This window comes from Apodemus sylvaticus, chromosome 2, assembly GCF_947179515.1.
Source record: "Apodemus sylvaticus chromosome 2, mApoSyl1.1, whole genome shotgun sequence".
Classification (NCBI taxonomy): Eukaryota; Metazoa; Chordata; class Mammalia; order Rodentia; family Muridae; genus Apodemus; species Apodemus sylvaticus.
Genome location: NC_067473.1, coordinates 179,399,952 through 179,518,793, shown reverse-complemented (window position 1 = coordinate 179,518,793; position 118,842 = coordinate 179,399,952). Strand labels below are relative to the sequence as shown.

The following is a 118,842-nucleotide window of genomic DNA, read 5'->3' as shown; positions in this document are numbered from 1 at the left end:
ACAAGAGGTAGTTTCTGTAGTCTTTATATACTCTGCTGGTAGAAATATCAGCAAGGGTCATCCCCAAAGACTCCCATTAGTCTCCCCTGCCCAAGTCTCCAGCTGGTCCCAGAGATCCCCCACCCTACCGATTTCCATTCTCACTTCTAGGCCTCTCCTGCCACACACTCTGGTTCACCATGCCCATACCCCTACTCAGTGCCTCTCCTCTACATTTCTCTCTTTCCATTCATCTCTAATGACTATTTTGTTTTCCCTTTCTGGTGAGGTTCACATGTCCTCTCATGGGTCCTCATTATTACCTACTTTCTTTGGCTTTGTGGATTGCAGCACGGTTATCTTGCACTTTACAGCCAATAATTATAAATGAATGCATACCATATTTTTTCTTTCCAGAACTTTCAGGTGTCCTTTTAAGTTGCCCTTATGAAGTAACAGATAGATGGTATAATACTCTCTACAGGATACTCATACTCATTGCACACCTTCCTAGCCATCATGGAGACTAAAGAAACCCCTTCTCTCTTACCTCAGTAATGAGGAGACTGACACAGGATCTTAAAGTGATCAAAACTTTCCCTCTTGGATTCAGGAGGATCAAACAAAAAATATTCTTTGTCCCATCCCTCACATGGCATGAATGAACACTAATAATTGAAACAGAATTTCATCGTGATTAATCTGAACACCCTACACAGTCTAATATAATCCATACAGATATCTTGATGATACTAAATTTTTTTTGAGACTTGTATATTACTGAATGTACAGCTTTGGTGAGTTTCTTCATCAGACACGTAGAACTGAACTGCTTGAACTCCTGATCTCATAGACTTTCAGCCAGATCCAGTCAGGTCACAGACCTCAGAGTTTGTAACAATTGTTACCATGGCAATCTTAAGGCCAGCCATCTCCCTCATTTTCCCTACATCCCCACTTCAAGATATCTCAACACCAATATTAAGCAGGAAGAAGTTACGAAAAGTCACCATCCTAGTTCCCTAAGCATGGGGATTGGAGGTGGTTATTCTAAGGTTATCTTTCTGGGGAATTTAGAAATGATCAAAAATTAACAGGGAGGATACAGCTAGAATTGATTGTGTAGCCATAATCTCATTTGGTAGAAATTCTTACATTGATATAAAGTTGAAGTTATAATTTCTTACATGTACAGAATTTATATTGGTGCAAAATCAAGTTTTTCATTGGTATGAATTCCTTATTGATGTGAAATTGAGATTAATATTGTTACTTTCATATAAGCATTGTGCTTATACAACACATTTAAAAATACAAGTTTTAGACACACTTCTATAACTGTTATTATAAACTGATTTTAATAATTAAACATATTACTTAGGGGCCAGATAGCAAATTTTTGGCTCTGAGTTCATTGCTAGGATGTTTGCAAGGTATTTTATATAGAAATAGCTGAAAGTGTTTAATGTATAAGAGTCTAGATAATTTACATAGATATTGGTTTTTCAAAAACGTCAGAAATCCACAGAATGTAATATTTAATATATTTATTCATTTGTTGTTGAGACATATCTACTCCTTTTTATAATTTTTTATTTTCAGTATTCTTTGTTTACATTTAAAATGATTTTCCCTTTCCTGGTTTCCCCCTCCCCATAAGTTCTCTAAGCCCTCTTCCCTCTGCCCATTCTCCTATCAAATCCCTCCTTCTTCTCTGTCCTGGTATTCCCCTACAATGCTGGAACAAGCATTTTCAGGACCAGGGACCTCTCTTTCCTCCTTCTTGGGAATCATTTGATATGTGAATTGTGTCTTGGGTGTTCAGAGTTTCTTAGCTAATATCCACTTATCAGTGATTTACTAGTACAGTGACAGGTAGGTAGATCAATGGAATAGGATTGAAACCCAGAAATGAACCCATACATCTATGGTCACTTGATCTTTGACAAAGGAGCTGAAACCATCCAGTTGAAAAAAGATAGCCTTTTAAACAAATGATGCTGGCTCAACTGTATCTCAACGCAGCTTGCAGAAGAATATGAATTGATCTGCATGTACTAAGCTCAACTCCAAGTGGATCAAGGACCTCCACATAAAACCAGACACACTGAAACTAATAGAAAAGAAACTGGGGAAGACCCTTGAGGACATGGACACAGGGGAAATTTTCCTGAATAGAACACCAATAGCTTATACTCTAAGATCAAAAATTGACAAATGGGATCTCATAAAATTACAAAGTTTTTGTAAGGCAAAGGACACTGTCAAGTGGACAAAATGGTAACCAACAAATTGGGAAAGGATCTTCACCAACCCTACATCCGACAGAGGGCTAATATCCAATATATACAAAGAACTCAAGAAGTTAGACTCCAGAGAGCCAAATAACCCTATTAAAAATGGGGTACAGAGTTAAACAAAGAATTTTCACCTGAGGAACTTTGAATGGCTTGAGGATCACCTGAAAAAATGTTCAACATCATTAGTCATTAGAGAAATGCAAATCAAAACAACCCTGAGACTTCACCCGTCAGAATGGCTAAGATTAAAACTCATGAGACAGTAGGTGTTCGTAAGGATGTGAGAAAGAGGAATACTCCTCCACTGATGGTGGGAATGCAAGTTTGTACAACCACTCTGGAAATCAGTCTGACTGTTCCTCAGAAAACTGGGCATAACACTTCCGGAGGACCCTGTTATACCACTTCTGGGCAAATACCCAGAAAATTCCCTGGCATGCAATAAGGACACAAGCTCCACTATGTTCATCACAGCCGTATTTACAATATCCAGAGGCTGGAAAGAACCCAGATGTCCCTCAGTGGAGGAATGGATACAGAAAATGTGGTATATTTACACAATGGAATAATACTCAGCAATTAAAAACAATGAATTCATGAAATTCTTAGGCAAATGGTTGGATCTGGAAAATGTCATCCTAAGTGAGGTAACCCAATCACAAAAGACATATCTACTCCTAACAGCTCCACATTCATGGATTCAAAGAAGAAACTGAGCATCCCTACCTCCAGTCAAGATTTTACATTGTGATAAAGTAGTCACTGGGTAGAAATTGCCTATTTCTTCTAGTCTAGAGACCTGTACTATTCATGAAAGGATGCAAGTTACAGGATAGAACATCTTAGTACTGCCAAGACAGAATAAGTTAGTCCTTAATATTTCCTAATTTCAGATGATTCTGAGCCAGAAGGTTAAAGACCGATATTCTAACTTGCTGACCTACAGGGGCTGTATAGGTAGGCAGGTGACTTTACAGTCTGTCTCAGTTCTAGAAACTGTGTTAGGCTTCCTATATTTTAAGGTAATGTTGGTCATTGGATTTCCGATGGGGTTGAAGACTAGTTGTGGTCTCAAAGACAACCCAGGCTATTTAGCATTGAGAGAATATATTTGATAGGATAGTTTTTAGATAGTATACAAGCTAAACCAAGACATAACAGATTTGAAATTATAAGTTTATTTTAAAGTTAGGATAGATAACAGAGTGTTCTTGTTACCTGACAAAAATGATAGATTAGATGTTAGGTATATCTTATACTTTTATAAATTACAGAATGGTAATAGTTACACTGAGTTTATATCTGCAAGGAAAATTTTTTGCTTGTTTTTTGTTTTTGTTTTTATTGGACAGAAAAGGTGAGATGTTGCAGGACTTTTCCCTAATGAGTAAAGATTACAAGGGGCAAATCCCTGGGTGAGTAGGCAGAACTTCCAAATTGAGAAGAGTAAGAGGGAAGGCAGGAGAAAGGAATGGTCTTTTTGGACAGCAGGAGGAAGGTAGGCAGACAAAATGTAGAAAGCCAGAGGGTGTTTGTTTGAGTAACAGTACCCCCAGATGTCTCAGGGACTCAACCATCAACCAAAGAGTACACATGGAGGAAACCATGGCTATAGCTGCATGGATAGCAGAGGAGGGCCTGATCAGACATCAATGAGGGGGGAGCCCTTAGACTTGTGCAGGCTCCTTGCCCCAGTGTAGGGGAATGCCAGGTCAGGGAAGCAGGAGTGGGTAGGTTAGTGAGCAGGGGAGGCAGAGGTGATAGTGTTCGAACTGCCACTCAAGGATTTAACATAGATTAATATACAAAGTTAGGATTCTAGGTTCTATGCTCAGTGACTGTGTTACTTGATGAATCTAAACTAAGATTTTGTGGTGTTTTCCTTCACGCAGCAAATCAACTGTGTTCCAGAGAAACATAGAACAACAGATCATGCTGTGCAAGAGTACAACCCAGCCAGCCACAGGAATTTGAAAACACTGTGCAGGCAAAGCTGTGGCCAGCCATGGAAACTTAACAAGCCAGTAGAAGAGAGAGCAGAGTGAAGCTCTGAGTAAGAAAATCTGCTGCAGCTTGGCAATGCACATGAAATCTCTAGAACAAAAAGAAGCAAATGCACCAAAGAGGTGTAGACAGCAGGAAATCAAAATCAGGGTCAAAATCAACCAAATAGAAACATAAAGAACTATACAAAGAATCAACAAAACTAGGAGCTGGTTCTTAGGGAAAATCAACAAGATAGATAAACCCTTAGCCAGACTAACCAGAGAGCACAGAGGCAATACCCAAATTAATAAAATCAGAAATTAAAAGAAAGACATAAGAACAGAAACTGTGGAAATTCAAAAAATCATCAGATCCTACTACAAGAGCTTGTACTCAACAAAATTGGAAAATCTGGATGAAACAGACAATTTTCTAGATACATACCAGGTGCCAATGTTAAAACAGGATCGGATAACCCATCAAAAATACTCCCATAAGTCCTGAGGAACTAGAAGCAGTTGTTAATAATCTCCCAACCAAAAAAACAGCCCAGGACCAGATGGGTTTAGTGGAGAATTCTTTCATATCTTTGAAGAAGACCTAATACCTATACTCTTCAAACTATTCCACAAAATTGAAACACAAGGAACACTATCCAGTTATTTCTATGAAGCCATGATAATGATTACACCTAAACCAAAGACCAAACAAGGAAAGAGAACTTCAGACCAACTTCCCTTATGAACATTGATGCATAAATACTCAATAAAATTATGGCCAGCAGAATCCAAGAATACACCAAAATGATAATTCACTACATTCAAGTAGACTTCATCCCAGCGATGCGGGATGGTTCAATATATAGAAATCCATCAATGTAATCAACTACATAAACAAACTCAAAGAAAAAAAAACATGGTCATTTCATTAGATGCTGAAAAAGCTTTTGACAAAATTCAGCATTCCTACATGATAAAAGTCTTAGAGAGATCAGGAATTCAAGGCCCATACCTAAACGTAGTGAAAGCAATATACAGCAAACCAGTAGCCAACATTAAACTAAATGGAGAGAAACTTGAAGCAATTTCACTAAAATCAGGGACCAGACAAGGCTGAAAACTCTCTTCCTATCAATACAATATACTTCTTGAAGTCCTAGCCATATAGTTCTTGAAGTCCTAGCCAGAGCAATTAGACAACAAAAGGAAGTCAAAAGTATATAAATTGGAAAGGAAGAAGTCAAAATATCACTATTTGCAGATGATATGATCATATGTTTAAGTGACCCCAAAAATTCCACCAGAGAACTACTAAAGCTAATAAACAACTTCTGCAAAGTGGCTGGATATAAAATTAACTCAAGCAAATCAGTGGCCTTCCTCTACTCAAAGGATAAACAAGTTGAGAAAGAAATTAGGGAAATGATACCCTTCACAATAGTCACAAATAATAATACATAACTTGATGTGACTCTAATCAAGGAAGTACAAGATCTGAATGACGAGAACTTCAAGCCTCTGAAGAAAGAAATCAAAGAAGACCTCAGAAGATGGAAAGATCTTTCATGCTCACGGATTGGTTAATATAATAAAAATGGACATTTTGCCAAAAGAATCTACAGATTCAATACAATCCCCACCAATATTAAAAATCAATTCTTCATAGAGCTAAAAACACCAATCTGCAAATTCATTTGGGATGACAAAAAAACAGAATAGTGAAAACTACTCTCCACAGCAAAAGATCTCTTGAGGGAATCACCATCCCTGACCTCAAACTCTACTGTAGAGTTATAGTGATAAAAACTGTATGGTGTTGGTACAGAGACAGGCAGAACGATCAAAGTAATAGAATTGAAGACTCAGAAATGAACCCACACACCTATGGACACTTGATATTTGACAAAATAGCTAAAATCATCTAGTGGAAGAAGACAGCATTTTTAACAAATCATTCTGGAACAACTGGAAGTCAACATGTAGAAAAATGAAAATTGACCCATGCTTATCTCCTTGTACAAAGCTCAAGTCCAAGTGGATCAAGAACTTTCACATAAAACCAGGCACACTAACGCTTATAGAGGAAAAAGTGGGAAAGAGCTGTGAAGACATGGGCACAGGGGAAAATATCCTGAATAGAAGAACACCAATGGCTTATGCTCTAAGAGCAAGAATCGACAAATGGGATCTCATAAAACTGCAAAGCTTCTGTAAGGCAAAGGACACTATAAATAGGACAAAACAGCAACGAACAGATTGGGAAAAGATCTTTGTCAATTCTACATCTAATAGAGGCATCTAATAGAGGACTAATATCCAATGTATACAAACAACTTAAGAAGTTAGACTCCAGAGAGTCAAATAACACTACTAAAAATTGGGTACAGAGCTAAACAGAGAATCCTCAACTGAGGAAACTCAAATTGCTATAAAGCACCTAAAGAAATGTTCAGCATCCTTAGTTATCAGGGAAATGCAAATCAAAACAACCCTGAGATTCCACTTCACACCAGTCAGAATGGCTATGATGAAAAACTCAGGGAACAGCAGATGCTGGCAAGGGTGTGGAGAAAGAGGAACACTTCTCCATTGCTGGTGGGATTGCAAGCTGGTAAAACTACTCTAGAAATCAGTTTGACAGTTCCTCAGAAAATTAGACATAGTACTATCTGAGGACCCAGCTATACCACTCCTGAGCATATACCCATAAGATATTCCAGCATGTAATAAGGACACATGCTCCACTATGTTCATAGCAGTCTTCTTTATAATAGCCAGAAGCTAGAGAGAACACAGATGTCCTTCAACAGAAGAATGGATACAGAAATTGTGGTATATCTACACATGGTGTATTATTCAGCTATTAAAAACAATGAATTCCTGAAATTCTTAGGAAAATAGATGGAACTAAAAAGTGTCATCCTGAGTGAGGTAACACAATCACAAAAGAACACACATGGCATGCACTCACTGATAAGCGGATATTATTCCAAAGCTCAAAATAAACAAATTACAATTCACAAACCACAGGAAGCTCAAGAAGGAAAACCAAAGTGTGGGTGCTTTGGTTTTCCTGAGAAAGGGAACAAAATATTTACAGAAGCAATTTTGGAAACAAAGTGTGGAGCAGAGACTGAGGAAAGGCCACCAAGAGACTGTCCTACCTGGGGATTCATCCTATAAACAGTCACAAAACCCTGACACTATTATTGATGACAAAAAGTGAGTACCGAAAGGATTCTGTTATGGTTGTCTCTGGAGGGGCCCTGCCAGAGCCTTACACATACAGAGGCAGGTGCTATCAGCCATCCATTGGACTGAGTATGGGGTCACCAATGGAGGAGTTGGAGGGGCAACTGGAGGAGCTGAAAGGATTTGCATACCCATGGGAAGAACGATGATGCGCAACCAGATGCCCCAGGACTCCCAGGGACTAAGTCATCAGATAAGGGGTACACATGGTTCCAGCCAAAAGTGTGGCAGAGGAATGCCTTGTTGGGCATCAATGGGAGAAGAGGTCCTTGTTCCTATGAAGGCTGGATAGATGCCCCAAACAAATGTGGGGAAATAGAGGGAGGGTAGGTAGGAGTGGGTTAGGTAAAGGTGCATCTTCTTGAAGCATGGGGTGGGCAGATGGGTTGGGGGTTTTCTGGGAGGGGGAGAAACCTGGAAAGGGTAAACATTTGAAATGTAAATGAAGAATATATTCATAAAATTTTAAAAAAGAAAAACATTATAACCCCCGCACCCTCCGCCCCCCCCCCAAAAAAAAAAGAAAAGAGAAAAGAAAGTCTGCTTGCCTGTCTGCCAGCACCTGGGCAGTGATAGTCTGGGTTGCTTGTTCAATGTTTCACACAACAGAGATCTCTCTAATTTCTTTATGAAGGCATTTAGTGCTATGAACATTCCTCTTAGCATTGCTTTCATTGTGTCCCATAAGTCTGGGTATATTGTACCTTCATTTTTATTCCTTTCTTTGTGTGTCTGAGTTACCTCATTCAGGAGGATAGTCTCAATATCCACCCATTTCCTGCAAATTTCATTATGTTTTTGTATTAATATCTATATAGTATTCCATGATGTAGATATACCGTATTTTCTTTATCCATTCTACCTTAGAGGGATATCTGGTAATTATGAATAAAGCGGATATAAACATAGCTGAGCAAGTGTCCCTGTTCTATAGTGGGGTCATCCTTTGGATATATATGCCTAGGGGTGCAATATCTGGGTCTTGGTGTACAGCTATTCTCAATTTTCTGAGAAACTACAAAACTAATTCCAGAAGTGGTTGTACAAAGTTTCACTCCCACTAGAAATGGAGGAGTGTTCTCCTTGTTCTACATTCTTGCCAATGTATGCTGTCACTTGGGCTTTTGATTTTAGCTGTTCTGATGGTTATAATACAGAATCTCAACATCATTTTGATTTGCATTTCCCTGATGATTAAGGACATTTGACATATCTTTAAGTGTTTCATGGCCATTAGATATTGTCTGTTGAGAATTCTCTGATTAGTTCTCTACCCCATTTTTGAATTGGATTATATGGTTTGATTGTGTTTAATGTCTTGAATTCTTCATATATATTTGAATATTAGCCCTCTGTAGGATGTAGAATATCTTTTCCCATCAGTAGGCTGCCATTTTTCTTATTGACAGTGTCCTTTGCCTTACAGAAGCAGGGTTGTCCTATATTATATGATAAGTGAATACATACCATGCATGTCCTTTGGGATCTGGGTTACCTTACTTAGGATGATATATTCCCATTCAATCTATTTAATTTCAAGATGTCTTGTTTTTAATAGCTGAGTAGCATTCCATTGTATAAATAAACCACATCTTCTTTATCCATTCATAAGTTAAGAGGCATCTAGATTGTTCCCAGTTTCTGTCTATTAGAAATAAAGCTCCTACAGCTGATAAACAACGTCAGCAAAGTGGCAGGTTATAAAATCAACACAAGCAAATCAGTGGCCTTCCTATACTGAAAGGATAAGCAGGCTGAGAAAGAAATTAGGGAAATGACCCCCTTCACAATAGCCACAAACAGTATAAAGTATCTTGGGGTGACTCTTACCAAACATGTGAAAGATCTGTATGACAAGAACTTCAAGACTCTGAAGAAGGAAATGGAAGAAGACCTCAAAAAATGGGAAAACCTTCCATGCTCATGTATCGGTAGAATCAATATAGTTAAAATGGCCATTTTGCCAAAAGCAATATACAGATTCAATGCAATACCCATCAAAATCCCAACTCAATTCTTCACAGAGTTAGAAAGAGCAATTATCAAATTCATCTGGAGCAACAAAAAACCCAGGATAGCTAAAACTATTCTCAGCAACAAAAGAAAATCTGGGAGAATCAGTATCCCTGACCTCAAGCAATACTACAGAACAATAGTGTTAAAAACTGCATGGTATTGGTACAGTGACAGGCAGGAGGATCAATGGAATAGGATTGAAGATCCAGAAATGAATCCACACACCTATGGCCACTTGATCCTCGACAAAGAGGCTGAAAACATCCAATGGAAAAAAGATAGCCTTTTCAACAAATGGTGCTGGTTCAACTGGAGGTCAGCATGCAGAAGAATGCGAATTGATCCATCCTTGTCTCCTTGTACTAAGCTCAAATCCAAATGAATCGAGGACCTCCACATAAAGCCAGACACTCTGAAGCTAATAGAAAAGAAACTGGGGAAGACCCTTGAGGACATCGGTACAGGGAGAAAGTTTCTGAACTGAACACCAATAGAGTATGCTCTAAGAGCAAGAATTGACAAATGGGACCTCATAAAATTACAAAGTTTCTGTAAGGCAAAGGACACCATCAAGAGGACAAATCAGCAACCAACAAATTGGGAAAAGATCTTCAATCCTACATCAGATAGAGGGCTAATATCCAATATATATAAAGAGCTCAAGAAGTTAGACTCCAGAAAACCAAACAACCCTATTAAAAAATGGGGTACAGAGTTAAACAAAGAATTCTCACCTGAAGAACTTCGGATGGCAGAGAAGCATCTTAAAAAATGCTCAACTTCATTAGTCATTAGGGAAATGCAAATCAAAACAACCCTGAGATTTCATCTTACACCAGTCAGAATGGCTAAGATTAAAAATTCAGGAGACAGCAGGTGTTGGAGAGGGTGTGGAGAAAAAGGAACACTCCTCCACTGCTGGTGGGGTTGCAAATTGGTACAACCACTCTGGAAATCAGTCTGGCGGTTCCTCCGAAAACTGGGCACCTCACTTCCAGAAGATCCTGCTATACCACTCCTGGGCATATACCCAGAGGATTCCCCACCATGTAATAAGGATACATGTTCTACTATGTTCATAGCAGCCCTATTTATAATTGCCAGATGCTGGAAAGAACCCAGGTATCCCTCAACAGAAGAGTGGATGCAAAAAATGTGGTATATCTATACAATGGAGTACTATTCAGCCATTAGAAACAATGAATTCATGAAATTCTTAGGCAAATGGATGGAGCTAGAGAACATCATACTAAGTGAGGTAACCCAGACTCAAAAGGTGAATCATGGTATGCACTCACTAATAAGTGGATATTAACCTAGAAAACTGGAATACCCAAAACATAATCCACACATCAAATGAGGTACAAGAAGAAAGGAGGAGTGGCCCCTGGTTCTGGAAAGACTCAGTGAAGCAGTATTCAGCAAAACCGGAATGGGGAAGTGGGAAGGGGTGGGTGGGAGGACAGGGGAAGAGAAGGGGCCTTACGGGACTTTCGGGGAGTGGGGGGCTAGAAAAGGGGAAATCATTTGAAATGTAAATAAATTATATCGAATAAAAAAATTAAAAAAAAAGAAATAAAGCTTCTATGAATATCATTATGTAAGTGTCCATGTGGGATGGTGGAACATTATTATATGCCCAAGAGTGGTTCACCTGGGTCTTGGGATAGAACTAGTCCTAGTATACTGAGAAACCACCAAATTGATTTCTGGAGTAATTGTACAAGTTTGCACTCCCACCAGCAATGGAGGAGTGTTCCCTTGCTCCACATACCCACGAGCATGTGCTGTCCCTTGAGTTTTTTATTTTAGCCATTCTTGCAGGTGACTAAGGACACTGAACATTTAAATGTCTGGGGCATTCAAGATTCTTCTGTGGAGAATTAGCTGTTTAGTGCTGTACACCATTTTTAAACAGAGTTACTTGGTTCATTGGTGTCTAATTTCTTGAGTTTTCTGTATGTTTTGGATAATAGCTTTCTGTCAGATGTAGAGTTGGTAAAGATCTTTTCCTGTTGTGCAGGCTGCTGTTTTGCCAAACTGAGGGTGTCTTTAGCCTTGCAAACACTCTTTAGTATTAGAAAATCCCATTTATTTATTGATGATATTAGTGTGTATCTGTAGAGGTGGGTATGTAGAAATTTTAGGGACACTTGTGTATACTATAATGTCATCCGTGAATACCAACACTTTGACTTCTTCCTTTCCAATTTTTATTCTATTGATCACCTTTAGTGATCTTACTACTTTAGCTAGAACATCAAGTACTATGTTGAATACATAGAGAGTGAGCAGCCTTATCTTGTCCCTGATTTTAGTGAGATTGCTTTAAGTTTCTATCAATTTCATTTAATGTTGGCTATTGACTTGCTGTATATTGCTTTTATTATGTTTAGGTATGCATTTTGTATCCTTGATCTCTCCAAAACTTTTTAAATGAAATGCTGTTGGATTCAGTCAAAGGCTTTTTCAGCATCTACTGAGATGAACATGTGATTTTTTTCCTTTTAGTTTGTTTTTATGGTGGATTACATTGACAAATTTTTGTATATTGAACCTCCCCTGCATCATGGGGATGAAACCTACTTGATCAAGGTGGATGGTGTTTTTGATGTACACTTGGATTCAGTATGCAAGTATTTTGTTGCATACATATGCATCAATGTTCATAAGGGAAATTGGTCTGAAGTTATTTTTTTCTTGTTGAATTTTTGATCAGAGTAACTATAGCCTAATTGAGTGAGTTTGGCAATGCTTCTCCTGTTTATATTTTGTAGAAGAGTTTGAGAAGTATTAGTATTAGCTCTTCTTTGAAAGACTGGTAGAATTTTGTGCTAAACCATCTGGGCCTGGGTTATATTTGGTTTGGAGTCTTTTAATTTGTGCTTATATTTTCATAGGAGTTATAGGGTAATTTAAAAAGTTTACCTGATCTTAATTTAACTTTGATAAGTGATATCTACATAGAAAAATCAGCCATATCATTTTGGTTCTATAATTTTGTGGAATACAGGCTTTTGAATTAAGATTTAATGATTTTTGAATTTCCTTTTGTCTGTTGTTATGGTACCCTTTACATTTCTTGTATTTTTATTTGATACTGCCTTTCTCCGTTTTAGTGAGTTTGGCTAAGGGTTTGTTTACCTTGTTAATTTTCTCAAAGAATCAACTGTTGATTTCATTGTTTCTTTTTACTGTTCACTGTTTATATGTTTTTATTTCAGCCCTGAATTTGACTATTTCCTGCTGTCTAATCCTCTTATGTGTGTTTGCTTCTTCTCCGGGTATGCTGTTAATTGGACACTATGACATCTCTCTAATTTCTTTATGAAGGCATTTATTGCTATGACCTTTCCTTTTAGCACTGCTTTTATTGTGTCCCATAAGATTGGGTATGCTGTATCTCAGTTTTCATTAAATTCTACCAAGTCTTAAATTTCCTTCTTTTTTCCTCTGACCCAGTGATCATTGAGTAGAAAGTTGTTCAGTTTCTGTGAGTTTGTAGACTTGCTGCTATTTCATTGTTGAATTCCAGCTTTAATACATGGTGGTCTTATAGGATACAGTGAGTTATTTCAGTTTTCTGATATGGGTTGAGACTTGCCTTATGATTGCATATCTGGTCAGTTTTAGATAAGGTTCTATGAAGTGGTAAGAAGGAGTCATATTCTTTTTTGTTTGGGTGAAATATTCTGTATATATATATGTTAGGTCCTTTTGAATCATAATGTGTTAGCTTTATTTTTTCTCTATTTAAATTTTGTCTGACATATTTAGTGAACACTGGAAAGCTTTATCAGCACACCTTCTATTTAAATTTTGTCTGTCCATTTTGTGTGAGTAGGGTGTTAAACGTTTCCCACTATTAATCTGAGGAATTCACTATGTGATTTAAGCTTTAGTATTGCTTCTTTTGTTATTTTTTAAAATTTTTATTAGATATATTCTTTATTTACATTTCAAATGTTTCCCCCTTTTCTGGTTTCCCCATGAAAATCCCCTAAGCCACCCCCTTTCCCTGCTCTCCAATCTATGCACTCCAGCTACCCTGTCCAGGCATCCTACATTCTGAGGACAAGGGGCCTCTCCTCCCTTTGATATCAAACAAGGCTATTGACTGCTTCATATGCATCTGGAGCCATTTGTACTCTTTGGTTAATGGTTTAGTCTTTGGAAGCTCTGGGGGTACTGGGTGGTTAAACTGTAGTTCCTCCTATGGTGCTGCAGACCATTCAGCTCCTAGTACCCTTTCTCTAGCTCCTCCATTGGGGACACTGAGCTCAATTCAATGGTTGGCTGAGAGTGTCCCCTCCTCTGTATTTGTTGTGTAGTAGCAGAGTCTTCCATGTGACAGGTATATCAGGCTCCTGTCAGCAAGCACTTTTTGGAATCCACAATAGTGTCTGGGTTTTGTAACTGTATATGGAATGGATGCCTAAGTGGGCCAGTCTCTGGATTGTCTTTCCCTCCATCTCTGCTCCACACTTTGTCTCTGTATCTCTTCCACTGGGTATTTTGTTCCCCTTTCTAAGAGCATCCCAGGGACTGGATGAGTTTTCACCTAGCTGCTCTTTGTACTTCATAAACACAGACAAGCTTCCATGTATGTAATCCCAGCAACAGGATAGCTAAGAGTTTGGGGCTAGCCTTAACTACACAGAGAGCCTGCCTCAAAAACAAAACGCAAACATTCCCAAGAGATATTTGGGGAAAGTCTATAGGATTGGTTTAATATTTTCCTCTGAGAGCTATTTAAACTGTCCCACTAGGGACTCAGGACAACCTTGCATGGAATCCAGTTAAGAGAAAATCACATGACACATGGCTTGCAGGCAAGGCCAGCACAGTCACAATTTCATTTTGATGAGTACACTGATAAAGGGAGGAATGTCAGGTAAAAAATTCAGTGACTTGGGAAGTTCAAGGTGTTTCTCTGTGGGCTGCAGTTTCAAGATTTCTGGTTGGAGTGGTCGATACCTTAGAGTTCTGGGTGGGCGCCATGTCACACAGGAAGCAAGTGTAGCCTTCCCTGGCCACTGACATATTTAGTGTGCACTGGAAAGCTTTCTCAGCACACCATCTGCAGGATGTCACTCTCCTCACTACAGTAAGGTCTTTGCCTGCCCACTTCTCACATGCCACGAGTCTTCTGCTAAATGGATTCCAAGCCAGGAATCCTTTTACTGTCCTGAGTCTCAAGGACAATCTACAATCATTTCTACAATCATCTGATTAGCCTTTGTATGGTGATATCACATGAGGTAGGAACCAAGGCTCATACACATTTTACTTCTTTTTTCCAAAACACTTGCCTATGTGTACATGGGTATATCAAAGTAAGAGGTCTGCCTCAAGTGTTGTTCCTCAGGTACCAGACACATTACTTTGTTTTGTTACTTCAGAAGGCATCTTTTACTGTCCTTTGCTAGCTGATTAGGCTAGGCTGCCTGGCAAGTAAACCACAGGGATGTTCCTGTCTCTGCCTCCCTACTCTGGGATTTTAGGCTCATGGTACCATTCCTCACTCCTTTATATGGGTTCTGAGAACTAAAGTTCTCCTGCTGGCCCAGCAAACACTTTACCAACTAAATGAACCAGATTGGTGTGGTTTATCATATACATGGTAGATAATCCCTAAAACCCTCCCATATCATTTATGGAAATGAGAGAAAACAGGTTTGCTTTCACTTCGGTGAGCACTGAACTAATGAAGGGAAGGAACGCCAAATGAAAATTTCAGTGGCATGGGGAATTGGAGGTGTTTATTCTGTTTCTTTTGTTATTATGGTGGCCTTACATTTAGGACATAGATATTCAGAATTGAGATGTCAGTTTGGTGGCTTTTTTTATGTAACTATGAACTGTCATTCCCTGTAGGCTTAGAAGTTTTAAGGCCTAATTTAATAAGGGTTCTTAAATGCTTCAACCTTTGCTCTAGCCCACCATCCAGCAGAGCTAGTGGAAAAGAAAGTTAATAGTAGAAAGTGGGCTGTGGACCTCTTTGGAAATAATTCTTTGAGGCTCTTCCAATCTTATGTGTCAGCTGTCTAGTCCTCTAGCAAAATACCAACATGAATCTGCAGCTGCAGTCCAGTCTACTGGGCAATCACCAATCATGAATCAACACTGACAGTTCAATCCAAAAGACTAGGAGGCTCCACCAATCCACCTGAATCCAATGAACAGCAAGAAGCTGCCATAATATTATAAGAATTTCTACAGACTCACAACAAGGAAAATTAAGCAATGTGACTTAAGATGAACCAAAAGATGAATGACATGAAGGAAGACTAGTGAAGCAGAGCTAGAGGAAGCAATGCCAGAGCCTGTGAAGTCATATTTGTATTCTTTTTAAGCATCATTCATCTCAATGTGTCTGCTTCAGCAAAACATTCTTTCACCCATGTCTGCTCTTGGCAAAACATCCTTTCACCTGTCTGCCCTAGTAAAACATCATACACAACATAACTTAGTTTCCAAACAAACCAGAAATTTCCATTTCAATTCCCAATAATCTCTTTTGATTAATTTTGGTTAAAAGTCTATTTTATTAAATATGTGAATGACGACTCCAGCTTGATTCTTGGAATACCATTTCCAAGTCCTTTACTGTGTGGTAATGTCTATTTTTATTACTTGTTTTTCTTCTATGTAGCAGAATGATGGATTCTGGTTTTGCATTCATTCTGATAATCTGTGTCTTTTTATGGGAGTATTCAGCTCATTGATGTTGAGAGATACTAATGACTGTTAATTCCTGGTATTTTGACATTCATGATGTTGGTTGTGTTCACGTGTGTGTGTGTGTGTGTGTGTGTGTGTGTGTGTGTGTGTGTGTGTGTTGTGTGTTTCCCTTATTTTGTTTTCAGTGGTGTGGGATTATTGATTTTCTTTGTTTTCTTCGGAGTAGTTAACCTCCTTGGTTTGGAGTTTTCCTTCAAGTATTTTCTGTGCTAGATTTGTGGGTAGATAGTGTTTAAACTTTTTTGTTGGAATATCTTGTTTTCTCCATCTATGGTGATTGAGAGTTTTGCTGGGTATAGTAGTCTAGGATGGCATCTGTGGTTTATCAGAGGCTATAATATATCTGTGCAGGCCGTTCTAACCTTTAGAGTCTATTGAAAAGTCAGGTATAATTCTGGTAGTCTGCCTTTGTGTGTCATTTGCATTTTGCCTTGTAGCGTTTAATATCTTTCTTGTTCTGGAGATTTTGTGTTTTAATCATTATATGGCAGGAGGATGGTCTTTTATGGTCCAATGTAATTGGTGGTCTGTATGCATCTTGTTTGTTTATAGGCATATCATTTTTGGGTTGGGGATATTTTCTCCTAAAATTTTGTTGAAAATGTTTTCTGGTCCTTGAAGTTGGACTTTTGACCTTCCTCTATTCACCAATTAGTCTTAGATTAGGTCTTTCTATAGTATCCCAGATTTCCTGAATGTTTTGTATCAGGAATTTTTTATATTTTATGTTTATGATTTCTTCAATCATAATTTCTGTACCTGAGATTCTTTCTTCACTATCTTGTATTCTGTTCGTGATAATTGCATCTGTTGCTCCTGTTCTTGTCCCTGGATTTTCTATTTCCTGGGTTCCCTCAGATTCTAGTTTGTTTGTTTGTTTTCTATTTCTATTTTCAGTTTCAGGTCTTGAACAGTTTTATTCGTCATCTTTACCTGTTTAATTGTTATTTCCTGTACTTCTATAAGGGATTTATTCATTTCTTCTTTAAGGCTTTCTATCATTTTCATAAGGTGGGATTTAACATCATTTTCTTGTGCTTCAGTTATGTTAGGATTCCCAGGGATTGCTTTAGTGAGATAGCTTTGCTGCAAATGTGCCATTTTCCCTGGCTCTGAATGTTTGTGTTCTTTTGTTTGTTTGTGTGTGTGTTTGTTTTGTTTTCAAGACAGGGTTTCTATGTGCAGCCCTAGCTGTCCTGGAACTCACTCTGTAGACCAGGCTGGCCTCGAATTCAGAAATCTGCCTGCCTCTACCTCCCAAGTGCTGAGATTAAAGGTGTGCGCCACCATCATCCAGCTGTTTGTATCCTTAGATGGGCCTTTAAACATCTGGTTGTATTTTGATTCTCCTGGTAGAGCAGGTATCAGGAGGTCAGGTCCTATCTGAATATTACATGTGCAGCAGATCTCCTGTGGGCAGCCTTAGACTAGATGTTCTTGCTATTGCATGGTTGGCTCTTCCTTGTTTGTCAGGCCTTCTTTTTCCTTGTTCTGAAGGCTTGATGGAATCCAGCAGAACAGTGGCCAGACATTTGAGCTAGGTGCAAGTCAGCAGATAACTCAGGGAAGCTGGATATGCCTTGATGCCTTAGGGACGTGCAGGGGAATGGGAATAAGGGATCTGACCTGGTTTTTCCTTGTTCCCTTGTTTAGTGGTCCTGATGTAGGCCAGCAGAAAAGTGGTCAGACAATGGAGCTCCAGGGGAAGCCAGCAACAGGCTCCCAGGGATAAATCTATAAAAAACAAGTTTAAAATTCAAACAAGACATAATTTTAAAACATCCCCATCAGAAGAAATTATCTGACATGGACTAGTGATTAATAGCATTTGCTGCTTTAGGAACAGACCCAAGTCTGGGTCTCAGTGCCCATGTTAGTGATGCACAGCCACATGTAACTCCAACTCCAGGGATCAAACATCCTCTCCTGTAGTCTGTGGACACACATAAATAAAAATAATAAGTAACATTTAAAAAACAACTGCTTTCCATAAAGAAAAGAAGGGCTTGCCCTACACTCAGGGGTTGTTCTGCTTATCCAGGGTTTTGATACTTGTCAGTCTGAAAGTTAAAAGGATTTGATGGTAATTTGTAAAGACTATCTCAGAAGGAATAAGCATATCTTCAGTGAAGCCCAGATAAGTCCAAACAACTTAAATCTAAGACAGACTTTGTACCTTAGCAACTGAACACTGTTTTCAGACACGGTTAGCAACTTCAGGTTAGGGAATTGTTTGGTGCCTTTTGGGTCTTTAGAGTCAGCCTAATGATTAAGGCTTGCGGCTCCTGTCTTGTGAGTGAAAGCAAAATATGTAACCAGGTCATCATTCACCTGAATATGCTTCAAATTCTGGCTATCTGTGATTTGTTTGACTGGCTGATCTATGGGCAGGAAGATATGCCAAAGGATGTCCCTTTTGACAGTGATAGAGAAGTTGCTCCTTTGGTATAGAGTAACTAGTTTCTTTTATAAATAACATTACAGGCCTTTGTTACCAATATGTGGTGATGTACTCTGTCCCAGAACTGCTTCTCAGTTGCAATTAGTTTGGTTGTCATGGTCCAGGAAGTCTGGAAACTCAGGCAAAGATCAGGAATGGGCAGGACACCATCTATTTTATGGCCCAGATTCTGTTGAGCCACCTTGGACTAATGAAGTACAGGTAGTTTTAGAGGAGTCTGAAATTCTATTCTAAATCTGGAGCTCAAGATGGCAGGATATTTTATCAGAAACTTGGAATACATCATGTCTCAGCAAGGCCAGGGCTTGCTAGTGTTAAAGGTCTACGTGAAGCTGGCGTTTCTGCATAGTTTGCAGTGTGTAGTAGATTGGAAAGCTATTGCAACAGATACAGACCAGGGTCAGACGAGAAAGTTAGCACACTTAGAGGAAAATCTCTATCTCTAGAATATATTTAAAACTTACAGATCTGTGGTCCTTGTAGTTAGGGCAGTGGAAAAATTCTCAAGACCTAGGAAAGAAACCAAAGTGCCCACCCTCAGGAATAGGCACTAGACAGGGAAGCTTAGGCTGTTGACTGCCTTATCTGAAATCCTTTTCATCTGTAACAGATGGATCCAAGTTGCAACTCCTTTAAGCTTACATGTATTATTTAAGTATACAAAAAGAGACAAAAGCATTTTTATATTGCTGTTACCGTTGTCTGTATCTGTACTAAAATCTTCATTGTAGAAAAATCAGTTAATAAGTGTTTATAAACAGCTGGACTGGACTCATGCCTTTAAATTATAGCAAAAGCTTGGGAACCCTCCAAAAATGATTTTGGATTTAGAAACATGAAAATTTTTTATTTTTTCTCTGTCCATAGCTTGGATATTGTGTGTGTGTGTGTGTGTGTGTGTGTGTATGCGTGTATGTGTGTGTGATCTACAACCTACTACTATACTATATCCATACTGTTCCAAAACTACCTGTACTTCTCTTTACTTCTCCATGTATGGACATACATATATGGAGAGAGAGATGATTGATGACAATGAGAAATACATTTAAGTTTATATTTCAAAAACATCAAAAGGTAATTCAAATTTTTGAGTCTCTGACTGTGGTAAGGGTAGTCAGTGCCTTGCTAGAACTAAATTAATAGTGTAGCAGAACCCCATTGATTAGTGTTAAAACTTTGAGCTTCTAAATTCTTAATATAACAATAGTATAACAAGAGGTTAAAACATCTAAAATATCTATTTTTAATTTTTTACTTATCTTAAATAATTTTCTCAGAACTTTACAATGTGTACTTACATTTCTCAAATTATTTTCTCAAACCCTTATACCATACAGAAATTTTCACATAGTCAGGTATTTATAACTTTTATTTATATAATTTAAAGTACTTTCTTAGACCCTAGTAACTTATTTAAACTGTATGTCCTTAGTCTTTTATACTTTTACACTAAACCATTTACCTAGACCTTCACAGCCTATGTAAACTCTAACTTTTTAATACAGTTATTTACAATGATGAATAGTTGGTTGATTACTAATTTAAAGACATGGTTTTAAAATAAAAGAATAATAAAATTATATCAAAACTGGTTTTGTGAGATTATTTCTTTTAGTGTAAGCCTGTCTAAATCCACTGGTTTTTATCTTATTTCCTTTTCTTTCTTTTTTTTTTTTTTTGTTGTTGTTTTCCTATTTAATCATTAGGTTTAGCAGCTGGTTTTTACTTACAAAATTGACTTACAAGGCAGCTGCAGCCATTGGAGAAGGAGCTTGATGCTTGCTGTTCTAAAACTAATAAGGGCACAGTTAGCTAGCACCATCAACAGAAATTTGAGGAGGATAAATCCGAGCAGGAAATATAATCCAGTTGGCCTTTGTATCAATTAAAATGGCAGACACTTACCTGATGCTCACCTTGAACACTCCATGGTGGTCTTAGGAGTAGGGGCTGTCAGTCTTTGACATTCACACAAGGCAACCTTAGCCACAGATTTTCCTGTGGATGAGGAATTGAGGGACTGACCTTCCTTGGTAAGACAAAGAGGGATAGTCAGTTCTCCAGTGTCCTGCTTGTCCACAGTTTGGCCAGTGTCTGGTGGAAGGTGAAGCATGGAACAGGTTTTTACCAGCGGCTAGCGTTACCACAATCTACAGGGAGTCATTTTTGCCCCATTAGATCCTTTGAAGGAGACCTATGGGCTGACTGAAGAATTGAGCAGTTTTAGCTACCATGAGAACGTTTTATTATTATTTTATATTATTTATATTTATTTTAGATGTCATATTGAGCAAATCTCTGAGAAGTTTGAGGACCAACACTTATTCAGTTAATAAGTTAATATTAGTTAATATTAGTTAATAAGTTAATATTTTAGTAAATAAAATTTGTTTTTTTTAGTTACTTGCTTTAAGATTAACCTTAAAAACATACACTGTGGTTCATTATCCACCTCTCCTGGTAGGGTGTCTGGCTGCCTCGGGTAAACACCAGTTCAGCGAGAGCAGGGCAAAGTCCAGAAAGGGTGGGGTCTGAAGAAGTCTGCTTCTTCCATCTGTGGCATTAGAAGTTGCTGTATGTTTGATTGAGGAGGATTAAGCTCAGTCCAGGAAAAATGGAGTCCACAGGGCTCCAGTCCATATAGGAATACTGGAAGGATTACAGCTCTTAGAAAAGGCATAAAGAACTTTGTGCCACCAGCACAGGACAGGTGGCTAGGGTCAGGAGTCCTGCAGCAGCTACAGCTGTGGTGATGTCTGGAGCCCATGCTTGGTGTGAGAATATGCAAGCCACAAGAGCATGGCTAAGGAGGTGGGTCCAATGTCCAACAATGATTACTAGCAGGGGGCAAGGGCTTCTCCCAATTGTTACAGCTCAGTTAAAACAACCAGTCTTAGACAATCCTTGGTAAAATAACTTGTGGGCTTTATTGTGCCATGTGTGCAGGGACTGTATGAACCTCTGGGAGTGGGATGGGATTTGGGAAATAAATACATGCTTTTGGCTGAGGCTAAGATGCTGGTGTTGGTCTCTTTGTGTGGGGAAGAATTCTAAGTGCTGTACTATAAGACTGGCTGCTTGTTATCACCTGACTGGGGATCCTGGTCACATGTCCCAAAGCAGGCATGGAATAAGGGCGAGAAAGAGCTCCATCCCTACACGTGTGGAATTCTGAGATTTCAGGGCTTTGAGCAAGCTCTATCTCGACAGCCCCATGCCCATGGTGGCATGGCCCACATGCCCTACAATATACAGGGACCTAAACAAAACTTGTCTGGAAAATTGCCTACCTACAAGATATACAGGGATAAATACGGAGTAGAATTGTAGGAATGAACAACTGACTGACTCAACTTGAGATCCATCCTTGAAAAAGAGATCCAACCTCTGGCATTATTAATGATATTCTGCTATACTTGCAGACAGGAACCTAGCATAACTGTCTACTTGAAGGCTTCAGTCAGCAGCTAATGAAAACAGATGCAGAGACCTACAGCCAAGCATTGGGTCGAGTCAGTGAATCTTGTGGAAGAAGAAGAAAAGGTATTGAAGGAACCAGAGAGGTCAAGGACATCATAAGAAAACCTAAAGAATCAACTATCCCATAGGGACTCACAGAGACTGATACACCAACCAAAGAGCATTCATGGGATAAATGCCTACACATATGTAAGGGATGTGCAACTTGGTCTTCATATGGGTCCTCAAAAACTGGAGCAGAGCCTGTTTCTGACAATGTTGCCTGCCTTTTGATCCTTTTCATCTAACTTGTCTGCCTTGTAGAGCCTCAATAGGAGATGAACCTAGTCCTACTGCAACTAGACATTCCATGGTGGGTTGATACCCATGGGTGGCCTCTCTCTAAAGAGAAAGGGAGGGAGGAATGGGGGAGGAGAGGAGTGAGGGAGGAACTAGAAAGAGAGGAAGGAGTGGAAGATGGGATTGGGGTATAAAGTAGATTTCAAGATTAATTAGTAAAAATGCCACTTGTTTTTAGCTAATTACTCTAGGCTTGGACCATGTATAGGAAACTAAATAAAGCTTGTCTTTGATAATGAAGTAAATATGTACTTAGAATGATTGCAAGCATAGTTTTGAGCACACTGAAGCTTGATCATGTATAAGGAGACTGAACATTAACTTGCATATCTGAATTATCCTCAATAGTTTACAACATGCTAGTAATTTTTAAAGAATTAGACTTTACAGTTTTATCTCTGTTAAGCTTTAGCCTTAGATGAAGATTTAATTGAAAATGCTCTAGCAGAAAAATAATACTGTAAGCCATAAATACAGTCCATAGACTGGTTGGGAATTTTGTAAAACCACAAATATAACCCACAGAGATACTGGGAAGTTTATTTTCCCAATTCTTATATACTGCATTATTACAGAATATTACAGTTTTCTTGGATGCCTCAGATTATCCAAGTAAGTACTATCTTCTGTAGGTTTATATTTTTAAAAATCTGATGTTTCCTAAATGCTTTTACCACCCTCCTAGTCCTACCACCCATCAAAAGTAGTGGAAAGGAAAAGTTAATAGGGCAAAGGGGGAAGTGAACCTGAATAGAAATAGTTTTTCAAAGCGATTTCAATCTTCAATGTCAGGATACCAGCAGAAACAGTTCACACAAACGGACAGCCATAGCTCATTCCGCTAACAATCACCATTAAGGATTCATCAATGACAGTTTGATCAAAAGAAGCCATGGATATTAACCTAGAAAACTGGAATACCCCAAACATAATCCATACATCAAATGAGGTACAAGAAGAAAGGAGGAGTGGGCCCTTGTTCTGGAAATACTCAGTGAAGCAGTATAGGGCAAAACCAGAACGGGGAAGTGGGAAGGGGTGGGTGGGAGGACAGGGGGAGAGAAGGGGGCTTATGGGACTTTCGGGGAGTGGGGGGGCTAGAAAAGGGGAAATCATTTGAAATGTAAATAAAAAATATATCGAATAAAAAAAAAAAAAAGAAGCCACTAGCGGCCAACTGTCTGTCGGCCTGAGTTCACAGAAGTGGCAAGAAACTGGCAGACTATCACAAGAAGTTCTTTGGCACATTTCTCTCTATGGTGTCAGCAAAGAAGACAAGGAGAACCAATGCTATAAAGATGTCAGTGAAAATGAGCATCAGCAAAGCCCAGGGAAGACCAGCAAAGAGTGGCAAGGTAAACCAGTTCCACACAATGCCGCTCACTGTCTGTTGGGTTATATTTATACCTTTTCCAAACATTGCACGTTCTATCAAGCGTCTGCTCTAGCAAAAACCATGTGCCCCTTTCCAGATAGCTTCTGGAAAAACACCATATGTCTGTTCTCAGTAAAATATCCTCCCATGTGTCTGATTCAGCAAAATTATCCTTTTATGTGTCTGCTTCAGCAAAGCAAGCTCTCATAAGACAGTTTCCAGAAAAAACATTATATGATACAACTATGTCTCCAAAGAAACCAAAAATTTCCATTTCAATCATCTGTCAAAATTTTCTGTCATTTGAGGGATTATTTACTAAATAACTTAATTCAGACTATGCCAAAGGTGTTTTGTATTGGAATCTCTAGAGTAGCACTATGCTTTCCATACATGCCTGAGTTTGAGTATTCATGTGTATATGTGTGTGAGAGTTTGATTAAAAATTATTCCCCATGCCTAATGTATTCAGACATTTGGTCTCCAGTTATGGGCATTATGCTGGAATTTTTATGAGGTAGAGTCTTGCTGGAGGAAGAATTGGTCTGGGTGGGAAATTTGAAGTTTTATAGTCTGGTCCAATTCCTTTTCATTCTGTTTCTGCTTCCTGTCATGGATGAAAAGTGATCATCCATTTTCCTGTTCTTATCGCCATGTCTTCTGTGCCTATTGACATGTCTTTCCAAGCAGGGTGGACCCTATATGTCTAGAACTGCAAGACAAAATAAACAATTTTGTCATCTGGGTTACTTTTTTGTCAGGGTATTTTATTATAGCAAGAAAAAAGTATTCCAATAGGTTATCTTAATGCAGACAAAATATTTTGACATGTGACAATAAATCAAATTCAACTTCTACCATCTACTATACTAGACCCAATCTCACTAGATAATACATTATCCAAAGACATTTCCTCTCATTCACTCTATCTTGATATCTCTATACATATATATATACATATATATATATGTATAGAGATATCTATATATCTACATCTATATCTATATATATCACATCCAAAACAAAAGACAAACCAAAGAGTGGTGTGTTGAATGCTGATGTCCTCTGTGTCCCACTGTCTGGTACACACTTATCTCAAAGAACTGAAAGGTGGAGTGAAGGCTTTATTTATTCAGTGCTCTTAGCTTGCTTTAGTCAAAGTGGGTTTTCCAATTCATTTGCATAGCTGTTAAAAATTCATTCTAAGGTAAGTTTTCTGATAATTATAGCTTGTAATTTTCCTAAATGTCTCTGCTTTATTCTCAATGTTTGGTACAAAATGTGCAAAGATGCATGTGCCATTCAACACAATTTCAAATTAATAATTATGCAAAATACAAGACTCAACATGTATACCAAAAGATGCCACATCATGAAGCCCTCCATCGCAGAGACTTCAGATGTGAGTAGCAGCATGCAAATTTTGATTTTTGAAGACACTAAAGACACCATTTTTCACATTCCTTTCCCCTTTTGTCCATCCTATCCTCCTCATTTATTTTATTGAATTATAAATGCTTAAGTGAACACTTGTTTTTCTATATTATAAACTAACCAACTTTCATTCATTAAACCTTTACAGATCATATATATTCCAATCCTAGCTTCAAATGCACAGCTATACCCTAACAAGGATGCTATTTCTTTTGATTTGTAGTTTGTTTCATTATAAATGCATAGGATTATAAATTCTCCATCATATGTGAAATGTGAAAATCTTCAGTGAAAGAATGAGGGTTGTTTTAAAACACAGCAACAGATGTATCTTTCTCTTTCCTTAAAGAGGTGTTTCACTGTTTTGTTCATCAGAAGGTACACAGTAGTATCCATTTTTATTTACAGATTCTGGGTTTCCTTCATCTGTAAATTTTCTTCCATTTTCTAATGTCTTTTCATTTCTTTTAAATTTTTTCTTCATGAAATAAATTAATACAACATATAAAAATAGTACTGGAGTTTTTAAAGATATGTTCAAAGCCACGTAGATGATTCTAGAAAAAAGAGGGGCAAATATTTTACATTTTGTGATATAGCTTATAGCATGCATCTCTGGTATGAAGCCCTAAAGGTTTAAAAAAATGAACTTATATTTAAAACATCAAACCATATGCATTAGACCAAAAAGTGTTTGAGACTATTTCTAAAGAACTGTCAACAAAGATTAAACTCTGGCTAACTCCAACTTTCTGAAGGAAGAGAGAAATTTTTAGATCTTTTCACCAAGCCATCCCATTACATGCAATAAATGGAGAAAACACAAAGAAATGCATCAGGTATTCACAGTCCATATATCTAGGTCCATTGATACTGAGACTCAAACATATCACTATAGAAAACTACCCTCCCCCTTGTGCCTTCTAACAAGGAGATTAGTTGTGGTAGTCTCTTTGCTGTAATGTTTGCATCTAACTTTCAGTGAAAAACAAAAAACAAAACAGAAGTCACACAAAAAGGAAATAAAGACTATAATCACAGTTTGAAAATAATGGGCAATCTTCAAACCTAGTCATGGATATATCAGGGTATTAAGATTATCAGGATCTGGCCAGGACACTAAAAGCATCCTACTATCCACCATAATATTAACTCTACCAAGGAACCACCACCACCACCACCACAACCACCACCACCACCATTACCATTACCACCATCACCACCATCACCACCACAACCACTACCACAACCACCACCACCACCACCATTACCATTACCACCATCACCACCACTACCATCACCACCATCACCACCACCACCATCACTACAACCACCACCACCACCACCACCACCACCACCATTACCATTACCATCACCACCATCACTACTAACACCACAACCACCATCACCACCATTACCATCACTGCCATTACCACCACTACCACCACTACCATCATTGCCATTACCACCACCACTACTACCACCACCAAAACCACCACCACCACCATTACCATCACCATCATCACCATCACCACCACCACCACCCCCACCACCAAAACCACCATCACCACCATTACCATCACCATCATCACCATCACCACCACCACCACCACCAAAGCAACAAGAGGACCATGACACCCACACCACTATTATACCACAACCAAGGCAACAATACCACCATGACAACAACACCAGTGGTAATGATTTGCAACAAAAATTCTCATTGGTGGTTGCTGGTGAAAATGGTTGGGAAGACAACCTAGAATAAGAACAAGTAGACTGTCCTCCTACCTGTACCATATCCTATCTATCAGCAATGGAAGCCTCTGTGGTTTTCTCTCCTTGTACTGTTCACTCAAATTTTACTCTTTGGGGAGCTTGATAGATCTAGAAAACTTTTTTGTGACTGTATTGTTAGCTCCAGTTTCTTCTAATTTGTATTTTGCCATTGGGTGTTGATTAAAATAGTCTTTGTTATATAGAGATTTAAAAATACTCTAATAATTTTGTTATAGTTTTGATGGCTTGAGTCATGATCCAAACATATTTTTAAAAATAGATTTTTAAAAATCTGCTTTGAAGCCAGGCTGGTGCATGCCTTTAATCCCAACACTTGGGAGATAGAGGATGGTGGATTTATATGAGGTCAGGGTGAGCCTATCCCAGGACATCCAAGTCTACACACAGAAAGTCTGTGTCAAAAACCACCAAAAAATAATCTATTTTGAATGATATATATATTTCATAATTAATCAATATTAAAATTTGCAATTAACTGTTTTCTACAGAATATCACTTCCATTTGTTATTTCAAATTACTATTCATTTGTCATCTGTCCCCATGACAAGAAAACAAACTTTCCTCCTTTTCCTACTTTATACCCAGACCCTTAGGTGGCCATTATGTCCTGCTTCATAAAACAGGGACAATAATATTTTGGCTATGGGTAGAGTTTTGGTAGATAAACCATAAATAAGCAAAACGTATATCTCTTTTTTCCTTAGTTTTATGACTTTGAACAAGTTATTATCCTTGAGCCTCCATGTCTTTGTATTTAATGTAAAAATATACACATACATTTACTATTGTTTCTACTACTGTTAAAATGAGATTGCCTTATACAGTTCTGAATACAAAGTAAGGATTCATTAAAGCATTTTAATCATTACTTTATTATTTTATTGAAAATAATCTATATGGGAGCAAAGACATTTCTGAGAGATCAAGAACACTGACTAGTCCTGCAGCAAACCTGAGTTCTGACCCCAGCACTCATATAATGGCTCATAACCATCTGTAAATCCAGTTCTAGAGAATCCAACTCCTTGTGACCTCTATGGGTACTGCACACATGTGGGGCACACACATACATGTAGATAAATGCACTCATATACATTTTAAATGTATAAAAAGAAAATGATACAATTTAGCAACAATTATAGTCAAAAGATAAAATCAATTAATGAAGTAAGTTTATGACAACTCACCCAAATAATCTGGAGTTATATAGCCTGCATGCTCCACGTGTTCCACAGCTGGTGACAGACCACTTAATACATGTTCTGTCAATGAATGCCCCATAATAGATTGGAGCTAGAATTCCTCCTACAACATAAGAGAAAAAGCTGTCAACCCAAGACAGGTATTTAAAATAAAAGGTGTTATATTGATACACAGTGAAGAATGTAAATCTGAAAACTTTCTGGAAAATGGTTTTATTTCTGCTGGAATATATGCAAGAATTAATGTCAATAGATTTTTCCAAAAATTATACCATCTTTGGATGTATAATATCATACACATCTTTTACCTACCTCTATCCCTAACACACATAATGAACAAGGAATTCTACATGCCTGTAACCTCTGTTCTTACTATACAAATTAGTTAAAGCCTATTTAATGATATGTCCATATATCGGTTGTTTTTCTGTTTGTTTTTTTTTTTAATTCATTGGAAGGTTCTGCACTAATTAGAGTAGACTTATAGCTTTGTGCCAAGTGAGTAAAAGTACTTATCCCAATTCCATCAAGGTGGAAGTTGTTCAAGTATTTGAAGCAAACTAAAAATGGGGACTGGAGAGATGAGTCAATGATTTAGAGTGCTTGCTGCTCTTGAAAGCACCAGAATGTGGGTCCCAGCATTTATATCAAGAAGTTCACTCTCTTTAATTCCAGCTTCAGAGAATTTGATTCTTCCAGGACATACTACAGGCACATTGTATATATATAGAAAATCATGTATGTACACATATACATAAATAAAAGTTACTATCAAAAATAAATACATTTAAAATGTACAAAGATAGAAAAAAATCTAAAATGGAACTTGTACACCAGGACTCTCTCCCTAGACAAGTTGTGGTCCAGCCTAAGCTTCACCATGGAATGGTGGCTTCTAGGTTCAAAATAGCTCATTTTTTGGTGTCATGTGACACCATGACCCACCATTTTCTTTCCACTGATTTTGTACTTGTTTAAATATCTTTTGGAGTGTCCTGAGCAGTTCAACTTTAGGGCCCTTGTTGGTAAATTTTGTTTTTGTGTTCTGATTGCATGGCTTTAGTTGTGTGCCTAAGCTTCAGTCATGGGCCTTTTCTACAGTGTGGAAAAGTACACTTTAGGTCTTCTCCAGAGCTCATGCATAGAGAAGAAAAGCAACTGTTTCTTCCTTCAGTTTCAATCAGTTCTGAGATAGTCTTGGTTATTAAACTGACCACAGAATGGAAGAGTGTATTAGTAGATGTCTCATTCAGGAGAAGTTTGGTTCAAATTCATATGTATTTTGATGAGCAAATCTTAGCTGTTGTTACATAATAAAATGATCTTACCATTTTACTGATTTCATTTTAAAAATCAGTGTCTTCTTTTCTACAGATCTCTTTTAACTAATTTTATGTGTGTATCAGTCCCTGGTTGGAAGTGCAAAGGCACAGAGCCAAAAGAGGTTATCAATCCACTGAAATCCAAGTCCAGTTAGTTCCAAGTCACTTGAGATGGTGATGAAAATTGAATCTTTCACTCTATTAGAGCAGTACATCCTGTCAACCACTAAGAAACCACTCCAGCCTCCTATTCCCGGTTGTCTGCGAGCAAGTAATTGATAATGGATTGATAGTGGAAGTCAATGTATCCAAAGAAAAATTGGTCTGAGGAAATGAGTTAGAATATTCATGTTTTAAAACATTATGGCCATTCCTTGAGAAATGAAAAGTCTACATCAACAGTTATACTTTCTCTGTGTGTGGTGTTACTGGTGTGAGAAAACAAATTAAGTGTTTTAGGTAAGAAACTCATTCTTGGTCATTACTAGTTTTTACTGTCTTAAGTAACTTATTTTCCAAGTGACTTTCTCAGTTGAATGCACTGAGAGATGTTCCACAGTTTTCAGTCATATTGTGTGGAAGACAGTTGTTTTGAATTAGAAGTTTGGTTCTTAGTATATGTTTTCCCTATTAAAATATTTAAGTTGGACAAGTCCATAGTTCCTAACTACGATGGCGAATTCCCTTTTCTTTATGTTTTATGATGCTAGAGGGAATTTCTATTACTCTTTGAGCTTCTCCTTTGCCTATGAGGAAGCTTGCTAGGTACACAGCACATCAGTTTTGAATGGGCTTCTGGTCTGTACAGAACCTTCCAGCCTAGAGGTAGACAGTGAACTCTGGAGAGGCCTTCCTTCTCATGCACCTCTTCCTCTTCTTCCATCTTACTCCTCTTCTCTTCATCCTACTCTTCTCTTCTTTCTCCTCCATCTCACCCCTTCTCTCATTCTTATAACTGTACTTTTCCCCGTTGTGTATCCATGGTTGTGTCTCCACACATCATAAACAATTTCTCCCCCACTGTTGTCAGTGAAGGCTATGTTTCTTAGCTTGCAAAGATCCCTGGGATAGACCTCCAACTCTTTTGCTGATCTTTAAAATCTTTTCATCAGTGCTTGCCTCTGATTAGCTCTCTGCACTATCCCTGGGTAACTAATTTTACTTTTTCCCCTATTTATTTTACATATAAGCATTTAATGTATATAAATCTTACTAAGGATATGGGAGCAGTTGTGAAAGCAACAACAGACATTTAGAAGTAAACGGTTATAAGGAAGAGAGGTGCTTCCCTAAATCTCTATCAATTATGTCCTCTGAATATTTAGAAAAGGAGACTTAGGAACCTTATCTTGACATAAAAGTCACAACTTCTTGAGATTTCTTTTCATTAAAATGTCTTCATCCAAGGTGATAGATTCTAGGTATGAGTTCTCCTTCCCTTTTACTTGTTTAGTTACTGATAAATGCCCTGGAGTCTCCAGTACCAGACAGTAGGAAAACAGCCTGTCAGCCTTAGGTTTTGTTCTGTGCAGTTCCAAACTGGCCAAATCCCCAACACTCTCAACACACAAGAGGCATTACCTATAAATACTATGTAGTGAGATGGACTTTCACTCGGCCTGACTTGAAGAAGCACCTGTCATTGCAATGGAAAGGAGCAGCTGATCTTTGTGACATAACTTATTGTATAGGCAGGACAATTCCTACATCTAGCCGCAACTTTGCACTTAACTATCAAATTCTCTTTCATATCACTATGGTTTCTTGTATCTCCTGCTGATTTCATTTGCTACAAATAGAAATGGCTCTTAAGCTTTTAAACTTTTGTTATAATCAAAACATATTTATATTCTACTTTTAAGCTTGGCATGAATATTTGTTTCATGAATTTGGTGTATTTACCATACCTAGTGTTCGTATAAACAGTGAATGGAAACCCATTGCAAGTGATTTCAATTCAGGTTGGACACTCCTGCAACAAGATAAAAGCAAAAAAGTAACATTTAAATGTGTTCAAAATGGTAAGTTAAGTTTAAACTGAAAATGTTTGCTGATATTTTTTTTAAGTTAGATGAAAATCCTCATGGGAATGTCCCACATGTTATAAAGGTATTATTCACAGCTTGAGAAGAGACAAGTCACTGAGTAATAAGGATTCACCATGCTATGATATCAAGAGTGTCCAGAAAGTAAAAATTATTTAGCCCAGGCTGAGCCTGGACTCCCAGCAACACTCATACTTTAGCCTCTGAAAGTACAGAGCTTACAGATGTGAGTTACCAAGCCTGACTACATCTTATGTTTGATTCAGTAAATATGCTGTAAGAATATCTGTAGCCAGCTTTATGATATCTACAGACATTGGTTTCATGTAGCCCATTCAGCCAGGGTCCTGGAAAAAGACCAGATGCTTCTATCTAGGTTTAGGTCTCAGCACACATCCTGCTTCCTTACTGCCATGACTGTTGTTAAGAGAGAAGTCTAATACTTTGTACATAAAGTTACACTGTAACCAGAAGAGTCAAGAAATTTATACATTCTAGACTTCCATATTGTGAGTGTTATGTTAAAGGTAGAGAACATATTATCGCCTTGCTTCGTAACACACTCATTCAGGTCTGGGGAAATGGTATGACACTAAGAGTCCTTACTGTATCTGTGAAATACCAGCTTTCAGTTCCCAGCACCAACACTGGACAGCACACAGCCCCTAGTAACTTTAGCTGCAGGGGATGAAATACACTACTCTGGCTTGTTCAGGTACCTGTGCTCACACAGGTATATTCATGCACACAAACATACATACACAAAAACAAACCATAAATTAAATCTTAAAAAATATATTTATAAAAAGAAACATTCTTCTTTCTAAAAGGTGTTATAAAACATATTATATTTATGGAATAATTATGAAATTATTTTGATCTTTCTGCATTTAGTGAGCTGATGACATGCCTACTTCTGTAAAAATCTCACCCATAATGATGAGAATGAAATTATGTGAAAGTGGTGGGTTGGATATGACCCCTGCTTAAATACTTCTACTGAAATACTAAACTAATAATATATTTTGCATTGCCTTAAACTACTTGATGCTTATTCATTCAGAGAGCTAAGTAGTATGACATTCAGCCAAGTGGAGGAAACCACTTCAGCTCTCCTGATGAAACGTAACAGTTCTTCACTTCATATTTTGTGAGGATTCAACATGTATTAGCACTTTGAACGTTAGTTTTCTTGAAATGTGACTGATCCTTAATCCTCGCAGGAACACTTACTGAGGACTTTAAACCATGTTCCAGAATGCTGTGTGCTCCCTCTCAACCTCAGAGATTATGGAGAATAAGACAGGAAGATCATGTGAGTGGTATAGCGTATGATTTGCCTGGGCAAAAAAGTGAAACCCTGTCTCAAAAATAAATGAATAATTAAATGAATAAAGCTATCAAGGGAGCTTATACAATTAAACAAGAAAGCATTAAACATAGTATAATAAAAATTTAAATCATCATGGTTATATATTAGGAGACAGTAAATCCAGTATGATTGGTGAAGGATGGTTTTGCTCAGCAAGGGGCAGACAGCACTCATGGGCTAGAAAGTCATTATTATAATTCTATGAGTTGGGTATTTTTGTTGTCCATTGTCTTTTGTTTAGTTTGTAAGTAAGATGAAGGAAGTCAGCAGGAAATAGAACTTGGCTTGGTCACTGAAATCTTTCTCAGATTTATCAAGGGGGTTGGAGAAGGAGGAGATGGTATTTTTATCACTGCTTGAGTCCTTGTCCTCACTGATGCTCTTGTTTATAGGGTAGGCTTGGGTTATGTACTAGAAACACTACCAGTAACTCGGTTTTGCACTCCATGTGCCTTTTCATCCCAGAAGAGTGCTTGGTTTCCATGGGAAAGTAAGGAGAGCTTGTTGATGGGACTAATGTTTGCTGCGAAGTAGGCTGGACAACCCCAACAACTTTTAGGAAGGAATGCTGTGACAGAATGCTGTGCAAAGACAGCCACATGCATACATAGACATAGATGGCCCCATTCATAGGCATGAACACTCACCCCCCAGCCACATCCTTGTACTCTAGCTGTCTTCTCACTCACTAGTGTTCTCACTTATGTGTGCATTGGTGCATACATTATAGCATAGTGCACTTATCAATAAGAGTAATTCCAACCATACCACTCCTGTGGAGCACCTCAATATAGTGTGCATGCCTCAGAATAATAATAATAAAAAGAACCCCAAGAAGCTAGTTGTGTTTTCTAACTTATTTAATTTCTTAGCAATATCTGCTAGATATAATAAATTAAATTTAAACTGATCCTCCATTTCCTCTTTCGTGATAATGGATCTTATATTGTTTCAAGGAACGATTTTTAAGTGACACCTGAGAACTCCAATCAGATAGGTAGCTCAGGTGCATGATGCTAGGCTTACTATCTGTGAAAGATAAAGCTCTCCTTATTTCCTGACTGATTCACGTCACTGGAATTTAAGTTTAAAAAGGTCTGAAACAGTGCTTTCTTGGGCATTTGCGATTATTATTTTTGTTTGTCAGTCATGTCTATGAATTTTGAGTAGATTTTTGCACATCTTAGTGAATCTTTCATAAATGAGAAATGTTCTCCTTATAAATAGACATTTTATATTTAATGGGACTAACTGATGGTAGGAAATACCTTAATGTAATATTTGGTCAGAATAGAATTTATGCAAGTATATATGCTATTTAAATGTCTGGCCTCATTTAGATGACAATTAAAACATTTTCTCATTTCTCTTGGCCTTTGGGGGCTTTTAATCAAAACAGAGTTCAAAAGTATAAAGAGACATCAACCCAGGTTATTATGCTCACAAAATATATTTTTGAAGATCAACATACAAGTGTTACACATTTTTAGTTTTAGATATGACTGTGAATGAATTAGCCCAATGGAGCCTCTAGAACCTGCCCCTTTCTTTGGCCACCCATTGCACTTGCCCCACAGACTTCACTGCACTCCCAGCCAATCAACTACATTTCCTCCCCAAACATGTGAACTTTTTCTGGTGTCACGGTTTAAAGCATGAATCTAATTCTCTCCTAAAATCCTTATCTAGTCACTTTTTAGTTCATGGCCTTGAACAACACTTTTTGTTTTATACATGCCTTTGAGGCAATCATAGTTCCTATCCTGCCTTATACAAGGTTCCCTTTCCTTATCTTCATAGGAACACTTTCCTTATAATGAATTATCATGTGCTAATTTTAATGATAATTTGATTCATGGGGGTCTTGGCTGTTGTACTCTGTGATCTATGTCCTCAAGAACTTATCTGTTAACTTACCTTGGAATATTCTTCAAGCATAGTATCTTACCTAAATATTTGTCTAAAAATGGAACAACTCAACTCTTTTCATATATGTATTTCTTCTGCCTATGCGCTGTTACAAAAGATTGGATCAAAAGTTATTCTGTGGGTAAATTAAAATTTTTGAAATATTGCTATTTTAAAATTTTAATATGATTTATTTTTAATTTATGTCTGTGAGTGTGTATGCCAGGTGTGTGTGTGTGTGTGTGTGTGTGTGCATATGCATGTGCTCTCAGAGCTTAGAAGATAATGTCCGACCCCTTGGAACTAGAGTTATTGTCAATTGTAAGATACTTTAGGTGGGTACTGAGAACTGAACTCGGGCCCTTGGGAAGAACAATAGGTACTGTTAATTGATAAGTCATCTCTCCATCCTAGAAATATTACTATTGACTGAAGCTTAACCTTGTCAGGCTTCCAAATGGTATTTTTTCATTAACATCAATAAATGATTCTTTGGGCAGAATAGAACTAAACATAACAGTTCTTCTAAGCATAAAGAGAAACACTTACAATTGAGACAATTCCAAATAATTCTATATTTTAAGTGTCTAGCAAGCTGAGACTTCACAGACTCTAGATTTCCTAATGAAAGAAGCATATTCAAAATTATTATTTACAGTATTGAACTAATGAAATAATCATGAAAACATGTGCTCTTATGTAATTAAAATAGGACAAGATATAAGCTTAGGTCTCAAATGTAAGACAATAGAAGTCAGTAAATATATTTATCATCTAATATACATGACTAATAAAGATGTCTTAATAATTTATACTCATGATGGGGAGAAGTCTCATTCATGATGTCCGACCCCTTGGAGCTAGAGTTATTGTCAATTGTAAGATACTTGAGGTGGGTACTGAGAACTGAACTCAGGCCCTTGGGAATAACAATAGGTACTGTTAAGTGATAAGTCATCTCTCCATCCTAGAAATATTACTATTGACTAAATATCTTGGCTTACAAATGTAAGGATCTATATGTTGGTCCCTAGAACTCATCTGTGTTCCCATTTGTGATCTGACAGGTGCCCAGCAAATCCTTGATAGTTCAGAGGTGGATGATTTGGGTTCCACAGTGGAGGTGGGAGGCACTTGAAGGCTGATTGCAAAGATAATTATCTGAGTTCTAAATGGTCACCCACACATGTACCCCACACAGAAATGTGCACACATGCAATTAGAAAAATGTATACTCACTTTATCAGAATCAACATAAAAGAAGTGCTTCCCAATGCCGTGAAAAAAGACATAATGACTTGGAAAGTTATATAAAAGTAATATTTGATTTTGCATTTGTCTCTTGGGCATTCACCCAAACGTGCTGAGTGGTTTCCCTTCTGGAAACCAGAGTCACTGATACAACTGCAGTCATAAAATTCCTAAAAGACAGGTTTTGAAATGTTTTAGAATATGTTTGGGAAACATGAAAGTGCTATAAATATATCTCAGTATATTTTTAAGGGGTTCTTCCTTTCTAGAAAAAGTACTTACTGTTTTTAAGACTTCTAAAAGCATTGTTGTTTAATAATTGAAAGAAAAATTTTTGTCTGTATTTATTTCTGGGTAAGAAAATGGAATGTGCTCCAAATTTCTAGTTGATTTCAATTTGAAGACTATAAAATTATTGAATAAATTAGTATCTGAAACTATGCATAATTTCTTCATTCAAAATAGTGCTTTACCATAATTGTCTTCTCACTTTTTCTTTCTATATCACTTTTACATCCTTACTTTATTTAAAAATTTCTGCTCTGTGCAAGCCACATGCCTTTAGAAAAAATTGTCAAGAGAATGAAGACATTTGACAGTTTGACAGCAGCCAAAATCTGAAATGAGAACCATCTATACAAATGGGTTGAGCCAAACAAGGTGTAGTGGAAATTATGATCATGCCAAGTGTGGTAGTGCACATCTCTAATTCCAGCATTTAAGACGAGGAGGCAGAAGGATCCTGAGTTCAGAGACACACCAATTTTAGAGATTCTGTCTCAAAACCATAAAACAATAACTGTTTGTATATCCAATATTTGTATTAGGAAAAGGTGAAAAGGGACATTTCTGAACTATGTGAGATATTGAATAGATCAGTGGTATGTTCAACACCGTAAGTAATTTCTATGATTTGGAGTTAGCAGGTGACTAAGGATAACTCATAATTCACAAGGAAAGATGTATTTTGAATGAAAAAGAAGTTGTCATAGCATAGCTTATTCTTGAAGAGTCAAAAGTTTAGGGAGTTCAGAGATAAATTTATAAAAGTATATACAAGGTATAAGTCTTATCTATATGATGATTTTAGAGTCATCTTTATACAGATACAATGGAATCATCATCAAAATTCCAACTCAATTCTTCACAGAGGTAGAAAGAACAATTCTCAAATTTATCTGGAATAACAAAAAGCCCAGGATATTGAAAACCATTTCCAACAATAAAAGAATTTCTGGAGGAATCACCATCCCAGTTCTCAAGCTCTTCTACAGAGCAATAGTGACAAAACCAAAACTGTATGGTATTAGTACAGATACAGGCAGGTAGATCAATGGAATAGAATTGAAGACTCAGAAGTGAACCCACACACCTTTGGTCACTTGATCGTTGACAAAGGAGCCAAAACCATCCAGTGGAAAAAGAGACAGCATTTTCAAAAAATGGTGCTGGTTGAACTGGTGGTCGGCATGTAGAAGAATGCAAATTGATCTATTCTTATCACCTTGTACTAAGCTCAAGTCCAAGTAGATCAAGGATCTCCACATAAAACCAGCTACACTGAATCTGATAAAAGAGAAAGTGGGAAAGAACCTCAAACACAGGGGAATTTTCCTGAAGAGAATACCAGTGGCTTATGGTCTAAGACCAAGACTTGACAAATGGCACCTCATAAAATTACAAAGTTTCTGTAAGGCAAAGGACACTCTAAATAGGACAAAATGGCAAACCACAGATTGGGAAAAGATCTTTACCAACCCTATATTAAAGAGAGGGCTAATATCCAAAATATACAAAGAAGTAAAGAAGTTAGACTCCAGAGAACCAAATAACCCTATTAAAAATAAAGTACCAAGCTAAACAGAGAATTCTCAACTGAGTAATCTCAAATGCCTGAGAAGCACTTAAAGAAATGTTCAACATCCTTAGTCATTAGGGAAATGCAAATCAAAACGACCCTAAGATTCCACCTTCCAGTCAGAATTGCTAAGAAGAAAAACTCAGGTAACAGCAGATGCTGGCAAAGATGTGGAGAAAGAGAAGCACTCCTCCATTGCTGGTGGCCCTGCAAGATGATAAAACCACTTTGAAAAATCAATCAGGGGGTGGAAATAGTTCTACTGGAGGACCCATCTATACCACTCCTGGGCATATATCTAAAAGATGCTCCAACATATAACAAGGACACATGCTCTACTATGTTCATTGCACCCTTATTTATAATAGCCAGAAGATAGAAACAACCCAGATGTCCCTCAACAAAGGAATGGATATAGAAAATGTGATACATTTACACAATGGAGTACTGCTCAGCTATTAAAAACAATGACTTCATGAAATAATTAGGCAAATAGATGGAACTAGAAAATATCCTGAATGAGGTGACCTCATCTCTCTCTCTCTCTCTCTCTCTCTCTCTCTCTCTCTCTCTCTCTCTCTCTCTCTCTCTCACACACACACACACACACACACACACACACACACACACACTCTCACACACACACACACACACACACACACACACACATAGACACACATACAACCCATACGTGGTATGTACTCACAGATAAGTGGATATTAGCCAAAAGGAAGCTCAGAATACCCAAAATAAAACACATGGACAATATAAAACCCAAGAAGGAAGATCTCACCAAAATGTGGATGCTACAGTCCTACTCAGAAGTGGGGAGAAAATGATCTCAGAAAGTAAAAGGAGAGAGAGAGATCTGGGAGTGAGAGAGGACAGGGAGGGAAAGGGGGCCAGTTCAGATATGGGAGAAGATGGGGGAGAAATACAGAAGGTCAAAAATTTGAAAGGAGGAGAGTATCAGTGGGGGAGAGGGAACTAGGAGTAGCCACTAGAAAATCCCAGATGCCAGGGACCCAAGATATTCCCAAGACCCAACATGGAGGACATTAGCCAAAATACCAAACAAAGGGGAGATAGAACCTGTAAAGACCATATCCAGTAGATATGCACGACCCCAGGTTGAGGGATGGGGCCACCTACCAATCTCAAAAATAATCCAAAATTCCTCCTATTAAAAGGAAATCCAGGGACAAAGAGTGGAGCAGAGACAGAAGGAAATGCCATCCAGAGACTTTCCCACCTAGGGATCTATCCCATCTGCAGTTACCAAACTCTCAGACACTATTGATGATGCCAAGAAGTGCTTGCTGACAGGAGAATAGTATAGCTATCCCTTGAGAGGCTCTGCCAGAGTCCAACCAAAGAGTACATGGATGGACAATGGCTTCAGAAGGATATGTAGGAGAGGATGGCATTATTGGGCATCACTGGGAGGCTCGATGACCCAGGGTAGGTGACTGCTAGGGCACTGAGGCAGGGGTGGTTGGACAGGTGTGGGAACACCATTATAGAGGCAGGGGAGGGGATATGGGGATTGTGGAGTGCAAACTAGGAAGGGGGTAACATTTGAAATGTCAATAAATAAAATAACCAATAAAAATAGAAAAAATAAATTAAAAATACTAAAAATGATTCATCTTTATTGTCTGAGGTATAAAGTAATTACCAGTTATGACAGTTGGATGCTTGGATCATAAAAGGAGTTTTTAAAACCCTAACTATGCCCATGCTCCAAAACACAATATTCTAACTCTCAAAATGAAAAATTTGAAGTGAAGTAATCTCAAAACAGAATTCAAGCAACAGAAAAAAATCTGATAGTTCCAAACAGGATTTCATGTGAAGCTTTGCTAACCTCCCAGCATTACCAACTGTAGATAGGAACCTATTTTTGTATCTTTAACAGAAGACCTTAGCTCTACAAAGATATGGTTAAGTATGAAATTGAATGTGAATTTATGGTCAAGGAGAGGTTAGAAAAAGAAGACTGATACTCACTGTATTATTCAGTTTATCACCACGAAATGATTTGCATCCCGCCAGACAAGGTGAAATGTAACTCACTCCATTTTCCCCACAGACAGGTTCCCATTGATTTTTATCACAAATGCAGTCTGAGTTGCAATTCGAAAGTGGTACATCTATGTGAGAATCCACTGGGTTCATTCTGGAGATATATGGTAGATAGGCACATATCAAAGAGAGACAGAGATAGAGGAAGAAGGAAGGATGGAGGGAAGGGAAGGTGAAGTGAAGGGAAAGGAGGGGAGGAGAGGGGAAGGGAAGGGATGGTGAAGAGAAGGGAAGAAGAGAGGAGGGGAGCAGAGGGAAAGGGAAGGGAAAGGGAGGAGAGGGAAAGGGAAGGGGAGGAGAGGGGAAGGGAAGGGGAGGAAAGGGGAGGGGAGGAGAGGGAAAGGGGAGGGAAGAGAAGGGGAGGAGACGGGAAGGCAAGGAGAGGAGAGGGGAAGGGAAGGAGAGGGGAAGGGAAGGGGAGGAGAGGGGAAGGGAAGGGGAGGGGAGGGGAAGGGAAGGGAAGAGAAGATGAAGTGAAGGGAAGGGAAGAGAAGATGAAGTGAAGGGAAGGGAAGAGAAGATGAAGTGAAGGGAAGGGAAGAGAAGATGAAATGAAGGGAAGGGAAGGGGAGAAGAGGGGAGGGGAGGGAAGGGGAGGGGAGGGGAGGGAAGTGGGGGGGAGGGAAGGGAAGGGAAGTTAAAGTGAAGAGAAAGGAAGGGAAGGGACGAGAAGTTGAAGTGAAGGGAAGGGAAGGGAGGAGAGGAGAAGGGAGTAGAGGGAAGGGGAGAGAAGGGAAGGGAATGGAAGAGAAGGGAAGGGAAGTTGAAGCAAAAGGAAGGGAAGGGGAGGGGAAGGGAGTTGAAGTGAAGAGAAGGGAAGGGAAGGGGAGGAGAGGGGAAGGGAGTGGAGTGGAAGGGAGGGGAGAAAAGGGAAGGGAAGTTGAAGTGAAGGGAAGGGAAGGGGAGGAGAGGGGAAGGAAGTGGAGTGGAGGAGAGAGAAGGGAAGGGAAGTTGAAGTGAAGGGAAGAGAAGGGGAGGGGAGGAGAGGGGAAGCGAGTGGAGGGGAGGGGAGGGGAAGGAAGGGAAGGGAAGGGAAGGGAAGGAGAGGGGAGGAGAAGGGAAGGAAGGGGAGGGGAGGAAAGGGAAAGGGAGGGGAGGGAAGGGAAGGGAAGTTGAAGTGAAGAGAAGGGAAGGGAAGGGACGGGGAGGGAAGGGAAGGGAAGTTGAGATGAAGGGAAGGGAAGGGAAGAAAAAGGGTCATGAGTTAGAAAACTTTGATACTAGAAACAACGGATTAGAAATCTGTGCCTTTTTCTGGTATGAGAGCCTTGTTAAATTTCTAGCTATAGTTAGGAGATGATAAGGGATCTGCAGAGCCTTAGGAAGCTGAAGTGCCAGGAATACTTTTTATTATGTGATAAATGTAGGAAAGAAAAGGTATATTACAACTGGAGTATCAGGATGCTAATAAAACAGAGAGTAGCAGGGTCGGTTCACAAAGAATAAAAATCAAGTTTGGAGTGAGGAACTGGTCTCTTGTACAGGTATTTGTTTACATGAGTTCTAGATAAAGCTTGTTTATCCATAGCTGTGAAAGTTGCCTACATATACACTCACAACCTAGTCAAGATTGCAGTGGGGAAGACTTAAGAGTTTTGGAAACAAAAACTTCAAATTTAAGTCATGAGAGTCAGTGAGGTAATGTCCGGGCCTTGCTAATTATAAAAAATAAAAAAAGAAAGAAAAGAAAAAAAAGTATGTCTGTTCAGGGGTAAAAAAGGTGTCCATGGCCAAGCTCCCATTGCACATTGTGAATACTCCAAGAATGGCATGATCATCACCACCCAGTTTTTCTTTAAATGAGAAATAAAAACTGTTCCTGGGAAATCTTAAACAGTGATTGTTTGAGGAATTTCTGAATCATGATCTTTACTACCTGAGCACTTTAGTAGAAACTGTTTTCATCCTACTATTCTCTCACATAGGATTCTGACTGCAGTTAACACAGCATTCTGTTGATAAAATAATATATACAAACCCATCATAGGTCAAGGTTAGGCCAGCAAATGACTTGTTCTCACAGATTAGAGGAAAATAAAACAGCTGACACACATAGGCCATTGAAGTGGTGAAAAATGCCAACTTGACAATTCCAACTAGGGTAAATTTGAATTTTTTAATGATATATCCTCCTAAAAACATTCCACTTGCCATAGTAGGTATGGTTATAATTCCTGGAAATAAGAGAAAAACATTGTAATTAAGTAAGAAAGACTTTTCTGGTGTCTTTACATATGAAATATGATGTGTCTATATAAACCCTTCAATTCTGATGCTTCTAAACTAAAAAAGAATGGCCAGAGCAGAAATGGAACACCACGTTCTATGTGGAAGTGATGAAAATAATGTCCCTTATGTCAGACATTGCCTGTGAATAGATAAATTTTATGAGGGAAAACTGACCCCAGAAAATAATGACAATATACCAAGGCTTCATAGTCTAAAACCTTTTTTTAAAGTTTGGGATTATTTCATTTTTATGCATGGGTCGGGTGTATATGCAGCTGTCCAGGGGACATTCTCTGAAGTATACCACCTGTCAGGTCCAAAGGGAACTCTAATCTGCCAAACTCCAAATATCCAGAAAAGGCCTCAACCTGAATTATCGGAAGAGTTCTGGTGATTAGATAAAAACCGGTATTCTTTAGAAACTTTTGATTCCTCTCTACCAAAGGAGTCACTTCCTTTATTACTGGCAGAAAGAACAAATGATAACCGGTGGTGCCTATTAGCATACCAGAGTTAATGCTGGCCTCAAGGCTACCTCTGCACCACAGGTACCTGTTACACATTGTCAAGTTCATGTCTGTCTTAGCCATTCTCACCTGCCCATAATTTTTCCCCCACTCCTCTGCTGTCCTCCCTTTTAGGTCCCCATTCCCTTATCATCCTGCTATTTTGATATATTGTCACCCAACCCCTCTGCTTCCTTCCTTTTCTTCTTTGTTTATGCCAGCTCTCATTTTTCTCACTGTGTTTTCTCTATTTTTCATCCACTGGAATTTTTACCTCTCTCAAAGATAGCCCTGGCCAGGTTCAGGCTGCTGGCCAGGTGGAATCTGCTTCTTTCTCTTTCTACTCTGGACTTTTCCATATATCACTGGTCATCCTGTCATCAATATCAACAATAAAAACCTTTCCCTTAAACAAACCATGCAGCAGTCTTGTCCTCAGTTTAGCCATCATTTGTGAAGCAAAATATGAATAAGGTTGTCTTACCTAACAGAAAGTTGGCCTGAGATGCTGACTGGCCGAACTGCTGCTCTACAAACTTGAACATGTAAGTAAAGGAACCGACGAAGCTGCTGAACTGTAGCAATGTTAGAATCAAGAATATAGCATATAGGTTGTTTGTAAGGATGCTTTTCAGAGACCATAGAAAACCTTGAAACAACAAGAGTGACGAAAGCATTGTATTACAACTTAAACATTTCTTACATCCTAATCTTCTAATTATATACATGATTTTAAATTATATGATACATTGAACAGATAGTGCACTCTGAAATCTTGCTATAAACAGATTCATGAATATTTTTATTCAATCATTTCCATAATTATGTTATGCATTTGGTCATTTTTGGTCATAACTTTTTTTTGTCTTTTCTGTTTAGTTACTGTCTTTGTTCAGTGGGTACTCGGCAGTTGTTCACAATCTTAGTTTTTCTTACTGGTTCTAATCAGTTCTTACTGGTCCACTTACCTGTTCAGCAAATACTTGGTTTTGAATCAGATACCAGGAAATATGATGAAACATGAAACACGAATTCTATATACACTGTTTCCTATTATTAGCATTTAATAATGTGATTCTTACATTAATTAAGCAGTTTGTTAAGCAAAACTTATGATGACCACAGGATAAAGAACACTAATGTTCAAAAATCATAAACATAAATTTAATATGAGGATTCCAATTCTTTGTTACTTAGAATGCAGTGTTTCTATAAAACACTGCCTCAGCACATATGTCAACATTAAGTCATCTGCCTAAAACATTGATCCAGCAAATACAACTGAATTGAGTTACCTGCCTAAAATACTTCCCCGGTAAATACTCTGGCACTAAATGAACCTGCCTAAAACACTGCTTCACCATACCTGACGCTACCAAATAACCCTATTAAAAAATGGAGTACAGAGTTAAACAAAGAATTTTCACCTGAAGAACTTCAGATGGCAGAGAAGCATCTTAAAAAATGATCAACTTCATTAGCCATTAGGGAAATGCAAATCAAAACAACCCTGAGATTTCGCCTTACACCAGTCAGAATGGCTAAGATTAAAAATTCAGCAGGTGTTGGAGAGGGTGTGGAGAAAGAGGAACACCCCTCCACTGCTGGTGGGGTTGCAAATTGGTACAACCACTCTGGAAATCGGTCTGGCGGTTCCTCCGAAAACTGGGCACCTCACTTCCAGAAGATCCTGCTATACCACTCCTGGGCATATACCCAGAAGATTCCCCAGCATGTAATAAGGATACATGTTCCACTATGTTCATAGCAGCCCTATTTATAATAGCCAGAAGCTGGAAAGAACCAAGGTATCCCTCAACAGAAGAGTGGATGTAAAAAATGTGGTATATATACACAACGGAGTACTATTCAGCCATTAGAAACAATGAATTCATGAAATTCTTAGGCAAATGGATGGAGCTAGAGAACATCATACCAAAGATGAATCATGGTATGCACTCACTAATAAGTGGATATTAACCTAGAAAACTGGAATACCCAAAACATAATCCACACATCAAATGAGGTACAAGAAGAAAGGAGGAGTGGCCCTGGTTCTGGAAAGACTCAGTGAAGCAGTATAGGGCAAAACCAGAACAGGGAAGTGGAAAGGGTTGGGTGGGAAAACAGGGGGAGGGAAGGGGGCTGATGGGACTTTTGGGGAGTGGGGGTCTAGAAAAGGGGAAATCATTTGAAATGTAAATAAAAAATATATCGAATAAAAAAATAAATTGCAAAAAAAATAACTGTTGCTGATGCTCTATACTAAATTTTTAAATAAGGAGGCTGTGAACATATAACTAATATGTGCAAAACCCTGGAATTTGATCCCTAACACCACAAGAAATTAAAGCATTTAAAAGAAATATATATATCTTTTTTTACAATAAATAAAATTTTATATGATTGTTTTGTTCCTTTTATTATTTGGTGTGTGGATGTGTTATGTATGAGTGCACATGAGATGTGTGTGTGTGTGTGTATAAATGTGTGTGTGTGTATGTGTGTGTGTTTGTGTGTGTATGTATGTATGTGTGTTTGTGTGTGTGTTTGTGTGTGTGTGTATATGTGTGTGTGTTTGTGTGTATATGTGTGTGTATGTGTGTGTGTTTGTGTGTGTATGTGTGTGTGTTGTGTGTGTGTGTGTGTTTGTGTGTGTGTATATGTGTGTTTGTGAGTGTGTTTGTGTGTGTGTATATGTGTGTGTATGTGTGTGTGTTTGTATGTGTACGTGTGTGTGTGTTTGTGTGTGTGTATATGTGTGTGTATGTGTGTGTATTTGTGTGTGTATATGTGTGTGTATGTGTGTGTGTTTGTGTGTGTACGTGTGTGTGTGTGTGTGTGTGTTTGTGTGTGTGTATATGTGTATTTGTGTGTGCATGTGTATATGTGTGTGTTTGTGTGTGTGTATATGTGTGTGTATGTGTGTGTGTTTGTGTATGTGTTTGTGTGTGTGTGTGTTTAGATGTTTGTGTACACTTGCACAGAGTTGGGCATGATCGTTGCCGCCTCATTGCTCACAGAGTCCAGAGGATGAAAAGGGGTGACTCTTCTTCTCTATCAGTCCCCACCTTATTTCTTTGAGGCAAAACCTTTCACTGATGTAGAATGATCCTGGATCTTGGATGATGACCTAGGAGTGCAAGAAATTCTCAGGCATATCTTTGTACTTTATATGGATGCTGGTGTTTCTGTCACAGGTCCTCGTGCTTATATAGTAATTGTTTCTGAGCACTGAGTCACCACTCCAGCCTTGTTTTTTCCATACTTAAATCCTCAAATCTAATCCTGTTTTTTGCACATAATCATTGAACTTGGTAGTTGGAAAGAGAATGGTTTCTGTATGGTTGTTTGAATACTTGGCTTATATTTGGTGGTCTTGTTGAAAGAGGTGTCACTGAGGGTGGACTTCAGGTTTCCAAAGCTCAGGATATTCCCAGTTAACAATCCTCCCACCTTCTCTCTGCCTCATGCTTGTGGATCAAGGTATGAGTTCTCAGCTACTACCCTCATAATGCCTCACTGCCTGATACCACCCTCTCTATCCTGATTGTTCAAGGCCTCTAACCCTTTCTAAATGTGAGTTTCCAAAAGTAATGCTTTCTTTTACAAGTTGTCTTTGGCATGGTATCATTCATGGCAATCGAAAACTAACTAAGACAAGGAATATCAATTTTAATAGGAAATGTAGAAATAATTAAGAAAAGTTTAGTAACAAAGAAAGCTAAATGGGTAAGTTGGACATACTATTTTGAACTATTCTTATATTTCAGTGGGATTAACATCTGATACTGACTGACTGTGGAGTTCTTACCAGTCATGCTGGCAGACGCTTGTTGCTCTTGCTTTGTTAAATTAGTCCTATGATCCTTTTCTTCATCTGTCTTGAGTACAGGAAGAGATGCTGAATTTTTCCTTTCCTTCTGTGATCTCTTTGTAATTTTGGGTAGAAAAAAGAAGGGTATAGAAGAAATGATGCATAATAGTCCATTCATGATGAAGCCAAGCCACCAGGCACCAACCCAACGAGCATCCTGAGGAGTTATTCGGATACTTCCTGGAATGAATAATTAGAACAGGACTTTCAGAAATCATCCTGAAAGTCAATATTGGTGAGACTGCTTGCCTCCATAAATAAAGAAACCAAAGTATATTTCATCAATCCTAAAATGCAATTTGCTTTTGATAGTTGTTTGTCAACTTAGAAGTAGGAATGGGTCAATCATTTGATGACATCTTGTAATTTCTGTTGTCAGGAACCAGCCATGTATATTATATGCAGACTCCATTGCAACTGGAGAATTGTTGATACTACATATTCAACAAATAATAGGATTATATTTGTGGATTTTAGTATGGAGAAAACAAAGCTAGGGAGATGGCACAGTGCCCAGAAAATGTTTCCATATAGTTACGAGGACCTGGGATAGAATCACCAGCATCCATGTAAAAAGCAAGGTGTGGCTAGAAGTGCCTGAGAACTTCTTGGGCTCCTATGTCATCAGATTTCACAATAACTTGGAAACCAAGGCAAGGAATGAGTATTCACTATCATCTGAAAATGGCTGTTGGTGCCCACTGCTGAGGTCAGGACAGCACCAGTGAGAAGGTTTACAGTGTTTCTAAGAAATGGGAGAGCTCCAGTCTGTCTCTTCTGAAGTTTCTGAATATACAGCCATATTGACTGCAGAGAAAGAAAGTGCTGAGGAAGGAACACAATGAAATTTTGAGTTGAAAAGGAACCCAGAAAAGATGGACTTTCCACCTGAGGCATTTGTTGCCCTTCTAATTTCAACTGTATTTTTCTCTACTGTGTGAAGAATGACATATCAATGCCAGCTATCAGTACACACTTTTGTAAATGATGAATAACAGTCAGTTCATTATCATTAAATGATGAGGGAATTCCTAAAGATATCAAAACCTGTGAAACCTGAGTGGTGAATTGTTGGGAACTCTAGATAGTCCTGTGACTAGAGAGGATGCTGTAGAAAGAAAAAAGAGAAAAGACTTGCACTAGATGGTTCACTGGAGTACTCTGCCTAGCACTCAGAGTAACTGGCCTAGCACTTAGAAAAAACATAACTCTAATTCCTCTCAAAATTTTCTTAAGTACTCATAAGGAGACACACCCAAACTCACTTAGCATGGTTAGCACTACCCTGGTACTGACACTAGACAGACAACAGTATTATTGATAACAGATGTGATCTAACCTTTGTTCTGAAATTGTTGAATATAACATTACAGCAAAAATCATCTTTCTATACTACCAAAGAACTATCTGGAAACAAAACTATGAAAATTGCCTCACTTTTAGTGCAGTGAGAGTTAACTAAGGATGCTGTACTGGCTAGTTTTGTGTGTCAACTTGACACAGGCTGGAGTTATCACAGAGAAAGGAGCTTTAGTTGGGAAAGTGCCTCCATGAGATCCAGCTGTGGGGCATTTTCTCAATTAGTGATCAAGTGGGGAGGTCCCCTTGTGGGTGGTACTACCTTTGGGCTGGTACTCTTGGGTTCTATAGGAGAGCAAGCTGAGCAAGCCGGGGAAGCAAGTCAGTAAGAAACATCCCTCCATGGCCTCTGCATCAGCTCCTGCTTCCTGACCTGCTTGAGTTCCAGTCCTGACTTCCTTTAGTGATGAACTGCAACATGGAAGCATAAGCACAATAAACCCTTTCCTCCCCAATTTGCTTCTTGGTCACGATGTTTGTACAGGAATAGAAACCCTGACTAAGACAGATGCAAAAACATCAAATTTATTATAGCCATTACTGAATAGGAGGAGATGCAAAACAGTCTGAACATCAGTCCCAAGAGTTCTAATAAAATACAGATAGTTATTTCTAAATATAGCATAATATTTTCCAACTACAACAACATATCTACCTCAACTCTTTATGAGTTTTGAAAATGAGAGTGAACTTGGAAGTAAATGAGAAGTAGTTTGATTAAGTATCTGTATTAAAAACAATTGAAGGCATGTGCTTTCAGATGGCCAACTGAGATGTCAACTCCATATTGGAAATAATAACTTAGAAGCCATTGAGTCCTAATGAGATAGGAAATCAGATTTGTTTATACATCAACCAACTATATATTGAAATAATTTATTCCTGTGGCATATAAAGATATCAGCGTGCATTTGGTGCCCTCTGCTCCAGCAGGGAGTCAGAAAAATGTGTCATCTCAGAGGAAAATTTCTTGGATGAGAGTCTCAGAACAATGCTAATATAAATGGGAGGATAGTTCTGCACTAGAAGATTCAGGACTGTGACATGAAAGGATCTGCTGAGTCTCACCACCAGTAGTCATGTTTACTGTGGAGAGAATAAATGACAGAAAAGTAGGAAAGGAAAATGTGAGTCAAATTATAAAGATGAAAGTGATCACAGAAAACCAAGTGTCCAGTTCTGAAGAGTCTGGCTGCCACACTGAACTCTGGTCTGAAATCACTCTAGGAGCCGGGCAGTGGTGGTGCATGCCTTTAGTCCCAGCACTTGGGAGGCAGAGGCAGGCGGATTTCTGAGTTCCATGCCAGCCTGGTCTACAGAGTGAGTTCCAGGACAGCCAGGGCTACACAGAGAAGCCCTGTCTCAAAAACCCAGAGAGAGAGAAAGAGAGAGAGAGAGAGAAAGAAGAAAGAAAAAAGAAAGAAAAATTAAAGAAAAAAGAAAGAGAGAGAAATCACTCTAGGTTTGTAAGCATTAGTAAGACTTCTATATTAGAATTATTCTGAAAGCATAGTGATAGAATGAAGGTGGGCTGTTGTAAGATTAAGTGGAAGTAAGATCATGTGATGATTCAGTCAATTATACAATTAAGGTTAAAATATTTATAAAGAGAAAGACTACAGAAAACAACACAAGTTTTTAAAGTGATAGTGTGAGCCCTGTATTTGCTGTGTTGAGTTTCAGGTGTTCACTTAGAAGTCTTAAAATAGAAAACATGAGAAAATAGTTTTTCAAAAGTTACCTGATTCTGATTTATCAGTCACGGAAAACATATTTCAACTGAGAAGTGAGATGTCTTCTAAATTCAAATTTTTCTTTCGAGATAATTGTTTAAGAAAAGAAATAGAAAAAGCAGCTACAAGGTGGTTTGAGGACATGAAGACTTCATATATGCAAAAAGAGTGCAGAGACTGGAGAGTGCTCTGTGATAAAGAGAGGTTAGAGAGGGAAGGATGACGATAATGAGGGGGGAGGGGATCTGGTGGAAGACTGATAGAATGGGGTCTTGAAGATGCAATATGAAGACCTAATGCCTAGGGTGGGTCTACAAGCATGATCTGAGGATGGATATTATTTGTACAGACTTAGGGTGGAAGGAGATGGCAGATGTGATATCTACTGAAAGGGGGGGGGGCTTGAAGATGAGACAGTTTCCACACCTTAGCCAGTTTCTCTGAAGTATGAAGGAATGTTTGCTCTGAGAGAAGATAATGGTTAGGTGGATCACCTAGTATGCATCCCATCATCTTCTAATTAAAGGGAACATATACCAAGCCCTCTCTTAGGTCCAGAGAAAGCAACAAAACTAATACTCCTGATAAAGATGCTTATTCCTCCAACCTTTCTTCAATCCCACAACCTCACAGCATCTTCCAGAAGCTTCAATCTGTAATTTTTGCATTTCTAGATCTAATCCACCACCAAATAAAAGTACAGCTGATTTAATTCTATAACCAGTTTTTTTCTACCTAGTCATCTAAATTAAAATTTTTCCCAATGCCACATTTTATACTTATTGGTAGAAGCTTGACATAAGCAAGAGATGAAATTTTGTTAAAACAATGAACCCATTCTCATCACTTAAAATTTCTAGAAGAAAAGAGTTATGCAACTGTTGAAAGAGTTAAACCAGTAACCTGGAGGCATGGTAAATGGAATTTGAAAGAGAGCCTTCTGAACTCTTCTCTGATTCTACTTACTCAGGTCTACATATCCAATGTCTACATATATCTTAGCAAACACAGATGACATGATAAATCCAAGGATTGGTCCAATCATTGCTATAGTATGCAGAATACCTGCAAATATTCAAAACCATTCAATCAGAATCAAAGTGAATATAGTTATTTTTCCCTCATACAACAAATTTTAATTATATTCACCTTGTCCCAGATGTATCCACACTTTCTTACCTAACAAAATTTCTAGCTTCTTGTTTTTGAAAATGTCATCTATAATTTGTATGCTCTTGTGTATAGCTGTCACCACAGCATGGTTAACCAATCAGAGACCACACTTTGGAACAGCCTTAATCTCCTCCCAATATCTATCAACTGCTAACTGTTCCTAGTTAAGGATGGGACTTTGTGCCTACCTCTTATTTACATGCTGGGATTTTGTCCACCTTGAACTTGTAGATGTATGATTTGTGTATAGTAGGTTTTAAAATGTATTGTTACACACTGAATTTATTGAAATAATATTTTTGTAGGAATTTTAATTTACTTAGGGAATTAGAGAGATATCTCAGTGATTAAGAAAAGTACTAGTTGCTCTTCTCATCAACTTGGGTAGTGCAAATATGCAGGACACAGTCATAAATGCAGGCAACACACCCATATACATAAAATATAAGCAAAATAAAAATGTAAAATGATTAGTTTATCAGTCCTGCCATTTAAACTATAGAGCCAGAACACTGAAGCACTGAACATAATATTCTCTGTACTTTACCTAAGTACACAGAAGAATGCCCTTCTTTTGCAAAGTCATCAATGTAGGAAATCCCTAAGGGAATTATTGGCGATTCCCCTATCCCGCGAAGCATGTTACCCATCAGGACATAAATCCACATGTATGACTTGGACCCCTTTTCACAACCTGTGTAGACAAAAATGCGTTTTCTTTTAAATGTCTATTACAGACTGATAACACAAAGTCCACAAACTTAGACAGCTAATTGTTCCTGGGTTGCCATAGTACTCACTTGCCTCTGCTTTCTTTTTAAATTTTAAGTGATTTCTATTCAATCTGGAAAGTGTGAACAAAAAGACACAAAGGGGTGAAAAATAAAAAAAACAGAAACAAACATGATCTGAAATCTCTTTATATGAAGAAAGTGATTTAATATCATTTATTCATATTCCATATTTTGGGCATATACAAAATATACAGATTTCTTATATATAATATAGAATTAAATATCCAGTTTGTATGTGGCAGCTTGACTGACAGCACTGTACTAAGACAAGATCCTGGTTATTTTCTCTTTGTTTTATTTTGTGTCAAGAGTTTAACCATGTTTGAGAAATGACAGTATCAAAATATATTTAGTTCATTCATTTTTATTATATATGTATATACATATATATATGAATGTTTTGCCTACATGTGTGTATGTACACCTCATGCATGCAGTACCAGCAGAGACAGCAAGAAGGTATTGGGTTCCCCAGAACTGGAATTATATTTGGTTGTGACACATCATGAGACAGCTGGGAATTGAAACAGTGCTTTTAACTGCTGAGCCATTTTTCTGGACCCTAATTTCATATTTATAATTGTAAAATACTTTAAATTTTTTTCCTCGGTCACAAAGGGATGTCTCGGTTATAATTACAAATATGTGTTTGCTAATTATTTCCTTGGGGTTTATCAATAACAATATAATTACAAAAAATTAGGTAAGTATTTTGTTTGATGAGTGTTAAAAGAATAAGTTCCAGAAACAGTAATAAATTTATACAGTCCCAATAATACAAAAAATGAAAAAGGTTAACTTCTTATCTTTTTATTTTAATCTTCTTATATCTGATATAATAGGTAAAATGATCTAGAGTGTTAAATCTATATTATATTATTAGAATATTGCTTAAAATTTTCAATTGCAGTAACAATTTCTATTTTCAAAAATACCTTTCCTTGTTTTGTACAATGCATTGTTACTTGCTTAAGTTGTTTGTTGAGACAGGTTCATATTATATGGCTCAGACTGGATTCAAAGCTACAATCCTTCTTTTCAACCCCTTTGTGCTAGGATTTCAGACATGCATACAGTAAGTTGTTATACCTTTATTTTTACCTGTAAATGTTCTTCCCAAATTCTAACTGAAATAGTTTAGTTCCTCCTCAGCTATTTCTAAAGTCTCATTCTATATCATGTTTACACTATGATTGTGTTTATATACCAAGATCAAATGAATTATGAATTTAAATTAGTTTTTGCTGATACATTTTAAAAGAATTTGAATAGATTATATACAAACTTTCAAATATTAATCACTGTTACTATTAATTCTTACCTTTCTCCACTATCTCAGGTGAGGTTTCAGTGAGTGATGTAGTTTGGTTGATTAAACAGGTCAATGTGGAGTTGGATTGTGAACTGAAGTCATTTTCTGTTGCATACCTGTAACTATAATGACATCACTACACTTAACATTTTGCTTATATACCAAGTATTTTCACTTTCCTCAGAAACTATTTATTGTACCTCTCCTCATGTCAATGAGAATTCTCTGATAATTTTCAAGCCTCAATTTTAGGAAAATAATGTGTAACAGTAAATTGGGGAAAAGGCCCAGTAAGTAAGGTTATTCAGTGTTACTCAGGCAAGGTGACTGCTCACCTTGATGTGACAGATGATACTCTGTTTATGATGGGAGCCTAGCTTCTCCTTTCTATTTTGTAAACTGCTATCTGATTGTAATCATTCTTTTTAATTTATTTTTAAGATGCCAGTAATATAAACTTCCTGATGAGTTATATTTAATAAGCTAGAGAATTGTGTTTTCAGATACGTCTTCAAGACATGCTATTTCTTCCGCCTTTTCTACCAAAATATCTAAATTTTTATGGATGGACATGTACACGTGTACTAATGTCTGACTCTCTGAAACTTTAATACATTCTAATCCACTTCAGTTTGAGCAAGGAGAAATTAATAGCAACAAAGGCAATTGAATCAGAGTAGGGCCATAAGCAGTAACTTGAGAAATACTGCTACGCATGTCCTCTATGCTAGGGCCATATGCAGTAACCTGAGAAATACTGCTATGCATGTCCTCTATGCTAGACCACCAAGTGCATGCCAGGCACTCTACTTCGAAACTGAAACGAAATGCATACTTTGTCCAGAGGGACATTCATTCCCTCTAAGAAAAAATATATCATTAGCTGTGCTCATAGATTGGGAATGGATGGTTATTATAGACATTGCCTTGTACAGAAACTGTGCCATGAACCTTAGTGATAAGGTAGAGTTTGAGACAGACACCAGAGGACAGAACACAAGGCTGTAGGGCCAGTGCACGTAAAAGTAAAACATTTGCACATTTAAAGGACTTCAGCTTCATCAGTTGATTGTCAGTTGTGAGGAAGAATAGAAAGTGAGTCTAGGACCGTCAAGGAGCCAGTGACTGAGCAGCAACCGTGAACAAGTGACTGACATATGATTAACCCACAGGGGAGACTTTTCAATATTTTGATTGTGACTTATATTAACTCAGTTTTGTATCTCTGCTACAGTATCTATGTCCACTCATAAATATATTTATAGCTTGAAAAATTTAATTGCAAGCTGCAGGATAATATTGTGTGTGTATATATATATGAACTTTATCTTATAATATAGGGTCGTCCTAATAACCTCAAAGGGTTTTCTGGTCCACTGAAAAACTGGAATCTGAAATTTGAAAATCTGTCCTAGAGAACTGGGAGTTTTAAAGCAAAATTAGGAAAAATAAGATTTGCATTTAAAAGGTATGTTCTTCTATTGAATACTAATTTGAATACAGATGAGAAGCTGAAGTAATGGCTCAATAGTAAAGAACTTGGACTGTTCTTCCTGAGGACCCCAGTTCAATTTCCAGCACTTCTGTCAAGAGACACACTAACTATAAATCATATAGGAGTTATAATGCTTTGTTCTGGCTTCCACAGGCTCTGCATGCATGTGTGCACATAAATACACACAAACAAAACACTCATGCTAACAGAATAAAAAATAAATTCTTGAAAAACTAATCAAATTAAAACTGAAGGCAAAATCTCCATTATTGGCTATTTGGGCACAATGAGCTGGGATAAGGGCACAGACGTCCACATTGACATAAGAATCTAGAATGAGTGAGATCCTTGGGAGTGCTGGTTTTCTGTGCTGAAGTAAATCTACAGCTTAGGTTGAAGCCCTTGACTTTGGTCTGAATTCCTTTGCTGTTGTAATAACCACTGCTAAATGAATGGAATAAGCAGGTGTTGGCAAATATAGTGATTTCTGGTTGTGATACACACATGGATGGGAAATTCTTGTGCATGCCCATTGGAAATATAGACAAGATACATGGATACATAGACCCTGAGTGTTTGGAACGGTCACCTGATGTGAACGATGGTTGGATTTAAAGTATATACTTCATATGAATCATTACAGGCAATTTGATTGAAGATAAAGATAGAGAAATCGAGGCATTTTTGTACGGGCCATGACAATAACATATGGTCATGATGAAGAGGACACACAGAGAAATAAGTTTAAAGAACATAAAATGATAAAACTGGGAATGGAGAAAATTCCTGAACAGTGTCACTCTTAAGAAGAATACAATATTAATATGATGATAAATGTGAATGCCAAGTGTGACAAAGGTTAAATATTTGTGTGTGCATGTGAGGGGGGGGTCCTGATATCCAGCATCCACTGTTCTCTCTTTAGTCCCATTCAAAGCTGAGAATTCTGTCTTAACACACAATCAAGCCAGTTATAATTCCTACATGAATAGCATGGACAATCTCCAGGCTCCACCTCTCACTGGGGTCCTAGCTACAGTTGATAGCTTCCGTGAAACAGAATTATTCTACTTTGAGGTTTGACTATGCAATACTTACTATCCCATGAAGAAATGTGGCAACGCAATCAGGATACTGCCAATGCCCATGATGAAACAACCAGTTCCAATCAGCTTTGGTCTGTTTAGTTTGGATCCAAAGTAACTCACAAATACAATAACTAACAAATTCCCTATAACAAAACCAAGTTATGTAAGTTTGATTCATCACAACAAATAATGATTATCATTGGGTATAAATAGAAAAAAAGACATAGCACTTTCCTTGGGTTGTCTGACAAGAGGAAACCCATCTTAATTAAACTGATCATATAAAAGTATGGTATTAAGAATAAGCAGAAGCACCTCAGGAATGGTGACGTACACCTCTAATCTCAGCTCTCAGGAGGCAAAGGCAGAAGAATCTCCATCAGTTCAAGGTGAGCCTGGTCTACAAAGCAAGTCCAGAACATCCAGGTCTATCACACAAGGAAACCCTGTCTTAAAAAGCCAAAAAAAAAATGTAGAAACATTCTTATTTTTTATTGCAGGTTTATTTTTTTATTTTTTAATTCATGCACATACATGACCATATGAATGCAGTAGCCACAGAGGTCAGAAGGGAGAGGAGGATCCTTTAGAACTGGAGTTAAAACTTGTGAGCCACCAGACTTGAGTGCTGGAAATCAAATTTAGGTCCTCATGAATAGCAGCAAGCATGCTTAATCATTGGGAGATTTTTTTCCAGTCCCCTGTCTCATTGTTAATATTAGCTTTTACTTGTGAAACCAACCTCAGTGGTCATCAATATTAATGTCACTTTAAACATGGCATACCATATTTCCTCTTATCTTTGCCAAAACGCAGAGGGAACACTGAGTTCTGGGTTGCAAAAAAAATGTATTAATTTTTGCACTAGTCTATGGAATATATTTTGGAAATAATTGTTTGACAATTTGGTTGAAGCAGATTTTTTGAGAAATTTCAAGTTAGATAGATTGTACTAAGATGAGAAAACTAGAGAAAACACTTCCTAATAGGAATGAAAGTCATTAATTAATGCAGTTTTCATATATTACTGGCTTTCTTTAAATCTGTAATATGTACCTGTTATGGTATTCCCAGCCAAAAATATCATAAAAGAACAGACCACAAACTAGGTTACAAACAAGTATCAAAACACATTAGTAGTAAGAACAGGTATATGGGCAAAGCTACTATCATACCTCAAGGAAAAATCAATTAAGTAAGAGCTTTGGTAAATCTTCCACAAAGAACAACTACTTAAAACATCATGTTGATTGTAAATTATCCAGGGAAAGGGAAAATTCCAAATAGGGAAGTCAATTCTTATCTCTTATATAACAAATAGATAGTTACAAAGAGCTACTGAATGTTAAAATATGATCTGACACAAAATAACAAAGAAGGACTAGCCAAAAAATACATAAAGTAAAATTAAAAAAGAATTAACTGGAAAGAGAAGCGATCTGGGGAAAGAGAGCCCTCTGATGTGTGAGATCAAAAATGGCAGAATAAAATGAAAAATAGAGTATTATATAGTTAAAAATAAAAAATGTATAAAGCTATTATGTAAGATGGCAACAACCATAGATAAAACAAGAAAGAGGACATACAGAGCCACCAAGTGTGTATCAATAGCCTGAACCCTATCTATATATCTATACTTCTGGGTATATATATATAATGTCAAATATCTTTTGCATCAAAAAAGTTTTAGGATTCATAAGGAAAGACAGATGGGCAATCATTTGTATGATTATTTATAAAAAATACAGGCTTAAATATACCCTAAGTCAAGTTTTGTGGAAAATGACCCTCAAATGTATAGGAACTGTTGCAAATCCATATAATAGACATAGGTGTGAGGGTCTCCAAATAAGATATAACAGCCTTCTGCTTCATGAGGTTAAAGGAGAATCCCTTTGTGTAACCACATGGAGTTCAGGTAGCACTTCACATGGAAGAAGATGTGAAAATCAAAGTGAAGGCAACTGAGTAAGATCTACAGTGTTGTAGAGCAATCCCACAGGGAGTTGAAGAGTAGATCATTCCAAAGCTCTTCTTTATTCCTTAAATTAAAGGCTCTATAGCGCCTCAACTACTTCACCTCCAGTCTTGAGAGAGAGAAGGATGCATCTCTCAAGAGTTAGTTTGAAGGCAATGGGTTGGTGTAAAATCAATCTTTTAAAACCATCTTTGTGGACTAGTTGGTCATCATTTTGTACCATATTTAGTAATTTCATTGACTTTAATTCATAGGCATCAGCAGCACTGGTTCCCAAGACATGATAATAAAAATAATATTGCTGTATTTTTCAGAAAGGACAAAGTTATCTCTGGTTGAGAAACAAGCATATAATGTATGCCTGGTATATTTTTCCTCTGTAAGCTGGTGGTTAAAATAGAAATAAATATTACCAATTTCAAAGCCTCCATCAATCAAACCGGAAATGGAAGATGGTATGTCAAATCTTCTTTCTATTTGAGTGATGGAACTTTTCATAAGGACTGCACCTAGAGCCTTGCATATGTAGCTGAAAGCGAGGGCTGCCAAAAATGTCTAAGAAAAAGCAGAAAGGAGGGAGAAAGGAATGTTAACCAATCGAGCATATACTATTTATAGACTTCAATTGCTTTTCTACAAGGTACTATTTATTGAGGTTTCGATGTTAGTGTTGTTGTTTTTAATTCAACACACCATCAGTATTTCCATCAGAAGTAGTTGATTGCCTTGCCTCTTAATGTTATAGTTGCATAGATAAGGTATAACTTTCTAATTTGGTAATCATTACAGCAGTAAAGTTAACAAAAGATTATAAACTTATTTCTAAGTGGATAAACTCAATTGGCCATCACTTGAGTCTAATTTTTTTTCAGCAGCAGCCTACTCTAGGGATTGGCTGGATATTTGCAAAGGATTTTTGAAAAATGTAAACAAAGAATACTGAAAATAGAAAATAAATAAAAGGTAAATGATCAATTTAAAAAAGGGAAAAAAGAAAGAAAACCCAGTTAAAAAGTGAAAGCTGAGAAGTTAACAGAGGTCCCATGCACAATACAAATAACTGACATTCTTTATTTCAAGACAGGGTTTCTCTGTGTAGCCCTGGCTGTCCTAGAACTCACTCTGTAGTCCAGGCTGGCCTTGAACTCAGAAATCCACCTGCCTCTGCCTCCCAAATGCTGGGATTAAAGGCGTGCACCACCACCGCCCAGCAATAACTAACATTTAATCTAAGTTTTTGTCTTAGGTACTTTCTTATTACCATGAGGAGACATCATGACCAAGGTACCTTATAAGGAAAAAGATTTTATTGGGCCCTTGCTTATAGTTTTAGATGGTTAGTCCATCACCATTATGGTAGGATGCTTGGCTTCTGGTAGGCAGGTATGGTACTAGAGCTGTACCTGAGAGTACATGTATTGATATACAACTAGGAGGTCTAAAAAAAAAAAACAAGAGAGAGGGGGGGAGAGAAAGAAAGAGAGAGAGGGGGAGAGAGAGAGAGAAAGAGAGAGAAGAAGAAGAAGAAGAGAAGAAAGAAAGAAAAAGAAAGAAAGAAAGAAAAAAGAAAGAAAGAAAGAAAGAAAGAAAGAAAGAAAGAAAGAAAGAAAGAAAGAAAGAAAGAAAGAAAGAAAGAAAGAAAGAAAAAGAGAGAGAGAGAGAGAGAAAGGGAGAAAGGGAGGAAGGAAGGAAGGAAGGAAGGAAGGAAGGAAGGAAGGAAGGAAGGAAGGAAGGAAGGAAGGAAGAGCCTGGGACTGTCAAGCGCTTTCTAAAATCTCAAAACTCATTCCCAATGACACACCTCCTCCAATAAGACCACACTCCTTATTCTTCCCAAACAGTTCCAACAGTTGGTAAATATGTGAGGTTATGGAGGTCATTCTCATTCAAACTACTACAAATGAAAAGGTTATCAACATATTGAGTGATTTATTCTAACAAAACCTGTTGATTCATCTTTTTTTTCTTTGATTCCTCTTTTCTTTTCTAGCTCACATCCACCTCAATAAGCAAATTCTTTTCATTCTAATGTTAAAATGTGACTACAGTATGGAATATGAGTTTGTGTCTCCCCATATCTCTGTGTTGAAACTATACCCACACATATTATTGGGGATATTGGAGGTCATTGGCTCTTGAGAGTTGAACCTTCATGATGAAGTTGTTGGCCTTATAATAAGAGAAAACACAGTGCATGATTCCCTTGCTCTGTCATGTGGTGATGCTATAAGACGAAGTCCACCTGCACATTCAGAAAGAGAGCCATCATCAGACACTGGCTCTGCTTGGAATTTGACTTGAGCCTTAGGGCTCCACAGATGGGTAAAACCTATTGCTAGTGTTTAACTTGTATGGGCTGCACATTTCTCAACAGTATTCGTATTAAAAGCAAGTACAGTGGCATGTTTAAAGTAGTGAAAGAAAAAAGAAATAAAACCTACTGATTATTGTAGTCACAAAACTGTCCTTCAAACCTCAAGGAGAAATTGGTATTTTTCTCATATGAATAAAATTCATGGGAGCTTGTTACAGAACTTGCACAGTGAAAGAGAACAGTGGGAACATGGAGTCCGATGGATGGAAATAAGAGGGCAGCAGACATGAAACTTTTTGTGGATGTACAAAGCCATAACAAAGCCAAATGCAGCCACATAGAAACTTGTATTATTAAATCCAAGTACATAAATCACCAGTCAACCTGGCATAGAGGTTTCTTTTTTAATCTTTAGTTATAAATTTCTCAGTGCAGAAATAGATGCTTTGTATCAGCAAGAGCAGAAATTTTACACACAGTTGAACTTATTACCACATTAAAATACATTTTTAAATGCAATTGAGATGCAAATCCCTAAAACATATGTGATATACACAAAGGGAAACAAGAAAGAAATAAAAACATGTGCCTATAAAAAGCACTGGACATAGAAAAGAGAGAAAGAAAATAAGTGGAAAAAAACACAATACAGAAGGATTAGCAAAGTTGCAACAGGAAATACTTCCTGTGGGTATTTACTTTAACATAAATTCAGCACAGCAAAACATGCTGATTGATTTTTTTCTTTTTTTATTGAAAATGGAAGTAAAAACACTTTGTGATAAAATTGAAGATTTACATGGAAAATATTTCAGATAAACACGTTAAAACTGACAATTTTCGAGAGACGCGGGGGGCGGCGGCGGCGGCAGCAGTGGCAGCAGTGGCTGCTCCAGCTGAAGGGCCATCAGCAGTGGAACCAAGGCGTCACAGGGTCCAGTTAGGCCCTGCGCCCACGACCACTGACCTTCGCTGACCAGCCGGACAGCAAGCAGCTGCAGTTGTGCGGCGCCTTTCCTGCACGGAGGCCACTTCAGAACTCGGCCTCCCACCAGTCAGGAGAGGAGGATCCATCTTGGTTCCGTACTCCAGGAATCGGACAGACTGAGGTACACAAACATAATCCGAGGCCAACACCGCGGTGGTCTGAGCCCGACGGGCGTTGGCCTGCACCCAGGCCCTGGGCGGGTCGGGGGGCCATCGGGGTGCCAACCCAACCAGGAGGTTTTTTGCCCAGGCCTGCGAGCGCGCCGCCGCCATTTTGCCTGCAGGACGACAGGGAGCTCAGGCGGGCAGACCTGTAACAGGCATAGCCTAAGGCTAACAAAGCGGGGGTCCAGGCCCCAAAAGGCACAGGACTGACCCCAAGAACTGGGCGGCTTGGTGGGCCATCTGTGAGTCAACCCGCCCAGGTGATTGTTAGCAAAGCAGACTCTCCCGGCGCTTTCAGGGAGCGCGGGCGCACACGCCCGCCATCCTAGTCACCTGGCAAACCCAATTAACAGTCAAAGCCTTAGGGGAACTTTGCTCGGACCTTGGCCTCCCAGGCTTTTGCCTGGACTCAGGGACTGGGCGGCCAGGCTAACCTTGTGTGCGATAGCCCGGTTGGCAGATCGGCTGCCCAGCGGAGTGAGCGGAACTCAGGGGAGGTCACAGTAGCATACACCGTCGGCACTCCCTGGGAGTGCACACGGGCTCCATCTGCTCCACAGACACAATCTGGGGCAAGGCCTCAGACAGAAGGCCTTAGCTCTACTCTCTCCTCTTCCGGATCCAGATCAGTCTGGGCGGCAGCATTACATCTCCAAGTCCTGCAAGTGGCTAGCTGGGCTTCCGGGCGGCCAGCTGGGAGAAGTCAGTGTGCTCCAGTGAATCCAGCGGGCCCCAGCGGGAGCCTTCGGGTGCCTGCTTTGGGATCTGAACAGCCTGGGCAGCAGCACACTGTCTACAAGCAGTGCAGGAGGTAAGCTGTGCACCAGAGGCCAACTGGGAAGGGGCAGCTTGCACTGGTGAGTCCAGCACTGACAAGATAAGCTAACACCAGTGAGATCTAGATGGCAAAAGGCAAACGCAGGAACGTCACTAACAGAAATCAAGGCAATATGGCAACATCTGAACCCAATTCTCCTCTACCAACATGTCCTGGATACCCCATCACACCAGTAAAACAAGATCTGGATTTAAAATCACTGGTCATGATGCTGGTACAGGAACACATGAAGGTCATACGTAAAGAAATTCAGGAGACAATGGATCAAAAGGTAGAAGCCCTTGCAAGGGAAACACAAAAATCATTGAAAGAAATCCAGGAGAATACAAAAGCCAACAAGGAGGAAATGCAAAAAACACTTAAAGAAATACAGGAGAACTTTGCTCAACAGGCTGAGGTCATGAAAGACGAAACACAAAAATCTCTTAAAGAAATACAGGAGAACTTTGGTCAACAGGCTGAGCTCATGAATGAGAAAACACAAAAATCTCTTAAAGAATTACAGGAAAACACAAACATGCAAGTGAAGGAGCTAAGCAAAACCATCCAGGATCTAAAATCAGAAGTAGAAACAACTAAGAAAACTCAAAGGGAGACAACTTTGGAGATAGAAAGCCTTGGGAAGAAATCAGGGGACAGAGATACAAATATCAACAACAGAATACAAGAGATAGAAGAAAGAATCTCAGATGCTGAAGATTCCATAGAAACCATGGACTCAACAGTTAAAGAAAATGCAAAATGCAAAAAGCTTGTAACCCAAAATATCCAGGAAATCCAGGACACAATGAGAAGACCAAACCTAAGGATTATAGGCATAGAGGAGAGTGAAGATTTACAACTTAAAGGGCCAGCAAATATCTTCAATAAAATTATGGAAGAAAACTTCCCTAACCTAAAGAGAGAGATGCCCATGAATATACAAGAAGCCTACAGAACTCCAAACAGACTGGACCAGAACAGAAATACTTCCCGTCACATAATAATCAAAACACCAAATGTTCTAAACAAAGAAAGAATACTAAAGGCAGTAAGAGAAAAAGGCCAAGTAACATATAAAGGAAGACCTATCAGAATCACAGCAGACTTTTCACCTGAGACTATGAAGGCTAGAAGGTCCTGGGCAGATCTCATGCAGACTCTAAGAGAACACAAATGCCAACCAAAACTACTATATCCAGCAAAACTCTCAATCACCATAGATGGAGAAACTAAGATATTTCATGACAAAACCAAGTTTACCCAATATCTATCCACAAACCCGGCCCTAAAAAGGATAATAGGAGGACAACACCAATACAAGGAGGGAAACTTCACCCTGGAAAAAGCAAGATAGTAACCTTTCATCAAACCCAAAAGAAGTTAAGCATTCAAATTTAAAAAATAACGTCAAAAATGATAGGAAGTAGCAATCACTATTCCTTAATATCTCTTAACATCAATGGACTTAATGCCCCAATAAAAAGACACAGACTAACTGAATGGATACGTAAACAGGACCCTACATTTTGCTGCTTACAGGAAACACACCTCAGGGTCAAAGACAAACACTACCTTAGAGTAAAAGGCTGGAAGACAATTTTACAAGCAAATGGTCTCAGGAAACAAGCTGGAGTAGCCATTTTAATATCAGATAAAATTGACTTTCAACCCAAAGTCATCAAAATAGACCCTGAGGGACACTTCTTGCTGGTCAAAGGAAAAATACAAAAAGAAGAACTGACAATCCTGAACATCTATGCCCCAAATGTAAGGGCACCCTCTTTTGTAAAAGAAACTTTATTAAAACTAAAAGCACACATTGCACCTAACACAATAATTGTGGGTGACTTCAACACTGCACTTTCCTCAATGGACCGATCAGGAAAACAGAAACTAAACAGGGACACAATGAAACTAATTGAAGCTTTGGACCAATTAGATTTAACAGATATATATAGAACATTCTATCCTAAAACAAAAGAATATACCTTTTTCTCAGCACCTCATGGTACCTTCTCCAAAATCGACCATATAATTGGCCACAAGACAGACCTCAACAAATATAAGAAGATCGAACTAATCCCATGCCTCCTATCCGATCACTATGGAGTAAAAGTGGTCTTCAATAGCAACAGAAACAACAGAAAGCCCACATACACGTGGAAACTGAACAATACTCTACTCAATGATACCTTGGTCAAGGAAGAAATAAAGAAAGAAATTAAAGACTTTTTAGAACACAATGAAAATGAAAACACAACATACCCAAATCTATGGGACACAATGAAAGCAGTGCTAAGAGGAAAACTCATAGCCCTGAGTGCCTCCAAAAAGAAAATGGAGAGAGCATACATTACCAGCTTAATGACACACCTGAAAGCCCTGGAACAAAAAGAAGCTATTTCGCCCAGGAGGAGTAGAAGGCAGGAAATCATCAAACTCAGGGCCGAAATCAATCAAGTAGAAACAAAGAGAACCATACAAAAAATCAACAATACCAGGAGCTGGTTCTTTGAGAAAATCAACAAGATAGATAAACCCTTAGCCAGAATGACCAAAGGGCACAGAGAAAGTATCCAAATTAACAAACTTAGAAATGAAAAGGGAGATATAACAACGGAAACTGAGGAAATCCAAAAAATCATCAGATCCTACTACAAGAGCCTATACTCAACACAACTGGAGAATCTGGAGGAAATGGACAATTTCCTTGACAGATACCAAATACCAAAATTAAATCAGGACCAACTAGACCATCTAAACAGTCCCATAATGCCTAAAGAAATAGAAGGAGTCATAGAAAGTCTTCCAACCAAAAAAAGCACAGGACCAGATGGCTTCAGTGCAGAATTCTATCAGACCTTCAAAGAAGAGTTAACACCAATACTCTTCAAACTATTCCACAAAATAGAAACAGAAGGAACACTACCCAATTCCTTCTACGAAGCCACAATTACGCTGATACCAAAGCCACACAAAGATCCAACAAAGAAAGAGAACTTCAGACCAATTTCCCTTATGAACATCGATGCAAAAATACTCAATAAAATTCTTGCCAACCGAATCCAAGAACACATCAAAACGATCATCCACCATGATCAAGTAGGCTTTATCCCAGGAATGCAGGGTTGGTTCAATATACGGAAATCCATCAATACAATCCACTACATAAACAAACTCAAAGAACAAAACCACATGGTCATTTCATTGGATGCTGAAAAAGCATTTGACAAAATTCAGCATCCCTTCATGCTTAAAGTCTTGGAGAGAACAGGAATTCAAGGCCCATACCTAAACATAGTAAAAGCAATATACAGCAAACCGGTAGCCAGCATCAAACTAAATGGAGAGAAACTTGAAGCAATCCCACTGAAATCAGGGACCAGACAAGGCTGCCCCCTTTCTCCTTATCTTTTCAATATTGTACTTGAGGTACTAGCTCGGGCAATTCGACAACATAAGGAGGTCAAAGGGATACAAATTGGAAAGGAAGAAGTCAAACTATCATTATTTGCAGACGACATGATCGTCTACCTAAGTGACCCAAAGAACTCCACTAGAGAGCTCCTACAGCTGATAAACAACTTCAGCAAAGTGGCAGGTTATAAAGTCAACTCAAGCAAATCAGTGGCCTTCCTATACTCAAAGGATAAGCAGGCTGAGAAAGAAATTAGGGAAATGACCCCCTTCACAATAGCCACAAACAGTATAAAGTATCTTGGGGTGACTCTTACCAAACATGTGAAAGATCTGTATGACAAGAACTTCAAGACTCTGAAGAAGGAAATGGAAGAAGACCTCAAAAAATGGGAAAACCTCCCATGCTCATGGATCGGCAGAATCAATATAGTTAAAATGGCCATTTTGCCTAAAGCACTATACAGATTCAATGCAATACCCATCAAAATCCCAACTCAATTCTTCACAGAGCTAGAAAGAGCAATTATCAAATTCATCTGGAACAACAAAAAACCCAGGATAGCTAAAACTATTCTCAGCAACAAAAGGAAATCTGGGGGAATCAGTATCCCTGACCTCAAGCAATACTACAGAGCAATAGTGTTAAAAACTGCATGGTATTGGTACAGTGACAGACAGGAGGATCAATGGAACAGGATTGAAGATCCAGAAATGAACCCACACACCTATGGCCACTTGATCCTCGACAAAGAGGCTGAAAACATCCAATGGAAAAAAGATAGCCTTTTCAACAAATGGTGCTGGTTCAACTGGAGGTCAGCATGCAGAAGAATGCGAATTGATCCATCCTTGTCTCCTTGTACTAAGCTCAAATCCAAATGGATCAAGGACCTCCACATAAAGCCAGACACTCTGAAGCTAATAGAAAAAAAACTGGGGAAGACCCTTGAGGACATCGGTACAGGGAGAAAGTTTCTGAACAGAACACCAATAGCGTATGCTCTAAGAGCAAGAATTGACAAATGGGACCTCATAAAATTACAAAGTTTCTGTAAGGCAAAGGACACCATCAAGAGGACAAATCGGCAACCAACAAATTGGGAAAAGATCTTCACCAATCCTACATCAGATAGAGGGCTAATATCCAATATATATAAAGAACTCAAGAAGCTAGACTCCAGAAAACCAAACAACCCTATTAAAAAATGGGGTACAGAGTTAAACAAAGAATTCTCACCTGAAGAACTTCGGATGGCGGAGAAGCATCTTAAAAAATGCTCAACTTCATTAGTCATTAGGGAAATGCAAATCAAAACAACCCTAAGATTTCATCTTACACCAGTCAGAATGGCTAAGATTAAAAATTCAGGAGACAGCAGGTGTTGGAGAGGGTGTGGAGAAAGAGGAACACTCCTCCACTGCTGGTGGGGTTGCAAATTGGTACAACCACTCTGGAAATCAGTCTGGCGGTTCCTCCGAAAACTGGGCACCTTACTTCCAGAAGATCCTGCTATACCACTCCTGGGCATATACCCAGAAGACTCCCCACCATGTAATAAGGATACATGTTCTACTATGTTCATAGCAGCCCTATTTGTAATTGCCAGATGCTGGAAAGAACCCAGGTATCCCTCAACAGAAGAGTGGATGCAAAAAATGTGGTATATCTACACAATGGAGTACTATTCAGCCATTAGAAACAATGAATTCATGAAATTCTTAGGCAAATGGATGGAGCTAGAGAATATCATACTAAGTGAGGTAACCCAGACTCAAAAGGTGAATCATGGTATGCACTCACTAATAAGTGGATATTAACCTAGAAAACTGGAATACCCAAAACATAATCCACACATCAAATGAGGTAGAAGAAGAAAGGAGGAGTGGCCCCTGGTTCTGGAAAGACTCAGTGAAACAGTATTCAGCAAAACCAGAACGGGGAAGTGGGAAGGGGTGGGTGGGAGGACAGGGGAAGAGAAGGGGGCTTGCGGGACTTTCGGGGAGTGGGGGGGCTAGAAAAGGGGAAATCATTTGAAATGTAAATAAATTATATCGAATAATAAAAAAAAAAAAAAAAAAAAAAACTGACAATTTTCATGAAAAATTGAAAAGTAAAGTGGTAGCCATGTAAAACATTGCTAAATTAATTAAAATATGGAATAGAATAATTTTATGACAGAATTGAAGATTTACATGGAAAATATTTCTGATAAAACTGTAGAAACATGTAGAAAAACATATAATACTCACAGGAGGAATAAGGGAGGCAATGTGTGGAGCAGACTCTGAAGTAAAGACCATCCTGCAACTGCCCTACATGGGGATTCATCCTATAAACAGTCACCAAACCCTGACACTACAACAAGAAGTGTGTACCAAAAGGAGCATGGCATGGCTGTCTCCAGAGGGGCCTGCCAGAGCCGTTCAAATACAGAAGCATGAGATACAATTTTAAATCCAACTCTTGCTTTTCTGGTGTGTTGGGGTATCCAGGACTTGCTGTGGTGGGAGAACTGGATTCTGATGTTACCATGTGGGGTTGGTTTCTGTTGGTAGGGTTCTGCTTGCCTTTTGCCATCTGGTTATTTCTGGTGCTAGTTGGTCTTGTTGTCTCTGACTGGAGTTTGTTATTCCTGTGGGCCTGTAAGCCTGTGTCCTTACTCCTCTGAGCTCAAAAGTGAAAGCCCTGCTTGGAGATCTCTCTCTCTCCTGGCAGGCTATCCATCTTCAGTCAACTTAGAATTATCTTTATGCCTATCATTTTATCTGTATAATTTCCATGATAATCTTGAGATGTAGATACAGATGATACAGATACAGATAGAGATATAATGCTATAGAGACCAAGAGGAGCCAGCAATTGACTAGAGGGCACTCCACTGAGTGACAGCTGAATACAAATCACCAAATAAACTATGTCATGCCCTATAACATAACTTTACATTCACACACACACACACACACACACACACACACACACACACATCTCTATCTCCAAAGTACCAGATACCTTCTCTTTTGAAATGTGTGAGACCCTGTACTCAACACTGACACACATGTATGCATAATTTTAAATTAGTAAAAAAGAAAGTTCTTTGGTAGAAAAACACATTCTTTACAAAACTTGGATTTTCCTGTCTTTTATTTTTCATTTCTAGTTTAATTCTATCACAGTAGAGGAAAATAATTGGTGTATTTTTAATCTTTTAAAAATTGTTGGCTAGGAAGATTCTTAAATCAAAAAATGAAAGGATTATTCAACCTATGGAAACCTGTCCATTTACATAATGTGGAGCTTTAGAGTTCCACATTAACAAATAAATAACAAAACTTCATTTTTATCTCAATAAGTGCAGAAAAAAATCACTTTATGATGTTGAGGTTTAGTCTGTTGCTATGTGTTTTAATGCTAAGTTCCGGCCACCAAGACCTAGTTGCCCCAGAGATGAGAGAATCCACAAAGAGACCCAAGTGACCCTATGTTACCTGCCCTCAAGTTATTTCTGATTGGTAAATAAAGATGCTAACAACCAATAGCTGAGTAGAAGAGACATGGGATTTAGGGTGCTTGGGATTTGGGTTGGAGGAGAAACATGAGAGGAAGAAGGAAGAGTGGAGAAAGCTATGAGTTAGGTGAGTCCACGGGAGTCCAGGGCCATCTATGGCAAACATGGCAAACTATGTAATGGGATTATTGGCTGAGAAATAGACTTAATAGCATAGAGTATAGATATCTGTCCAGCTCTTGCACTGATTAAGGCATATTGTAAATATAAATGTTGTGTGTGTATTTTACCCTCTTAAAGGTAGGGTAGAAGCCTCAGATTGGGATTAAATTTTATTACAATATTATGAAGTACCACATTCTTTCACAATAAAAAACAATGTATTAGTCTTAATGAGAACGGCCTTTAGAGTCTCAAATATTTGAATACTCAGTCCCCATTTGGTGGTGGAACTGTTGTGGAATGATTAGGGTGTGTGGTCTTGTTGGGGAAGGTTTGTCACTGGGGTTTAGGTTCGAAGTTTCAGAAGTGCAGGCCATTCCTAATTAACCCTCTCTGCCTTATGATGGGCCACGAGATGTAAGCCTTTACCTACTACTCCATCCATGCCTACCTGCCTTCTGCCATGCTCATTCCCACAAAAGTTATAGACTCTAGCCCTCTGAAACTGGAAGTTACAAATGTGCTCTTTTTCCTATAAATTTCTTTAATCTTTTGGCTAGTGATGCTTTATCTTAGCAGTATAAAAGTAACTAATCCACAAATACTATCTAGAAACAATAAATGAGCTACTTCAATATAAAAGCCATATATATAAGCCTATAACTAACAGTCTTCTTGACCTGGAACTGTTGCCATTCCATAGAAGATGAGGAAGTGGAGACGTGTGCTTTCACCATGGACATCCACAATAATGCTAGAGAATGAAGGTAAGGAAAGGAAAGAGAATTGGGAAATAAGAAGAGACAAAATCCTCTCAAGTTCATGACTCCAAGTGCCAAAATAATCTTGGGCAGAAAACCATACCTCACATATTCAGATTTCAATATATTCCATAAGAACAACAACTAGTTAAGATACACTATTGTATATGTGTGTGTGCATATGCATTTGTGTGTGTGTGTGTGTGTGTGTGTGTGTGTGTGTGTTACTGCATGTGTTGGTGTATACCTGTAATCCCAGCTGTTTTGGAGCTCAGGCAACATAACAAGAACCTGAGAACTATAAGGGGTTATGCTGAATGAAGGTAGTAAGGACATACAGGATCAACTGTATAGGGAAGAGATTCCAGAAATCTTTGCCCTTGGGCAGATGGCTTTCGGTAAGTGTCGAGGATGCATGGTGGTATTGGGAAAACTGAATCATCTTATATAAAGAGGTAAAGTTGGAACCTTGATTTACAGCATATAAAAATTAGGACAATGAACTAAAGATCCAAGTATAGAACATAACACTTCTAGAGGAACAGAAGAGGGGAAATCTTTGAATATTTTTAAAAGTTTTTCTAGTTATTAGTGTGGGGGGGTGTGGAGGGGTGTATGTCATGTATTGGCATTTGTACCATAGCACATGCAGAAGTCAGAGGACAATTTTATTGCATTGGTTCTGCATTTACTACAAAAAATTCTGAGGCCTGAATTCAGACTTTCAGGTTTTTCAGGTGGCTGTTACTTTTAATGTTATCAGTGTGGTGCTTTATAATGATTTTCACAGGTCAAACCATACCCATTGCTCTTGGTTAAAATCCCACTGAGTTGCAATGTCATGTTCTCTTAGTGTGCTGATGAGTTCTGCCTGCTAGCATTTCAGTGAACAATTTGGTTGCAACAATCAGAAGGATATTTGGATCTAATCTGATGAGTAATTATCTCATGTTGGTATCAGAGGGGTGCTAATGACAGTGAGAGTGGAGATATTCCTCTCCAATTCTTTGACAGAGTTTGGAAATGATTGTTTAATTTCCTACTACATGTTTGCTAGAATTCTTCAGTGCATCAATCTGGCCCTGGCTTTTCTGGGAAGATGTTCTTGTTACTGCCCCACTCCTCACTAGTTACATCTGTGTACTGTGATTCCATTTTAATAGGTTGTATCCCTCTATGAATGTATTCCTGGTATGTGATACACACCATCTGTCAGAAAAACAGGAAGTGACAAGTGTTGATAACAGTGTTCATACATTGATGTTAGCTGGTAGGAATGTAAAATGGTGATATCATTACAGCAGGTCTTACAGCAGGTCCTCTAGAGAGACACAGAATGACATATCCCCATAATCTTTCCTAATATCTATTTAAATTCTTCTAAATCAGGGTCTTAAAGGGATACTTCATGTTTGTTGCACCATCATTTATAGTAGCCAAAAGAAAAAAATATCCAGATGAATAAAAGGGGGAAATCTCAAGATGAATAAAGAAAATGGGCATATATATGCATACATACATACATACGTACATACACACAAATTAGACTATTGTACATGTGTTAAGAAAGAAACAAATCTTACCACAGGTTATCTTGTGGCTGAACCTTGAGGTCATTGTGTTAAGCTAAATAAGGCAATCAAAAAAGACAGATACTGAGTCCACTCTTGGGAAGTGTTTCAAGTAGGTGTATATAGAATAAGGGGAACTGGAGAGGGAAGGGATGAGAGAGGGAAGTGGATAGTTAAAATATCCCAGACTCAGTAAATATATTTATGAATGTGTCAAAGAATAAAATAAAATACAATGTGCCTGGAGAGATTGTTCCGTGGTTATGTATGATTTCTCTTGCAAGGGATCATTTATTACTCCCAGGTCATTATTCAGGGTTGTGATATTGATAAACAGTAAATGAACACCTGCATGGATTTTATATCATTTCATTACAGATGTAAATGCATTTATTTCTTAATTCTTTGAGGGTCATTAGTATAATCTTTTTTTTTCTTTTAAAATATTTTTAATTTATTTACTTATTTTCACTTATTCACTTTACATCCTGCTCATCCCCTCCTACAATCCTTCCCTCCAATCCCTTTTCCCCTTCTCCTTTGAACAGATGAGGGTCCTCCTGGGTATCCCCCGACCCTGGCACATCAAGTCTCTAAGAGGCTATGCACATTCTCTTCCTCTTAGGCTATCCAGGCAGCCCAGCTAAAGAGCATATTCCACATTCACATAACAGCTTTGGGGATAGCCCCTGTTCCAGTTATTGAGACTCATATGAAAACCAAGCTACACATCTGCTACATATGTGCAGGGAGGCCTAGGTCCGGTCGTGTATGTTCTTTGGTTGGTAGTTCAGTCTCGGAGAGCCCCAAGGGTCCAGGTTAGGTGACTCTGTTGGTCTCGCTATGGACCTTATGTGGACCCTTTGGGGCCCACAAATCTCTCTCTCTCTCTCTCTCTCTCTCTCTCTCTCTCTCTCTCTCTCTCTCTCTCTCTCTCTCTGGAAATAGGATTTCACTATGTTACCCATTGGCCCCAAATTCCTGGGCACCAGTAATTCTTCATCAGCCCTGTGAAAGGGACCATACACGTGTGCTATCATGTCTAGTTCTACCTATCCTACTTTAGGATGGTTGTGTCTGTGTCTTAGTTTTCACTGTCTTTCATTTGTTAAATGAATTATGATGTACTAGATTCATCAGTAGAACCAAGCTGTTCTCTTAATAAAATCCACACTTTGAGTCGGGGTTTTAATTCATATGGCTTCACAGTTATTGGACCTCCCACTGATATGTACATTGATCTGTGACTCTCTTTAAAATATAACTTCAAATTTCCTTTTCTTCGTTCTCTTCTTTCCCTCCCAGATTATTTTCTGCTGAGTTCAATTGGTAATGGGTCCCCCAAATTATTCTCAATATTTCGTTATCTTAATCAGGCATATATTCATGTAGGTTTGTGTTCATACCATTTACTATTCCTCTCTAGTATATTTTAACTGAACATCACAGCTTAAATCCCCATGGTAAGTAACTGTAAATAACAGACTACTCAAAATGATTCATATGGACTGGTGGGTTGCTCAGAAGAGCAATGGCTGCTCTTTCTAATGACTGAGATTTGGTTCCAAGCACCCACCTGGCTGCTTACAAACAACCGAGACCCTAGTTCCAGAGGACTAAAGTCTGGTTTCTGTAGGCACATGGTACACAGGCACACATACATGTAAAACAAAAATTATTTCTTTAAATGTGTATTAAACTCATCTATCGATAAATATAGGACTTGAGTTCTGGTAAAGGATGATGTATAATATCATTTTCAGAACTTAACAAAAAATATATGTTTTTAAATGATTCTTATTGACTTGTATGTTTCCCCGACATCTCTCCAAAAAATAATAATTACATCAATTTTCAAGGTCTGATCTTTCCTCAACACTTACCTATTTTTCTAGAGGCAAAATCTCTTCTTTAAGTTCATTGACATAAAGACACAACTGTTCTGTTTACTCCAACATATTTCTATGAAAGATACTACAAAAGGGATCCATACTAGTCAGAGATTAGTGTGTTGACAGAATGCTGTGTTGATTATTAAATAAAGGCAGAACATTCTCATTTAAAACCTAACTGTGAGAGGTCTGATTGGTGAGTACAGTGGAAATATTTTCAGGAATCCAGGGCATCTTAGTAATGTAGAAAGTGCTAAAGCCAAGGACAAGTTTTGATTCACATATAGGAATCTTATAAAATTAAAAAAGAGGTTTTTTTATATTTTATGATGCCAATCTTAAAAGAAGCATTCAACACCCAAAATTTTATAGTCAAACACTAAGTTTATTTTATAAGAAGAAATAGCTAACTGACAAAAACCTACTGGGCACAGAGATCCCCAATACCCTAGGATCCTATGAGGACAGAGATGCATTTATATAGATGTAAATTTCTTTAAATGAATAAAATAGTTCTATTCTACCCAATTTATGATGTTGAAATTGTTGCTATAGCCCTGTTCATAATGTGGAACTTAAGTTTTAAAAAAAGAATGATAGAAGTTTACAAAGCGGTGAAGAAGAGAATTGAAATCTCCAATAAAAAGCACATTGGAGGACTGGCAGTAGATGTTCTTTTTTATGTATGAGGTTTCAAACCAAAGTAAAAGCACTTATTTTCACTTTCAGATTTAAAACAATTTTTGAACCATTATTTTACTCTATGTGTTTTACCTGCATATGTGTCTGTACACCAAGTGCATGCAATGCCACTGGTAGCCAAAAGAGGTAATCGGATCACTTGGAACTATAGTTACAGATGGTTTTAAACAGACTTGCAGTTGCTTGGAACTGGACCTAGGTCCTGTGGACGAGCAGGGAGTGTTCTTAACCAACTTTCCACCTTTTCAACCCAGAAGAACATAAACTAGGGCTGGCAGGACAGAGAAAGGAGTTAAAGTCTATATTTATCTGCAAACCTGGAAAGGATTTATTTACTTTGGCCAGAGATCTGAACTTGAAGTCCAATGACAACAGCATGGTCCACTGAGTTCCTTGTACAGTTTTAATTAACTCAATTGCTTTATCTGGATTGCAACTGATTTACTCAACAAGCATTAGCTGGACTTACAATAAGATGGCTGCTCTGCTGATCCTCACTGTTGATTTAAAAGGTCAGGGACAGTAAACCAAACCATGGAAACTAATAAGAGAACTAAAACCACCTAAGGACAAAGAGCCAGAGGCAAACAGTGCAATGAGGAATGATCCCTGTCACCAACATAAGTCTATGTTACAAAATAACCAGGAAAAAGGTGACTGAGACCCCACACAGGTGAAAGAAACCATTGATATCTAAGGTAAATCTTTAGGGGCTCAAAGAATTTACCCGAAGAAGAAACTGCATATAGACTGAAACATGCAGCAGGCAAAGGTTTATGAGCTGCTGGAGAGCATAGGGACATTTGAAAAGGACAGGGAGAGGGGAGGGTAACTGGGAAGATGCAAACAAGCCCAGTATCAGGAGGCCAATATACATTTTAAATACAGGATCAAGATGAGAAATAGGGATTGGTAGGCACTCACGCACACACATGCGCACGCGCACACTTTTATTTGTTGATTGTGATTATAACTGGAGTGAAGTACAACCTAATAGAATTCTAATTTCCCTTTTGGTTGAGAAAACTGAGTATTTTTTCATATATCTAATGGCTGTTTGTGTATCTTCTATTGAAAGACATTCAATTCATTTGCCAATTTTCTGAGTGATTTTGGTTTACAGTGTTTAATTTTTTGTTTGTTTATAATGAGTGCGTGTGTGTGTGTGTGTGTGTGTGTGTGTGTGTGAGAGAGAGAGAGAGAGAGAGAGAGAGAGAGAGAGAGAGAGGGAGAGAGAGAGAGAGAGAGACAGAGAGAGAGAGAGAGAGAGAAATTTCCCCCACTATATGCCACTATATGCTTCCCTTCACTCTGAAGACCATTCCCTTTGCTATTTGGAACTTTTTCCATTCCATGCAATCTCATATTCCAATACTGTTTTTTTTTTTTTATTACCTCAGCTACTGAAGTGCTGTTCAGAAATTCCTTTACTATGCCAACAATTTCCTCATATCTCACTGAAAATTTTAGACCCTCAAGTCTCATATTAAGATCTTCAATTCATCCTGATTTATTGTACATAAAATGGGATTATTATGCTTAGGAAAACAGTTTCATTATTATACATATGGAGATCCTGTTTTCCAGGCACACTTTTGAGGCACATATGCATTGGTAGCATCTTTTATTTTGTTTTTTTTTTTCCATTGGATATTTCTTTATTTACATTTCAGATGTTATTTTATTCCATTTCCCAGTCCCCCTAAAACACCCTATCCCATCCCCATACCCCTTGCTTCTGTGAGGGTGTGCCCCCATCCTCTCACCTACTTGCATTCCCCTGGTGCCTAGAACATTCACAGGACCAAGAGACTCTCCTCCCATTGATGCTCAACAAGGCCATCCTCTGCTACATATGAGGCTGGAACCATAGCTCCCTCCATATGTAGCCCTTGGTTGAGGTTTAGTCCCTAGGAGTTCTAGGGCGTCTGGTTGATTGATATTCTTCTTCTTCCTATGGGGTTGCAAACCCCTTCAGCTCCTTCAGTCATTTCTCTAACTCCTACATTGGGGACCCCATGCTCAGTCCAATGGTTGGCTGCAAGTATCTGCCTCTGTATTTGTCAGGCAATGACAGAGCCTCTCAGGAGACAGCTATATCAGGTTCTTGTCAGCATGCATGTCTCCATATTTGCTCCAATGAGCATTTTATTCTCCCTTTTAAGGACAACCAAAGCACCCACACTTTGGTCTTTCTTCTTCTTGACCTTCACGTGGTCTGTGAATTGGGCATTCTGAGCTTTTTGGCTAATACCCACTTATCAGTGAGTGCATAACTTGTGTGCTCTTTTGTGATTGGGTTACATCACTAGAATGATATTTTCTAGTTCCATCTATTTGCCTAAGAATTTCATGAAGTTGTTGTTTTTAATAGCTAAGTAGTACTCCATTGTGTAAATGTATGACCTTTTCTGTATCCATTCCTCTGTTGAAGGACATCTGCGTTATTTCTAGCTTCTGGCTATTATAAATAAGGCTGCTATGAACATAGTAGAAAATGTGTCCTTGTTTTATGTTGGAGCATCTTTTGGTTATATGCCTAGAAGTGGTATAGCTGGTTCCTCAGGTATAGCTATGTCCAATTTTCTGAGGAACTGCCAGACTGATTACCATAGAGGTTGTACCAGATAACCCGAGGCTCTACTTGGCTGTGGCTATACCCACACTTCTTTTCTAATAGTGCCCCTGGTAGTCTAGGACTTTCACCTGTGTGATGGCTTCTCTCTGAACAGTGTATCAAGTAACTGTTAGCAATATAGGATCCCCACCTACAAAGAGCTACACACTCTCTCAAAATAATACATTGATCCTCCCCAACAAATATCACATGTAGACAAATTGTTTTCAGCTTTAATCTGGCTGTTCTATATAGGAAGAAAGAGCCAAACTAGCCTAAGTGTGTTTGGGTATCTGCTTAATAAAACAAACTCTGTCTCCTAAGTGGACTTTGAGGGAGAATCTCCTATTTACCATCTTCATCTATACATTAGTAGGGGTTTGCCTTAGTGATGGTTTCTGTTGCTTCAGTGAATCACCATGACCAAAAGACAGCTTGCATAGGAAAGGGTTTATTTGACTTGTACTTGCATATTACTGATCATGATTAAAGGAATTCAGGATAGGAACTCAAACAGAGCAGGATTCTGAAGGCAGGATCTAATCCAGAAACCATAGAGGAGTGGTAATTACTGGCTTGCTTCTCATGGATTACTCAACCTACCTTATTATAAAACTCAGGACCATCAGCCCAAGGATGGCACCACCAATAATAGATTGGGCCTTCACCCATTGATCACTCAGGTAGAAAATGCCTTAGAGCTGGATCTCATGGAGGCATTTCCTCAACTATGTTGAGGACTATGTTGTATGTTCCTTTCTGTCTGATGACTCTAGCTTGTGTCAAGTTGACACACAAAACCAGCCAGTACTGCAGAGGAGAATCATAGTTGAAAAAGAAATCAATGAAATTGAAGGCATGATGTCAACGATGTCAATAGAATAAACCAAAAAATCAGGAGCCAATTCTGTGAAAACTCCAATTTCTATTAGTCTAACTGGGTCAACAATGAAGAGTAAGAATACAATTTAATTGGAAAAAGAGCCATTACTACACCTTCATGAGTATTTAAGAACTAAAAGGAATACTATGAACAACTATGAACACTGCGTACTGTTTTAAAGATGTAGGTAACATGGGCCTATTCTTTGAAGATCATAATCTGCACGGAAAATGAGACAAAGCAGGAATCTTACCAGGCCTATATCTGTGGAAAAATGGATTTACTAGTTAATAAGCTCACCAAATAGAAAGAACCAGGTACAGAAGATATCAATAATGAAAGTGTCTGAATAGTTAAGGAATATTGTACTAATTCCCTCTAGTCTTCATGAGTATAGAAACTCTAGGACTAACTCACCTTTTATGTTATGAGGCCATCATTATCCACATTTCCAAAATCAACCATGACATTATAAGATGAAAGAATGGTAGAGCATAGTCTCATGGACACATGCAAAAAATTTAAACAATAATTAGGAAATTTAATAGGTTATGGAAAAATAATTATACTCCATGACCAAAGACTATTTATCTCAGCTGTGCAAGATGATTATATGAACCTTTCATATCAGAAGGCTATAAAAGAATACACATATATGTACATCTAACAATAAAGTGTTATAAAAAACTAAATTATTTAACTTGATAAGATTATGCACAAAAAACTTATGCCCATTAATAATGAGATAGTAGGTGGTTCACAGATTGAAAAAAGTAGGAGAGCACTCTTACCAGTGCCTGTCAACAGTTAACTGGACATCCTGGCTAATGCAATAAAACAAGAAAAGGAATAGTATTTACAAGATTAGGAAAACAGGAAGAATATGAACTTCTGCTATAGAAAGGACACTGTCAGGACTAGCAGTCTCAGACAGGAAGAATGTACTTATCAAAGACATATCTGCATATATAAAAACAATCAAAGCTAAACAAAGACATCCTCTTGAAATCTGCTTAGTAGGGTGGCTAGAAGGAGAAATGTTCCCTGTGGTCTTGGTTTTTTGAACACCTGGTCCTTATTTGATGGTGATGTCTGGGAAGGATTACAAGGTGTGGTTTTGATGAAGGAAGTATGTCACTGATGGTGGATTTTGAGAGCATATAATGTAGTCCTACTTCCAGCTATCGACTCTTCTTGCTTGCATTTGAAGATGTGAGCTCTCAGCTTTTTATTTCTGCCTCCATGCCTATGGCTTACTGTCATACCTTCCTAGCATGATGCACTTTCTGGAGTTATAAACAGAAATAAACTTTTTAGTCTATAAATTGCCTTGGCTTTCGGCTTTTGTATTTTAACAAACAACAAAAGAGAAAGTAAGGCACTTAGGAAATAGACTGCAACAGACACTTCTTTCAAGAAGCTATGTAGATGAAAACCATATGAAAAAAATGTTTCAGTCTGGGCTACCATCAAAAGGCATATTTAAGTGACAGGTGACAGGGATTAAATTATTTCAACTGTCAAAATCTAGACTGCCAAGAAAGCAAATAAGACTAAAGATGAAGAACAAGAGTTGTTCTTAAAATTGCTGATGGTGATGATTATCATTGAATAGTTTCCTCTGAGATTAAAACCTTCCATCCCAGAACATGATCCTATGCTCATTAAAACATAAGATATTAAAGAGTGTTAAAACTCTGGATAGTTCCATCTTACAGGAAAAAAAAATCATTAAGCTTGAATAGTAAACAACTCAGTGGCTTCAGGATGTCACCCCAAACTGACAGGATTCATTAGGCATCTTCTTCATGAATCACCTTTGAATAATAAGAACTGAGAGACACACGCAGATAAAATGAGTAGCCTGGAAGAAGCAAAGAGCAGCTGAGCAGCCTGGAAGAGGCTGAGACCCACTAAACTACCTGGAAAGTTTTCTCTTTAACCAGCTGAGCTGCCTTCAGGATGTGAGGATGGTCCATGCTCCAAGCTCCCATGCTGGAGTGGGCTCTGGTGGTCCAGCTGCCTTCTGCTCCTGTAAATCCTCACCTATTTTCCTGGAAGCAACCTCACTAAAACTCATTAATCATCAGGTTGAACTTTGATGATATCTGTACTTTGGCATGTTGGTTCCCTACCTGGGGTAGGTAGACCTTTGTTCATGCCTTGCTGAGAATAGGATCACATAACAGTGGTCAGTATATCTGCTTTAGAAGATGGCTAAACAATTCCTCATAAAATATTCTCACCATAGAATTACATTTTGACATTTGGTCAAGGACATTAAAATTTGTGTCTACACAAAACTTTGTGTACAGTTGTGTATAACAATTTTATTCACTATTTCTAATATGTGAAAGAAACTGCCCTAATACACATGAAGCTAAATGGAATATCAGTAGACTGCTATTAATTACTACAAATAAATGTGCTATAAAAGTCATTTTTAAAGTGCTCCTAAGAACCTTATCTCAAGTAAGGTTCTTTGACAATAGACAGTCTGATAAGGTTGAATTCAATCATATGACATTCTCTAAAGTTTGTAAGTGTGGGTTGTAGGAGGATTACTGATTGTTATGCTTTGGGAAAATGGATTTTGTAGCAGAGCAAATAGAAATTTTAGATACAGATAATTATTTATGTCATTTTATGTGTGTTTAATTTTATAGAGGGCTTACTTCCCAAATGCAAACTAGCATCTTTCAGCAATCATGTCAACATGTATGCATCAGTTTTTAAAAGAAGTAAACTCTTCTGTCTAAAGGGGTATTTAAAGGGGAAAGACTTCATATGTGCTGTGGGGAGAATACAGATAATAATTTCATTCTTTACTCGCAATGCTCTGGAAATGAAATTTGGAATAAAGTCAGAAAGTGAGAGTTTCAACTTTGTCTTATTTTGTTTTGAGGTGATTATATAATACTTTTGTACTATTAAAGAATGCCTATTATAGTACAGAAATACACAAGTCTCAAGAGCAAGCATAGCAAGTGGTAAGCTCTCTGCAACCTAGCAAGTTCAAGACAGATTTTCAAAAGTGTGTAATCACCTTGTATGAAAGCACATTGTTGTGTGACTTCACACTTGGGTTGAATGCAAACCTTACGAGTGATTCATGCTGAGTTATTTGTTATGAAGCTATTTTTTTCAGATACATAGAGAAAACAATGGTAAATTGTCCAGTGATAAATTCTTACTTCCCATAGAATCTCTTAGGTACTAATATCATATAAATCAGTTACTTTCATATTATGGGATGGAATTGAGAAGAGGGGCTGTAGAAAAACACTGCCTCAGGCCAGAATTTGCTCCCCACCTATGGTGGTTTAGATGAGAATTTTCCCCATAGCCTCGTATATTTGAATGGTTGGACCCCACTCAGTGAATCTGTTTGGAAAAGATTAAGAAGTATAGCCTAGCTGGAGTAGGTGCGGCCTTGTTGGAGTAGATATGTCTCTAGGAGTATGTTGTGATGTTGTAAAGGCCCATGCCAGCTTTCTCTCTCTCTCTCTCTCTCTCTCTCTCTCTCTCTCTCTCTCTCTCTCTCTCTCTCTCCTCTCTTCTCCTCTCCTCTCCTCTGCTCTCCTCTCCTCGCCCTCCCTCTGTCCCTTTCTCTCTCCCTCTCTCTCGCTCCCTCTCTCTCCCTCCCCCCTCTCTCTTCTATCTCTCTTGTGTTCTTGTGTTTCTCTCTGCCTGTTGCCTATAAAGCTTTCAGGCACTACTACAGTGCTGTGCCTATCTGCCTCCTGCTATGGTGACCTTAGACTAACTTTATAAAACTGGAAGGAAACTTCCAATTAAATACTTCCTTTTATAAGAGTTGCCTTGGTCATGATGTCTCTTCACAGCAGGAGAACAGTAACTAACCTGCGTACTACAAACTTAGAGACCTGGGATGGCTTTTTTTTTTTTTTTTATCAACTTGGCACAAGTCATGACAAAGAGAAACTTCATTTGAGAAAGTGCTCCAATGAAATTGCTTATGAAAAAGTTTATAGGGCATTTCATTGATTAACAACTATAACATGTCATAATACAAAGTCATTACATTGTGTTGACCAGTACTTTTCCTGAACTTCCCTTCTGCTTAAACATTATTCAGATATTTCGTCAGAACAGACTTTGCCAGAAGTCACTGAAAACAAACATTTTTCATGTTCTTTGGACAAAGTTAAAGGGGACTGTTTTTATTACAACATTCTTGTCAGTGAGTGTTAGCTGTTCTGTCTGCAGCCTATGTGAGGAATTTAAAGTGCTAGAGAAAGGCAATCGTGGTTGATGTCTTGTTCTTTAGAAGATGTTGAGGCTTTGCCTTGGGGGCATGTGTTTCCTTTTGGTTTGTTTGTTTTTGTTTTTGTTTTGTTTTGTTTATAAGGAATGTGATTGGATCAGGTTGTCTCCACTTTGCTAACTTGGCCTCTTCATGTCATGCTACTTCTTTTTACAGTGTGTGGAGTCACCTGTGTTATCAATTCCATAAGTTTTGAGGCAGAACAAAAGTAATATTGTGTTTTCAGATGAGAAAAGAAAACTGACTTAAATTTTTGACTACATCTTTCTGCCAAGTCATTAATGAAAATATCACTCTCAGCAGACTAAGCTCTTTTGTTATCAGAATTTTTAAAATTATTAAAAAGATATTAAGGAAAGAATAACTCAACAATTTGAGGTTAAAAATGGGTTTAAGACACTAATCCAGATTTTTAGTTTGATTCCATGAATATTTTACATAGCTTATACATATTCTTTTTTAACATCTATAGTTATCTATTGTATCATGAACAATCAGAACAGTTATTGAAATATTTCTAATTTTCCAATGTCAATAAATACTCAAACACCAGAAATACCACAAAAGAAAAACTTTACCCAAATTTTAAAACACTTCAATCGAGATATAAATGATGTTGTTAAAGTTTTATACTTCAGTGAAAATTCTGATCATAAACATAATGCTCTTTTAATTAATTAAATTCCATCTTTACTTATTTTAGTTTGGTAATATGACACTCATCCTACCCTGAATCCATCGCAGTGCCTTGTTTTCCCTGGTCTTGAAGGTTGGGTCTCTGCAGTTTTGCTTGAATGCTGGGTTTGGTCCATGACTGAACAGTGGTCCTGATGGGAATGTCTGCAATCACTGTTGATAAATACTTCCGCTGAAATGACCACCTACCCTGGGAAAAAGGGTGCCATTTATTTTACTTTAACAATATAGCTTAGAAACAATATAGCTTAGAAAAAAGCCATAATGTCAACCCCAACCATTCTATCACTGACATTTATTAAAGGCTTAGGTCCCAATCACTGAACTAGGCAAATAAATGCTGTATACAAAATTCAGAAAGAAAGCACAATGTTCTATCTTCAGGGAAACTTTTAGATTGAAATAGCTAAACTTATTAAAGGAAATGTAAAATCAGTAAGCTAAATAAGATAGATTTATTTATATTTGAAATGAACAAAAGAATTAAATTTTAGAAACTAGAATTTTGATATCACTCTTCATGTCTAGGTTACATGGCCTAAAAAAGGAAATTGTCCATTAAATATTCTTCAAAATTTTATAAAGTTCCAAAATAGGCTTTATATATAGCATATACTCAAAATAAACAGAAAAAATATTCTATGACTTACAACAAGAACTGTATAAGATGGTTTCACACAAGGGTAGATCTGTGGCATCTAAATTATCTATGGACACAGAGAAACATAAGAATGGCTTGTATACGCACCTATTATACAGTATGTTTCCTATACAGTAAATGTGCCATTGATCACTACTATTTATGCTAGTTACAATCTGTAAATTCCCCAGTGTAGGGGAATGCCAATGCAGGAGGACAGAAGTGGGTGGGCAGGTGGGAGAGCACCCTCATAAAGGCAGGGAGAGGGGTATGGATAGGGGTTTTCCAAAGGGGAGACCTGGAAAGAGGAAAGTATTTGAATGTAAATAAAGAAAATATTCAATAAAAAAAGAAATTTGCTTAAGTATAATCTACAATAATGAGGGATGGCTATGTACATTAGCCATTATTTTCTTTCCTTTTCTTGTGTGTGTGTGTGTGTGTGTGTGTGTGTGTGTGTGTGTGTGTGTGTGTATGGCCATCTATATGTAAGTGCATGCTTATGCATGTGGGTGTATGTATGTGTTTTTGTAGATGTTCAAGTACATGCAGATGTGTGTGTGTGTGTGTGTGTGTGTGTGTACAGGTGCATGGGTTTGTGTGTGTGTGTGTCTGTGTGTGTGTGTGTTGTGCATGCATGAGTGCATGTGAAGTCAGAGGCCAATCTCAGCTATTGTTTTTTGTTTGTTTGTTTTTAATGGGGACTTTTAGCAGACTAAAAACTCACTAAGTATACAAGGCTAGCTGGCCAAAGAACCCCAGAGGTCTACCTGTCTCATCCAGGAAGTACTGGGATTACAAACACATACCACCACACCCAGATTTTTTTTAAATATGGGTTCTGTGAAATGAGTTCATGCCCTTTGCATGCACATTTAGTACTTTCCCGCTTGAACCAGCTCCCTACCTGCTATGCATTTTGAAATGTATTCCTATCACATTGTTATATAACACATGGTTATTGCTGCACTTGGTGGTATATGCCTGTAATCCCAGAAGTTGTGAGGAAGAGGAGTAGGTTTGGCAACTCAAGGCAATCTTTAGCAATGTATAAAAACTTCTAGGCAAGTCTAACTATAAGAATCTGTGTGAAGAAACAATGTATTCGTGTGTGGTGTGTGTGTGTATGGTTTATACACAAATATATAATTTTATACATACATGTATATGAATCAACAAAATATTGAGGTATCAGTATTCATATAAATGAAAATAAATATAAAATTATGTAGACCACAGAAATGTATGCATGTGTATAAATAAATAAACTCAAGTCATTCCATTTTCTTCACAGATTTAAGCCAATCTAATACCTGCTTTGTTTCAGCTCCTGGGTGAGGGGCAGGAGCCACAAATCAATCATGTTGTGTTGAGGTCATAATAAGACTACCAACAATTTTCATGCCTGTCTTTGTTCAGTATTAAACATTAGCAAATAGCATTTACCAAGTAATTTCAAGTAGGCATGGCTTATGTAGTAGACAGACATTTGAATGCACCATGTTTATCATCCTTGAGGAGAATTCAGTCTTCCAAGGTAAATTGCTGGGAAGCAGTGCCAACGTCTACAAGCCTCGGCTTCTGTGTCGGCATTTATTATTTATGGGCTACAGGAGTGCAACAGACAGGATCTATCTGTCTAAGGAACCAAGGAAGAAAAAGGAAACGGGACATGCCTACACCTGTCCTGAGAAATTGGGGACTCTGGAGCCCCATCTTACTTTGACAATAACAATTTTCTTATCACCTTGAATGGAAGAAGAAAAGTAGCATTCCTAGAGATCCCCTTTTGCTGGTAGCTATGATAGTCATAATTTTAAAATATTTTGATTAAAGATAAAGCCACCAGGAAAACTTTTCATGGTTCCTCTATCCAAATCACACAGAAGATAGCATCTGAGGGGTAGCAGAGTCTGCTCTGAGGCAGTGAGGCCCTGCCTATTCCTATACATCATCTACCTCTGCAACACATTTTGTCCAGGTCAGAGGAAGTAAAAGAGAAAGAGGGAATTCATTGTACTGTGTGGTTGGTGAAATAATTGTCCATAGTGAATGTTAAGGAAGTAACCCATGGTTTACTGTCCCAGACCAGAAGTTTCATTTGTCTGCACAGAACTGGGAATCAATTTTCAAATTCTGTTTAAAATGATCTATTACTTGCTATAATTTGGGTCTGCAGAAACCTGAGCCACATCTATCTCCCAAAGGGATTGGTAACAGGTTCTGAGAGCTGCACACAAGAGCCAAGTCACACAAACTTCTATCGTCTTCTATCAGGTACCACAAGCTCTCATGTATTTCCTCTGTATTGAGAAGAAATACTGAAGAAATGATGAAAGCAGTCACAAAGCATCTTACCTGAACTCAGGCTTCTACAGCAAGTGTGCCATGTCCAAGCAGTTATCTGCTCTGAGAGTCCCACTTTAAAGCCTCTCAGCTTCTTCCAGTTCAATGATGATTAACTATCTCCTCAGGTCACTGTCCTACAGCAAACAGGGGGTGGGGGGAGGAGGAAGAAAGAAGCAAACAAAGATCTAGGTAGGAATTCAATTTGCTCCAGACGCCTATGTTTTAAAGACTGTATTTAAAACTTCTGAGGCTGTATACATTACATTTTTATACATATTATACAAGTGCCAAAAGAACAAGCTTTGTTTTTAGATGTGGCTTGCAGGTTTGATCCAATCATGTTGGTCACACATTCGGTTCTCTGAGAATGTGAATACAACATTTTACCCACAGCACTTCCTAATGGAAAAGCACTCAAGGCAATTCTCAAAACAAATCCAGGTTGTTTCATATTCAAAAGAAAATTGACACCATTGCTTGGTACCTGGGTAGAGTTCTTAAAGTATTTTATTAAGTTAAAACTTATTTTATTATAATGAGCTCAAAAATTAAGCATTACACAGCTGTATTGAGGAATCCTCTAAAATAACTACCATCAGTGTATTGTTATTTCGTTTCTTTGGTTAGATGTATACCTAGGTACTTATTTTTTATAGCTATTATGAATACATTTTTCCCATTGTTATATATAATATATCAATATATCCCAATATAACAATATATCCCAAGGATATATTGCTAGCATGTATGTTTTTACATTGATTTTATATCCCAAGTTTCTACTTTAGTGGCTGATCAGACCTAAGAGTTGGTTAGTAAACTCCAGAGGGTCTTAAATCATGCCATCTGCAAACAGAAATTTTGACATTTTCCTTTCCCAGTTTCTTTATTTTAATGACTCCCACTGGTCCAATTGCTACAGCTAAGGTTTTGGCAACTCTACTGAGTAAGAGCGGGCTGAGTGGGCCTCTTTCTCTTGTGATTGATTATAAAGGAAACACTCCCAGTTTGTCTCCATTCAATTAAATGTTGGCTCTAGGTTTGCTGTCTTTAGCATTTATTGTTCTGAGGCATGTGTGATCTATTCCTGGAGTCCACAGAATGTTCATTCACACAGAGGTCATACTGAATGCTGCCAAACATCATTTCAGCAATTGAAATTATTGTAAATAAATGGAATGATTAATAAAAAATTTTAAAATGAAAAAAGAGGAATTTAAAAATAAAAAAGAAATTATTGTGTATTTTCTATCACTAAGTTAGTCATAGTATGTATTACATTTATTGATTTGCATATGTTGTATATGTTAAGTTAGTCATAGTATGTATCACATTTATTGATTTGCATATGTTGCATATGTTAAGGTAGTCATAGTATGTTTTACATTTATTGATTTACATATGTTGAACCAACCTTGCTTTTCATCAAGTGAAGCCACTCAGTTATCAAATGTTGGATCTTAATACGTGACTAAATTCGGTTGGCAAGTATTTTGTAGAGAATTTTTGTATGTCTGTTCATCAAAGGACTTGATCTTTATTGTTCTTTTCCGTTGTGCCATTACTTGATTTTGGTATCAGAATAATTATGGCTTCATAGAATGATTCTGTCAATAAAATATATTCTTCATATTAATCAGATATATAGGTGGCAACTTTGCCCTCTTTCTGTGGGGCTTCCCTTTCACCCAGTTGATTGTTTCTTTTTTTAATTGCATATTTTACATGTCAAGTGTTATCCCTTTTCCCAATTTCCCCCACAGAAATCACCTATCCCATCTCCCCTCCCCCTGCTTCTCTGAGTGTATACCCCTACCCACCCATCCACTCCTGCCTCTCCACCATTGCATTTCTCTACACTGGGGCATTGAGCCTTCATGGAACCAAGGGCCACTTCTCCCATTGATGCCCAACAAGGCCATGCTCTGCTACATATACAGCTGAAGTCATTGGTCCCTCCAGGTGTACTCCTGTGTTGGTCATTTAAACTCTAGGAGCTCTGGTTTGTTGACATTGTTATTCTTCCTATGGTGTTGCAAATCCCTTCAGCTCTTTCAGTCATTTCTCTGACTCCTCCATTGGGGACCCCATGATTAGTTCAATGGTTGGCTGCGAGAATCCACCTCTGTATATTTCAGACTCTGGCAGAGCTTCTCTGGAGACAGCTCTATCAGGTTCCTGTCAGTATGCACTTTTTGGCCTCCACTCTAGTGTCTACGTTTGGTCACTGTATATGGGATGGATCCCCAGGTGGGGCAGTCTCTGGATGACCTGCTCAAGGCACCAGCTCTAATCAGAAGGAACCTGTGCCACTGGCCAGGCAGGGGTTCCTTAGTCCCTAGATCCCCCGGAGTCCCAATTACTCCTGGTTTGAGGTGGGTGTTGTGGCTTCCTCACCTATGATTCTGGGCATGTTAGAGCGCCTGGGATCAAGCTTCCTAAGGTTGTTGTAGGATTGGATGCAAAGCTCATGCCCAAGGTCTACTCAAGGCACTGGCCCCAACCAGAAAACTGATGGTTTCTTTACCCATGCTGAAGCTTTTTAGTTTTGTGAAGTTCCAATTGTCTATTGTTGGCCTTAATTCTTGGGAAAATGGAGCCCTATTCAGTAAGTTCCCCCATCCCTTTTGGACAGTAACCAAATTATTAATTATTATTTTGTCATTTGACCAAAGAAGTACTTTTCTTCTTACACTGGGTTTTAGATATTGTGCGTGAAGACATGTCTGGTTGTTACAGACACTTATTGCCCTACTCCTGGCCACCCCCTCCCACAATTCTTCCCCTATATGCCTTCCCTTCTCCTCTGAGCAGGTGGGGGCCCTCCTGGGTATCCTCCCACACTGGTACTTCAGGTCTCTGGGAAGCTAGGTGCATCCCTTCCCACCAAGACCAAAGAGCCAATCTAGAACAATATCTCACAGCTTTTAAGGTAGCCACCCCACACACACATTCCAGTGGTTCTGGACCGACATGAAGGTCAAGCTGCACATCTGCTACATATGTGGGGGAAGGCCTAGGACCAATCATGTATGTTCTGTGGTTGATGGTTCAGTCTCTGAAACCTCCAAAGGTCCAAGTTAGTTCAATCTGTTGGTCTTCCTGTGTAATTCCTATCCACTCTGTGCCTGCAATACTTCCTCTTATTCATCCTCAAGCTCCTTCCACTGCTTGGCTGTTGGTGTCTGTCAGCTGCTGGGTGGAGCCTCTCATAGCACACCAATGTTAGAATCCTGTCTGCAAGCATAACAGAGTATCATTAATTAGTGTCAGGGATTGGTACTTGTCCGTGGGATGGGTCTCAGATTGAGCCAGTTTTTGATTGGTCGTTCCATCAGTCTCTACTCCATTCCCAGTCCCTGCATTTCTTTAAGACAGGATACATATTGGATCAAAAGTTTCTTGGGTGGTTTGATATCCTTATTGCTCCATTGAGGTTCTTCTTCAGATGCCATATCCCCAGTGTTGTGAGTCACAGCTAAGGATATTCCTGTTGTAGATAGCCCTGTACTTGTATTTTGATGCTATTTCCACTCCTCAGAGGGGCTGCAGATGAGGAGTTGCCTTGTGAAACTTCTCCCCACCTTAACTTTTGAAATAAAGGCTTGAGCCAATGATTGGGCAGGAGGAAGTGGGAGGAGCAGAGGATCTGGGGAAGGAGCTATAGAGGATCAACAGAGAGGCTGCAAAGAGAGAAGCTCCTGGCCTAGGGAAACATATGGGATAATGTATATGGAAGTAGAGTAGTGTAGTGGGAGATCTGCCCAATCTAGGCTTATAGCTTGTTTTGTTAACTGATTGAGTTGAGCTTTCTTTTACTGGGGAATTCAGTTGGAAATAAAGGAGCAACAAAATGGCACCCAATGTGTTGTTTAGAACCTAACAAACCTGAGATAAAAAGTTCACTGCCCCTGAAGCCTGAATGGCTTGCGCAGTGATATAAGCTGCAGCAGTGTGTATTGGAAACTCACTAGGTCTGAGAGACTCCTCCCTGCGAATAAATTGGGGGGAAAAGGTACAAAAGGTTCTGGACCAGGTAATTCATTGATATGAGAGAGATAAATAACATCTTTATACTTTAAGATGGGAAAAACAATAAATGTCTTTTTGGCTTTATGTGATAATATTTTGAATGTTTGACAGGGATGGATTTAGAGGAAAGAGTCATTGATATTGCAATACTTATTCTCTTGATTTACTATGTCATCTAAAAGGGCAGGGCACTAGACAAAAAATTCCTTGCCTTAGAAAAGAGATTACAAGTAACACTAGAACTAAAGGTTCAGGATTTCATATGTCAAAATAAGGCAGATGTTACAATATTAAAATTACAATATAAAGAGAAGCTAAGATTATGGAAGTAGGGCTTAAAACAGAAGATACAGGAAATTATAGAGCAGCATGAACAACAGAAAGAGAAATTTAAGACTTGGCAATATGGCCTAGAGGAAATACTAGAATTGAAGACCCAGGAAATTATAGATCAGAATAAGAGACAGAAAGAGGAGAATGAAGGTGGGAGACAGGAGCTAGAAAAGATGCTAGAACAAAGGATGGAGCAGTTCACAGAGCAGACTGAGCAGCAGAGAGAAAATAATAAGGATTAGAAGCTAGACTTGGAGAATAACCTTTTAAAATTAATCAATCAAAATAATATGGACAGCAGACTATCAGAATTGCAATATAAAGAAAAGATCAAAATGTGGAGGCAGAACCTTGAACAGAGAATACAGGAACTCAAGGAAATGAAAAATACTCAGGTAAAGATATAAAATAGAAAAAGCCAATCAAAAGTTATTAGAAAGCAAACTTTAGTCTATCCTGTTAGTATACAACAAAGACCTCCAGATGATGATCATCCACAAGGTTATCAGGAATTCGAATGGCAACTGTGGATGTGTTAGACCTGAGAAAATTTAAGGAAAGTATCACTAATTTTGGAATGCAATTACCATTTGTAAAGCAAATCCTGACTTCTTGAGCTATTAAAAATAGAATAATCCCACAAGACTGAAAGGATATGGCAACAGCAATACTAGAACCAGCTGCTAATTTACAATGGGTCGCATGGTGGAGAAATGGGGCAAGGGAGTTAGCATGACAAAATAGAGTCAGGGGTAGAGAGATTTCCAGAGACCAACTGCTTGGTGAGGGTCCCTTTGCTGAGGTAGAAGTGAAGGCTATGTATGACGAAGAAACTCTAGGCTTGTGTCATTGTCAGCTTTAAGGGCCTGGTACAAAGTTACAGATCAGGGAAAAGACTTGAAACATTTACTAAAGTCATACAAGGTCCACAAGAAACCTTCCATGACTTTTTACAAAGACTAACCTCAGCTGTGGAAAGGAGTATGTCAGAATCCACAGCAAGAAAGGCAATAATTGAGTCTTTAGTTTTTAAGAATGCAAATACTGAATGCAAGGAAGTAATCAGACCACTGAGGGCAAGGTCAGCATCAATAGACAAGTGGATTAGATATACAACAGATGTTGTATCTCACTCACCTGATATGACTGTAATAGGAAAAGCTGCCACTAGACGCCTAGAAATGACCCAAGATTTCAAATGTTTTAATTGTGGTGAATGGGGTCATCTCAGAAATGACTTTAGAAAAAAAAAACAAAGTAATACCAAAAGGGGGCCTATGCCTTCTGAAATATGTCAAAGGTGTGGCAAAGGATGACATTTGACTAGGGAATGTAGAGCAAGAACAGACAAATGGGGTGACATCCTGCCAAAAAATCTCCTGGGGGGGGGCATCTCGCAGTCCCCCAATTCCATGCAGGGAGAGTTCTCTTCCTCAGGATAATTAAGTGTCACTGCTTCAAAAACAGATGTTCTGAGACCAGATAAGGCTGAGGCAAGTTTATAGACAATTCAGAAAGCCTCAAAGGGACCCAAAAATGAATATTTTGACAAACTTCTATAGAGGATCACAGGCCAAAACTAAGAATATTAGTAAACAATATTGAAATTGAAGGAATGGTTGACCCTGGAACAGATGTTACCATTATCTCTCCAAAATTTTGTCCTGTAATTTGGCCACTTCAAAAAGTAGACATCCAATTTCAAGGAGTTTGGGCCTTATCCCAAATACAGCAAAGTAACAGATGGCTTAAATGTATAGGACCAGAAGGTCAGGTAGGAAAATTGAGGCCATACATGGCTGATATAGCCATTAGCTTATGGGGAAGAGATCTACTACAGCAATGGAAAACGCAAATTAATATCCCCTCAGTCTCAGGATCTAGCCAAGAAACTAGTCAGGCTCTTAATAAAAATCTTAAATTAGTTAGGGAATGTTTTCAAAGGCAGTTACAGACTGTCCAAGCTGTCCATAAACAAGATACAGCAGAGGCTGACAATTTAGCTTTACCCATTTGGATTGCTATCAGTGGCAACAAGCCAAGGAAATTGTGAAGCAATGCCCTACTCGTTCATTATATGACCAGACTCCATTACCCATGGGAACTAACCCTAAGGTTACCCCCAAAAAAATGACATTTGGCAAATGGATGTCTTCCATTTTACAGAGTTTGGCCAACTGAAATATATGCACCATACTATAGACACATACTCAGGATTTCAATGAGCAGCTGCATTACCATCAGAAAAGGCTGATTCTGTAATTACACATTTGTTAGAAGTTATGGCCATTATGGGAATAGCAACACAAATTAAAATGGACAATGGGCCATTGTATATCTCTAATAAGATGAACGACTTTTTATGTGAATTGCTCTGAATCCTGTATTGTTTTGGTTAAGATGACCATTTTCACTATATTAATCCTACCTATCTATGAGACAGGAGATCTTTCCATCTTGTGATAACTTTTTCAATTTCTTTCTTTAGAGACTTGAAGTTTTTGTCATACAGACATTTCACTTGTTTGGTTAGAGTTACACTAAGATATTTGGCCCACATAGTAATATAATAGAAATTATAGAAATAGGCAAATAGGGATAGGTTAGCAAATGTACTTCTAGGCAAAACATTACATAGCCAGATCTTACAATGGCAGAAATTGTTATAATTGATACAAAGTTGAAGTTATAAACTCTTATATTGATTCAGAATTTAGTTGATATAAATTTAAGGTTTTCATTGTATAAATTTATTATTGATATAAAACTGGGATTAATATTGTTACTCCCATGTAGGCATTGTGCCTATATAACACATTTAAGAATACAAGGTTTAGATCCAGTTCTTCTATAGCTGCTATTATAAACTGTTTTTAGATGATTAAATAATACAAGTTAAGGGCCAGATAGCAAAATCATGGTTGTGAGTTAATTAAAAGAGTGTTCCTGGTTTATTTAGATTAGAAACAGCTAAGAGTAGTCAAGGTTTAACAGTTCAGAGATGCTTTGTGTAGATAGGTGGTCTTCAAAGGTATCAGAAGTCCACAGAATGTGATGTGTATTGACATTTCTTTATTAAAGATCATTTGACTGGAGACCTGTCTGCTCCTGACAGCACCCCTTTCTTGAATTCAAAGAAGAAATTGAGCATCAATGGAGTTGCTTCAATTGTGTCCAGACAGTCACCTGGCAAGAATTGCCTCATTTCAACTACAGACAAATACTGTCCAAAAAAAAGACACTATGTGAAATAGTCATCTAATAATCTCTGCCAAAACAGGGTAATCATTCTGCATTCCCAAGGTCTGTCAGGTGATCCTGGGCCAGAAGGCTGAAGACTAATGCTCCAACATTTTAGTGTATAGGTCCTGCCCAGGTGATCAGCGGTCTCTATAAATTGGCTAACTTTTAGAAGCTATATTTTGTGCTTCTCATACTTTCAGGTAATATTAGTCATTCTTGGATTTCTGATGGGGTTGAAGACTAATAGTCTTATAGCCAGTCCAAGCTGTTTAGCATTTAGAAAGATGATACAGATTTGAGAAGATGGTTTTCAGATGAGGTACAATCTAAAGCCAGGACTTGAGTCAGGTGTAGAATTATAAATCTTTTAAGTTTGAATAGATGACATAGGTATTACTTAATTGATATAAAATGATTGATTGGGCATTGTCTATCCTGTATGTTATAAATTACAAAATGGTAATAATTGCATTCAAGTGATGTCTGAGATAAAAGAGTCTTTTAATTGGACAGAAAGGGGGAAGTGTGAATAGCCCTGGCATTGTATTTTGATGCTAATTCCACTCCTCAGAGGGGCTGCAGATGAGGAGTTCCCTTGTGAAACTTCTCTCCACCTTAACTTTTCAAATAAAGGCTTGAGCCAATGATTGGGCAGGAGGAAGTGGGAGGAGCTGGGGGTTTAGGGGAGGAGCTACAGAGGATCAACAGAGAGGCTGCAAAGAATCTCCTGGCCTGGAGCAACTGCAAGTTATATGGGATAATATAGATGAAAATAGAGGAGTGTAGTGGGAGATTTGCCCAATCTAGGCTTTGTAGCTTGTTTTGTTAACTGACTGAGTTGAGCTTTTTTTTTTTTTTACTGGGGAATTGGGTTGGAAACAAAACTCCCATTGATTCTTGGGTGTCTCCCTTATCCAAGAAATCTGTCTCATCTTGGAGATGCCCCTACTGACTCATCACCTTCAGTTGCAGATTTTCATTCATTCTCATGTCCATCTGGCCACCCTCCTGTCCCTTCCCGTACCTGTTCCTAAACCACCCCTGACTCCCCCAACTCCTCTACAACCCAGTTACCTCCTTCTATCTGCCTCTTATGACTACTTTACTTACTCTTCTAAGTGAGATTCAAGCATCCTCACTTGTGTCTTCCTTATTGTTTAGCTTCTTTGGGTCGGTGGAATATAGCAAGGATATCCTGTATGTTATGGCTAACGTCCACTTAACTGTAAATACAATGCATGTCCATCCATTTGCCTACAAAATTCATGATGTTTTTAGAAGCTGAATAGTATTCATTGTATAGATGTACCACATTTTCTTTATCCATTCTTCAGTTTAGAGGCATCTAGGTTGTTTCTGGTTTCTGTCTATTATGAATAAAACTACTATGGACATCACTGAGCAATTGTCTATGGGAAATAGTGGAGCATCTTTTGGGTATGTGCCCAGGAGTGGAATAGCTGGTTAAGGTAGACCTATTCAGAGTTTTCTGAGAAACCACCAAATTAACTTCAAAGGTTGTTGTATAAGTTTTCACTTTCACTAGCAATGGAAGAGTGTTGTTCCCTTTCCTTCACATCATTGCCAACATGTGCTGTCTCTTGAGTTTTGATCTTAGTCATTCTGATGGCTGTAAGATGGAAGCTCAAAGTTGTTTTGATCTACATTTCCCTGATGACTAAGAACTTGATCATTTCTTAAATGCTATTTTGGCCATTCAAGATTCCTCTATTTAGAATTCTGTTTAGCTCTATACCCCATTTTGTAATTGGATTATTTAGATTATTGTTGTCTGTCTTCTTGAGTTCTTTATAAATTTGGTATATTAGCCCTTTGTCAGACTGAGGTTTGGTGAAGATCATTTACCAGTCTTTTGGGTGCTGTGATGGTTTGTAGATGCTCAGCCCAAGGAGTGACCCTGTGAGAGTAGGTGTGTCACTATCGGTGTGAGCTTTAAGACCCTCATCCTAGCAGCTGTTGGGCAGTATTCTACTAGCAAACTGCAGATAAAGATGTAGAACTCTCAGCTCCTCCTGCACTGTGCCTTTCTGGACACTGCCATGCCCCCATCTTTATGATAATGAACTGAACCTCTAATGCTATAAGCCAGCCCCAATTAAATGTTGTCCTTATAATAGTTGCTTTGGTCATGGTGTCTGTTCATAGCAGTAAAACATTAACTAAGACAGGTGCCATTTTGTCCTACTGACAGGGTCCTTTGTTTTATAGAAACATTGCATTTTCATGAGGTTCCATTTATCAACTGTTGGTGTTAGAGCCACTGGTGTTCTTTTCAGAAAGTTTTCTCCTGTACCAATGCATTCAAGGCTATTTCTCATTTTTTCTATGAGATTTGGTTTATGTTGAGGTCCTTGACTGACTAAGACTTGAGTTTTGTGTGGACTGATAAATATGGATCTCTTTTCATTATTCTACATGTAGACATCCAGTTAGACCAGCACCATTTGTTGAAGATGCTTTCCATTTTTTTCATTATATGGTTTCAGAAGTCTTGTGAAAAATCAAGTGTTCATAGATATCTAGATTAATTGCTGGAACTTTGATTCAATTCCATTGATCAATATATCTGTTTTTTGTACTAATACCATGCACTTTTTTTTTTATCACTATTGGATTGTAGTATAGTTTGAAGTCAGGGATTGTTATTCCTCCCAAAATTCTTTTATTGTTCAGGATTGTTTTGGTTATCCTGATTTTTTTCTTTTTCTATATGAATTTGATTGCTCTTTTAAGGTCTATAAAAACTGTGTTGAAATTTTGACGTGAATTGCTCTGAATCTGTATTGCTTTGGGTAAGATGACCATTTTCACTATATTAATCCTACCTATCCATGAGATAGGAGATTTTTCCATTGTCTGATACCTTCTTCAATTTCTTTCTTTAGAGACTTGAAGTTTTTGTCATAGAGACATTTCACTTGCTTGGTTAGAGTTACACCAAGATATTTTATATTATCTGCAGCTATGATAAAGGGTGCTGTTTCTTTAATTTCTTTCTTGGCCTGTTTATCGTTTGTATAAGGAAGGGCTATTGATTTCTTTGAGTTAATTTTATATATAACCAGTTTGCTGAAGGTGTTTATCAGCTTTTGGAGTTCTCTAGTTGAATTTTTAGGATTGCTTAAGTATACTATCATATTATCTGCAAATAGCAATACTTTGACCTTGTCCTTTCCAATTTGTATCCCCTTGATCTCCTTTAGTTGTCTTATTGCTCTACATAAAAGTTCAAATACTTATTGAATAGATAGGGAGAGAGTGGTCAGCCTTTGTCTTGTCACTGATGTTAGTAGAATTGCTTTAAGTTTCTCTCCATTTAATTTGATGTTGGCTATTGGCTCCTGGGTATTGTGTGCATTATTTTAGGTATGTGTCTTGTATCTCTGATCTATGTAATACTTTTCACTTGAAAAAGTATGGAATTTTGTCAGGCTTTTTGAGCATCTAATGAGATGATCATGTAATCTTTTTTCTTTCAGTTTGTTTATAAGATGGCTTACATTGATAGATTTTCATATATTGGGCTATCCCTGCATCACTGAAGTGAAGCCTACTTGATCATAAAGAATGATGTTGTAGATATGTTCCTGGATTCAGTTTGGTAGTATTTTATTATTTATATCAATGTTCAAAAGAGAAATTGGACTGATTTTTCTCTTTCTTCATTTAGTTTTTGTGGGGGTTAGGTATCAGAGTGACTGTAACTTCAAAGAATGAGTTTGGCAGTGTTCCTTCTCTTTCTGTTTGGTGGAATAATTTGAGGAGTGTTAGTATTAGCTCTTCCTTGAAAGTTTGGTATAATTCTACAATAAAACCATATGGCTCTGGGCTTTTGTTGTTCTTTGTTTGGGTGCTTTTAATGGCTGCTTCTATTTCTTTGAGAGTTATAGGACTGATTAAATAGTTTGTGTGAACCTGATTTAACTTTGGTAATTGGTACCTATCTAGAAAATTGTACATTTCATTAATGTTTTCTAATTTTGTGGAGTACAGGCTTTTGAAGTAAAACCTAGTGACTCTTTTAATTTCCTTAGTGTCTATTGTTAGGTCTCCCTTTTCATTTCTAATTTTGTTTATTTGACTGTCGCCTCTTTACCTATTGATTAGTTTCACTAAGGGTTTGTCTATCTTGTTGATTTTCTCAAAGAAATACTTTTTGGTTTCGTTGATTCTTTGAATTGTTTTCTTTCTTTCTAACTGATCAATTTGAGCCCTGATTTTGATTATTTCCTACATTCTACTCCTCTTTTGTATGCTTGCTTTTTTTTCTATAGAGCTTTGAGGTGTCATTTTAATTTTCTGGTATAAACACTTTCTAATTTCGTTATGTGGGTATATGTGCTTTGAATTTTCCTCTTAGCACTGCTTTCATTGTGTCCCATAAATTTGGGTATATTGTGCCTCCATTTTCATTGAATTCTAGAAATCTTTAATTTCTTTCTTTATTTCTTCCCTCATCCAGTGATCATTGAATAGAGAGTTGTTCAGTTTTCATAAGTGTGTAGACTTTCTGGTGTTTCCATTGTTGTTGAAGTCCAGCTTTAATCCATCTCTTGAGGATGGATTAAACTATATATTTGACCAAATATATAGTCAGGTTTGGAGAAGAATCATGAGGTGCTGAAAAGAACATATATTCTTTTGTGTTTGTGTGAAATACTGTATGGATGTCTGTTACGTCCATTTGATTCATAATGTCTGTTAGCTTCATTATTTCAATGTTTAGATTTTGTCTGTATGAGCTGTCAATTGTTAAAAGCAGGGTGTTGAAAACTTCCACTATTAATGTGTGGGGTTTCACGTGCAATTTAAACTTTAGCAATGTCTCTTTTGCAAATGTGGGTGCTCTTGTGTTTGGGGTAAAAATGTTCAGAACTGAGATAACATCTTGATAAAGTTTTCCTTTGATGAGTATGACCTTTCCTTCTCTGTGTCTTTTGATTAATTTTGGTTGAAAGTCTATTTTATTAGATATTAGAATGGGCTAGTCCAGGTTGCTTCTTGGTTTCAATTGTTTGGAAATTTTTTCTAGCCCTTTATTCTTGGTAATGGTTATCTTTATTGCTGAGATGTGTTTTTTATATGCAGCAAAATGATGGATCTTGTTTTCACATCCATTCTGTTGCCCTGTGTCTTTTTTTGGGAGGAATGGAATCCATTGATGTTGAGAGATGTTAGTGACAAGTAATTGTTATTTTCTGTTATTTTGATGTTGGTGATGTCAGTGTGTGTGAGTTTGTGTATTTACTAGAGATTTGTTTCCTGTCAATTGTAAATTTTGCTTCATTGTGGTCAAAATGAATGCAGGGTATTATTTTAACCTTGAATGTACAAAGGTTTATTTTATGTGTCTGGATATGGGTTATTTTTTCATGTGATGCTGAATAGAATGTATGTTCATTGGTGTTTCAGTGAAATAGTCTGTCAATATCTATTAAGTCCATTTGATGTACAGTATCAACTAATTTCTGGTGTTTTTAATATATTTTTACTCATTCTGTTGGAGAAACTAGGAATTTAAAAGCATGTACAATTAAGTGATGATAATCTATGTCTTTAAATTAAGTAGTAGATTTTTTTCTTCATTTTATGAGATTGGCCATCCCAGAGTTTGGTGCATACATGTTAAGAATAGAAATGCCTTCTTGGTTAATTGTTCCCTTAATTATACAAAGTGTACTTATTTATCACTTTTTATTAGTTTTAGTATGGAGTCTAGTTTGTCAGATATTAGGCTACCAAACCCTGACCACTTCCTGTTCCCCAACTGATTGGAGATCTTTCTCTCAAATGTTTACTCTAAGGTGGTGTCTGTCTTTAAAGCTGTATTTCTTACAGCAGCTGAGGAGTTTTGACCTTTGATGCATTCACTCAGCCTGTGATAGCACTGATATTTAAGTTATTATCAAAATGTATGTGTTTATTATGGCTATCATGTTTTTGACTTTTGGGTGTTAATGTTTGTATGCTCTGTGGTACTTTTTGTTTTAATAGTTATGGTTTCTTATGTCTTCACATGGTATGTATCTCAGTTGATTTTATATTATGTTATATTCATTGTGCTTTATCATACTTTGCACATCTGCTAAAATGAGGTCATCTTTTAGGTTTGACTTGCCCTTCTTCTGACTCTTCTTGGTTTTCTATTTTCTGTGAATATTCCTAGAGGAATGTTGGCATGAAGTTAAGCTACATGGATCAGTAAGGCCTGGTGTTAATTATCAAATGCTGAGGTGGTCTAGTCTTGCTTATGTGGCAACAGGGCTAAGGTTAATACTACATAATGAAATCTAAGTTAACCTGATGGAGGTTTTTAAAAAAACTGGACAAATGCTATATCCCCTGACTGAAGTCTATGCATTGTCTAGAGCTGAGATGAGAATTACAGGCCCAACCTTTGGCTTCTGAACAAATATATTGACTTGTGTATAGACTCTTCACCTGCAATGACTGCTGGGCCCCACAAGTCAATGAGCCATGTCACACTGACCTTTGAGACTAATTGAGCTAATAGTTTCTTAGTTTCTTTGCAGATACTAGGGATGGAGTCCTGCTCTTACAGTATTTGCTGACTACTCTTAGCTGGGGACCTGGTTGTACAAGTTGTTCTCTGGTCTTAAGCTCACTAGTCTCCTAGTGTTCTATTCCATGTGTAATTTTAAAGTACCCTCTAATTCCAAGCATCTTCTTGAAGACAAGGATCAACATTAGTTTGTTCTATCAATTTCTTACATCAAAATCAGGAAAAACATGACCACTCACTTGTAAGGCCTTGTTTGGGTTTTGAGTAAGGATGAAGTTGATGGTTTGATCATAAATACTTTCTTCTTTCTCAAGTCTGCATTTCTATTTAAGTTCACTGATAATAGTAAGATCTGTTTCTCTCTTTGTGTGTGTGTGTGTGTGTGTGTGTGTATGTGTGTGTGTATGTGTATATATGTATATATGTATATATGTATATCTGTGTCTGTGGGTATGTAGACATATTCCTATTGCTACCTTGGATCATTAGTGCATGACACTCGATAAACTGTAATAGCATATATTTAATCTTTATTTCTCAATAATTTGACATATTACTGGTATTCACTCTTAATTTTTCAATGCATATGAATCATAGGAGGAAGCAACAAGTAGAGAAAAAAATTAGGAAGTGTATGGAGAGATTAGGACAGCTATAAAACTGGCTCTAGATACTCCTCTCTGAGTCAGTTTACTTCAAAATGGTCCACACAGGGGACACAGATTCAAAAGTACACAGGGAAGACTTTATGTGTCCTAGACAAGGTCCTCCTCTATATTGCAGTAGGGTTTTTTATATGCTTTTATTCAGTATAAGAAGATAACTTGGGTGAATTCATTATGATGTCCTTAACATCTGTTTCTTTCAGGGCATACAAACTTGCTCTGTACAAAATAGGTGCACAGAATGAAGATTAAAGCAGGAATACTAAGAATCTTTCAACCCAGTGTGAAAGTTGTCTGTGATAAAATCAAAGAATCTTTTCTGAGGCAAAAGAGCATTTTCCTCTGCTTCTCTCTTCTTACATCTTTAAGTCACCAGATTGCTATTTCAGAAAACAGTAGAGGTCAAAGGAAAACAATTGCACAAGTCTTCTCAAGATCAACATTACATGAATAGCTACAGATCAAAAGAGTTGCAAAAATCCCTTAAACTTTAACAATATTTACTTCAGACTTGCCAGTCAGTAGTGATGAAATACCATAGACTTTGAAGTTTGATAATAGACAGTCAGTGAAATATTTTTCAGGAAAGAACTCCAATATCACAAGACATAATCTCAAGAATTGATAAATGGATTATAAAAAATTAAAGAGCCTCTGTACTGCAAAGGACACAAAATGAAAACACTGCCACAGAATGGGGAATAATTTTTGTTCATTGTGCTTTAGGAAAATTTCTATTCAAATTCTCAGTAGGAAAAACATTGAGGGTTTATTTATAACTATTGATTTGTTCTTCTTTACTCATATTCTTTTTTATTATAATCTAATTCTGTTTCCTCCACCCCAAATTTGAACCACAACTACCCTGGCCTAGATCATGTTATTGAAATGACTGGTGTGGTTTCCCTCTCTTGATGTAAAATGTTGCCTGTGTCTTGAGAGCTCATCATCATTCCCACTGAAGATATTTTCCAAGACACATTTCCCATAATTTTCCTTCTATATTACTGCCTATTTCTTTTACATGATGTGATGCCTATTCTTGGTTGTCAACTGGAGTAAATTTGTAATGAATTATAATCCAGAAATGGAGGATACCCTTGTGGTCCAGATCTTGAGGTTGGTATACACAAGCTTCTGACCTGGATTTTGTCATGGAGAGCTTGACATGACAGTGATACTGGCCATAAAATGCTTAGGTTCAGGCAAAGTAGTACACACCTAAATCTCAGGAGACCAAGGCAAGGCATCCTCTGAGTTCAAAGCCAGCCTGGGACAAAGCAATTTCCAAATCTAGTCATGGTAGTATACACCTTTATTCTGGGCCATGCTTTCTGCTGGAGGGCTATATAAGGACATTGGTAAAAGGAAGACTTGTGAGCAGCAGCAGCGGCTGGTCCAGAGGAAGGGCCATCAGCAGTAGAAACAAGCTGACAGGGTCCAGGCAGACCCTGCGCCCACGACCACTGGCCATCGCTGGCCAGCCTGGCTGCAAGCAGCAGAGGATTTACGGCACCTTTCACCACACAGAAGCCACATCAGAACTCTGCCTCCCGCCAGTCAGTTACAAGGCCTCCATATTGGTTCTCAGATGCCAGAGAAATCAGACAGACTGAGGTACGCAAATACAACCCAAGACCAACATCACAGGGGTCTAAGCCCAGGCACTGAACTGGTCGGGGGGGCCACCAGTGTGCAAACCCGGCCAGGAGGTTGTTTGCCCTGGCCGGCGCGCGCCCCTGCCATTTTGCCTACAGGAAGCCAGAGAGTCCTAGCAGGCAAGACTAGCTGACAGGCATAGCCTGAGGCTGACATAGCTGGGGTCTAAGATGGTCAGGCCCTGGACTGCCCCCAGGCCCTGGGCTGCTCAGTGGGCCATCTGTGTGCCGACCCGGCCAGGAGGTTGTTAACCCAGCAGACTCTCCAGGCACTCTCAAGGAGCGCACGCACGCCGCCATCCTGGCCACCTGACAGACCCAATTAACACTCACAGCTGAGGAGAACTTTGCTCAGACATTGGCCTGCAAGGCTTTTGCCTAGACTCAGGGCCTGAGCAGCAAGGCTAGCCTTGTGTGCACCAACCCGATTGGGAGTTCCGTTGGACAGCAGAGTGATCAGCACACAGAAAAGGTCCCTGCAGCATACACCCTCAGCACTCCCTGAAGGAGCAAACGGGCACCATCTGGTTCACAGACACAATCTGGGGCAAAACACACTAGGGCTGCAAAAGCACCCAAGAGGAGGACAGCACATCAGCAATCTGCAACAGGGGGAACCCTGCCATCCAGTGTTGCAAAAATAGCCCTAGAGCCTCTCAGGAGCCTGAAACACCAGGCAGAGACAAGACCAACTAGCTCCAGAGAACAAGATGGCAAAGGGCAAATGCAGGAACGCTACTAACAGAAATCTAGTCAATATGGCAGCATCTGAACCAAACTCTCCAACATCAGCAAGTCCTGGTTATGCCAACACACCAGAGAAACAAGATTTGGATTTAAAATCACTGTTCATGCTGCTGCTAGAAGAACACAAAAGGACATGAATGAATCTCTTAAAGAAATACAGGGGAACAGGAATAAGCTAGAAACCTGTATAATGGAAACACAAAAATCTCTTAAAGAAATGCAGGAGAATAAGGCCCAAGAGATAGAAGCCAATAAAGAAGAAAGGCAAAAAAAACTTAAAGAAATGCAGGAGAACTTGAGTCAACAGGCAAAAGTCATGAAAGAGGAAACACAAAAATCTCTCAAAGAATTACAGGAAAACACAAACAAACAAATGATGGAACTGAGCAAAACCATCCTGGATCTAAAAAACAGAAGTAGAAACAACTAAGAAATCACAAAGGGAGACAACTTTGGAGATAGAAAACATTGAGAAGAAATCAGGGGCTATACATGTAAATATAAAAAACAGAATACAAGAGATGGAAGAAAGAATCTCAGATGCTGAAGATACCATAGTAACCATTGACTCAACTGTCAAAGAAAATGCAAAATGCAAAAAGCTTGTATCCCAGAACATCCAGGAAATCCAGGATACAATGAGAAGACCAAACCTAAGGATTATAGGTATAGATGAGAGTGAAGATTTACAACAGAAAGGGCCAGCAAATTTACAACAGCAAAGGGCCAAACAAAATTATGGAAGAAAACTTTCCTAACTTAAAGAGAGAGGTGCCTATGAATATACAAGAAGCCTACAGAACTCCAAACAGACTGGACCTGAGCAGAAATACCTCCTGTCACATAATAATCAAAACCCCAAATGCACTAAACAAAGAAAGAATATTAAAGGCAGTAAGAGAAAAAGGCCAAGTAACATATAAAGGAAGACCTATCAGAATCACACCAGACTTCTCACCAGAGACCATGAAAGCTAGAAGATCCTGGGCAGATCTCATGCAGACTCTAAGAGAACACAAATGTCAGCCAAGACTACTATACCCAGCAAAACTCTCAATCACAATAGATGGAGAAACCAAGATATTCCATGACAAAACCAAATTTACACAATATCTTTCCACAAACCCAGCTCTGCAAAAAATAATAGGAGGAAAAGTCAAATACAAGGAGGGAAACTACACCCTGGAAAAAGCAAGATAGCTACCTTCCTTCATCAAACCCAAAAGAAGATAACCACTCAAATATAAAAAGAACATCAAAAATGACAGGAAGTAATAATCACTATTCCTTAATATCTCTTAACATCAATGGTCTCAATTCCCCAATAAAAAGACATAGACTAACAGACTGGATAAGGAAACAGGACCCTACAATTTGCTGCATACAGGAGACACACCTCAGTGTCAAAGATAAAAACTACCTTAGAGTAAAAGGCTGGAAGACAATCTTACAAGCCAATGGTCACAGGAAACGAGCAGGAGTAGCCATTCTAATATCAGATAAAATTGACTTTCAACCTAAAGTCATCAAAAGAGACACAGAAGGACACTTCTTACTGGTCAAAGGAAAAATCCACCAAGAAGAACTTTCAATTCTGAACATCTTTGTGCCAAATGCAAGGGCACCCTCATTGGTAAAAGAAACTTTACTAAAGCTCAAAGCACACATTACACCTAACACAATAATTGTGGGGGACTTCAACACTCCACTCTCCTCAATGGACCGATCGGAAAAACAGAAACTAAACAGGGACACAGTAAAACTAATTGAAGCTTTGGACCAATTGGATTTGACTGATATTTATAGAACATTTCACCCTAAAGAAAATGAATATACCTTTTTCTCAGCACCTCATGGTACCTTCTCCAAAATCGACCATATAATTGGTCACAAGACAGACCTCAACAAATATAAGAAGATCTAACTAATCCCATGCCTCTCATCAGATCACTATGGAGTAAGAGTGGTTTTCAATAACAACAAAAACAACAGAAAGCCCACATACACATGGAGGCTGAACAATACTCTACTCAATGAGACCTTGGCCAAAGAAGAAATAAGGAAAGAAATCGGAGACTTTTTAGAATTTAATGAAAATGAAGGCACAACATACCCAAATCTTTGGGACACAATGAAAGCAGTGCTAAGAGGAAAACTCATAGCCCTGAGTGCCTCCAAAAAGAAAATGGAGAGAGCATACACTAGCAGCTTAACAACACACCTGAAAGTCGTGGAACAAAATGAAGCCAATTCACCCAGGAGGAGTAGAAGACAGGAAATCATCAAACTCAGGGCTGAAATCAATCAATTGGAAACAAAGAGAACCGTACAAAGAATCACGAATCCAGGAGCTGGTTGTTTGAGAAAATCAACTAGATAGATAAACACTTAGCCAGAATGACCAAAGGGCACAGAGAAAGTATCCAAATTAACAAACTTAGAAATGAAAAGGGGGATATAACAACAGAAACTGAGGAAATCCAAAAAAATCATCAGATGCTACTACAAGAGCCTATACTTAACACAACTGAAGAATCTGGAGGAAATGGACAATTTCCTTGACAGATACCAAATACCAAAATTAAATCAGGACCAAATAGATCATCTAAACAGTCCCATAATGCCTAATGAAATAGAAGGAGTCATAGAAAGTCTTCCAACCAAAAAAAGCACAGGACCAGATGGTTTCAGTGCAGAATTCTATCAGACCTTCAAAGAAGACTTAACACCAATACTCTTCAAACTATTCCACAAAATAGAAACAGAAGGAACACTACCCAATTCCTTCTACGAAGCCACAATTACGCTGATACCAAAACCACACAAAGATCCAACAAAGAAAGAGAATTTCAGGCCAATTTCCCTTATGAACATCGATGCAAAAATACTCAATAAAATTCTTGCCAACCGAATCCAAGAACACATCAAAACGATCATCCACCATGATCAAGTAGGCTTTATCCCAGGAATGCAGGGTTGGTTCAATATACCAAAATCCATCTATGCAATCCACTACATAAACAAGCTCAAAGAAAAAAAACACATGGTCATTTCATTGGATGCTGAAAAAGCATTTGACAAAATTCAGCATCCTTTCATGCTTAAAGACTTGGAAAGAACAGGAATTCAAGGCCCATACCTAAACATAGTAAAAGCAATATACAGCAAACCGGTAGCCAGCATCAAACTAAATGGAGAGAAACTTGAAGCAATCCCAGTAAAATCAGGGACTAGACAGGCTGCCCCCTTTCTCCTTATCTATTCAATATTGTACTTGAGGTACTAGCTCGGGCAATTCGACAACATAAGGATGTCAAAGGGATACAAATTGGAAAGGAAGAAGTCAAACTATCATTATTTGCAGATGACATTATAGTCTACCTAAGTGACCCAAAAAACTCCACTAGAGAACTCCTACAGCTGATAAACAACTTCAGCAAAGTGGCAGGTTATAAAATCAACTCAAGCAAATCAGTGGCCTTCCTATACTCAAAGGATAAGCAGGCTGAGAAAGAAATTAGGGAAATGACCCCCTTCACAATAGCCAAAAACAGTATAAAGTATCTTGGGGTGACTCTTACCAAACATGTGAAAGATCTGTATGACAAGAACTCAAGACTCTGAAGAAGGAAATGGAAGAAGACCTCAAAAAATGGGAAAACCTCCCATGCTCATGGATCGGTAGAATCAATATAGTTAAAATGGCCATTTTGCCAAAAGCAATATACAGATTCAATGCAATACCCATCAAAATCCCAACTCAATTCTTCACAGAGTTAGAAAGAGCAACTATCAAATTCATCTGGAATAACAAAAAACCCAGGATAGCTAAAACTATTCTCAGCAACAAAAGAAATTCTGGGGGAATCAGTATCCCTGACCTCAAGCAATACTACGGAGCAATAGTATTAAAAACTGCATGGTATTGGTACAGTGACAGGCAGGCGGATCAATGGAACAGGATTGAAGATATATATAATTGCCAGATGCTGGAAAGAACCCAGGTATCCCTCAACAGAAGAGTGGATGCAAAAAATGTGGTATATCTACACAATGAAGTACTATTCAGCCATTAGAAACAATGACTTCATGAAATTCTTAGGCAAATGGATGGAGCTAGAGAACATCATACTAAGTGAGGTAACCCAGACTCAAAAGGTGAATCATGGTGTGCACTCACTAATAAATGGATATTAACCTAGATAATTGGAATACCCAAAACATAATCCACACATCAAATGAGGTACAAGAAGAAAGGAGGAGTGGCCCCTTGCTCTGGAAAGAATCAGTGAAGCAGTATTTGGCAAAACCAGAACGGGGAAGTGGGAAGGGGTGGGTGGGAGGACAGGGGAAGAGAAGTTGGCTTATGGGACTTTCAGGGGGGGGGCTAGAAAAGGGGAAATCATTTGAAATGTAAATTAAAAATATATAGAATAAAAAAAAAAAGAAAAAAAAAACAGAAAAAAAAAAGGAAGGCTCGTGCTTCTTTGCCTGCTTGTACTTACTTGCCAGCACTTCTGTTGGAACCTACTTCTTCAAACCTCCAGCTTATACTGAAGGCCAGCTGAAACAACTACCCTTGTGGGACTGAGCAACTACCCCATTCTTGGACTTCCTACTCACAGCTACACATTGTTGGGTTAGTTGGACTACAGACTGTAAGTCATTATAATAAATTTCCTAAATATATAGAGATATCCCATAAGCTCTATAAATCTAGAGAACTCTGACAAATATTCATGGGCTTTTCTATCTTCAACATCTTAACTGAAATTTAAAGGCTAAAATTTGGTGGATACACTTAGTTTCATGTCTGAAAATGCTATGTATGTTGATTGAAAATGTTAACCACTCATTCAGATTTTCCCCCAAATAATACACTTAGCTATTTTGTCTAATTCCTTCTCTTGTGTTAGTTAATAAGCATCTCACAGTTAGCCCTTTTCTATGCTGCTCTCCTTATCCTCTACTCCAAACTTCTCCATTTACAGCAATTTTCATTACATTGAACTGTTATTTAATTTAGAAAATCATGCAACATTTTGTAATAAAGATGCCTCATTTACTCACATGAACATTCAGAATTATTCAGAATCTTTCTCTCATTTGTTCCACATCTACCACATTGGATTCTCAATATGAAAATATTCTCCATTTTATATTGTAAATTGTTTACCTTTTACCTTTGAAAGCCATACAGTGTATGTCTGATTAAAGTTTAAGGCCATTTGTCCTGTCAAACTTCCATGCTTCCACGTCTTTCGGGGGAAAATACTGAGAAGCACAATGTGGCCTGAATGCTTCACTGCCCTTGAGGGATAATGTCAGTCTCCCAGGAACTAAAAGGCACACAATGCCCCAACAACCATGAACTCTAACCTGAATAGCCTATGACACATGCCATTCACAGAAGGTCGGCCAGGACAACTCCATGGCTCCCTGATTTTTTTTTTTATCAAGAATCTGGTGACTTCTGTCACAACTGTAAAGCCAAAGCATTGATTTTTTCATAAGCCTTGGGAATCTATGTGATGTTAGTGAGCATTACTATACATGTCCTCTCCTCTTAACATTTCAAAGTTATAGACACATTACTTTGCTGATTTCCAATAGTTTCGTCCTGACATCTTTCTGAATAACTAGTAACTATTCACTTGTAACTTATGCTACAACTGTAATAGAATTTTTTGACTAGTCTTTAGTTTTCTGAAAATTTCTTAACACGGGTAACTACAAAATAAATTCTCTGGAAACAGGTGAGTGGCTTCTGTGGAATGACATCTAAATTTGACCTTTGGCTTCCACACACGTATGCAATAACACAATACAAACACACAAACATATACTGTTTAAGTCTATTTAGGGAAAGATTCCACAAGAAGATTGTTGCAGTCATGGCCTCTTTCAGAAATTCTTAGATATTCCTTATCTAAGCTTATCACAATTTTCAGGTTATAAGCAAGACTTTAAAATGGTGTCTAGATAAAATTAGTTTCCTGAAAGATCAAGGGAATTGTAAGTTTAAGACTTTTCCTTAAAAATCCAGGCATAGTTTTCTCAGGAAAAGATATAAAATGAACCATAGTGCAAAAGTCCCCAAGGATGTAACATGCAGAGACCATGACCTAAAAGTGAGAGGTAGAATGGCAGTGATCACAGCATCCAGCTCAACTTTCCTAGAACTGGGTCAAGCAGCTGTGCTGGCTTCATGACTTTTGCCACTTCCAATGGGTATGGCTGTGCCAGGTATGTTGTTATCTGAGTTATGTAGGATATCCTGGAAGTGAGATAAGCCATAAGGTACGAAAGGGAAGCTTAAAGGGCTGCCATGTCAGTGTGATTATTGTCTTTACACGTAGGAAATGTAAGTGATAAATTGTCGATAAGAGAAGTTGGTGGCATAGAATCCAAGATTATAGAATGGATTGGAGTTCTCTGTAAGTTAGGAGTTTAGAGAAGGGCAAAGGGAGCAAGCACTTCTCCCTTATATCTTTTATTCAAACTCCCCTGACTCACACTCCTGCAGACAAAACTGTTTTATAGAACTGAACCCAAACTACAATGTACCACAGAGAACTGCTCTACTATGCTATACAACCCCAACCGTTAGCACTCATGAAGTTATATATATAAGTCTGAAGTTATGACCACCTAAGAAAATGGCTGAAGGTATGTGAATACAGATTGCAAACATCTGAGGATGCAGGAGGTTAGTTGGAAATGTGTGTAACTGCAAGCTCTAAGAAAAATTTTGAAGGCCTAAAGATATAAAAGCCTAAATGAGCTAAGAGGGTTAGAGAAAGTAATTAAAGGCATATAACAATTATTTCAGATTTAATTCTCTCTATGCTATTATTATACAAAAACTTTAAAATTTCCTAATTTTAAAATTGACCAATATAGTCCTAATAAGCCTTTTATCTGATCTTAACAAAATGTTGCTACTATTGCCTCAAACCTGAGATTTTAACTTTCTTTTGGTTATTGTCTAAAAATGGGCTTAAAAATACTCCTCATTGTTACAGACCGAAGTCTGCCCCGGGATAACCAGGATTCTTTGGTCAAGGAAGGCACAGGTATGGCCTACGCCCGATACTTGGTACCGTGGCAGTGTGGGCGCTATCAAATGGAGGTCCCACCGAGATCATGAAAGAAAGGAGTACCTGATGGGATCGTTCCAAGAGGAACGTATTGGGGAATATATGTTGCAAGAAACAAAGTAAAAGTGAGTACAGGATGGCACCATGGGGATAACAAGTTCCACCTTAAAACTGGTGGATCAACTGGTGGTTCTGCTTAGGTAACAGGTATTGGGTTCAAGGTTAAAACAGCTAGGGTGTGACAGCAAATTGGGATGGTGAATTTTATTAGGCAAATTGTCAGCAGTCTAAAACTGCATCAAGCAAGAGGAATGGGGCATAAAATAAAATAAAATAAAATAAAAAGAGTAAAAGAAAAAAAACAGATTTTAGAAACACGGAAGAGAGAGAAAGAGAGAAGGAAAATGGATTCAAAACTCTCTTAAGGACAAGGAGAAACATGGAGACGTCCTGTTTCCCCTATGGACCCTACTGGAGATATTATTAGTACTGGTTATGAGTGCTCTTTCCTCTCTATGTATTGTCTTTGGTGCACCAATTTGTTCACATGTCTCTCCTTGTTTTGTTGTCCTTTGTTTCATGTTGAAAAGAAAAAATGGTAAAAACTTCATTTCATGTTGAAAAGAAAAATTGGGAAAAACTTTATCTACTGGAGATCCATCTCTTGATCCAGTCTCAGGTTAAACAGCAGAGGCTGATTTAAGCTGCCCTGCATTTACTGGAGCAGATACTACTGTAATTTCAAAAGCCTTTTGGACAAAGAATTGGCCTCTAGATATATCACAATCTACTTTACAGGGTGTAGGAACAGCCACTGCTCCACTTAGGTGTAGCAAGGTGTTAAAGTGGAAGGAAGAGGAAGGCCATGAAGGATGGTTTCAACCCTTTATTTTAGATCATTTACCTATTAATCTTTGGGGAAGAGATGTCCTCATGAAAATGGGGGCCATAATTACCACTCAACCAGTGCAAAATATGTTGGATAAACAAGGTTATATTCCTGGAAAAGGCTTGGAGAAATATTTACAAGAAAAACCTTTAAGTGTGAATGAAGAATCACTAGTACTTAAACATTCAAAAGATAAAACTGGATTGGGAAATTTATCTTAAGGGTCACTGTTACGCCTCCTATTCTCAAACCTTTAGCAATCACATGGAAGTCAAATGAGCCCGTGTGGATTGAACAGTGGCCCCTTTCTAAGGAGAAAATGGAGGCAGCTCATCACCTAGTACAAGAACAACTTCAGGCAGGACAATATTGTAAAACAAAACTTCCTGACTTAATCAATGCTTTCAGTAGCAGAGTGCCAGAGCCATTCTCATACAAATACGCACAGCCATATAAACCTGCATGTGGTTGGAAGGTTGTAATTATGTAAATGACTATGAGGCAAAGCATTGCAATTCTTAAAAGGGAGTTTGGTGGTCAATGAATCGACTTTAAAGACTGGATTATAAGCCAAGCCATAGGAATCCCTGTGAAGAGAGAAAAGGAGGAAGTCAGTGCAAACTTGAGTGCTACTTGAGAACTATGGGCCCATCTTAAATAGCTAGGAAGTAAAAGAGTATAGTAAATTGCCAAGTGAGATTTTCAGCTTCTAAATTTACAAAGAGTTCCATTGTTCCCAGGAGACATTTTTCTTTTTATTATGGCTCAAAGATATGCATCCACTGAAATGTGAATTTTAGTCCAAGTCAAATGGTCTTCAAATAAATACTTCTGCCAACCAAGAACCTAAATTTCCCCACCTGACTATTCTTGAGAGTGGAATCTCTCCCCACTTTCCCTTGGATCTTTCTTCATTTTTCTGGTCTTGGGATTCCCCCCTCCAAATACTAGGACCATGAAAAGTTTCAAATGTATACCCAAGGTACTTTTTTCCTAAGCTTCTCAATTTTACCTTCTTGCCCTAATCCCAACAGATTTCAAATTGAGTACAAATCACTCCAGTAACTCACCAGTCCCAGATAGTTCCTCAAAATCAGCATCCTAGACAGCTCCAAACTAACCCTAAATGGCCCATGCAGCCTTACAAACTGTTCCTACACTGCCTATGCTTCCCTCCAATGCTGTGTGCTTTTCCATAGGCACAGATGTCCCACAGAACATGAACATCAAACAAAACAGCCAATTCTTCATGTCCTTGACCAACATTGCCACTTCCTTGGGTCCTTCACAAGAGTACCCTTATGTCAGCAGGAAGTACCCAGGGTGAATATGCCCACACACCAACACACCCAGAGACCATGAAGAGAGAGAGGAAAAGGCACCATGAGAGGAGATGTACCATGAGCACTTGGCCAGGAGAAACATCAAGTACTTGGGGTACACTGCTGGGAAAGGTAGCAAGGCCAGAAGTTAGAAAAGTAGATTAAGAGTTAACCCCCTGTGCCCCAGTAATTGACAAAGTCAAATAAAACAACCATAGTCTGAATCTTAAGTATTATTAAACTATTCAGTGATAAGTTTAAATTCGTTGTACTACATGTTGGCAGTGCCTTGAAGCTAAGGCTGCTTGAGACCAACTGGAAGGAAGGCTTTTTACTTTTATGGCTGCTGATAGGGACACAGGCTGTGGTTTCCACAAGAGCTGCATGCTGCACTAGAAAACTAGCACTCCGCTTGGAAGAAATCACATAATTCTGAGGCACATAGGGATAAAACACAGCCAACTCTGGGCCTACTGAGTCCCTTGCCCTTTGTCTGGTAAGAGGCACCAACCCAACCAAGCATGACAGAGCACATGATCTAGAGACTAATGGTGGATATCTGGGGACAAAGGTCTAAAATCACAAAGGTGTATGGCAGGTCAGACAGGCTTGGCCAGGGCTTGCAAAAGGCAAAGCAAGGAGTAAACTGATAACTGAACATCTGGGATGGGGCTAACACAGCACAAGGTACAACATAAAAGTCCCAAGAGTCTAAAGTAATATGGTATTCAGTTTAAAGGACAATAAAAGAGAAGGGAAGCTAAGTATAATCAATCATAGAGAGATATAATTAATTTAAATATAAGAAAATAAAGTCTTTACAGAGAAGTTTTGAAATAAAAATTGAAAAATGTTTACTCTATTTGGGATGGAGTGAAGCACAGTGACACACTACATTTAGATTTCATATGACTGTGCTTTGCTTAGCATACAAATGGCTGCTTTTCAATGATTAGAGTTTTGTGTATCCTCTTTGGGAGAGATCAGAATGAGACAGACTTGGTGAAAGAAGAGACTGAGAAATGAGATACTGGATTAGATAGCCTAAAACATATGTTGAAAGAATCTTTAAATCAAAATAAAAAAACCCTCAGAGTAATCCAATCTGGAACTTACAATAACATCAACAAATGTAATTCCAGACAGAAAGGTTGCACAGGAGATTGAGAAAATAGAATGGTACCCCCTAGAGATACAATATATTGAATTAAAAATCCAAGTTATCCTTATTGATGCTAACTTAAAGCAATGCCACACAATGGATTATGTGTTTCATTTCATAAAGTGTGGAGAATTGAGATATGTACACATGCTGATACATTATACGACTGACACATGCTTGGAATTCCAATGGACATCTATTCTGAGATTGCACAATTATTAGAAAGGGTGGCTATGCTGGAGATGCCTTGACAGATTAGAGCTGATGATGCTTGCCACACCAACCCCAGTAAAATCTGTGACAAGTTTCACAGACTGAGGCAAAAACTTCAAAAGAAGGAGGCCTCCAGGAACCGGTTGTGGAACTCTTGCCCAGACAGCATATTGAGCCATAGTTTTCATAGTAGTTTATCTGTTTTATTTTCTTTTATCTCTTTTCTTATTTACAACACGTTCCTGGAAGCCTAGGCCAAGATATTAAGCTAGAATAATGGGTAAGAAACCATCCCTTGAGATGAGGTCACTAACATGACCTTATTTCCATGGAAACCATTTACAAAATTATATAATAATATTATGATAGATATGATAGATAAAAACATTCCTAACAATAAAATTTCATATGGCTACATGTGTGTTACTGAAGGTCGGCTTTAGTATATGGTAAAGAAAGCTACAAATTAAAAAAGAATTAAAATAGTTTAAATTTTTTGTTGAATATTTATAAAAATCAGACATTAGATGTTAATCAATAATTGACCATAAAGATTTATTATTAACATGCTCTTACAAATATGCCACTACCCTTAGATGACTGCCCCACTGAATACATTCTTTCAGAGCAGAGTTGTAACACTTGGATAATTTCTTTGAATAATGATTTTACCTCTTCTGTTTGTGAACCACTAAATATATCCTTTCAGTTATAACACATAGATGATTTCCATTAATAATGATGTTACCTATTCTGCTTGTGGTTCATGGAATACATCTTTTCAGAGTTGTAATGTTTGCTTGATTTTTGTGCTTTACTATGCCAAATGATTATGATGATATTTGTGATTGCTTCACTAAACACATCTTCTATGACTTCTAATATTTGTTTTTTAATGTATAAAAACCCTTCCTTGAGAGCTACAAAATACACTCAGATTCAAACTGCCTCTGTGTTTGTTTCTGTTTGTCCCTGCCAAGTCCTTACCCACCTAGCTTTCAAGGGCCCACATCCCAGAAAGCCCCATACCTGACTGGCACCCAAACAGGGACTTGAGCAGGTAAGCTTTCTCACTCCTTTTCTAAAAAATAAAAATCTTTTTCATGTAAGGATATTGGGGAAGACCCTTGAGGACATTGGCACGGGGGGAAATTCCTGAAACAATAGCTTATGCTCTAAGATCAAGAATTGACAAACGGGACCTCGTAAAATTACAAAGTTTCTGTAAGGCAAAGGACACTGTTAAAAGGACAAAACGGCAACCATCAAATTGGGAAAGGATATTCATCAACCCTACATCTGATAATGTAAGGTTAATTCCAATTATACAAAGGGCTAATATCCAATATATACAAAGAAGTCAAGAAGTTAGACCCCATGGAACCAAATAACCCTATTAAAAATGGGGTACAGATCTAAACAAAGAATTTTCACCTGAAGAAATTCGGATGGCCGAGAAGCACCTTAAGAAGTACTCAACATCATTAGTCATTAGGGAAATACAGATCAAAACAACCCTGAGATTTCACCTCACACCAGTCAGAATGGCTAAGGTCAAAAACTCAGGAGACAGCAGGTGTTGGCAAGGATGTGGAGAAAGAGGAACACTCCTCCACTGCTGGTGGGGCTGTAAGATGGTACAACCACTTTGGAAATCAGTCTGGAGGTTCCTCAGAAAACTAGACATGACACATCCAGAGGACCCGGCTATACCTCTCCTGGGCATGTACCCAAAGGATTCCCCAGCATTCAATAAAGACATGCTCCATTATGTTCATAGCAGCCTTATTTATAATAGCCAGAAGCTGGAAAGAACCCAGATGCCCCTCAAAGGAGGAATGGACACAGAAAATGTGGTATATTTACACGATGGAATACTACTCAGCAATTAGAAACAATGAATTCACACATTTTTTAGGCAAATAGTTTGATCTGGAAAATATCATCCTAAGTGAGGTAACCCAAACACAAAAGAATACACATGGAATGCAATCTCTGATAAGTGGATATTAATTAGCCCAGAAGCCCTGAATACCCAAGACACAAATCGCATAACAAATGACTCCCATGAAGAAGTATGGAGAGGGTCCTGATCCTGGAAAGGATTGATCTAGCATTGGAGGGGAATATAAGGACAGAGAAAAAGGAAGGAGGTGATTGGAGAAGGGATGGAGAGAAGAAGGTTTATGGGACATATGGGGAGGGGGATCCGGGAAAGGGGAAATCATTTGGAATGTAAACAAAGAATAATAGAAAATAAAAATATTAAAAATAAATAAATAAATAAATAAATAAATAAATAAATAAATAAAATGACAGTCACTATAATTGTAAAAATTCAAAGACAATTGCAGGATGTTTGGCATAATTCCAACAACTCTGTTGATATTTTAACTTTGCATAGTGAGATTATGAATTTAAAGAATGCTACTCTGCTGAGCTTTGATGCTGCAGATATTGCTGATATTCATGGCCCGAGGTCAGTATTTCCATCTTGGTCAAGCTTCAATAATTGCTTATATGGCTTGATTATACTAGCCCTTCTTGTCCCGAGAATACTTTTATTCCTGTCCATTGTGTTAGAGCTTGCTTTTAACATCAATATGTTGGTGGCCAAAATACATGGCTTGAAACTAAAAATGAACCCCCATACAGAGTAATTTACAGGTTGGCATCCAAGGATGGGTAAGTTCTACACAGAGTCTTACCAACCTAAGACAGAATAGCATTGCTTTTGATAAGGCATATTCCTAATGGGTAAGGAAGGCATTCTTTTCAAAACCCCTATGACAGGTGCAGTCTTGTTTATGAAATATACAAGAGATTTGGAGATCCTTTGGGGGGCTGCTTGGCAGGAATCTGACATTAGGGCATGACAAGGAAGTAAGTTCAGGCAAGAATTTGGTTTTAGGATGGAACAAAAGAAGTAGGCTTCAGGCATGAATACGACTTTGGGCTAGGACAGGGAAGTAAGCTCAGATATTTTGATCATCCTGATAAGCCCTTAGAAATAGCAATCATGGGAGTGATCATGGGACTTTGTTTATTGTCTTGTTTGCTCCTTGACTTTGTTTATTGTCTTGCTTCTTCCTCATTGTACTACTTGTCTTTAATTAAAATGGTATAAAATCAGAATGGGAAAAAAATACACCTGCCTCAGCCTCAGAACTGACTGGGGTCATGCTAAAAACAAACACAAAACACACACACACACACACACACACACACACACACAAGCTTGATGCTTCAGAGGATGTAGTTTTAACACTAGAACAAGAAGTAAAAAAAATATTGAAGTTCAACTTTATACCAAGTGCCATGCCAACTTTCAATATATTATGTGCAGTGCCATTACCTTATAATAAAATTCATAATTGAAATTTTACTAAAAATCATTTGTTGAAGAAAATTTAGGAAGATGATAATATCACTCGTGATATGACTCAATTACAAGCCCAAATCTCCATTATGAACAAAACACATGTAAAATCTACTGACATAGAAGACTTGGCTCCATCTATTAGCTCTGGTTTATGGTCATTAAACCCTTTTAGTTGTCTGCATTAGATCATTGTTGTTCCTGTAGCTACAAGAATAATTTTTCTTCTTCTCATTTTTCGTTATCTCTCAACCTGTCTTTTTCTCTGTCTCTACAGTCAAGAGATATTTATGAGCTTCAGCTTAAAAATAAAAAAGAGAGAGATGTCACACCACTCAGTAAAATCAATGTGACAAGTTCTACAGACTGAGACAAAAACTTCAAAAGAAGGCCCCCTAGAACCAGTTGTAAAACTCTTGCCCAAAACAACATATTGAGCTGTAGTTCTCATAGCAATGTATTTGTTTTGTTTTATTCCTTTTCTTATTTACAACATGTTCCTGCTAGCCTAGGCCAAGATACTAAGTGAGAATAATTGGTAAGAAACCATCACTTGAGATGGGGTCATTAACATGACCTTATCTTCTGGGAAGCCAATGCTTTGCTTTATAAATCATTGATAAAATTATATAATAGGATTATGATAGATAAAAACTTTCCCAACAATAAATTTTCATATGGCTACATGTGTGTCATTGAAGGTGGGCTTTGATATAGGGTAAAGAAAGTCTCAAATAAAAAAAATTAAAATAGTTTAGATTTATGTGTTGAAGATTTATTTTTAAAAAAAATCAGGCATTAGATTAAACAATAATTGACCAAAAAGATTTATTAACCAAAAAAAAGGATTTATTAACCTTCTCTTGGAAATATGCCACTAGCCTTAGATGATTGCCCCACTGAATACATCCTTTCAGAGTTGTAACACTTGGATGATTTCTACTAATAACGATTTTACCTGTTTTGTTTGTGGTTCATGAAATACATCTTTTCAGAGTTGTAATGTTTGCTTGATTTTTGTGCTTTACTGTGCCAAATGATTTCTGATTGCTTCACTGAACACACCTTCTATGAGTTATAATATTTATTTTTTTAATATATAAAAACCCCTGCTTGAGAGCTACAAAATACATCCAAAATCAAACTGCCTCTGTTTGTTTCTGTTTGTCCCCACCAAATCCTTACCCACCTAGGCTTCAAAGACCCACATCCCAGAGACCCCCATACACAACTGGGGTGGTCCATACCAGATGCTCAAACATATATGTCTGTTAAAATACAAAAATTTTATGAACACTGTGTCATGAAGCCTATTCCAGACATAGCTTACAGTCCTATAGGTCAAGTCATTATAGAAAGACCTTATTGGACTTTGGAGGAAATGCTCACAGAATAGAGTGAGATCTGATATATACCAAAGATCACTCTAAATGTACTTTGTTGACTTTAAACAATAGTACAAGTGCTAAGATACGCTAGATTTTAGAAAGAACTGCTGAATTAGATCATCCAATAAAATCTTAATTCCAAAAATGGAAGAAAGATATATTGTGTTTGTTACAACAGGAGAAGAAAAGCTACATCTTCCATCCAAATTATTGAAAATAAGATTTGACAGGGAAAGATCTCCTGACAATCTCAACTACAGACAAGAAAATCAAAAGGATACAACAAACCAGTAATGTACAATGCCAAACTGTCTGAAACTGACTGGAACATATGTGTGTCTTGAGCCAGAACCTCAGCTTGCAAGACCAATAAATCCTGTTGGCTACAAAATTCTCATACTTATTATTATATTCCATCCTTTCATGTGGCATAAATGGAGATTTATACTGCAGTTAGATTATATGGTCAAACTAACTTCTGAAGAAAGACAGTTATCTTTTGTCTGTTTAAACAAAGAGCAGGAAATCATCCTTAATTGATCTGTGCACCCTGTGTATTCCATACTCATTTATAGAACTATGTGTTGCTTATAAGGTTTGTATATTGCAAAGACTTGGAAGGCACCCTTAACAGGATT

The 118,842-nt window shown here is 38.1% G+C and overlaps 1 protein-coding gene across 1 annotated transcript; it reads right to left on the bottom strand.

Moving 5' to 3' along the window:
* Positions 1–25,711: 25,711 nt before the first annotated feature.
* On the bottom strand, positions 25,712–82,656 carry Slco1b3 (solute carrier organic anion transporter family member 1B3). The gene is made up of 14 exons (XM_052172755.1): positions 82,573–82,656; positions 58,170–58,311; positions 55,789–55,921; positions 53,205–53,317; positions 51,637–51,783; positions 50,883–50,981; positions 46,762–47,004; positions 43,432–43,596; positions 42,191–42,386; positions 40,138–40,306; positions 36,258–36,439; positions 31,601–31,665; positions 28,357–28,474; positions 25,712–25,925 (listed from the first exon to the last, which is right to left on the bottom strand). Exons 1-14 carry the CDS (start codon positions 82,654–82,656, stop codon positions 25,712–25,714), a joined length of 2,070 nt encoding a protein of 689 aa, XP_052028715.1.
* Between the last annotated feature and the right edge of the window lie 36,186 nt (positions 82,657–118,842).

Bases quoted from the DNA above. Each gene is read 5' to 3' on its own strand.
- Slco1b3 (XM_052172755.1), bottom strand. From the start codon at position 82,656: ATGGACCAAACCCAGCATTCAAGCAAAACTGCAGAGACCCAACCTTCA. The intron at 40,307-42,190 runs GTTTGTATATAT...ATATATCTCCAG, and splicing joins CTAACCTTGACCTATGATGG to AATGAACCCAGTGGATTCTC. The intron at 28,475-31,600 runs GTATGGTAAATA...CTTATGTTGTAG, and splicing joins ACTGTTTATACGAACACTAG to GAGGAATTCTAGCTCCAATC.